Raw genomic sequence first — 144,179 nt, 5'->3', positions numbered from 1 at the left:
ATCATGCAGGTGGCGTTTAGTTTTTTCTCTTTTAGCACATTTTTAATTACCTTTTATATTATTAATACTATAATTCTATAATCATGTTGTACAGAAATAATCAGTGAGTAAAACTGAGGCTGTATGTGAGGATGTCATATGTCGATTGTAAAGCACTTTGGGGCAGATTTGTTGACAAAGCACTTCTACACACCTGAAAAGTAAAGAATGCATTTTAATAACACATAAATGGGAGACTGATGAGATTGTAGTAATCATATTGCATGCCTAGTTTTATTTTTATGTTTATGGATATTACAGAAACAAGATGATACAGTGCAGACATCTTAACATCTCTATGTTATGATAATAAGGCTTTACTTTCTGCTCAGTAACAAGTTAATTATTTTATCGATGTATTATAAAAGAACAGCACCTTTCATAATAGACCGACAAATATGGAAATCTTATATGGCAGCCTCGCCTTCCTTTTCCTCACATCTTTATCTCCCCCTCTCTTTCCCTCTCTCTCACACACACACACACACACATATAGGGAGGATGCACAAAGACACACACTGTAGATACTTGCAGATTTCTGTCCGCAGCTGCGAGGCTCGCAGGCATTGGCCTACATGAAGTGCTTGTTGAATTGTAGATTTCTCTTCGGTGTGATCATCCAGGCATACATGCACGGAAGGGAAGGCCTGGATTTCTCTCCAGAGTCTTCCCTCCCAGCCTTCCTTCCTGCCACATCTGCTCGCTACTGCTGTGAGCTTGGGATTCTAATGGACAGCCCCATCTGCTTCCACAGCAGTTTCACATATTTAATTTTAAAAGGGTTTTTTTTTCATTCCTTTGTGCAAACCCAACAAAACCTTAATTATTTATGTTTTTTTATTGTAATTTTTACTAAAATGTCCAGTTGATTTTTTTTTTTTTTTTTACATCCCAACTAATCCGCAGACATTTGTGTTTAAATCAAATTACAACGTCAGTAGCCTTTTTGTTTTGTCACTCCATGTATTTCACTAATCTGTTGGTGTTTGCCAGTCTTGTATTTCCTGACTGCTCCCAAGACACAATTACCTGAGAAAAGCAGGTAATTGTTCCATGTGTGTATTTGTGTGTCTGCCTGTGTGAGTGAGTGTAAGGTGACAGTGCTTAAATGCAAATCATGGTGATAGCTCCACAGAGTGCTCACAGCTTACATCAAAAGCTTCCTGCTGCAGGTAAGCCATCATTTACCTCACCACCCCCCTGCTGCTCCCCTTAACACTTGACAATACGCATCTCTCACCAATTAACAGTTGTGTGGCTCTGCACCGTGTCTTTGTGCTCACGACTTTCCTCACAGACATGAAAAAATCCTGAAGAGAAACTGAGAAATCATGATTATACTAATGGTAAAAATGATTTATGTACTATAATGACATAATGCTGCTGCATGGTATTTCACATTTCTACACAACAGAGAGTAAACAATAGCTCAATGCATAATTTTGGAACAGCTGCGGAGCAGTCATCCATTACATATGCAGTTTTAACTGAATATACTGGGTACAAAAAGTTATTCAAAAGTTCATAGCTTCATAACTTCCTAAACATTTCCCTTGCAGAAGTTTAAACAACTAACTCAGCAGTAGCAGGAAAAATGGCTGCATTTAAGATTAAATATAGATATTCAAGGAACACCTGCAAACATCTCTGTTTAGAGTTTTGTCCCGTAGTTTGTCAGCTTCCTTTGCTTGCTTTCTGCAAATATTTGTATTGTTACGTAACACTGAACAATCCTATTCTACCCTCTAGCTGTGGGCATGAAACCTTTGGGGCATTTGGGGCGTTCAGGATGGTGACTATTCCTACATATCACAGCAGCTCTGCTTGGTCACGATGACATCTGGTGCTGTTATGGAGCACAATGTTTGTTAGTCAAATTTAAAAAAGGACGGTGATGCAAAGACGGATTAAAGGGAAATTGTGAGGGACACACAATGTTACATAGTGTTTGATTTCATTGTTTATATCTAAACCTGATGTTAATTGGTTCATTAAAAATAAATGCTGGTGTGATGCTGATCTTTCATAGATTTACAGTAACCAGTAGGACGCTCATCAATGTGAGTTCATTGTCACCACATAGCAATGGAGAGTAAATGTTGCATGAAAACTAGTTGGCAAGTGAGCTGTTGAAATACTTAATGGATAAATGGTCAAAACATATAGTTTGTACATTCTGGATAGATGGTGAAATTGTTTTAAGCAGTGGCTAAGCAGTTGAAATTGAAATTATAAAGATGTAATTGAAATAGGCAGCCAAATAGTTGAATTTAGCTAAAAGCTATAGAATAAAAACAGTCATGGATGAATTGTAGAACTAGCTTCTGCTACTCCGAGTAGTATGTAGCACTTAAGCTGGAGCATTTATGAACATAGCTGTACAATTTGATCAAAGCAACTAAACATTCACATCAATATCCACTCTTATAGCTATAAATAGGAGTGTTAAACATCCAGTTTGTGACAAATCCACAAGAGGTTATTTGGAACATGACGAGTGGTGAAGAAGGGGTTATTGAGCTCATCTGAAAGGGTTATGGGGGTTGCCAACCACACATCACCGATACTTGTGTATTTGTAAAGTGTTACCGTAATGGTGGGTTCAGGGCCAATAGCAACATAAGTGGGAAACGTAATGACGTGTTATAACCTACAGCAACACTCACACAGAACAACCTGAGAGCTGCATTGTAGAAAACTCTATAGTTTGCCCACAGTAAGAGGCGGATCTCGACCACGAGGCCAGGTAGCTTCAAGTCCTCAAATATTGACTTCCTTCCTCGCAGCCCGCCTGGTCAGGAGGTGTGTTTGTGTGCTTTGGAGTCAGGAGAGGTGTGTGGTAAGAGAGGTAGGAAGGGGAGTGGGGGGGGCATGTACGTGTGGTTGTGTGAGTCTGTGTGTCCACATCCATCAAAATAAAGAGTTTGATGACTTTGGCCTGCCCTCATTGCACCATAATAGGATACATTAGACCTAATTCACTTAGGGCCATTAGAGAGCTGAAAAAGTCCAGTAAAGGAGTAAAAACACAGGGACCAAATGAGCTACACTGGCTCTGCTGCTTTTAGACTTTTATAACAGGTTGTTTTGTAACAAGATCCTAACTATTATATCACTTTAAATCAAACGTACACAGTCTTTTGGGGCTTAGTAGACTTACTGCCTTATTGCTCACTACCCAAACATACTTTCCTTTAAATCCCCTTCAAATTAAAGTTACTGTGAGTAAAATCAGACCATATTTTCTACTGATATATCAAAGTAAAAATGCAGATATGTTTCCGCATGGAATGCATTCAAACAAATCATCACCTGCATTCAAATATTTCTACTTTTACCATAAAGCAAACAAGTCTTCTGTCAGTATAGTCAGCTCTTACAAAACCTTATGCCACATTAGTTTAGAAGCTTTGCATGAGCATTTGACATTTTGAGAGGAAAACTCGTGACCAATAATTTGACATGGTTACGCAGCAGGAAATGGGTTTTGTGGCTCCAGATAGTCACACCCATTGTTAGAAAAACCCTAGTCCCTCAGCAGCGGTCTGTCCAGATCAGCACTCAGCCCATAGGGTGTTGTTATTTTATTTTCTGGGCAGCCATCCCAGGAAATGTGGCCTCACCTGGTCTGGTTGGTCATACTTAAGACAACTTCAAGTAGCATGTGTCATTTAGCCGGAGATTTTCTCCATGCTATTATGGGCAAGAGTGTTACATTGAGAATAGGCTCTCAAAATAACTGCAAATAGTTTGCAGACTTTTGTCTCAGAGAAAGCCTGCTGAAGAGCTTATTGTTGATAAGTGGGAGCAGAATTACTCTTAATTTGGTAAAACTACAAAACAGACGTTTCAATAAGCTATGAGCAGTTTGCTTACATTTGTAAAAAAAAAAAAAGGCTTGTAAAAAAGGATATTAAATAAACATGACATTAAACATCAGCTGGTGACTTCCCAGAGACAACTTGAGGATGCCTAGATTGGAAACCCCTGACCTAGAGGTCAGGTAGACTATATTTTCACCGGATGACCTAGACACGGTGCCCATGTTGACAAGCATCTGCCCTGCTGAAGTGCTCTCGAGCGAGACCCCGAATCCATGTCAGCTGCAGGGGCGCTGCTCTGTCGCTGACCCTGACCTCTGAACTTCCTGGGTTGGTGGAAAAGCGATGAAAGAATTTCCCTGTAGGGATCAATAAAACAATCTCATTAAAACACGGTGATACATTTCTAGCATGGGTGGTCCTAAAGGGGATCATACGCTTAGGATTTAGTAGGCCTGAACTCTTGCCTCTTTCTTTTATATCATTGTTCATGAGCTCTAATGAAGTCAGGGAGTCAGACAGGGACTGGAGAGCAGCAGTGATAGTAGTATGGATGAAAAACAGGAAAAATACATCCAGGGTAACATGTTAACTACATGAAGAGCATCTTAGATCATTCCTTCTCTGTGTCACAGCTTTGTTATTATTCTATTGTGAACAATGTTTGTCCTCTGTACCATGGTAACATTATTTTTAGTAAATAAATCTCAATCTGAAATAGTAACCTGCGTGATTTTTGCCAAATGCAAGCACTGGTTATTTATGAATTTGGTATCAAGTTTGATCTCTCAAAACTGTTCCTGACGTGCTATATTGTTAGTCAGCGAACAATCTTATGTAAGAAAGAAGATTATCATACAGCATATTTTCATAAACTGATTTGATCACAACTAGCTTTTGTGCCTCTCACTAGGTTTTTAAAACTGGTCTCTACATTATATACAAATTAAGTTACTATGTTGCTATGAATAATAAATGTGCAGTGTATTCACCAACGAGTATGGAGACTGCAGAGGATACACCAACAGCTGGCACGAGGGTGCAAGGTTGGTAGAGCCAGTTCAACAACATTTTTACAGGTGCACCTTGTCTCTAAAATGAGATGTCCGCTCATGCCTTAAAACCATGTTTGTTCATCGTGGGGTTTTAAAGACACTGCCCAAATCCTCATTTTCCTGCCACACCAGTTCCAGACAGACACTCCTCTCTCCATGGATACTGTGCAAACTACTATAGGACACTTAACTAGGCAAAACATTGGAGAAAACACTTTGCATTTCTGGAAGTGAGCATCATTAAAATACTGATGGAAACTCGCTCCAATAGCTGTCGGAGAAGAGATGCAACATGTTGTATGTCAGGAGAGCTTATACTGTAGCACCAACTTGTCCCGAAAGGCTATTGAGAAAAAGTTATGTACTGCACTCCCTGATCTTCTCCTTTTGTCTGACTTCATATTTGATTCCTAATATACAGGAACATAAATATACACGAACAGACAGACAACCATAAACATTCATGAACATACAGTGCATGCAGAAAGCACACATATCCCTAACTTGGCGCTCCATCCCTGTTTCCATAGTCAACCGGCTGGCTGATATTATGTCTAATTCCAGGCATGTAATTAGTGTGTAGCCCGGTCTGGTTCTGTCTGTCTGTCTGTCTGGGTCAGTGTCGAGACTGTGTATGTGTGTGTGTGATTGGTGTGTGTGTGTTGAGTCGGATGGTAGCCAACACTACCGGATGGGATGTGCTCTAAGCTGAGTCACACATAGAGGGCAAATACAAACACACACACACACACACACACACACACACACACACACAGAATAGGTCTATCCTTGGTACCCTTGTGCCAAGGATACGCAAGTAGTCATATGCTCAAATGCATAAATAGCAAAGAACAACTCATATGTGGCAAATGCTTTTTTACCAGGCAGCCACAAAACATACACATCACTCATATTAAAACTCATAAATGTGCCAAACTAAGCAGACAGGCAGACTTTTGACTTTCAAATTTAGTCAAAATGCTAATGATCCCTGTCCCAGTGAGTAGTAATGGTATACATCAAAGACAAAATAGGATAAAAATATAAAGCAGTACGTGTGGGCTACCAGCTGCATGTATGGAACTAAGTCTGACACTGAGTGAAAATCTTCAAATATTCATGTGAATTACAGAGTGGGGAAGGAAAAACACCATATTTTTGCCGTTTGGTTTTGTGATTGAGATGAAAACCAGCCTGTAGCGGCATCTGGAAGTTGCCATTAGAGTCCTCACTACCTACACTTTGACACTCTGCTTGAAACTCCTCAATACATTTACATAAGAATGGTTTATAAACTTTATTTTGTATATATATGACTTCTTGATGGTACAGCTTTTCATAGTTCTGTTAATTTGCATTAGTTATACGTTGTTTCTCTACACTGTAAACTACTTCTACTGCTGTGCATTGGTAGAGGAAGCTTGATCCTTTAGTATAAAATGATCAAATCCTGCATTGACAAAAGCTGAAGAAGGTTTAATGCCAAACACCCATGAAATGTTACAGAGGTAGGGGAGTATAAAGTACAATATTTTATTTGGAAATGTGGTGGAGTCAAAGTATAAACCGGCATGAAATAAGTAGGTCACATTTGTACTAAAGTATAGTAGTTGAGTAACTTGAATGAGTGTGGTATATGCATGTGTGTGTGTGTGTGTGTGTGTGTGTTCATCCCTGGGGTGCCTGGATGATATGTGCTCGCAGCGACACTTGGAATGCCCAGAATGTGAAAAGTGGAGAGGAGAAGCAGGTTCTCTGAGGCCACGCCCCCGATGGCAGGTCACGCTCCAGCGATTGGTTGGTCCCCAGAGGTCGGAGTGCAGTCGGGGTCCTGTCACTCCTCTGAAGAGAGGTCAAAGGTCAACTTCCACCGGAGCTCTCCTTTCCTCCCCTCGCCCGGCAGGGTTCTTCCAGCTTAGTCGAGAGCCATGAAGTCAAAGCTAGACCGTTTTTTTTCACAAATTTTTAAACTGAACAGAACAGGAAGCCTTACCACTAAAATCCATCATTTTGGTTTAACTTGTTATTTTTCACTGCATGCGCTTAGTGTGTACAAATATAATACACAATCTAAGAGACATCAAGTATGAATATAACTTTGAGTTGAGTTTAAAGCATCAAGAATATCATCTTAAAGTTTTATTGAAAGAGTCTTTTGGGCCCATGTTGTTCCAGCCCAACGGTTTCCACTCTGTCATAAAATATTCTCCTATAATCAGTATCTCTTCTGAGCTGTAAGTAAGAGTGTGTTCCTTTCCATACGGGTGGTATAGTTGAAACTGATAAGAAAGGTAATATAGAAATATGAAGGAAATATTAGGTATTCTATCTAATTCTAACTATTAGGTATTATATAAAGTATTATAATATACATAAACAACTGGGACTTCATGGCTCTTGTCTAAGAAGGTAATAACATGCATGGAATCATTTCAAACCCATTTAAATTCAATGTAAAGATCAGACTTATTTTAGAGCGCAACTTCTCTATAAACCTTCAAATCTTTTAACCTCAACTAACTCACAACTAGTGTCATGTTAATAAGAAAAGCCACCGTTATCTACTTAACTTATAAGAGCTGGTGACACATACAATCCAGAAGTATACAAATTAAACGGAAAGTCATACATTACTTGACTAAATTTAGATACTCTGCTTTCCAACAACCTCCCCCAGTAGTAAAAAAAAAAAAAAATCTGCTTTCATAGAAAAAGAACGAATAGGCAGATACTAGCTGGGTACAGAGGTTAATTCTGATGGGTGCAGTAACAATTAATGCCGTAAATAGATTCTTTACATTTTGTCTCAGTAATACTTATTTCATGGGTAATCTATGGGATGATATTGTGTGGATATTGTGTAGGATTATATGATGAGGATCTTGGTCAAACATAGCAAAGCTGTAAAAGTCTTTCTACTGGGACCAAGGGGGAAAATTGCAGAGGAACATTTAATATCCAGGAAGTCATATTATAGACCTCCAGTATCTGTCTGTGCAACAACTTCACCACAATTTAGCACATTGACCAAACACGGTACAACCATATATTGTGCTAGGATGTGACCTTATCTTGCCAGATTTTCTGTAATACAAAAGTATTCCAGCTCTGCTCTCAATAGATTTACCAAAGGTGAGAAATAATCACTTTGCCATGTGAAACAGGCACAAATAGAGACCAACAGTGTTGCTAGCGGGTTATCGACACCCCACAAGTTGTGTTGGCTGCAGCATCAGCAGTATCCAACCTCAGCTCACAGACACTCTGATGACAAGCTTAAATTAAGCCTTCAGAGGAGGGACGGCAGGACGAGAAGAGAGGAAAGGAGTAGAGGAGAGGAGGAAAGACAAGAGGATCAGGTGAGTGGGAAAAAAGAGGTAAATGAGTGGAGAGGGCAGGAGGACGGAAGTGGGAGAAGAAAACGGGGTAGATGAGAGGGGGTGAGGAGATCAAAGGACAGGGGGAAGGAGGTGAAAGGAGTATAAAACGATCGTTGGGAGGAGATGAGAAGAAGAGGAGCAGAGGAAGAAGATGTGGCGGGAGGAGAGGAGATGACGAGGAAGGGACGTGGGACAGCTACAGCTACTTCCTGTGAGCCATCAGTCTGGAGAGGAACACAAGGAGGATGAAGTGGGTGGTAAATAAAGAAAGTCAGTATCAGCTTGGGAAGATTTCCCAACTTGGTCAGATGTGAACTGGTCAGGAGCAGATTTATGAAAGATGGTGGAACAGGGTTAGACTGACATTTTAGACACTGGGCTTTTAATCAATAGGCCAGTTTCTTTTCTTTAAAATGACTGTGTGTGTTTGTGTGTGAATTTGTGTGTGAGAGAAATAGATGTAAGTTGATGTAATGTGATATTTAGCCAACAATGGCTAGCAAAGTATTACATTAGCTAACTAGATGGCATCACACCCAACCTGATATTTTGATTTAATCAATATATCTGGTGGGAAAGTAAGGATGTGTGCAAACAGGAATTGAAAAAAATCAAACATCAATAGGCATTTTCTCTGTAGGAGGCCAAACTGCAGGTGCTTAAGCCCCCTTTGAGGTGATGTGTGGCCATGCCAGACGCAGTGGCCTCCATTTTCTCATCCAAATCTGGGCCCGAAAGCAAATAAGCATTTTAAAAAAAACCCATCAAACTATGAATTAATGTGTGCATTTGTTTAGAGGCTTTTCAACCCGGCCACATGTACAGTCCTGGGAAAAAAGACCAGACTTTTACATCCTTTGGGCTCAAGGCCCATTACATGATCTCTTCTTATAGTCCACTACCAGAAATCTTATTTTTTTCTTTTCTTTGTCTTTTTTATTTTACCTGATTTCACTCAGGTTGTCTTTTACATTCTTTAATGATTTAATTTGATAATTTTTTGTCCATTTATGAAGCTCACATTGCTCAAGGTTGGTCATTAAATCAGCCCTGATGTATATAAACTGCATTCTGTATTAAGTTTATACTCTGTTAAGATGTATGTAAATCAGATTTGGCCCCCGAGAGTCGTGTGCTTGTGCGCGTTTATGTCCAGATGTGAGTGTAGTGACTGTGCTTCACAAGCTTCTGATTAAAATAACAAGATCTCCCTCTGAGTTGAGAGGATGTGGCTCAAGAGGGATGCTTTGACTCACCGACTCTTTTGTTGTGATGGATGATGAGGTGGTCAATTTCCAAACTAAAGCCCAGTCGATACAGGATATGAATCAGGATCCGATTCAATATGAAAAGAAAATAAACAGCGGTCCTTCACTATGCAGTCTATTTTTACATGATATGATTCTCACTAAACCGAATCATTTGAGCTTCAGGAGCTGAGTCAGTGGTAGTGATTACATCCTGACAGCCATCTTTGCTCATTGTAGTATACAAGGAATATTTCTCTGCACCGGACGAGCTGTGTCACATGTGCATTTACATCTGCTTAAGTTGCCTGTTCACCTTCAGCTGTCTGCAGTAACCCGATTCCTTAAACAGGTAAACAAAAAAGACAATTTCAGCTATATTTCTGCTAAATAAACCTGATTTCTTGCCACATATTTGTTTAAATGGGTTTCTAGTGAGGTTTTCACAAAAATGCTTATGCATGTCAGAGACCTGAGATGGGCAAAATATCGCTGCAATAGCAGTCAGATTCACATCGCATTGGGTGAAATCTGATTACTGACCTGCTATATGAAAACACATTCTCAGAGGCTATTAATAATACAGGTGGTACTTTATCTTAACCTCTGCTATTCAGCATTTACAGCAGTATACGAACAATTAATTATTTACAACACACAATAAAGTAGCTGTAAACGTTTTCATGATGTAGCTGCCAACATCTTTAAGTCCTCTGAATGTTCGATAACTGGATGCTGGTTTATAAAGAGACAATGAATGAAAATATAACATTGAAAATGTTTTTTTTGTCAGCTTAAAACCAAGTTATGATGTGTGATAACACATTTCCTTACATAATTCTTTATATGTGTTTAAGCTGCTTAGAAATTATGTTTAGGGTAGGTTAACATCTTAACATATTTCAATCTTTAAGTTTCAAGGAATTCTGAGACTTTTGGGCAACACACTCACTGATACATTTATACAGGATTGATATAAGTTTCTCCCTTCTGGCCCAATGTTTACTTCAGGTCTCCTTTTTCACTTATATTTTAGTTATTCATCTTTTAGATTTATAGCGTTTAACTAACTTTGACAACCTCTTTTGCATTATAGAAATATTGATAACTGGTGTAATTTATATATAAATATATTGGCAAATAAATAAATTGCCTGTTTTTCTCCCATGACACCAATACTCTCAGTGCCAAACAGCAATAAATCTGCCGAGAGATCTTACTTGTTTCTTTTTTTACCAAAAGGTCTGCATGTTTCTTTTGACCCTCTGCTCTGTAAAAGGTGGATAACCGACCTGGAAATGTGACATTTCATTCGGGAGCTCACCTTTCCTTTTTTTCTCCTTCTCCACCCCTCCCTTCATCACCACACCTTCATTTCCTTAATTGATCCCCACATCCTGCATATCAGGAAGATTAGCCACGGATTAGCCAGGTAAACACAGCAAAGTGTGTGTGTGTGTGTGTGTGTGTGTGTGTGTGAGTGTGTGAGTGTATGTGTGTGTGTGTGTGTGTGTGTGTGTGTTAAACCAGAGGGGGAAGTGGAGTCTTTGATCAGGCTAATGAGCTGCCAGTCCTTCCTCCAGGGCCTGCTGGTTGGCTGGGGGTGTGTGGACACCTGAAACAACATGAAGACCATGCATAGCCTCTGGTGGCACACACACACACACACACACACACACACACACACACACGCACACACTCGTCAATGCAGCACACCCCCATCCCATCCTGCCACCATTATTCTCTGCCTGCCACCTCCTACCACCCCCTGCTAGTCGTCTCTATCCATGTGTCAGTCACACCCTCACTTCACCTCCAATCTCCTCTGCAGCTCCCACCCTCAACAGTAGCCCATCCTTTCACAATGGTCACACCACCCACCTACTGCCTTGCCCCCTACCTATCCTCTGTTCTGTCACTCACACACCCACTCACACACTCACTCCACCACCTTCCCTGACCAGCTCCCATTCACCGTCATCTTTCATATTTCTTCACTGGTTCATCACCAAATGTCCAAATGGATGGAATTTTTCTTCTTTCTTTTTGTTGTTGTTGCTATAAATACGCATACATGAGCACTCACGTATGTACAAACACACACACATTAACACACTTCTAACAGTTTGCTGTTTACAGGTTTACTTCCTTCCTGTCTTCCACACTTCTCAACCACGTAAAATGTGGCCATGTGTCCTTTTGAGTGACACCCATACATTATTTCCTGTCAAATCAGTCATGGAGCTGACATATTTGCATATTTGCATTTGCTCATGTTTGTGTTTTTTTTTCCCACCTTTACAATGATGTTTTGGTTTTGGCATTACAATTCTGCCCAGGTACTTGACAGCCTAAGTAACAACTTTCCAGTATCATCTTCCTACTTCTCTACAATCAGCTGTGACAACCATAACTGCTAGTTTTAAAAGCTAAAATACACTGGGCACCTGATTTGATTCTTGTGATCGTGTGACATTATAACAGATGAGGAATGTCTCCCATGTGTCCCAATTGCCCAATTGTCTCTGTCCCCTATCTGCCATGACTGTGATCATCAGAAGAGGTCATACTAAATAAATGACTACATAAAATATTTTGATAATTATATATTTTTTGATCAACTTTGTTTTCCAATCGTGCCCTATTAAAATAAGATGAGTTTTTATGATTCCCACAAGGACATCAGATGATAGGAAAAGTAAACCATACAAGGACAAAGCAAAGGAAAATCTAAACATTTTTAAATAGAGCTTTAAATAGAATTTTCTGTCCAAGTGACTCAGCTGACACACAAACTCTTTCTCACATGCCCTTCAAATCATTCAGGAGATTCATTACTTGTGCAACTCTGTACTCCTTCACATGCTCAGCTATGTACAGCGATATGAAGTAATTCACCTCAAGTTATTTCAAGGCTGCTGACTCGAATCATTATTTTATGCAACATGTGACAAAATGCACATGCAGTAATTTTGGGCCAGTGACCGCTCCTGTGTCGTGACCAGCTTCAGGATGTTGACTTACAAAATGACTCATCACAGAACGGCAGCAGTTTTTCTATTTAATGCTGCTGCTACAATTTATTTCACCAGCATACCTGTATCTGTGAAGGTTACCAACCATACATTGGTAATTTAAAGAATTTGACTTTTACTCATTCACCACAGAATTCATCCACTGTGAAGAGAATTTTTGAAAATTTTTGGTTTGGGGCATGAAAAATGATGGTGGTGTGTGAATTTAAGTCTTAAACAGAGAGAAAAAAGATACTTTTATGCACATTACTGCGCACATAACCTAGCTCTAACTAGCTAATGTCCCTTTTCTATCATCTTATCATTTTGAGAAATCGAGATCTCAGGAACTTTATCTGCATTTCTACCACCACCAAGGAAATACGATGCTGACTGAATCGCGCTTTCTATACTTAACATAATAAGGAAATGTTAATTGAAATGAATGAATGAATGAATTAAATGAAATGAAATGAATTAATGTATCTGGCAAGTTGTAAAAATGTTGATAGAGAACATATCAGTAAAATATTCACTGACAATGTATATCATTTGTTTTACATCAGAATATCCGATCATGCAATATAATATCCCCTCCTGTCGATAACAGCATTATTAAACTATTTTATGGGTTTGTTTTGGTACTGGCTGGACTTGGTTAAGGTTAAGGAAACATCACGGTCTTGTTGGATACACAAGCTTTGAATGGTCAAACTCAAACCTGGAGACCACAGGCAAAACTTGAATTTTATGTTGCTTGTTAATGGTGTAATTGCTAATTGTTATTGGTAATTTTCAATGCTAACAAGATGAAGAAACTCTTGTTTATTTCCTGGGTTTAGTTCCTGAGACTATGCTTGGTCAAACAGACTCAAAACCTCTCCTGCAATCACTGCTTTTATTGTCCCTCTCCGAGGAAGTTTACAGCTCCACACACACACACACACACACACACACATCACACTTCCTCACCCCTGCTGACCCCTCAACCCCGATGTGTGTCACTCAAGGTGGTGACAGTCAGAGATGGCGATGCCGACACGAGGGCACTCAAGCGATAAGCATTTGTCTCTGCCCTCCTGCTTTTTCTCTTCTGTCTCTCTCCCTCTCTCTCTTCCTCTGTGGCCTTTGCAGCCTGTTGCTATGTGACCCATTGACCCATGACTTGATTGGTCTCTGACAGCCATCAAAACACTTTCTTATTTCCCAATGACAGCTACAGGACATATATGACTTGGATATGTTTAAAATACCTTAAAAAACAAGGAAGTGGAAAAAACAGCTGGGCATTCTGCTTGCATATGGGACCTCTGTTTAAAAATATAATCTAGAATTTATTTGTCCTTCTAAAATTGGCATGCGTTTGTTATGTTACATGGCTAAGGAACTTTCTCAGCCCATCATGACTGAAATTACAGGTCTATAATGATCAGGAGGAGAAACTTAATATTAAGGTTCAAGACTCCTGAACCTTCAGTCCAGTGAATCACATGACATCTTCAAATAACACATCTCCTGAATATACTTTACCTTACTCACCATCCTGTCTGGAAGCTGTCTTACAAGAACTGAGTCGTTCGCATTTTCACAGCCCACGTCTCTGCAAAACGCTTATCTGCATGATTTCCAAACCTTCTTACCACAGATGTCTGTGTGTTATATTTAGCTCTCTGGTGTACCAACACTTTCAGCTGCCTGCCCCTGACACAGGAAACCGAAAAATAACTTTCCGGGGTGAGGAAAATGGAAACAAAACTGATACACTATGTTCGTGGCCAGATTTGGTGATAAAATATCATGTCACTTTTGCATATGTTCTAAGATAAAAGTCTTAAAAAAGGTTTTGTGGTCGACACTGAAAGGTTATCTGTAAATGATTGTGCTACATGTGGTTTGTCAGCTTACTTTTTGTCTCACTGACGAGACATAATAAGAGCCGTTTGACTCATAGCTTTATTCAAAAATGACTACGATGCACAGATGTACAAGATACAAGTTGTTTTTTCCTAGGAACATCAAAAGGCACTTGTGTTCACTTCAAGTTTAGTTCTTATACTTGCCTTCACTTGACTCCACCAGCTGAATTATTACTCATCTCACATGGACAGTTGTAATGCGTGTACGTGTGTGTGTACGTGTGTGTATGGGTGTCTCAGTATGCACTCAGGATGTTTTCACAGCGCTCACTTTTGACGGGGTGATTTACATCCTCTTAGACCGTCTTATTGAGGACACACACACTCGCATGCACACAAACACACGCGCGCACGTACGCAAAAGCCCCACAAACACACACTCCACAGACCAAAGAGCGGAAGACATGCTCAGCAAGAAAACAAGTTGATGATCAAACTGGTTTAACAGAGGCCTTATGATGTTTGTATAGAGATCTTGTCCTAGAAATCTGTTTCACATACTCAACCCTGACAGCACTTCCGCTGAACTCTGAATGTGAGGGTGATGGATATTTCAGAAGTTAGTGAGGTCCTGTCACACAAACATTCTGTTTTTTTTTTTTTAAAGACTAGCTTCCTGGCACAGGATGAAGACCGGTTCTGAAGCAATATTTCGCTTTGATAGCCCAGCAATATATTTTGAACGCACACCTTGACATATCATGAGTCGTAAACCGTTGAGCTTTGTTGTTTCGGTAATGCATCACCATCATCTTCAAAGGTTAACATGTTAAACCACTGATGAGGTGCGTTACACAAACATTTTCCTCCCTCAAATTTCATAATAGCGCTCAGGAAATAGTTGACATAAATTATGCTGATGGTTACTAGTTAGTAGGTGTTTCTAAAGTGATACTAAAGATATGATAGTTTGTCATACATCTCAGCCTTTGGCCTTTTATTTCATTCTCATGTTAAAACAACCAAGGAGCTGTCAGATGGTCATTCGAGGAAGTCAAATTGCTGTATTCTATATTTAAGAGCATGCAATGAATTGTTAATGACTATAACCTTTTTAAAATTAAATTTAAAAATCATCTACAGTACTGTCTGCAGTACTTTGAGAAACTCCGAATCACTTCATTTTTATTAATTGTTAAAAAATCAAACATGCAACATGTGGATTTTAATAGCAATCGCCACATTAAACGTTACTTGAATTAATTGCTTTATTTTATGTCACACTGAGTCAGATTTCATGGGAGATTTGCTTGCATGTTTTAAGGTGTTTGACAGTTTTGATACATTTCTGGCAAGCATGCCCACTTCACCCAGTGATCAGCCATGTGTCTGAAAGTGCCAAAGTAGGAAGGGTTTGAACTTCTCTCTCAACCTCTCTTTATTCATACTTCACTCTACTACTTCTGGCACTTTTAGTGCGTGCAAATGAGCGTAACACTATGAATGCCTTCAAGGCGAAACTGTCCAAAAGTGTGTGCCGTTAGTCTAATTTGAACAGTCGTCACATCTAGGATGACAGGCTTTTCGGCCTGCCTTTGACTATGGCCGTTATACGGCGATAAACACTTGTGCTTTCAGATGTGGTCACAAGACACATCAAGCAACTATTTAGTTTCAAGCATACTTTTACAGTTTTTACAGTAATCACTTTTGGGGTCAACCATCAAGCCGCTCACCTAGCAGTGCCACAAGTCTGGGGTCTGGATCATGCTTCTGTGTCTGCTCAAAAGAAAATGTGCGCTGATGACATTCAGAGACATTTTCTTGGCACAAGAATTTTAAAAACAAGATATAAAATACTTGCATTTTAAACCTGAAAACATTTTGGGAATTTTGGCAGGACATTGGAGCATTTGAGTTAAACAGAGGTTCACCGGAGGATCATGTTTGGTGCCACTTGGATAGCACGTGAATGTTTAAAAAGAACTGGATAAAGCATTCATTCCTATGAAAGTTAAAGAGTACAGCGCATGAAGCCAAAAAAATTTGACTTCCCGGAGGTAAAATTAGCTGGATCTGCTGCCCATGGATGTCTGAGCTTCTGCATTGTGGTGCCCATGCAACAGGTACATTAGTGTCTAAGGCTGGCTGAGCTGGCTAACTCACTCCACTAACTTAGATGGGGATAACGTGATATCGTGCTGCTCTTGACTTTCCAAAAGTTTTCTGACCGGATGGATGGAATTCCGATCAAACGAGTCACTTCACAATAGTTGTGACACTTGGAAAAACTTAATCCGCTGATTCACAGGCATCTCTTTCACATACAGAGAAAAGTCTTTTTGGGCCCAATGGCATCACACAATGGTTGCAGTTGTTGTAATTACACCATCTGGCCACTATTTTTTTAGGCTTCAGAGCCTGGAGCACTTCAGGGAGACTTGGGATTGCAACTTTAGGCCAGAAACAACAGGAAATTGGTCTGTGTAATCCTATGTTTGCACCAAATTCTAGTGTAACAATGAATGTTACTGGTTTGTTAAAAGTGTGTTGGAGAAAGAAGGTTGATTGCATGTATATGTGTGTGATGGTACATGTGTTCATGCATGTTTGTATTCACATCATTCCTGCCCTCCAACAAGCCCTCTCTACTTTACCCCTTTCTCCCCCTGTTGTTCTCCTGCTCAGGTGAAAAGGATCCTGGGAACAGCCAGGTTCCAGCTTCCCAAAAGCCTCTCAGTGCTCACGGCTCACAATGGAACAAAGATTGTCTCAGTGTTGGGACGCTTATGGGAAACCCAACCCAGACTGTAATGGTTACAGTTTGACAACTGGGAACTAACAGGAGAATTGAAGACATGATACATCTACTGTATAGGCCTGTGAGACCCCAGTGTTTTAATATCAAACAAAAATAAAAATCTGGTTACCCACTCTGTGAAAATATTTACCATACAAAATATGATCAAATAAAACATCATACAACACACAGAAATAAATTACACTGCTTTGTGATGATCTGTTAATCACCCAAAGGTGATATCTGTCTAAATGATCGTTAGGGTTAGGGAGGACATGTTTGACTGAACGTCCCACCAACAAGGAAGAGCTGTTGCCAGGAATCTTAAATGAGCCTCTGCATGGGTGGGCATGTTACCCCTATTCTGGGAGTTGTTTTGTCTTGCCCTCTTCCTCAAGGACATTGAGGGTCAGGGTGAGCTGAAACAGTACACCTACTGCTGGGTGTCCACTGCCTTGCTAAAGGACACTTTATGATGGTGAACATTTGCCATCACATAGAGTAGAGTTTAGACTTTCTGTCTGAAGGAATGTCTGTAGTGTGATATGAATACCACACCACATCAAATGCCATAACATGTTATAATATACCAACATAATGCATGCCGAAGCGGCCACAGCTTCTACACAGGCAGGAACACTGAAGTAATGCATGAAAACTGGACTAGTTTATAATAATGCAGCCTTAATTTGAACACAGACATGTCATACATGTGCCAAGCATATAGGTGGATCTACTAATGCCCATTCATCCAGCACTGGAGCAGTTCGACAGCTGAGACTCCAGTCTACAGTGTAGTTCATGTGAACCTGATAAGTATGCAGAGTTACATCAGGCTTTGTGATCAAATGATCAGTTTTGTTTTTGTTTTCTCCATTTCTGTCCATACGAATGCTGAGCTCTGCTACTTGACAGTTGATCCATTGCCAAGAGACGGAGCGACCAAATCAGACTTGAAGAACATATTGCAAAAAGGCCACAGTGTCAAACCATTGTATTCTTTTAACAGAAACCATCCAATATCAAAGATCAAGTAAATAAAGAGAAAACAGATGGTAAGTGTGAACAGGAGCCATGGCTAACAGGTGACGAAAGACAGAATGTGCATTATTCACAGGGTGTGACACCACAACAGAGGCTCCAATGGTAAACATGTGTGGTGGTTTGGGGCCTAGTGGCTGCCCCGACTCTCAAACAGGCTGTCTGGTTTAGGGTGAGGAGCTAGCCTAGTCCGGTGTCTCTGTGCTCTGTGACTGACATGTTAAAGAATTTGTATGTTTAACCAATTAACAATCCAAAGTAGTGTAGGTGACTGTCAGTGATTTCGTACCTCCTCAGCTGTGATTGCTTTCAGATCGTGACAGTACGTGGTGAAAATATGCTTGCAGAGTTTAGAAATTTTTCAGAGATGGATAATCCATCATGTATCAGACTTTATTTTTTTGTCATGGTTACACAATAGTCATGTTGTTATGCAGCTGCAAGCAGGACCCTTCCTCAGTGGTGCAATTACAGAAACTTTGACATCTGATATTTGAAATGTGACTGTTGCTTAGTTGTTTGGCAGTTAAAAACAATGGAGATAAATATTGTTTGTCATAAAATAATGTAAATGATTGTTTCTTGAATTCTTGAATCTCAAAAAATGAAGTTACAGGTAGAACTAGAATGTCACCATTACTGTGATGGCACCTCACTTGTAATCCCACATATAAGACTGTAAAATACAGTTCAGGACATCCTGGTTATCAGGTGCTAGAACACAAGGGTTAGAAGCTACAAAACGTAAGTGTTTGACCAAATTTAGCCCAGATAACACACAGTATCTTTAAATTCTGTGCTGTTATCAGCTGCTTTAACAATAAACTTCAACTCTGGTAGCTTCACTCAGACTGGCTCTGTTCAAATAAAGGAAGTAACGTTTATTCATGCAGGGCTAAACTTAGTCTGGACTTAAAGTGTAAATAGACACATTTTGCTTTAACTTCAGTTGCTTGAAAGTTACCATAATCTGCTCAGGCTGACATGGTTTTCAGTTAAAAAAGACATTATTTTTCTGTATGTTACCATGAGCCTGGGTAAGTGAGGAAAAAACAATGGCGGACAGCGAGAAGCTCCCTCCAAGCAACGCATTCGTCTGTATGTTCAAGGAAACTCTCATGTTTGAGATTCAAGAATTCAAGAAACAACCATTCCGCATTTGCATTGGTTTCCTATGAGCTTATAGTTTCCTATAAGCCTCACGTTCACTATGCAACTCTGTTCGCCACTGCGTACAATCTCCCAGGCAAATGAAGGCTCGAGTTACGGCTCAACGGAAGTGTTCACATTAGTTTTACATTAGTAAAATGTTGGATTGTCAAATCTTATCAACCCCTGTTTTTAACCTACATGCACTAGCTCTTTCATTCTAAAAAAAAAAACACAAGTAGTATACAGTTTTAGCATATTTTCTGGTCTCATTCTGTATTTCAAAAATCCATTATACTTTGTGTTCTTTATATTTTATATGTATGTTTCTTGATTTTGCACCAATAGACCAAACCAAATTCCTCGTAATGTGAAAACTTACTTGGCAATAAACCTGATTCTGATTCCAATTCTGAAATCTCACTCGCTGTCGTTTGTGGGGTCTGTCTGTCTGTCCGTCTGTCCATCTGTCTGTCCGTCTGTGTGGGTGTGGTCATGCCTGTCTGAAGTTTCTGAGGCTGAGAGCGGAGCATTGTACAAAGTGACAACCCCATCAAAGAGACCGGGCCTGCATAAAAGGACGTTTTATGACTCTGCCCTTCAAAAGAACAGTTTGAGGAGTTCAAAGCACACACACAGGGAGAGGCAGGCTGTGGATGGAAAGTTCAGCGCAAAATCAAGTGTGAGACAGGGGATGGAAGAGAGAGAGCGAGGGACATAAAAGGCGAAGAGAGGAAAACCCTCAAAGGCCATTTGATATCTCTCATCAAAGAGCGATACTAACCTGCCTCACTTTGCATTTCCAGCTCGACGCTAAATCTTCAACATGAGGTTGTCATTCTCTGCACATCAAGCCCGGCCGTGGTGTTTGATCGATCTCACCAGTTTGCACGTGTGTTTTTAGGGCACACACCTTCCAGCCACATGCCGGGGATTTCTTCAGAAGACAGGAAATGTCATTTAGTGATTTACAGTGAGGTATTGATGGATGGTCAAAAAAGGAACAATGGTCGGTGCTGACGAACTACCTTTTTGAACACCTCTCTGCTATGGTGCAAATATTTAAAGCCTGAGCTGAATGGTCTGGCCTGAAAGCAGACACCTACTGTGTTTTTAATTAATGGCTGCAAATCAAAGCTGTCAAGCTGCATTTTCTTTCCAAGATGCTTTCTATCAACCAAAAGTCACTAATATTGTCCAGATATAAAAATTGAAATGTTTATCTTGGAAGTTGAGTTTTTTGTAGTATACCAAGTCTTTGTTATGTTTATGTATGTGTTTGTGTGTCTATGTTTTTATTTGTATGTTTGTAATATACAATATACAAGATGGCTTTGAGATTCCAGATAAGGCAGCTCTCCACTGACTTTGATGTATGACCTATTCTGCAGGCAACACTATTTTGCTATGTATAGGCAACCTAAACACCCTAATTCATTGAAAACTTATTAAGACAATGAGTGAATAAAAGATTTTTAAAAATCTTCTTATCCCTCATCGTCTTTATAAGACTTATAGGACACTAAATAATGTTTGTTTCTGTAAGCTGTTGTTAAACAGGTACTCAAGTGGTGGTAAAAGATTTGTAGAATAACACAGTCTTAATTACAACATGTAGGCGGAAGTAACTGTAGAAAGCGAAACTAATCAACGCAATGAAACAAAGACAGAGAGCGAGATTGGAGACAGACGGCAGGTAATGGCTCATTCATTATTCATTATGAAGAAAAAATGTTGCCTTCCTTATTGAATCACAATGTTAAACACAGATGGTCACTTTCCCCAGATGACTGTAACAGTAACTGTGACCGGAGTGCCATAATGAACAACTAATACTGATTTGTACATACTAGGTCAAACACAACAAAGTAAACATCTGTGAATGTGAAGTGAAAGCGATCCTTAGTTAGATCATATTTCTGTTTTTAAGACCCGGAAAGCATTTTAAACACCAAAATGAAGCCTAGCTCACATCTATATGAGAGAGCAGACATTTTCTTACTTTTATATATTTGTGTGTGTGTGTGTGTGTAATGGGATGTGTTGCACTGGTGGTGATTAGAGCTGGAGGTGTGGGGGTATGGTGTTGGAGGTGGCAACCCTACCCTCACCTCCCTAACTAATCCCCCAATAACAAAGGCCTGCTTCTCTGCTCTGCTGGACTCTGAGCCCTGCCGGACTCTGCCTCGGCCTCCAGGCCCAAAAACCTGCTGTTTACAATTTCCCTATTCCTGCTTTAAATGTTGCTTCGCTCTGAGAGAGAAAAAAGGGTGGGGTGGAGGGGGGGGTTGGAGAGATGGAGAGAGAGGCCACAAAGGTGCTGTTTTGTCCGACAGGAACAAGGGAGCTATTACACGAGAGATGGAGGGAGGAAGGAAGGAAGGAAGGGAGATTCAGGGAGGAGGAGGGGGGGGGGGTGTCAGGGTGGAAGAGGAGGAGGAGAAGGCCCCATTGGGGATTAGCAGGCCAGCTGCTCCCTCAGGGACCAGACATGAGAGATACTTTTATTTTGACAGGAAGAGTGACTCGAGAGAGCAGTGAAGAAGAGACAGGAAGAATAACCGAAGAAAGATAAACATTAAAAAAGCAGAGGAGAAATAACAGAAGGACAAATGAAAAAAGGGGAAGAGGAGGAATAAAAGATCTACGGTAAAAACATTGTCATTTAGGGTGTCCATTATATTTGCAGGCACAGTGAACCACCACACCTGTAAAATAGTGAGGATTCCAGTGAAAAGTCGAGTTTTACCTTGAATTTTCCATCAACCTTTACTTTCGTTTCATTCGTTCTCTTTTTTTTTGATATGCCATCCTAGCTAAGACTAGTATATTTCTTTTTTTTTTTATTTATGTAACATTTAACCAAAAGTTTCAGTTTTATATAGCTGTCAGAGAAGAAACTTGTGGCCAGATTCTAAACTGAAGTTAATGCTCACATAAAGTGTAATCAATATACAACTGAGCAGCTTAAATAAAGTTGTGTACAGGGAAAACAATGGCGGAAGCTGCCCACAGTGAGGGGTTGTGTGAAGGTAAGAAGACCTTCCTGTCATTGCTAACTTTTTTTGTTATCAGCCATTTTCAATGTCGACGTGGTTGATCACACAACGGTTGTCAGACCATGTTGAGCCCATGAAATAATGATTTGGTGACAGACTGTGCCACTCCTACTCCTCAGCCAACGCTGGCCAATGGAAAAAAGACCAAATAAGACATGTAGCCATTTTTTAAATTGTTCTGTCTATTTGATTTTTGTATGAAACCTCACTGCTGTCACCACTTGGGGACTGAACGATTAGTGATCTGCCAAACAAAATGATCAGCACCTACCATCAGGTGCCACGTTTCTGAGAGAGTCAGAATATTTCTGTGAGCTCATCCTTGTTGGCCGCAGTTCATTTTTGCCTGGAAGACTGTTAACGTCCAAAAGGAAACTCTTGCTTTCAACAATATCTGAGCATGCGTATGGTAAAGTTAGAGAAATATTGATAAAGAACATGAACAATATTAATTCATGTTTAGAGATAGACAACTAAAACACTTGGTTAAGGTAGAGAGAGAGAGAGAGAGATCATAATTACACTTCAAACTCCAACTGAAAATAAATTGCATTCCCACCCCCCTGCTACAGAATACATATCTGCCCTGTAAATCAGGAAGGAAAAAAACAGAAACCAAAAGGGAGAAATTCATATAAGTGTGCTTTTGGTTTCACACTTAGTGTTTATTAATTCAGCAGAATACCGTCTACTTAGATGGAGACATTACTGTGATACAATAACATCTTGCATAAGTCAGTAATGGCATTGTTCTATCATATGAAGAGCAGACAGCAGCCACAGACTTCAAACAACCCACATTACTTTTCTGCTACCATATCCTTCTTATCTAACTAACAAAAATGAGCACATCAACAAACATTCAGCAGAGCAAAAGTGCACTGCTAATGTCAGTTTGCAGGATAGAGAGCTAATTAGCTGCTCAGCTGCACCAAATATCTCCGCACCAATGTCTGCCGGCCAGTTACAATAATACCATTTTATCTCAAACAATCGGAACTATTCCTTTGAGCTGTGTTTGCACAAAACCGTGCCAAACACATGTATATACACATTCATATGGCAGAGTAATGTGTCCCTGTGGACCGCAAGGACGGTGTTTGTGCGGTCGTGGTTTACAGCCCACAGAAGCTGTACATCTCTGTACAATGAGACAGGATTGATATCTCCATCAGCTCCATGAGACAGCGGGCAGCTGAGGCGTACGCGCTGCCATTCGTGTGGCACGAGACATGAGGCCTTCTAACAGGAAACATCAACGCAGCTCAAGAAGCCTCGTCGAAAAGTGACCGAAATTTCAAAACCCCCGACGAGAAGCACACAAGGCCAGAGAGAAAAGAGGACGCAGAGAGAGAGAGTTTTTCCTTCCTTCCCTCTCCTCTGCCTCTCTTTCTCCATATGGCAGCCATTTGTCTGGAGGAGGTCTGTCAGACATAAATAATAGGTTATGAAAAAACAGTAGGAGGGAGGGGGACGCTTGCTTTCTTCCTGAGGGACGGGATCTCCAGAGGCCTGGTGTCCTTCACAGCAAAACGGGAATAAAGTGAAACAGAGGGGAAGAGAAAGAGAGAGATGGATTGAAGGAGAGATTGAAGGAGAGAGAGAGAGGGAAGAAATACAGACTAGCACGTGAAGTGGTCAGCGTGTTGTCTGGAGAACTTGGCAGCAGAAAACCAGAGACACCTCCACTTTTCATGTTATATCTGGACTCGTTTGAAATGTTTACTTTAATGCAGCCGCCTCAAGCTACGATCCTCATCACACTGACACAAGATGAAGTTTGATGAACCGACTGATCGGGACGGCAGGAAGACGACAAGCCAGGAGGAAAAGAAAGCGACGGAAAGACGGAGACGTGGAGGCTGTTTTTTTGAAAGTGAGATGGGGCGCAAGGCAAAGAACATTAAGGCCTTCTCAAGTTTGTGCGCGCTGATTTTCATCTGAAACCAATTAGTTCCAAACCACGAAGACAACACCAAGCCTAGTTTTTTAAAAACATCCCCTTTCTTTCTCCCCATCTTCCCCCACCCTCCTGTCCATTCATGTGTCAGACTCTGCAGCTCTCTGCTCGGTCTAGACTCCTGTGTGTGCATGCATGCAAGCGTGTGTGTGTGTGTGTGTGTGTGTGTGTGTGCGGGCACTTATAGGCATCGTGATTAACATTCGCCCCAATTCGCTGAGGGACACGCATTCTAAGCCCTTCCTTCCTGCTCCGAGTGGAATTCTCATTAGCTGATAACTACTTTTCAAGAGACTGCTGCATTCCTCTGCTGGATACCAGGGGCCTTACAGGACTCCAGAACACACACACACACACACACACACACAAGAAAAGCCACAGATACGAACAGAAATTGGCACACTGACAAGCAGAGACACAAATGGATACACTTGTTCTGCTTGTAAATCAGATTTTTGACGTTTTCTCACTTTCTCATTCATAAGTTAGAGACTTTCATCATGACCATATTGTGAACTAAAAACCCTCGTAACTTCTGTAGTAACCCAAAAGGTTCCACAGACATAGACAGACAGACGGGCATTGATCATTTCTTATATGTTCCTGCATAGTTCTGCCTTCCTGCTCTAGAGGAAGAGAGCACTTTCCTTATTAGATTCTCACCAGAAGTTTATGGTATCTGTTAGCATTGAAACCAAATGCTCTCCAGCATCTCTCACTCACTTCCCAGGACTCTGAGGCTGCCAAGAAGACCAGGTGGGGGGGATCAAAGAGAGCGAGAGGAGAGAGAGGTGAGTGAGTCTGTTTTTAAGTGGGGGCAGACAGAGGAGAGACGGGGACACCTGGTGCTCAGTTTTCTCATCATCATCACACCTCATTTGGTTTCATCCCATTTTGAACTTTGGGGAGAGCTGTATAAGATATCGACCACATTCAGAAGAATCTGACATTCATTATGCCCTTGGGGGCATGAAACCTGTTGATGGCGTAAAGAAATATGGTCGTATGTGGTGACATTGAATTAAAAAAAAACCTATTAGAAGGGATGTGTGGAATCACTTTCAGGAGGAAAAGTTTGTTGGGTCTTTAGTTAGCCACATCTGGCCAGAGTGTAAATGTGTACAAGGTGTTCGGTGAGAGATTAGTCAACAAATGACCATCTGTCTCATATTCTTCTTGCTCTGCATATGTAAATTCACCTCCGTTACCTTCCCATCTGCCTTTTTGCTTACCACAACATGGCAGACAAACCCTGACATTTCTCTTGTGCTCAAAGTGCACCGCATTGCTCCATGTTTCATGTCAACACATGGGGCTATCAATTTATAATGTGTAATGCAGAGTGGCCTGGGTGTTAGAGAGGCTGAGGGGGGGCTGACGTATCTGTTATAATGAAGAGACAGATTTACGGGAAAGAGGATGACAGTGCAGGACACGAGCAGGGTTTTGTGTCATTAGCAATTATTAGTAATTAAAATCAAAAACACAAATACAAAATAATAAATGTGAGGGATCATTCTAACCAAACACAACAGGACTTGTTTATTTCTGTATTTAACATCTGATCACATAGTTTTAGAGTTTAATGTCTTAACATGCAAACATGCATGTTACCAAAAATGAAAATGTACTATAATGTTGTGTATTTTCAACAGGTTGTAGATGGATGTTCAAATACAGCAGCAGGAGCTTGAATGCAATACATTTTATTTGCTCTGACATGATTTTTTCTTGCAAACTATAGCTGTTCTCTAAATGGTCCTGCATCTAAAATGGCTGAAAGATGCCTATATGGCAGGTATAATTGCTGCAAGTGTTGTTCTTGAGGCTCTAAAAGTTTTTCTAATATCACCTGAAAACAGTTTGCAAAGCTTAATAAAACATACTATGAAGTAATATATTCTTGGAAATGTGTGTCTGTTTGACTTGTAATGTAACTGCACACTCTTATCTCTCTCTCACACTCTTTGTGCAAAGTTCCTCTCTTCAACTTGAAATTAATATGAAAAGTAAAGCCATTCTGTAAGTCACAGTCCACCTCTTTGATGCCTGTTGTCTACCTGTAGGACTGATGAAGGCCAGTAGCTCTGTAATAAGCCAGTGTTGCCACCCACTTAGCTCTCATTCAGTCATTTGTCTGGCTCCATCCCCTCTCCAGGAACACTTCCCCTCAGCCTGTAAAATGATCACCGGATGACTACTTGATTCCCCTCTCTTTTTCTCTGCCTACTCTCCTTTCCTCCCTTCCTCTCATCTCCTCTTATTTTCACTTTCTCGACCCCTCCACCGCTCTCCAGCTCACCCGCCTCCTTCCCACCCCGACATATAACCTTAATTCTCTCAGTCCTCCCTCTACTTTTTTCCTCCTCCATCATTTTGCCTTTCTTCCGTTGCTCTTTTCCTCCCTAAAATGGATGCTGTTCCCCCGGGAGTGGTCAGCAGAGAGCACGGGAAGGAGGAGGCACTTACTGTAGAGCCAGCACCGGTGCCTAAGCACTGATGCTCCTGTAAAAGAAGGCTGTTAATTCATGGAGGTATTAGGTGTAGGCAGGATGATGAGAGAGGTGCTGGAACTACTGTCTCTTAATTACAACTAATTCATTTGATATATAAAATGTTTATTCATTTACATGTCCCCTTTTTGATGAAGTTTTTTTTTCTGTTTATGTCTAATGTGTATTTATTGGTAAAACACATCCCATTTATAGTCAATCAATATGACCATGCCATTTGACTATTTCCATAATCTCAGTGTTTTTCGGAAGGGAATAAAAGTCATTAAACCAATAACCCAATCATGCATCCACCCATTATCTGTACCCACTTATCTCGTGCAGGGTCATGGGGTATGGAACCTCATCATAGTGTCTCATAAAACTATCAAGTGATACCTTAAAAAGCCACAGGCCTTCATTTGTGATCGGCCCAGTTGTAAAAAAAAAAGTGCAAGTATTTTGGCATTTGCTGTCACCGGGTAAATCTTTTATGGAAGCCAGTTTGTGGTTTTTGCCAGCACTCAGGCAAAGGTTTATGGAAGGAAGTGCACCTTCCATAATTTATGTCCTACACTAACTATAAAAGTTTCTAGTACTCACACTTCTTGATTTAAAGTTGAGTTGCTCTGTCCATTTTTGAGGATATCAGCCTTTTATACCACACTTGTTGTCTGCATACAAGGCCGTGCCCACAGATACATTTTAGGCTGCAGGCAGACATGGGCAGATAATGTAACTAATGTCAAATTGACTCTTCCTGCAACACTGAAAGTATAATGTGACCTTAAGCTACATTAATCTGAAAATGCATGTTCTTCTTGCACACATCCAAACACTTAAAGAATTCTCTCCAGAGTGGATAAAAAAAAAAATTAAATCTACTCATGTCTGTTTGTACAGAAAAAAGAAACAGATCCTGGATGTTGATAAGAAAAACTTTTTTGGCTACATTCAAACACGGATTTAGTTGGCATAGTCTCAAGGATTCCATGCATCTTCATCTGTTTTAAGAAAACAGGTTACATGTGACTCGGAGCACAACCATTACACTCTATTCAGGCTGCTGTTGGTGGAGAAATGTTGTGCCGCTGCCTTTATTGGAAACTGTGCAGTACAACGTGATGATTCAAAAATGAAGATCTTGCCCTTTGATTATGCTTTTATTGTTGATGAAGCTACAAGGAGACTTTCTGCCCCAAACTCCAGGCTGAACATCCAACCAGCCAGCTCTGCACCAATCCTAAGCCTGGTGCCCCTGTTGTTGCGTGATCAGACAGGCTCAGGGGCCCCACTGGCTGACTCCACTCCTTTTCAATGGGGTCTTCCGCTGTCACAGTCACAGCCATGGCCCTAAATTCCCATATTCACACACACACAGACACACACACACACACACACACACACACACACACACACATAAACAGTCCCTACCCATCCACCCAAACGTGCACACACACTCACAAAAATCAGGGGTTGTAGAGGCTGGGGCTGGGTCGACGGGGAGTGAGGGATGGAGGGCGGCGGGGGGGGGCATGAGGATAGCCCCAACCGGAGGCACGCTTCTAGACTTGTGGATGAGGCAGAAAAGCCATTATGGATTGTTATGGTTGGCTGATCGCTCCCTTTCAGCTGCTGAGCTGCACACAAAAGCGGCAGGCAGAAGCTAAAATAATGGATCTCTTTTCCACACACCCCCTCCGGAGCGTATCTGACTTTATGTGATCACAAATGCATGTTTGGAGGTGGAGGGGTGTGTGCGAGTGTGTGTTTACTTACGTTTTTTTAAAAACATGCGCTCAAGAGAAAGAGAGATCATGATAAAGTTGGGATGTAATTCTTTTTTGCAGGCAAATGTTTCCTGAATGAGTTCAGAAATATTACATTTTCATTGACAAAAATGCTCAGGGGAGTTGATGTACTAAAGGTATTAGTATGATCCTCAGGTGTTACCAGGGAAACAAAGCTATATTTAGTAAAATGTACACACACACACACACACACACACATAAATGCATGCATGCACCAGTGTGGACACAAACTCCCACACACACATGACAAAAGAGCCACATCCCACTGAATGAGAGGCTGTACTGCCGCGCTCGCTCAAGATAAATATGATGATATGGTCAGCAGTGAGTGAGCGCTCATGAAGATGATGAAATGGACTCATCAGTGATTGCAGCAATAATATTTCATCGCCACTAGGAGGAAATTTAGGTCAAAGAAACATGCCATTTGTGCAATTTATGGGTAAATGCTCAAAATATTTTACTCTTAGTCTTTTACAAAGCAGCTGGCCCTGCTATTTCAGAAGATGTTATCCCTGATTACAAACATAGCACAATGACTGTGGCACGTCGGTGCTTGTTATGTCATTGGGCTTCGGTGACATTGAGGGGAGTTACAGCCATCCATCCATCCATTAATCTATAAATAGACCTGGAGCCATTTATAGACCAATGCCACATTGTGATGCCTGAGTACTGCTGTTTACTAAGTGGATGACATGTCTCAGTCAATATGTGAAATGGACAATAGGATTATGCCTCAGCTTCACCTCCTGATGTCCAAATATGATGGAGGTTTCTGTTCTTGTTTTGAGTTCACGTAAACCCGGTACAGTCATTTAAAAATGTAGTTAGAATAGTTGTGGATTTGAGAATACATATAACGCTTAATTCATGTGGACGTTTGTTGCATTTATTTTACAGTTATGTTTTTATTGTATGTCCAGCCAGATTTAGCTGTCCATGTTAGCTCAAGCAGAATCAAACCTTTGACCTTTTAGCAGCACTAATAGGACATTTTGATAATAGCTTTTAATGTCTCTGTGTGTCATGGGTCAGTTGGATCCCAGGATACATTTTCAGCAAGGAGTAAATTTTTCATTTCATGTTCTAACTTGTCCCATCGCTGGAAAAGTCTGTTAATGGCCATTGTCAAAAGTAAACATAAGAAACACATGCCAAACAAAGATTTACTTATGACATTGTTTTATAGCCCTTCATACGTCACCGTCCAATATCCCAAAACCTGCTTTTTCTTTCAGAAAAGCAGAGGTTTTGTCACATTAGCTCCCATGTTCTTCTCTCTTTATGATTCGTCTGCTGTGTGGATGCATCAGTTGCAACTGTGTGCTGCACAAACAAACACCTGCTTACTTATTAAAGTTGCAACCAAATGTTCACAGACTGATTTATGTCAGTATAGATTAACCATGAGCAGCAGGAAAAAGCATTTTGTAGAAGGAGTTATGTTTCAAGCCAACAATCAAGCTTCATATGCTACTGGAGACTGAGCACACTTTATTAGTGCTGAGTAAACGTGATATGCTTCTCACAAAAGGGAAAACTCAACTTCGCTGTGAGGAAAAAATTTTTAAATTTTAGTTGATGATCCACCTGCTTAGTTTGAATGATGATGCACAAGCTGCACAGCGTTTATCTGAACGGAAACATCAGAGGTGTTATCAGTGTTGACAAGGCTCCTGCAGTTTATTCACTGATTCATGTCACCCATTTACTCATGAGTTACGTAAACTGCTTTAATCAAAAATCGCAAACCTGGTTTGCCCCTAAAACTACAGGATGCGTCATGTGCTACTTTCCTTTCTGTTGAGGTTCTTTTGCGCCCGCATGAAAAGCAGACGGATGAAAATATGAAGATTAAGATAAAGACGAATTACATTGGTGGAAGGAAAAAACACTCTTGAGAACAGATTTACATTAGCATTAGCATTTAACAGGCAGATTTCAGTGTATAGTCGACCAGGCTCTTCAGCTCTTTCCCAGCCAGTTTAATAATAATGCTCAAACTGTTATTTCCTCTCATTGTGTCTGATCCAAACACGCACATTCACACACAATTGACTGTAGGTGATGAATTTTCCAGTGAACTTGTGTTTCTATGTCTATTTCCACCCAAGTGACGTTAATCAAAGATATTTTTATACTGGCAAAATGTTGTCAGTTGAGGGTTAAGTATAGGTATTTGTTATACAATACTTGCTGAACCTTTTTGCATTCATCACCAAATCTGTTAGCAAGTAGATTATTTAATTCTGTAAGACTGTGTTTACAGACTGTCTTCCCATTTCCCCCATTGTTAACTTATTTTTTCCTGATCTCTGTCTCAAAGGCTTTCTTTTAAGGATCTACTTGGAGGTTCACAGAAATGAGAAAATGCTTCAAGAAAGTTCTTTTCAACTAAAAAATTGCAATTTCTCAGAGCTGTGAGAAAATCTGACCTGTATGAAAGAAATCATTTTCAGGTTCAAGGCAAAGGGAAGTGCTAGCAATCTGTCTTTTCAAGACTTACAGAAATGTAAGTGTCACAAGACTGAGAGTCGAGGAAGCTCTTGGTGTAGTGAGGCAAAGGGAAGTGTAATGCAGTGTTTGCTGATGTCAAGCAATGTAATGACATGTCATACCACTCAACATCTAATGGAACAGTCCTATGATGATATTGTGTTTTATCCCAACCTCACTATTCAGACCACTCAGAGATGCTTCATTAATTTCATTTCACATTATCTCAGGAAAAATCTTGAAAATACTCCAATTACTTTTGTCCTGTTCCAGTTGCACTCCAGATCTGTTACAGCGCTGTGTTCCCCAGCAGCCTCGTCTTCAGTATTTTTTTAGAATAGCTTTGCAGTCATTTTGTGATTTACTACACAAAGCACATTCGTGATTAATGTTGGAAGAGGCGCATGGTTGCTGTATTTGTATTATTGCTGTATGCAGTCAACGCAAAGCAAGACACGGCAGTCAAGGGTTCAGTGGACACACCTGCTCTCCAGCAGCCATAACCTGGCTGGAAAGCATTCGCGTCTAGATGTTTTTTCCAGTGTGGAACAGACTCATTGTAGCCCCTTCTCGCCAAAAAAAACATCCACTCCAACTGTTCTCACCAACTGTCAAGTGCCAGTGGGTGTTTGCAGCCTTCCAGCCTCAGAGGGCACTCACAGACACGAGCTTGGCACACCACAATGAGTCAAAAATGACGCTCTACGTGTAAACTCGCTTGAACAAACTACAGAAAGGTGAGATTTCTGCATTATCAGAAGTGTTTTCAAGCATTTTTAGGTTTACAAGAGAAAAGACTTACTGGGAGATGATACCTGATTGGTTTGGAAAATGAATGTTTAATTAACTTCTCTACCTTTAATAAAGAGCAGTGCACAGCTGCCTGTACCCTCCCCAGGACAACAACAGGGAACTGGTCATTCCAAACTAGGAACAGAAAATGGAAAAAACAGAAAAAAACTAACAAAGTACATGTGATGTATGTTGCCATGTGCCATCGTTGTCTTGGGATACTGCTGTATTCATTTCATGAAATTTCTTTACTCTTTTTCTGTGAATGGAAATATACAGAACATCTATTTTGTGGTTCAACACAAAGCTGATGGACCGATGGATTAAAACATTTCCTGCAGTGTAACAGCAAAATATGTCCCCAAATGCGTACAAATTTCTAATCTAATCTAAGAGGCAAGCACCGGATCCCAGAGCACTGTCAGTCCTGATAATGAGTGATTCTTGGTAACGTGTGAGTAATAAAACTCAGCACACTGTTTATTTCCTCAACCTGACCTCTTTTCAGAGTGCACATAACTAGGATTATTACACTGACCACACTGATTGTTTTCAGAGGTCTCTGTTTTGAACTCATACCATATAAAGTAAGTCTTGTGGACTTGTGTGTGTGTGTGTGTGTATGATTGACAGTAACAGATTTAATGCTGCAACAGTGTAAGAGGAAAACAGTCCATTCATCATATTTTGCTGTCATGTCAGTATCACTTCATCACATTCTCAAACACCTCATCTATTTTTGCCCTCCTTTACCTTTTTCTCTCCTTCCCTCTTATCTCTTCTCTTTTTGTCTTGGACTCTGTTCTGTTGTCTGTTCCTCTCTCTCTCTCTGTCTCTCTCTCTCTCTCAGTCTCTCTCAGTCTCTCCCCCCTCCAGTCTTCCCATGGGCCCACAGGAGATGATAAGGTGATGTCATACCTCCGCTTCCTGGGGATGTGAGTAACTGTACACTGTGTGCCTTGGGCCATGGCAGGGAGTGTGTTTGTGTGAGTGTGACTAGCAAGTAGTTTGTGTTTTTAAATGAGAGAGAGAGAGACAAATGGAGAGAAGAGGAGGAGGACGTGGAGGAGGAGGAGGAGGAGTGAGTTAGTGGTGGAATGATTGCAAAAGCTGCTCAGACAAAATGTTTTGATAATGACTGCTGAAAACCTTCTTTCCTATGTTTCCCATGTCGAACACACACACACACGCATGCGCACACACATGCACACACATTCAGTATGTTTTATAATCTACATATATCAGAAATTTTTGTCATTGTAGTTTGTATATAGCCTTCTGTGATTTGTTGGTCTGTTCTGTACAAACAACATCTATTGCAAGCCTTTCCGTCTGTTTCTCCTCCTAAGGTTTCTTCCATTTTTTCCCTGTTTAGAGGGTTTGTGGGGGAAGTTTTTCCTTATCTGAATTAGTTTTAAGGAAAAAGGGGCTGTACAGATCTGTACCCTGTGCAGACTGTAAATACACAGATCATTTGCAATAGTAAATACATGAAAAATAATGCATCCCATTTTCTGATCAACGTGTTACGTTCAACATATCGAGGAAACATATATTGAAAGTATCTACAAACTGTTCAGATTGTGATCGATGTTTACTTAAAGCAAATAAAAAAGGGATAAAAAAACGTCTCCTAATCTTAAATATACTATCTTCAGTATTTTCATTTTAACAATGGATGAAATGATTTGTGTTTGAACGTGTATGTGATCGGTCATTGTGACAGATAACTCCCCCAAAATGGCAGCTCCCCTGAGTTGTATGAAGCATTTTAGTGTCTTTCAGCTCATTGTTTTGATTTTCACCACTGCAGCTTTACAGTTTTAGTTCAGTCTCATCTATATTCTTTTCAGCCACAGCAGGCAACTGTCTAACAAAAAAAGTGTCTGTACACTACCCGCCCAGTGCTAAACAACACACAAAAACATTAAGTTAGCGACCAGCTGGTGAACATGTGCAGTTTAGTAGCTCAAGAGCCAAATATTTTCTTCAGGAGTTCATACAAAAAGCCAAAAGATGATTGAATTGGATGCACATTCATCAGGTTTACAGAGACACGACTCCAAATTAAAACGAACTTTTTTCATTGTATGCTAGATATGAAACAAGCAGCTGTTTACTGTCATGGTTACTATATCAACTTAATAGGTGATAATATGTTAGTGTTGCATTTGCAGCTTGTTTCTGTTCTCCCAAAGTGACCAAATACTCAGTTTCTTCAGGTTAACAAAGTTTTAATGACCATTGGTACAACAGACCTGTATTGTGAGCTCAACAACAAATCTACTGCTACACTATTAAAGAGCTCAAAAAAGTATTGCCTTACACTCACACACTGAATTGTACATTTTCAGTTTCATAAATGATTTCCTATTAAACTGAACCCTTTGTGAACTGGGACATTTAAAGGTTGTCTCTTATCTGTGGCCTTGTGTTTTTATTCGTGTGCTCTGAATTCTCTCGTTTGTGGAAGGTGAGTTCAGTCCATCAGAATAAACGCAGGTTACCTATTGATCTCGAAGCTGAGTAAATGCTAAACACTTCCTAATGTCAACATTACACTGAAATCTACTGTGAGCTTTACCAAAGTTGGAACTAGTTTTACCTCATTTGGGGTGTAACTTCTCAAGGAAAAATTGAGATCACTGGTAATGAGGACACAGTCATTTCAAATGCTTGCCACCATGTCTAAAACCTGCTCTTTTTGCCTTCATTTTTGGAGTTTTTCATGTTAGCCAAACTTTGGCTTTTATGTGAAATCCTAATAATGACAAGTAAACTCTGGGGATGGTGATAAATAAAAAGGAGTGGGGAAATTCAAACAGGAAGGGCTCAACTCTTTAACTATTTTACAATAAATGTAAAAAGATTTTAGAATTATTTGCCACTTTCCAAGGAATTTTCAAGAAATGAACAAGACTTGAAGCTGCTTGATCACGTTCATCATGCTTATATGTTAAATCAAAGTTACGTAGCTGAGCTTGATGTGGATCAAGTGGATGCTAATATCCAATGTTTTTAGAGCCACCCATTAAAATGCATTCACAGTCTGTGCTCCAAGACGACAGACGTGGGCATAGTGAATATAACCTTGTGAATTTGTTGTTTATATTAAATAAGTTGTAAGTGTTGGAATTCTGTTCCCCATTTTGCCCCTAAAAAAGCACGAACCACCACAATGGATTACATATTGTGTGTCTTCTAAAGTAAACCGATTGGAAAAAACAACACCTTAAATGCTACACAATGATAGAAAAATCATTCTATAAGCATATAGTATGCTTTGAAAAATGGTTGAATGTGTCAATTCACATTCACATTCATTCACATTCGCTCTGAGTATTGGACCAGATACAGTGAAATGCAGTGAGGGAGTTATGAATGCAATGTACAGTCACTATAGGAAAAAATATATTATAGGCTGCTGTGTGTTCTGCTTCAAATGAAATACAGCTCTGTCCTGTTCACTCCTTGTTGTTGGACAGCTGACTAACCCTCCCACTGTTATGTTACAGTAACAGACATGCTATTTTGAGCGAGAAGCTCTTGGCGTTCGTTTTTAGGAAAATTATACAGACAAAATCTCTGGGAGGGGAACAGGCCGGAACAGAGGGAATCTGAAAATAACTAAAGGACTGGAAAAAGAGAAATCCCCCCCTGCTGTTGTCCCTTTAAGACCTGCCTGTGCCCTGAGCCCGGGGCAGGTACGCCGGGCGGCAGCATGAAGCTGTAAAACAATGTTGAGGTTGTGCTTGAAGCAGTTCCCTTATAAATCAAACATAAAACCATGCTGGCGCTGCAGCTCATCTGGGCCCAGGAGCAGCACTTTGAACCTTGATCACGTGGAGCTTTCACCTCAAACGAGGGCAGAGAGGCGTTCAGCCTCGGTGGTGCACTTAAAAGGATAACGACATACTGTTATGAGCTTGTACCAATCTTCTGTATTGCTGGGGCTGTCTGACATGTTCAGCAGAGACGTGGAAATTATTTGTTGGCATGTACCAACAGCTTCCACTAATTTGAAAATTACCCCAAACAGGTAGTTGATAGACTCTACATTTTGTCTGTACCTGATTTTGTCTTATTCAGCTGTTTTAATTGCAACTACATCTAAGTTTTTTCACGCCAGTGTGAGCATTCATTTTTCAGTGAATCACAAGCTATTGTATTAAAGTTTTTGATGGTTAGTTGGACATACACATCATCTGCAGATACAGAAAACAAGATGCAGTCCACATTAATGCTAACTTTGAAAATATATTTATATAACAAATTATGTTTTTTTTAAACTCTATTTTCAATTTTTATCTCTATTTTGTCTATTTTATTTATCGTCAATGAAAATTAAACTTTTTGGACACTATTGCCAAGGTCTTTTGACATTGCTCGTGTATGCACATACACATATGTACATTATGTGTATGTGCATACCAGGTTTCTTGAGTTAAAATGCTGGGCTTTATAGACCCACCACCTATTCCAGCCTCCGCCCTGTGGCCATCGCACTTCCTGTACTGGTAAAACAGTCATCAGTGAGATATACTAGGCTAGCCCATTTAATAGTAGATAATGGAATTTTTAGGAGAAAGGGTTGGACCAGAAAAAGCAATTTAAGTATTTTCTATTGTTGTGGCATTCCAATGTGGGCGCTTCACTCGGGGACAGTCGGAAAATGTTGGTGTAGAAAGACAACTCTTGACTCGTAAACAACAATTTATATTTGATCCTCATTAGCGAAGACATGGTGCCGCTTTAATCGGCAAGGCGACAGTAGGACTTCTTTTCATTTCTCACACAACTTTCTCTTGTCCACCATCATTCCTTCTCCGTCCTCTTCTGTCCTATTTTCTCACCTTCTTATTAGTCCCTGCTTTTCCACCCCTCCCTCTCTTCCCCCGTCCGCCACCTCCTCACCTTCTGAGGTCAGCAGACAATGGGCCACTTCAAAAGGCTGGTTTGCTTTAGACATTCTTTCTGCAGTATGAGAGAACAATTATAGCTACTCCTCTGGTCAGAGCACACACAAAAAAAGGATGTTGCCTAAAAACAGAAAGGAAAGGAAGCAGGGACGGAATAAAATGGGGGAGTGAGTAAGATTTAAAGAAAGAGAGGGGAAGCCACAGTGTCCTGCAACGACATGGTCACGGCCACAACCAAACGGTACGAGATATCTGGGAAGTGTGGAATGTGAAGCATTTGACATGAATAGGCCTCAATGTTTGTTTAGAGATCTATTTTTCTTTCAGTCTGACAAGTTTTTTTTTCTTCTTTTTTTCTTTTCATGTTCTGAATGACAGGAAGGGGAAAGGGAAGAGGAAGAGATAAGAGGTTAAACTTGGATGTTTCTTTCCCAGAAAGGAGACTGGGCAGCAACGCAGTGAAGAGTGGGTGTAATGGCTTTGCTTACGCATTTGCTGCCAGAATAAGAATTATTCCATGACGACTTCCAGGGAAATGAAAAGCGGATACTGTAATGCCTTTTGCATCATGTCCTTGACACACAGTCACACCTTTTCGCAAGAGACTTGGGGTCTCTGCTGCCATTTGTACATCAGAAAATACACATTTGGATGTTTTCTGTTTCACACCACTTGTTTTTTACAATTAATTTATTCAAAGAAGTAGGAGTGTAAGATTGGATGAAAAAATATGTGATAATGACATTCGAGAGAGATTTATTGCGATTGCCTTCAACAATGATATTGGAGTTGCAACTCCAATCAGGCCATGAGGAGATATAAAGACAGGAATATCAAAGTTAGCAAGAATTAAAGCCAATATTTAGGATACGTTTTTGTATTTGTGGTCAATATGTGTTCAATTCATCATCATCATTTACTTCACATCGTTTTACTTAAAGAAACCATTAGCTTCCTTTCAATGGACTCCATCATGTTGTGCCTGAAGTTTTAGTTTCTATTTTGATGTCATAATGGCAAAGAATGAATAATACTTTTGAACAATACAGTACAACTGAAGAGCAGGCCCTTTCCTGTGTTCTGAACGTCATCAGGAAGTCTAAAACATTACAGATACTTTAAAAGGTGCACCAATGAACGGTGTTTTCAGCAGGAGGAACCAGCAGTCAGTTTCCCATAGGATGCTGAGTAACATGGAACATGTCATGACATCAGCAGCCACAAAGGGTCACACAAACAAAGTGTGTGTGCACATACGTGAATGAGGTTGTTCTAAAATAACCTCTGGTGTCAGGGTGCAGGGTTAGTGTCAGTAGTGTAAGTACTGTCGCTGGTGTTCCCAGGATGATAAAAGGAGCAGAAAGAGGTATGACTTCACTGCTAACTATTCCATTGAGGATATTTTTGACCATCACAAGCGTCATCGCTGCAGTTGGTCTGTGTGAGAGAGTGTATTTGTGTATGTGAGACATCACAGCTGAGAAGACAGGCCAGCTTCCGGTCTCTACGAGGTGTGTGTGTGTGTGTTGTGTGTGCGCGTACGCCTGCTTAACTAAAACAATGGATGACAGTTCTCACATATTTTCGGAAGCACAAGCAGTGATTTAGAGAGTCACACTCAAAATGTGTGAGACACTGGGGTGAAGTCTGTTTTTGTGTGAGTGTGTGTGTGTATACAAGTCACACTGAGTGCAGGTGTGACAGTGGAAACAATCACCCCATCTATTATCCTCCATTTCTCACAGTTTTTAGGACATTTTTAGGATCCTTCCAAAATATCTAAGGTGCAGAGTCGATGAGGATGATGGAGGTCCATCTGGGGACTCTTTACCAGATTACATTAAATTCTCACTTTCAACAATATCTGCGTGTGGCAACCAGGCTATCGTTAATTCCCACAGTAAGGGAACATTACTTCCTTTGTTGGCACTAAACATTGGCACAGAGTTGTACAATATGGTCTGCTCCACAAGAATTACCTAGCTTTCCCACTTAAAGCACTCTGTATATTCCCCACAATGACAAATACAGTGGGTTTAATTCATGTTAGCAAGGGAGGATGAGGTGTAGCATGCAAAGACTTACTGCAAACAACTCATCAAAGCAACATGTTTCAGTCTGCAGTCTTTTTCAGGGGCCATCAATACTCAATCAACAGAGGTTGTCATATTAGAGAGAAACAGAGCATAAGTGACGTGAGATTCTGTGAATAATATTCCTTTTAAATCCAAAAAATGAAAGCAGTTTTGTATCAGTGGAGTACACAGGGAATATGCAAATGCTATTTTTCTAATAATGGCATTGTTAGCTAGAAGCTATAGTGATCAAAAAGTGTTTGTGATTGGTCACATGTTAAGTTACACCTTACCTTAATGTTTGACCTATTGAAGCACTTCGTCTGCGTGATACATTTAAGAGCTCTGAGAGAAAAAGCTAGTAAGTGAACTACATCAGGAACCAAGATGGCGCTGGCTTGTGGCAGAGGAAATGCTCATCCTGGTCATCTCCCAGCTGGCCACACATGCAACTGTGTAGCTCTCTGCCATACTGATGGCTGCAGTAGGGCTGTGGGCTGCCCAATCTGTTAATGAGGTAGAGTTGATTTTTGTTTATTATTTTGGCCTTTGCTAACCCTGATGTCTGAACCTCTGCTCCAGACATGTTTTAACATATTGTAAATAAACCCTATGGTTACATTTTAGTAATCTCTATCTGTGGCTGCTTGGGATTCGGGAAAGATGAATTTTACCCAACTAGCATAAGAGTTTTCGGTCACTGTGTTCTCAGATATCACTCTATACACTATATATATATACCTGAATTGACCACTTGCTAACATGTCAGAAACAGCTTATTAGATTTCTTGCCAAAAATTAGATGAGAACATTGATACCACTCCCATGTCTGTGTGATAAATGCTGAACTATTCCTTTGAGGAGTCTTCCAACACAATTGTTTAGCAGTAGTAATAGTGAAATCAGTTTAAACCTTTCATTGTGTTGGCTTCCTCCTGCAGGGCTGAAATACTGAAAAAAATGACCCAAACCCGCCACTGGTGTACCGACTACTTCAGTTACAAGCACACCGCTGCCTGTCAGTAAGTGGATAAAACATCTGATGTGGCAGCTTTCATGAACTCAACCCCTAAGTACATTGGAGACTTAAAGCTGCACTGAACAGGCGTTCACTCGCTTTTGGCTCATTGTTTTGTTTTGCTTTGTTTCGCCAAAGCAGTGCAACAACTCTCAGCTTACATACTTGCAAGCCAGTCATACACCACCGTGAAATAGCAGAGAGACGACCTAAATGAGTGCCATGTGAAGAAGGTCAAACACCAAAGAGACACACATAAATCTCTCAAGACTTTCGCATTTCTTTTTTTTCTTTCTTTTTTTTTTTTTTTCTTTTACAGTAATAGCTGCTTTCCTTCTTTTATCAGTCTGGGAACAACTATGTCAGTTTCCCTTTGCTGTATTCTGTGGCTAAATCCTAAAGGGTCTGTTGGTTGACAAATGCCATTGGCTCCCACTCTGAGGGAAAGCTGCATGTTTGGAGCCCCTGCAGAATGTGTCTATCCAGCACAAATCATCTATTAGGAAAACAGTTGCTGTAGGGCCAACCACAAGCATCCGGGCGATTCTCTGGGTTGTCAAAATGCTCCCTCTCTCTTTCTCTGTCCCCCTATTTTCTCCCCCTCTCTGCCCTCCTCCCCCACTTGTCTCAGAGAGCAGCAGCAGCAGATGGGGAGACCAGTGTCAGCATTTCCAGTTGGATCAGCTGACGGATATGCATCCCTTGTTTCCGTTCCTGTTGGTGTGTGAGTGGTTGCTTGTGTGGAGGAGAAAGGTGAAGGGAATAGCATGCATACAGTAACGTTGACAAAGCATCTCTGTTTTCATGATGAGGCCACCAGAACAGGATGAGAGCAACGGAGGAGCGCAGAGGGGCAGAGTAGAGAAACCACATGGGTGCAGTCACTTTTTTTAATGCAAAGAAATGGGTCATTATTTGGGGAGATTTTGCCCAGTGGATTTTGCCTTCTTATGTTTTAAAGAAGTATTGCACTGTATATGTTAAAGGCTTGTTCTAAAAATCTTTCTGTAACTGTAGTTCCCCCAACAAGGGTCCAGGCCTCAATTTATGGAACTTCTCTGATGAAACAAAGGAAGAAATCAAGAAAAAGAAAGAAAGCGGGTCAGAAAAATAGGAAAGATCTGGTGAGATCTAGATTGATATATAAAACAGAAAAAGAAAACATATACTGGAGGGTCTATTCATATATAATCAAAGAGAGAGAGAAGAAATGTTGGGAGGAAATGATGAGGAGAAAGCAATAAGACACAGACGGAGGTTAAAGGAGGCTGGAAATTGAGAGACAGGCAGGAAGGGAGAGTAAAGAAAGACGAAATTGAGGAAAGAGAAAGGAGTAACAGATGAGAGAATGTGTCCCAGTTCCAGGGTGTGTACACGTTGATCTGTGTGAGTGTGTGTGTGTGTGTGTGTGTGTGTGTGTGTGTGTTTGCTAGAGTGGTTTGTGTTGCACAGATCTTGGCTGCTGTCAGGCTAGGGGACTCCCAGAGGAAGCCAGTCCTTGTTCAGTTTACTGTGAATGATTCCCTTCCTGCCCTGCACAGCCCTGCAGGCCAATGGCCAACCAGGTTTGTGTGTGTGTGTGTGTGTGTGTGTGTGTGTGTGCTGTACTGTGCTGCTTCATAGGTTTTGCTGCCTGGTGGAAAGAAGGAGATAGAGACTGCCATGTAAATGAGAGGTCACATGCTGTGTAATAGTCAGCGTTTGTCCACCAACAGCCATGTGTCAGTCAGTGTCCTCAAGGAAGAAAGACCAACCTGTTTTTTTTCAGTCCAAATCCTTTTGGAAAAGACGACCTCTTGGTTAAAATAATTGTTTTGTAACATTTGAAAACATAATAAAATAAAAAAATATATAAATAATAAATGAATAAAATATAGCATTACTGAGTGATTATACAGAAATTCAAGTAACAAGTTTAACAATATTTCATTTATCCATGCATAAATTGCAATGCACCATGTTTTATAAACTGATTTTTATTTCATGCAACATCTTTAAAGGTGACTAATCACCTACGTCGGTTGCTAAATGACCATAATGGAGTAACTCCGCTACAGAAATGCAGTGGAGAAGAAGTATATAGTAACACAAAATAGATGTATTGTACATTAATACTTTAGCTGACACAACTGCAGGTCAAGTAGTTAAGTACTACTCATTCTTTACTGACAACTGATGATATGAAAAGTTGGTCTTCAGCGGGGAAGTCAATGAAATATTATCAGGAAAACAAATCAGGGGATGGAAAGTAGCATTATAAGTAGGATAATTCAGCTCTTAGCTGACATTTACAACGGTTCATTAGAAAGTAATTTCTTAACTATTGCTCAACTTGAAATAGTAATTTATCACACTCTTGGGAAATAAATAATCCTACAGTAATGTTTCCTGCCAACTCTGTTTAAATCCCACAATAGTATGGAAGTTGTTGGGGCCATGAATCAGCCCCAGTCCTCCCAAACATCTTAAACCACGTTCCAGTGTTTCCTCCAGGATCTTTTTCCTGGCACAGCGGCCTCTGAAACAGCGTTTCAGGCCATGTTCTGTTTCAGCCGTTGCACATTAAGGGCGGATTAGATGAATAATGCCGTCGCTTCCAAAAATGTGGCGAAAATACTTGATCGGGGTCAATGGAGGTTTCTTCGCTCTGTGTAGGTGTCATCTGTCACAACTTTATGGATACAATCATTTTAACTGGGAGGCAGCAAATCAGTGAAACTACTGCAAATGGGGTTCTCTTAAAGGACATTAGATAGATTAACTTGGCTGACACCTTCACAGAAAGAGTCCTTCAGGCTGCATCAAACCGTAATGCTTTTTAAGTACTGAACAAATTTGAAAATTGTATTAAAATCAGTCAAGCACAGGGAGTTGGCACTGAATTCTTCATCTTGATTCTTTAGATTTTTCTCTCATATATGATATAGATAATATATTTTCTGATATGTTTCAGAATTTTATTCATGTTAAACTGTGTTTTATTCAGGCAAAAATGCCAGGGGCAAGGCAAAAGTATACTCATTTAAAGTTCTTCAATTAAATAAAACATTTATAACAGAAAACGTGTGAGGTATCAAAAAAGTTGAGGGATCCAAATTGAGACTAATTCATTGTTTTTAAGATACTGAAACATTAAAAGCACATGGTGATTTTTCCTCTCCCTATAATACTGTGCAATGTCTGTTCACGTGTTCATTCATGATTTATTTTTCCTGGGGTTTGGAGAGACCCTTTTTTTTTTTTGCAATGATAATAAACAGAGACTCTAACAGTGGAGTTTTTGAAGCCCTCAGCTTCGGCCGCAGTGAAACATCACAGAATCTAAAGCAATGCTGCTATCTTGTGGCCAAACATAATTATTGTTAGTGCTTGTGTCCTCGGGAATGCGTCTTGGTGAACACCTGTAATAGTGTCATTTATTAATAAAAGCACACATGTTCACATGCATTGCTACACACACACACACACACACACACACACACACACACAGAGCCAGACAACAGATGTGTTGGACACTGAACATACCATTTAAGATATTTATGTACAGTTCTAAACTTTTATTCACATGTTTATGTTTCAGGAAGAACAATGATCATAGTTACAGTAAATCAAAAACACTTATTATTTTTTTTTATTTATAATCATGTCGACTTTATTTCATACATGTAAATACACTTCATACAATATGTATCACTATCACCTCTTTGCTCCTTTACTATGTATTCATATATTATCATTTAGTAAATGTCCATTATAATGCTTAGTAAAATTAAATCTTATTAGCAATAAACTTTATAAATAAATATTCACCATAGTCATTTCATCTAGTATATTGTTACAGTAACATCTTGTTTCAACAAGAAAATAACTATGTTTGCAGAAAGATCTGCTGGGTTGTGCGGTTCAACCATTTTGCCTCTTGAAAGGAAACTTAATGTGGCGTCTGTGGTCCAGGACAGAATGGTCAGTATTTGGTCCGTCTCTGCCTTCATATGACCAAAATCAAATAATTCACACACTCAAAGTCTTTGGTTCCTCCTTTTCTCGAGCACACAACTCAAAAATAACTTCACCAATTACCTCACAGACTTTCAGCTGACCCAGGCACATAAAAGCAATATAATAATACTGTGTAAATATACAATCGCACAAATGAGTCACTGTCTTATCAACTTTGTCCATTGACCTAAAACTGAAACAAAGTTTTCGTCTGCTATATCCCCAACAGACGTTTCTAATCTTGTGTTAAGAAGCTTTTGAAATTGTTGACCTTCTACGCAAAACACAAGTAATTACAGAAATGAGCCTCAAACTCAAAAGGCTTTGAGCAGATTAACAGTAGTTACTAGTAAGATTGTCAGTCATCAAGAAGTCAGCAAACATTCCCCAACAGCCCTACTGAGGAAAAGTTAATTTTTACAACAACTATCAACGCCAGATGGTCTATGTATTTATTTTTACTGTCTGGTTGGTTTCCTTTGTGCCAGACGTGATCAATTGTAAAACTATTTCTGTGTAAAAGCGGTCCATTGCTGTCTCCCAGCAGTGGTATTTCATACTAAGGCTCAAAGTGAACTCCCATTTATCAATGACAGGTCCAGTGAAAGGGTATTTATGAAAAGGTATATAATTTGGGCATTAGCTCACTTCTGTGATAGTCGTGATAACCTGATCACATATTCTCTGCATAAACAACATTAAAACAGAGCTCCATCTAACTGTGTAACAGCATTACGTGTTTGCCTCAGGCTTTACCACAGCTTTACTGATTTTAAGTGACCTTTAAATGGAATACTTTGCCCAGCGTAAAAATGTACTTTTAACGTGCATTTTAAGACTTCTGTGAGCGAGCGTCCACGGTTTCCCCGGTGTCGTCTTGCTCTACATGTTGCCTGCGGACCTTGGCAGGAAAAAGATGGCCTTCTGACCCTGGTGGGTGTCTGGTCCTGCTTTGGGTTGGCCGTTCCTCTTCAGCCCAACATACCAGTTGTACTTCTGAGAGCGATACGTGTTGTAGTGGTTTTCTTCATACTTCTCCAGAAAGTAACACTCATCGTTTAGTGCTTGCTGAGACAAGAAAATAAAAGGGGAGAGACACGTTAAGAGTGGAGGTTCGCTTGTTTTATCGTCTTCTGACTCTTCCAGCGAATTCATTTTAAAGGTTGTGTCGATACACATACACACGCACGGCAACAGGACAGTACAGTGTGCAAAGGGCTGAATGATTAAGAATCTACATGACAAATCTGTAATTCCTTAATGGCCTATGTTACTCATCTGTTGCTTTATACATCCCTGGTACAAAGTATTGCTCACAGCGATTTATGCGAAAATCCATCATCACTGTGATTTTCCAGTGTTTCGCAGTTGTGGAAATAACCCTGGCTATTACAAAACTGTAGGATTTAGTGAGTTCAAACGTATTCTAACGAGTTAATAAGTATTATGTGAGAGGTCAAGAATCTCATTTCATAATAACACATCTGGCAACATTTGTACCGTGGTTTGATAGTGTAACGGAGTGAAAACTCACTGATCCATAGAGGCGTCCGTTTTGGTTCATAGCCAGATACCTTCCCGTCCTCTCACCTTTGATGACCACCACCCCCACACTCACAGCCTTCAGCCGCAGGATGTCTGCAACGCAAACATGTGACACCGTTCAACATAGCACTGCTGCATGGCTTTCTTTTTGTTGCCTTTCTGAGGAAAAACTTACTTAAACACAAAATAAACATCATTTTTCTACTGAAATAAATATTTTCCCAGCATTCTTCAGGGAGCATTGGCCCTGACATCTGACACAGAGTAAGTACTTCTGATTACAGACCCCAATTCAGTGAGCAGCTTTGCCAGAACCGCTGTGTTTTAATGCCTTGCTTTAGAGGACGTTAACAAACCTCTTAGCCTTAAAGCCTTGATATTCCAACATTCCAGTAATATTCCTTTTCTAGGATAACATCTAACCAAAACAACTTAAGTGTGCCTCTTATCTTTTGTTTATAACCATTTTAACAACCCCTGGGACTTTTAATCGTCTGTAAAGTTAAAGCTTGAAATAGCTAAAGTCAGAATAATGTGAGCATTTGATCAGATTCCTTGTAAGCTCTTGTGTGATATTACAGCCAAAAGACTCGTCTCTGTAGTTTTTTTGTTTGCCCTTGATTCTGAGATACAACAACAAGTCACACATCACAATAAAAAAGGACAAAAAATAAAGAAAAAACATTTCTTCCTCACCATAGGGGTCATTTTCCTGCCTGCCACCACTCACAGTTCCGTCTGATAAAATCCTCAGGTGATATCCTCCGTTCTGGCTGTACAGTCTGGTCAGTGTCCGGTGCTCCTGCCTGGACAGGTCCAGAGAAGCAGGTCCGAATGACAGCACTGCAACGTCTCCCTCAGACATCCTACAGAGAGTTTGAGGCTTGGATGAGGCAGAGTGATGTCCCTGCATCTGTAACGACAGAGGAGAGCCACTGGGTTCAGTGTTCTTGTCACCTGGACTGTGTCCGAGACACGAGAGAAAACAGGAAGGGGACGCCGTCATGATACGATTTCGGGAAATGCTCCCCTCCCAGCCTCCCTCGATCCCTTTCTCCCTCTCTCTGTGTCTCTGTTTCTCTCCCTCAACCTTTTAAGGCACTCTATCTTTTTTTTTTTTAAAGACAGTGATAAAACCAGTCAGGGAATCAGATCCAAATGGAGGCCAGGCAGAGCTGCCACATGACCAAACTTGTTTTGAACATCACTTGGATTCTTTCTTCGTGAAAATAATTTCCAGATGGTAGTGATGTAACTTTCACCTGAATCAATGCAAGGCCAGACAACAGAATAAACAACACATGGGCACAGTGAAGGACAGAGAAAATGTGCAGTGATGGTTTTACTCCCTGTTGGAAATGTTGCAAGCGCCAGCAATAGTGTAACAAGTACACACAACATTGTAATTCACAGGTGAAGCCATTTTCCTTGCTCTCTCTTTTTTTTTTTGAGGCAAAAATGTTTTATACGACCACCCCACAGTCAGCTGGCTTCAGCCAAGCTTTCTACACTTTCCACTAGTGGAACTAGAATCCATCCAGCCCTGTCTGTCTTACCCTTGGTATGGTTCCTCAAAGGCTAATCCAAAAAACAATCAAGCCCATTTTAAAACCATAATGTCAGCGTAATCTCAATATCCAGGAGAGCAGAGATCCCAGAGCAGCAGTGGCTGTCATAAACTCTGTCCTGTCAAATGGAAAAGGAGCAGGGAAGCAGTGAAGACCCAGCCAGCAGTACAATTCTGCTCTTTGTTATCATTTGTAGCCAGAGGTAGATCATAACCGGGCTCACTCACATCTGGAGTGTCTTGGAAACGCATAAGAAACAGAGAGAGAGGGAGGACGAGGGGAACGAGAGAGGGAAAGCTAAAGGCAGAGGAGTGCAAAGCCACAAGAGGAATGTAAGGCCTACCCACTCACAGAGAACAGGACCTGAAGAAGAATGTTCTATTATGGGATCTGCGAGGTTTGCTAGTGCCAGACTGGTCCACGCAGGGACCTTCGGACAGAGCTGCTGGTGGGAATGACGTCAAAAGTCCAACTGTTGACCAAATCAGAGTGCAGATGCGTGGGAGGGGAACCTGTGTGTGTGTGTGTGTGTGTGTTTGGATCAGGGGAAGAAGTTTAAGGGGTTGTTTGGGCTTGAGTTGGGCAAAGTTCTGCTGAGAACAAATTCTTGCTGTTTCATGGACGTGTCACTGAAAGTCATGAGGATATTCTAAAGAAAGGGTTAACGGATGCTGAACAGAGGCCCAGCTTGGGCACAAACACACACACACACACAAGCGCACACACACACACACATACACACACAAGCCAGTTCATCTAAATTAAATCCTTAAAAAACACAAGAAGAGTATCAACCTGTCATCTGTTACTGGTGAATCAGCAGAGGTGATAAATAGCCAGTTAGATTCCCACACAAACAACAAATCTCCCCCAATCTAGTAAGTCAGTCACCTACCTGTGAGACAGTCATGTGACAGTGCCCCTGATGAGCCAACATGTCCTCCTCTTTTCCTCTTTATTACTAAAGTTTGGGTGCAACCAGCTCGTTGTGCCTTTTATGCCAAACTTTCTTCCTGCTTCCTTCCCCGGAGAAGTGGCTGGACTTTAGAGACTTTAGCCGTCTACGTCTGTATTTGTACCCTATCTACCCCCCCTCACCTCACCACCCTTCTAACAGCGTCAGAGGGCTCATTTTAACAGGCCGACGTCAGGACTAAAATTACCACACTAGAAAAGAGAGAGAGAGAGAGACGGAGACAGAGTGACGCAAGTGTCCAGGCCGTGGGATCCAGCCAGAGCCTGGAAATGAACAGGGCTGCCTGTCTGACTGAGCACTGATACATTCTTATGGTGGTGTCCTCCTGGAGACACTGGCGGGCAACACAATATAAACATTTATAAAAGACACAAAGAGGATGACTTCAGTTTCCAGAATTGAGCTTACATAATGCCAGCGCCTCAGCCCAGTGGTGCAATGGGTCACATTACGGGATCACAGGACTTGCTTCACATTCCTGCAAGGCTAAAATATGCTACTCCACAGAGATAAAAATACATGTGACAGTAAGAAATCCCACATGCAGTAAATGTCCTCAATACATAGATGCAGGTATAGTCATAAGAGACGTGAGGTCAGGGGAAGATGGTGTTTGATTTCAGATGAAAGGCAAAATCAGTTTTCTATTTTTAAAAAGAAGCTACTGATCGTCAGTGAGGTGTCACTTAGACGCTTCTCTGATAGGACTTTTGTAATTAGAACGGCATCAGGAGTGAGAAAATGGCCGTGCTGACACACTTTCTGCATAGTTTCTGTCTGGATACTGGACTGGCTTTAGACTGTCACTCACATGCAAACAGCTCCTGACAAGAGAAGGCCAGAGAGAGAGAGAACAGTAATAACGTAAGAAAAGACACTGCCGGCCTATTACTGTCATCACAGAATTACTTTACTTTCAAGAAAGATGAATGATGGTTGCTCATAATTTTGCAGCCCATCCCGTCATCTACGTCATGATTACTCCCTCGGTGAAAGCATGATTGAAAAGTCTTTAGATATGTAGGTTGAGGTGTTGACACGTCTCAAAATGGTGGAAATGGCTTCTAAGAATCTCAGTATCTATTTTTGGACACTTTCATTGTCTCTCTTGCACTTGCATGACAATAAAGAGCAGCAGTGTGCAGGCCGGCTGAATTATTCACAGTGATTGTCTCGTCTCCTCCTCTGTCTTCTCCTAATGGATACTTGAAGCCCATCCTTCTATAATTCATCCCAACAGCACATCTGCATTTTAGACTCAAGTTGGATTATCATGAAATATAAAACTATGTAGAGAATGTGCAGTAAAAAATAAGTGACCTACTTTTCTCCCACCTGTTCTGTGCTGACCTTCTTAGTGGGTTTTTTTCTCTCTGGGGAAACAGTTTGCTCTGCCTTTATTCACCAGAAGATGGCAGAGTAGGTCTGTTTTACTGCCTATTGTTCAACACAAAATACATTTGTTACCACAACCTGTTACAAAAAAGTGAAAAGTGCAAATTCCAGCAACACTCAAGTTGTCTGAAGTTCATTTTGCACAATATGTGAAAAGGAATAACCAGGTAAAAAACACAGACTCTCAGACGACACTATTTTCTTCAGTTCTGGTGATGTTTGAACCTAGATTACTGGATTTTTTTTCCACAATGGTGACATAGCATCACGTTGAAAATAGCAGCTAACGGTTGTCTTTCTTCATATGCGGCGAGTGTGGAGTGAAATTAGGATTCGTTTGCAGCTGTTTTTGCGTCCAGCTGTTGAATTTAAGTCAAGCACCCAGCCTCCTTTGAGCTCTGTTTTTCTCTCCACACCTCCTGAGGGAAATTTCTGTTTCTTCTAAATGCTCCATAGAGCTGAGGGGAACTGTAGAGTCTGCTAATAACTCTCTGTGGCATATGAGTGACTCCTTTCACACACACACACACACACACACACACACACACTCATTTAATCTATTATCAGTGAAATATTGATTATAGCAGCTTTAATGCTTGTGGTGAACTACAAATAAACAGAGTTCGGCGACCATTAATGATGCCTGTTTACGGGGGAAGATCACAGGAGAGGCCTCTCTAACTCATTTTAATTGGACCAAACCAAGATGAAATGAGGAGAGGGGTCATAGTTTGTTGTGAAAGATTTACTTCACTGCTTATTCTTATTTTGGTTTGTCCTGTCTTTCAGCATTTCTTGCATTTGTATGTAATAATAGGGTGTACAATTATGTATTGTATTGTACTATTTGAATATTGTACAGTTGTAAATACACAGTAGACTATTCATGTGCACCACCTCTGTTGTAAACACAGTGGTTGGAGCTCAGGTGTATGTACTGAGACCTGTGGAGTTTCTGTGATTGTGTGTTTGAGCTGGGATCATGTTGCTGGCAGGGTTTAAGATGCTGCGGCCGCCGTCTTTGCTGACACTTTGTGAGTCTTTTGGCAAGAATTCTGTGCCCAACATATCTTCACTAAAGTCTGATGTCTGTGAAAAGTAGCCTTGGGCTAATTCTTCCTTTTATTTTACTGCCATGTACACCTCAGTGTCACAGACCAGCATCCCTCTGTCAAAAGAATCCAACATAATCCTTCCAACCGTGTTGCGTTCAGGGAAAAACAATCTTTTAAGTTGTTAGTATCTTTGCATGTCAGTACTCAGCTGAGGGATATTTAGGCTTTATCAAACTTAAAATGCAGTCATGATGGAGGAAATAAAACCTGCACATGGTGGTTCCCAGTGCTCTAACTGAATTAAAAGAGTTTCATCGTACTCCTGAGGGGAGAGGAGAGGAGAGGAAGTAATGAACTACTGAATGGGAGTGATGGATAACTTGAAACAATGAAGCCGTGAGGAGGAGAGCGATTGGTGTAACTGGCACCTTGTTGGGGTAAAAAGGAACCTCTTGAGCTAATCCAGACCAAAGCTTCAGCTCTGTATTTTAGACTATAGTCAAGATCCCAGGGTTTCCTAAATACCGGTCTATATTCCAGACAAATGTGTATAAAACGATGGATCATGCAGGTATGCTTTTTTTCTCTCAATTTGATATAATTGATGTAACTAAACGCCTTTTGACGGTGCACTACAACAAACACCGACTGCGGCTTCATACAGTAGGCGCGAGGCTGTTCTCCAATGTGGAAAATGACTTTGAGGTGACTTAAGTTGAAACTTGAGGCAGATATTGGACTTGTGAAGGGCTCCGCTTGTCATCTGCCATCATGTTTACGAAGAGGAAATGGAAAGCTGCACGCATATTTTTAGCTGTCTGTGATTACGTTACTGCTCTGCGGACAGGAAGCTTCCTCTGGGAGAGATTGATGCAAAGGATGAAATTAGAGAGGGGGACAAGAAAAATCTAATTAACAGCATCTCGATGGCCATAAAGCATGTTAGCACTGATATGGATTAAAGCCACCATCTTTAAATACATTCAGTGATACTAGTGTGAATGGAAATTCTCTGTTTAATGAACCCCTCTCCAGAGAGAGATCATAGGTCAGTGTCATTTAGAAAATATCTACAGGCTTGGTTTAATGTTGAAGGACTTGAGACAATTTCATTCTGCTCGTGACATATTTTAGTGTGGCTTTTGTATTGCTGATGTTCTATGTGTACCTGTTTTCATGTACTTTATTGAATTGTTGACCTACCGTCACAGAGCTTGTCAGCCTATTAGTGTGCATGATGTTTAAACATGGGTATGGTTCACCTTTTCAAACATGTTGACCAAGCAAAGATCCAGGTGGGATGGAAACAACTGTCCGTCTTAAACTTTTGTGGCATGGTGCGAGTGTGCAGGTGTTACAATTCTTTCTTTCACCGGCGTTTTATTTAATTCTAACGTAGATCAGCTCCACTGCAGGAGCTCATTCAGAGACAAATAGCGTGTGATGGCCGAACATAACTTTGACACGTATTTTGAAGTAAACCTGACTTGCAGTTTGACAAAAGACTGCTCGTGAAGAAAGCATTTTGCCATAAGTTACAACAAATAATGCTCTTATGTATGTCAAAGGACATCCTGTGCTCCTGTTTCAGATAAATGATTTTAAAAAATGTGGGCTTAACAGTTTGATTTAGGCTGCTATTCTTTAAAGTGTCTTATTGCTAATGTTGGGTTATAAGACCAACTGTCACTTTTGCAGTAGTGGGTATTTCAATTTACAATAACATTAAAGTTCAGTATGACAAATCACACAACAGTCCATTTCCTATACGTAACCCGACCATAAACTGGTTAGTTCTGGTTCTTGAACTAGCCTCCTGCATCTTAGACTTCATACACAAACAGCAGGCTATGACTTCCTGTAAATGGCTATCTCTGCACACCACACTGACAGATGGGGGAATGAGCAAGCGAACAGACGCTGCGCCGGGCTCTGGCAGAGGAAGTAACGCGGCTATGTCTGAGCTGTTTTCACACATTAACCACAAACACAGACTGTGCATGTGCCAATGACATGGATGTAATGCTTTAATGTTCAGGCAGCGGAGGCTGTGCACGCAGTCAACACAAGCTTAGAGTTAGCAGGGAGCAGGTTTAGAAACCTTGCATACTATTTGTCCTGTGTTTATCTGTTATTAATTTGTCGTCTTGGAGAGTTTGACATGTAGAGGAGTGAGGAAAAAAGTTGGTTGTGGCTTTCTTCTGTCATCACAAGTAAAAACAGTGAACCACACTGATTTCAGAGTGAAAGAAGCCATTGAAGTTGATGAAAGAAATCCAATTGTGTTGCAATGCAGCATCGTGTCGACAGAGGGCGCCAGAGAGCGATGGAGGCTTTAATCCAAGGCAGATACCCTCCACAGAAATTCCCCGCTCTGTCTGAAATGACATCAGCGTCTCCTCCCACCAACCAGGGTCCCCGCTCCCTGCGTGCAAAGATCGTCTATATTAGTGAAGATGTGCTAAACCAATAATACTGCTTCAAGTGGATAAGTTAGCCAGACACTCATAACTGCACACAAATCAGTGACTTGTGGAAAAAATGATATGTCTGAGGGTTGTATATAAGAAGGTTGTACATAGGGAGTATATAGGAAGTGTATTTAAGGAAACTTAAGAAAATGAGCCCTGGTGACCGACGACATACACAAAAAAAACGATGAATGATTACAATGATTTTTATTGGTCCAGGTCACACTCGCGCACAGTAGATTCTGAGATACTGAGGGCTGCAAATGGATGAATATTATGTGATGTGTTCTTTGATAAATTGGTGCAAAAGGTGCCCCCTGGTGGCCTGGGTGTCTGTTAAACAAACCATGTAATTGCAAGGCAACGCACAGGCCTAATGGTCCCCAGTCAGATTTAAGCCATGGATCTTGTTCAGACCTAATCTGGGACATCTGTTGTACGTCATCCCACTGTTTTTATTTAGCCACACTGGTAACAAGGCTCCAGATGGCAATTCGCTCTGTCAGGCAGTCGTGGTCCCCAGAGGATGCATCAATCTGACTTTGGTGATCCTATGCCTTTTCCTCCAGTGCCACCATGGGGCATTTTTGAGTTTGAGAAAAATATCTTGACTACGACTTGCTGTGAATTCGCAACAGATACTCATGATCCCTTGAGGATAAATTCGAATGACTTTGTTCATCCTTTGATTTTTCATCTAGCACCATCATCAGGTCAGGGCTGGTCAGTTTTTTTACTACTTCAAACTAATGACATTCATATCAACCACTTCATGTTTAGTCCTATGTATTATTATGTATTACCTGCTAAACACTAACATGTTTTTATTTTACTCAATTAAAAGTAGCAAAATTATGATGTAAAAAATACCCTGTTACAAGTGAAAGTCCTGCATTCAAAGTCTTAAGTAAAAGTACAAAAGTACTGGCATCAAAATAAACTTAGAGTACCAAAAGTAAAAATAATTATACAGACTGGCTCATTTCACAATTATATAATATCACAATTATATAAAATTTCAAATACTGCTGTGCTACTTATCCCATGAAAGTATATCTTTATGTATTAGTTAATTTACATTTAGCATTATAAATATTGAAAGTAACTAGTAGGCTAGCTAAAGCTATGAAATACATGTAGTAGAGTAAAAGGTATCTTATCTTATCAATATTTCCCTTTAGAAATGTAGTGGAGTAAAAGAATAAAGTGGCATAAAATGGAAAAAGAAGTGTGCTAAAGTACAGTTAGGTAAATGCACTTGGTTAAGCTCAACCACTAGCAGGGTCTGGTGGGATGCAGAGATGCAGCAGCTTTTGCACAAACGGGCCCAGAGTGAGTCCTCCTCTCTGTTTTCTGCACCTCTTTTTTGGAGGGTCTCCGCGCGCACCCGCCCCCTCGCGGTCAGCTCTCCCTCCCGTCCACCTCATTGGCGGAGAGGGACGTCAATCAGGGGATTAGCCGTGTCGGGGTAGGTCGATGACGGTCTGCGGCGCTGAGCTGAGCGGGGATGTGGAGAAAGCAGTGCATTTAAAACCGCCCAGGGAAGACACCGCATTTACGAGCCTAGTTTTGAGTCTTTCTGCCGCCTCCCTCCCTCCCTCCTCGCCCCCGGTAGCCTGTCCGGTCCACAATGACCCGATCGAGAGGAATGCAGCACCGGTTTACCTGAGCAAGCGCACACTTTTTCCTGCTCTGATCTCCATCCAGCACTCACTCTGCGGTGACTTTTTATTTCATTTAACTGGATGCCGCGTCGGGCTGCTGCTGCTGCCACCCTGACAGAAACAGGAGGACTCCTGCCGCTGTCAACTTGAGTGTTTGCCTTTCATAAAGAAAAAGCAAGGTTATGTAGGTAGGCACTCCCCTCGGACACATCTCCGCCCTGCTGTTTGCATGTTATAATTGGATTTTCCATCATTTCCAGCAGCAGCAGTAGTAGCAGCAGCAGCAGCAGCTCCCCTCCCTCCTCCTCCTCCTGTTACTCCTTCTCCTGTTTGGAGGTCTTTGCCGGGTCATCCAGGTTGTGGTTGTGGTTGTGGTGGTGAAGAAGAAGAAGAAGAAGAAGAAGATGGGACTACCTGCTCTGGAGTTCAGTGACTGCTACCTGGACAGCCCGCAGTTCAGGGACAGACTCAAGTCCCACGAACTGGAGCTGGACAAGACCAACAAGTTCATCAAGGAGCTGATTAAAGACGGCAAAGCGCTGATCCAGGCTTTGAAATGTAAGTCTAGTGAGAAAGTGTGTGTGTGTGTGTGTGTGTGTGTGTGTGTGTGTGTGTGTGTGTGTGTGTGTGTTTCTATATTTTGTGCGTGTGTGTGTGTGTTTCTATATTTTGTGCATGTGGTTTCCACTGAAGGCTGTGACCAAGTAGAGATGCCTCCAGGTGTGTGTCTGCAAAAGAGAGATTTGCACCCCTCTGGTAGTCTTATGTCGGTTACACTGGACTAGTAATGAAAAGCTCACACTCTTGTTCTGTGTGTGTGTGTGTGTGTGTGTGTCACTAAAGCACATATCAGTAATGAAGGGGCAAGCGGGGCGACTGTGAGTGAACAGTGCATGGTGTCCTCTGAAGCTGTCAGCACATTTGTTCCCATCAGCTTATGTTATGAAGCATTTAGAGGGAGAGAGCGAGTGTGTGTGTGTGTGTGTGTGTGTGTTTTACTCACACTGGCTAGTGCTGGTATGCGCATGAAGGTGTTAAAGGCTGTGATGTTGTTAAATGTTGATGAGGTGTTTAACTACCAAAACGTCCATTCTATCAAACTGGTGAAAACTGTCATAGCTTTACTGCACCGGTTTGCTTTTAGTTAGTTGATGATGTGCATGAAAACCTGGACAGGTTGGTGCCAGAAACACAGAGTGGCCTGCTAAATGGTTTGATTCCTGTTTGATAAGATTAGGTATGGTTATGTTGAGGTGGGTTTGATTTTGTTAGGGAAGCATCTGAGACGGACGACCGTCTCTGTCTGGGCCCCCAGAGACACAAGACTGGATGCTTTACATAATGTATGAGACTTCTCAATTTCAGAATCAGCTGGTTTGGCTGGTTCAGCTAAACTTAGCCCTCTTCCAAAAAAAAGTAGTTCTCCAATGGGCAAAGGTCCATTTGGTAGTTCTTCTGTTTTAACTTTAATAACAACTCTTAATCCCACAGGTATGAGAAGTCCTTCAAAGTGCTCAGAAAAAATAGAAATTTGTGTATATTGCATTTTGCAGTAACACTCCTGACACCATTGTGGCATATAGTGAATTATTCACACTGCTCATATCCACATAGACACATTCTGCCAGTTAACCTGAACTTTGAGCCCTGGTGACCGTCTGCTATCGGCTGTAACTTTAAAAGACCAAACCAGTTCAGTCCTCTGTCGCCGCAGCGGTCGGTCAGCTGATGTGTGGCTATAAAAGACAATTCTGCTTTTGTCCATTGGTGAGGTCTAGAAATCAAACAGCGTGGCCTGATTCACAGAGGTTGCGGTGAGAGTGAGAGTCATTTGCTTGTTCTCTGCCATTGTAGCAGGCGGCTGCCTAACAAAGAGCAAGTCAGCAAATGTTCCCCAGTTAATCGTTTTACTGTACCACGCTGCATTGTTGACTTTTGCTGGCACACGAGAGGAATCGGCTGCGTTAGGTTCTTTCCTAACAGCAGATTTAAGTTCTCTATGCAGTTGCACTGTAAATCCTTTCTCCTTTTTATCTTTCATCACACCTCAACCTCTTCTGATTTTTAATGAGTCATTTCGAGGATGTGTTACTGTCCTGGGAAGCCCCTAAAGTTTAGCTACTTACTAATTGCTGCTCAGCTTTCACGTGTGTTTTTGTTGTAATGACTACATGCATGTTACCACAGAAAGAGAAAGTGAAACATTTTACAGCACCATGAGCCATGTATCTTCTGTACAGTGTATAGTATACGATGATATAGACTGGCTAACCAAGATACATGTGACTGTTGTAAGAGAAGATATAAGAATATACCTTAAATACCAAGGAATCTGCTTTATAGAAATACTTGATTCATGGGGTTTGGCATCAATATGATTTAGATATTTATGATTTAGAAATTAGTTTTCTGTCAAAAAGAAACCCTTCCATCGCTTATGCTGTCTTTAAATGGTTCTTCTTTACTGCACCATGTTGTACTCTAATATAAAATTGCATTCTATTTGTAATTCTATATTGACGCGTACACTCAATTGCCAGTTTATTGGGTAAAGAGACGTGTTTGTTATCCAGCCCACCCTCAATGATCAAAATGGGGAGGTCAAAATAAAAGGAACATCTGTCAGCTTAAAGCAGAACAGTTCAACAGCACCATAAACTGTAGCCTCCAAAATGACCCCTACAGCTGAATCTCCATCTTGAACGTTATATTCTTCATGAAGGTAGGTTTTATTGCATTAGACTGCATCTAATGGCAGCTGAGTGTATACCCATACTGGCCACCCTTAGACTGTCCAGCACATTTCTATTATGGATCCATGTTGGCTGCAGCGTGAAGCCGGCGCCTGACAAATTGTTGCTCATGTTGGCGGCTATAAATAATTAACGTCGCCAAGCGCAGAGAGCATGGTAGTAGATTGGAAAAATAGTAAATGTTACTAAAAATGCCCTGCAGATATGAAAAATATACACTAAAGCCGATAATATTGGCTCTCCACTTCATCGGTTTGGTCCAATTGCAAAGGCTTGTTGAACTTACGTCACAGTTTGGTGATAAACTTAGTTTGTGTTTTTGCTCTAAGCCTCATCGTCACTTTTTTCTTCTTCCCTCCCTTCTTATGAGAGTTAGACAGTTTCACATGTCATCGCCCGTAAGTGTAATTTTTCAAGTGGAGGAAACTTTCGAACACAGATGCCATCACCGGCGTTGCAAATTTACAGCAGCTCCATCCTGTTTTGTGGGTGTCGCACTGGTTCATGTTGCCATTAAAACATGAAGACACTTTCAGACAAATGCCTGAGGACACACACACACACACACACAAACACACACACACATCGCTTCAGTGGAGACTTCAAAACCCACAAAGTCTCCTTTGAATAAGTACTTCTGAGACGTACACAAGCTTAGATGGCAGATGCACATACACATTGCACACAGACACAAATGTGTGTGAGCCAGATGTCATTTAAGGGCAGATGTAGCTTGTTATTATGGGGCCTGTAGAAATGTTTGGTTCTCTGCTCCACCTCTAACATGACATGGCTCAATCAGCCAAACAAACCCTAATTACCAGCTGGGCATTCACTGGTGCTGCGAGGGGAAACGAGACACCGTGTTTAGGCAGTTTATGTGACACTGACGCATGATGTTGCCATGTTTTCAGCTGAGAGCGTGAAGAGTCACTTGACTCAGTAGTTTGTTGCCTGTCGTCTCCTGACCTTTTTGTTTTGAGGTTATTCTCACTATATGACGTTGCACATATGTCTCAAAGCAATGTGCTGAATTACCAGCCAGATCTATTTTGTGTTGTAGTCCAAAATGCATCCCCACAGCTTTCCAGATAGGAAATTCATTATCCTTACTCAGTGTAGGACTTTGATCGGATTCCACACAAGTATGGATAAATAGGTTCTATTATTTAAGGTACTACATATTGTTACTATCAAATGTACTGCTATTAATTCTAATCCTATGTTTCAGTGGTCTAAATCAGTCCTTCCCTATCGTGCTTGTGGGAACCCACTTCCCTGCATGTTTTAGGTGTTTCCCCGCTCTAACCTCCAGGACTAAGTTTAGGAAACACTAGTCTAAATTGTACTTTAACTACCATTGACCCTTCCAAAGAAAAACATCTGGGTAAAACACAGATTTAATACAAAGTCTGACATTTTCTGATATGAAAATAGACATATGTGTGCACACCAAAATGCCACATAGTACTTCAACCAAAAATGAAAAATCAATCAGACCAGTGATAATCTGTCAGTCGTAGATCATCTACTCAAGAAAGCTCAATTGAACAACCCTTGATTGCATTACAATGCTCAAATCTGTCGCTATACATATCCAGTCCCAGGACTCGGTTGTCATGGACTAGTTTTTCACAATGAGGTCATCGTCTGCCGGACTGACAATGCTGCTTCCTGAAGCAAGGAATGTTTTAATGGAGTCATCTTACCATTTAGACAAATAATAATCATATTGTCACGCACGGGTGTGTGTGTGTGTGTGTGTGTGTATACACGCATATGCACATCATAGAGATTTTTCATATCCATTAAGTAGAGATTTAATGGCTGGGAAGCCTGAAACATGAGAACACAGCTCAGGGTGCAGCTGCAGAGAGCGCAGAGTCCCCCATTAGTGTTAGACTTTGTATGATTTCATGCATAGTTGTATATGTATGCTGTGAGTGTGGATATAGTACATTACTTAACTGGTATTTGTGGCCTAGTGAGCCCTGTGCTCTCTATACATGGCCTACATTGTCTACATGTCTACATTGCCTACATGTTTGTATCCTGACCCTTCAGTGAGAATGGAGGATCAACATGTCAGCACACCAGATACAGATACTCTGCACTTTGAAATCGAGACATACCAAGACAGGACAAGGAAAGAGAAACAAATGGATGATGGGTGACCCAAGACAATCAATCAGTGATTTACATTCCAAACCAAGGTGCTACCTTTGCACCAAAACCAGAACACCTTTCTGTAAAGATGTTGAAAAGATGAGATGACCTCTCACATTAGGTCTAGATTTGGTTTAAAGTTGAGAAAATGTCTTGAAGTTAGTTTTAAAAAGTCAAATGTTGTGGGAGTTGTTTTTATATTGGGGTTTGTTTAAGCAGAAAAACACAGACTAAACTTTAAATTGTTCAGTTAATCAATAGCTAGGCCTTGAAGAGAAGTCAGCCTCTGGTTTAATTTGGACAAAAATGGGCAGGCTAAACCGTAAAATTTTCAGCTGCTATTTTAGCCCTATATAATTGTCAAGATTTAGCAAATAAAACAATGCCTGCAGGCACTGGCCCTTTGGAGATTTAGCTGATGCCTTATAAACATAGCTGAAAACTAACGTTGCTCTCCAAGAGCCACTGCTGTATAGTTAGTCTGAAAGACAGGTTGTCCTGGCTGAAAAGTACAGTATGAATATCAAAGGCTTGACCCTAACATCGTTGGGGCATGTGTGCTCAGTTATGTGCAGCCTGTTAGCGGTTAAAAACAGCCCACCACCCATTAGCGCTGTCTTGATAATGGCTTCGTTTTCAGGCATTTACTCTGACTTCAAATTGAACCTTTAACTGCCCTTAGCAACCTCACAAACAAGCCGCTGGCTATGAGGACTTGTGTGTAAATGTCCCAGAGAAGGAGCAGTGGGAATTCCCTGCGCTGGACCGGGCACTGTTGCAATCCAGGTCTCTCTCAATTTTCTTCTCTCTTTACCTTTGCCTTTTTGTTTTTTTGTAGCCACCCACTGTGCTGTTGGTGAGAGTAATAAGAAGGGTAATAGCAGTCATTCAGTGGCGAAACTGTCAGCTGTGCTGATAGATGAGGGTCACACACACACAAATGCACACCACACCATAACTAATTCTCAATTATGGCTGATGGAGGCAGTGAACCTTCTTTCAAAAGGGCCTGAGCCAAGGAAGAGTATGTGCCAAGGGGCAAAAGAAAGAGAAACAAAGTGTGTGTGTGAGAGAAAGAGGAGGTGGTGGGGGTGTTGTCTGGTTTTCACAATAGTGTTTAAAAGGCGACATGGCCTTATTTTCTATCCATCGATAGAGGAGCTTGGAGCAGAGCGATCTAGGATGTGGAGTGAAGAAGAAGAAGAAGAAGAAGAGGGGAAAGGGTAGAGGATGGAGGAGGAAAGAAGCAAGAATCTGGGAGAGAAAAGTGAGACAGTCACTGTCTGAAGGCATTCCTCTGCATATGTCATATAGGAACAAAGAGTAGAGAAGTTTGTGTGTGTGTGTGTGTGTCTGTATGTTTTAACGCATGCAGCATGTTGTCTGCAGGGATCATACAACATACGTGTTTCCCATTATACCATACATTTCTGCTGGGGATGGGTGTGTGTTCTGAGAACTTGTGCATCTATGTGTGCCTGTGTGAGTGTGTGTGTGTGTGTGTGTGTGTGTGTGTTGACCCTGCAGCACAGCACAGTGGGGGTTGGGGGTCTTCCCCTCGCTGTGACGTAGCGTGGAGGAGAAGGAAATTAGGGCACGACTCAGCTGAGCTCTGGTGCTATTGTTGCCTAGCTTTTTTTCAGGACAGACTCACTCTCTCTTTCTCACACACACACACACACACACACACACACACACACACTGAGTCACTGACTTTTAACATTATAATGGATCAAAATTGGGTATATTTGTCCGACAGGTGCACCAACACCCAGAATTCCGAATTTGTTGCTGACACTGGATTTTTTTGATGTGAAAAAAGATTATCTAACATAAACTACCTCGACACTGTTTGTCTTTGGCAGCGACACCATTTAACTCCATATGAATGGGATTAGCATACTTTTATTGTCATAGCGAATTGTTCTGTTGAATTGTTTTATGTAAGGTCAGACAGCTGACGACAAAGCTGATGTCTTGAATTTTCTTGTTTTTGTCTGACCATCAGTCCACAACTCAAAGATTTTCAATTCACAATGATATAAAACGCATAAAAGTAGCAAGTCCACACATTTAAGAAACAGATTTTTGGCATTTTTACTTTATGGATGAATAGCTGAGTGGAGTTTGCATGTTCTCCACGGTCCTGTGTGGTCTTCAACCCATTTGGGCGAAATGATATTTTCAGCGTGTGGTTAGAAAATGTCAGTAAGTTGTGATCAAATCCTTTCTTTAGCATGTTGCATTATACATGAGCACATATAAACTTCTCTAAAGTTACAGAGTAGCAAAGGGAGGAAAAACGCCTCGAGTTTCATCAACAGGTTGCACATATAAAGAACATCTATGTTGCCTAGTACATCTATAATTAACAACCACATTAAAAATCTATTAGGGCCATAAATCGGGTCATTAAGTGTATTTTACAATGCAGTTTAAAGCAAACTGACTTGTTGCAGAAAAGGCATGTAGATCGAAAACTTGCGTAGCTCATAGTAATCACCACAGAAGTAGATCTCCAGGCAGAGTGCTGCTTCGTCTCATTAGCTGAATCTTTGATGTGGCGTATTGGCCCTGGATTCCAGCTGGACTCGAGCTTTTAAATATTTTAGCTGGAGGACTTATTTAGTTACACTGCCCGGCAACAATACAGTGACTCAGCCCCTGTGTGCACCGTGGTATTACTTACTTATGTGCTTTCTCTCATTACAATATGCGTGTCATTTGGTGGTATGCCACCACCACTATAGGCCCCAAAGATGCATGCACATGTAGGCACAAGTCGCATGACATGTTTCCTTTTTTCTAGGCAAGCATCGCTGTTGCAGCCGTTCAGGAGCGTTTATATTCACACATGCAACACCTTTGGAGGGATCACTTGCCAATAGGTTACTCTGGTTATATGTGCATCAAATGGATCGAAATGCACGTTAAATGTACATTATGGCTTTATGTTGGACAAGGGATGAGTGTAGAAAAGATACAAAAAGATTAAAGGAAGGTAACATTTTAGAGATTTACGTGGTTTACATTTAACAGAATTCGTCTTCAGAGGAACTGAAAGCAGAACTGCAAGAAACACAGGTTTGTTTTCTCATGGCTTGGCTATAAATACACTTGAGCACTTTCTTATAGTCAAACTCTACATGAAACCGTAAAGAAGGAAGTGAAATGCTACTGCATCACCTTGAGTGATGGAAATGTTCCCCTGACCGAGGTAACTGCAAAACTGTAAGCGTCACTTGTGTTGCACCTTAATGTGCACGCATACCCACATATAGATGACTCATGTTGTGTGTCTACACACAACATGTGAAACTGTCTACAGAAAAGCTTTGATCAAAATGCACCAACAGGATATCAAAGCTTCAAGTTGCAACTGAAATCATGTTGAAAATGAAGCCTGTTGTGGAGGAGATACCATTCATAGCTTTTGTTGCACAGTAGCATTAATCTGCCAAATGTGATACTTAACGTAATGTTGCAGCATCATTATCTTGTTCAGGTGTTGCAACCACAATCAAGGCTGTCAGTCTCCTCAGATGTCTTCCTGACGTGTTTAAGACATATAAAAATGCCTTGCTTTGAATAATAACTTGTGTCTGATATAGTTTTTCTGCAAAACAAGTTCATTTACCTCGTGAAAGATCGAGGTTATGTGGTTCCCTCATCCCACTTGTTTAAGATCATGATTGGCTTCCAAACTTGTGATGTCTCCTGCTGGTACGCACACATCTTAAATTGAGATGTAAAGTGAGCCCAGGAAAAGTCTCCCTCTTCAGCAGCTGAATGTGAAAACAGCCTCCTAGTGTCAAACTTTGGGCATAAATCATTCTGCACGGTGAGGGTCAAGCATCCAAGTTAAGCAACAATGAGCGAAATACATTTTCAGTGGGGGACTTTTAAGGAGAATTCATATCAATGAGTTGTGAATATTGTAAAAACATATCAGATTTGTTGCCCTCTGCTCCACATTTAGTCTAAAGAAAGGAAAAAAAAAAAAAAACACGGAAGAAAAAAACTTCCACAGATGAGTAATTGTAGGGCTATAAAATGTGTGTAACTTTATCCTGACTACACCTTCTTCCACCTGACTGTGTGTACTTTGTGCTTTTGCAGCTCCGGAGAAGAAACACCCATCCTAATGAGTTACAGTGATGTATTCATAAACATAGCTCGGTCCTTTTGAAATAAAAGCAACAGTCTGCCGTTAAGGTGAGATAATATCACTTGTAATCCAATGAAAACCAACTTGATTCAAGAATGTTCTTGGATTGAGCATGAATTTCCTCTGACTGCTGCAGCTGTCCACCGTGGTCTCTCTTAAAGATACATATGGTTCTGTAAAACCAGAAAACTTGGCAAAATGTGATTGATTTTAGAAAAACAGGACTCCAATAGAAAAATTGACGCTTGGGGACGAGCACAGTTCTGCTGGCTAAACACTGATTTGATCACATTACTGTGCTCTTAAGGTCACAATGAAGCAGGAAGGGAGGAGGGAAAGTGAACTCTGAGAACTTTCTGCTACCTGCTTCACTTTTCACAGCTGTTTAAAGTCATCCTTCTGCTGCAGGTGGTTATGGTTGCAAATTGTTTTATTGGAGCTGTTTTGACAGCAGATGGAGGGTGGCAAATTACTGCATCTGATATCCCGCCCTCGTCTTGCAAACTGATGGTTTGGTCGTCAATGCCAAGCTTGGGTTTCAACATTTACTGCAAACTTGGACGCGGAGAACGGCTGTTGTCTTGATTAAGAAAGCTACAAATCTTTTTTTTACTGACAGTTTGAATGAAGCGGAACTTCAGGAAACGTTAACCTAGATGAATTATTTTTATTCCACTGGTTCCTCTCTGCTGTCCTTCTGTTTTGAGACATCTTTAATTTTACTGACAGTAGGCCCCTCAGGGAGAGTCGCATACATACAAGGTTACATACATACTGTGTGTGTGTGTGTGTGTGTGTGTGTGTGTGTGTGTGTGTGTGTTTGACTGTGTGTACATCTCCCCAAAGGCTTCTTTTTTATTATTGGTTTAGTGGGAATGAACCTTATATTCAGTGTCACCCCTGACAGCTGGAGGCTGTTAGCGTCCGTCCATAAAGTATCACAAGGCCTGGATGACTTTGTTTGCAGAATTTTATGGTTGAGGAGCAAAATATGCATCAGTGTAATAATGCCCAGGTAATCCACACAGGAAGCTACTGGCTAAGGTTAATTATTGAATACCATGGGAATGAAATGCAGGTTTTTGCTATCCTACAGGAAAAAGAAATGTCAGGAAGAGAGGGAGATATATGTAGCCTAACCTTGTGAACCTCTTAAACGTGAATCTTATCATTATCTCCATAGCCTGCAGTTTTGAACTGTCAGTCCCAAAATTAAGACGTGTGATAATGGACTAGAGACTCTGAGCCTGCAGTGGAGAAAAGGTGTGGCTCTGATTTGTTAACCTTTTTTAACAAGGAACCCCAGGCCACTGTAGGAGTTGCTGCCCAGACTTGCAACAGGTGTCATCTTCAGCATATTTACTCCACTATCTTTTAAAAAGTTGCAAGGAACACTTACACAAGTAGGTGAATTAGTCTGACAGGTGTGGCTGAAATCAGGCTGAAATACACAAATATATCCACCCACACACACACACACACACACACACACACGCACACATGCTCTTGATAAAAGAGCTGCTTTCTTCCCACATCAAAGCTCTTAATGTGAGTCGGAGCAAAGCGAAGGGATCCTGTGTTAAAGGTCAGAAGCTTGCGTGGTTCGTATCAAGCCTCCTTTCTGGGAACCGTGAGTCTGGAGGTTGTGCGGAAAAAGCAGGTTGTTGTGTCCAGGAGGGACGATACTGTCCTGATACAGGAGAGAACAATCCCTCTTTGTTGTGTTTTAAGAAGGCTTTATGTTGAGCTCCACGGTTTCAGTGCTCACTTCCTTGTGGGCACACAGGAGAAAACAAGTTTTTGTTTTTCCCCTGGCCACTTGACATTATGCTGAGGTCAGCGGTGGAAACAAATACAACTACAAGTACTGCACTTAAGTAGTAATTCAAGGTACTTGTACTTTACCTTACTGCCACTTTATATTTCTAACACACTACAATTCAGAGGGAAACATTGCACTTCTTACTTCACTACACTTATTTGACAGCTGTGTTAGTTACTTTACAAATTGTGATTTTACATACAAAATATTATATGAGCCTATAAAATTGTTAGAACTTGAAATTTTGAATTACATCCACCTTGAATGAAAATAATCTAATATACAAAAGTGTAAAAACAGGCTGCAAATCTCCAACATAGATAAATCTATGAAGAGATAGATATTCATGAACTCAATAGAAGTATTCTAATGTATATAAATGAAAAAGAGACTGATGGGACAGAGGCAGTGATGAAAGAAGTACCAGAAATACTGTTACAAGTACAAACACTGCTTTTAAAATCTTACCTTATCTAAACGTATTATTATCAAAAAATATTTATTTTTTCTATTAATAATCTGAATCTGCAAAGTAACTAAAGTCATCAGAGAAATGTAGTACAGTAAAAGTAGAATATTATACGTTAATATTCAATTTTTCCTGAATAAATGTTCTTCGTTGTTTTCCACCACTGGACAGACATCACACTAAATTTAATCTTGATGGGATTGTGGTTTGCGCCTACAGCCTGCTGCTACCAGGGCACCCTTTTTTTTACACAGAGCCTCTTTGTTGAATTTCTTACTGAACTCTTGGTGTTTTTCGTTTCAATTTTTTTTTTTCCCATGAACAATGAGGCTAAAACTATCTTTCGTGTGCCTAGCATTGAAATACAGGTTGTGTGTCTAGGGCGGAAAACTGATAAAAAGTTTTGATAAAGTTACCAGCTGTACAATCAACATATTCATATTTGTGTTTCAGAAAACAAATAACAAGACTCCATTTCAACATTAGGACTTTTCGCGGTCTCTCCAGGGAAAGGTGAACCCACTGCATTCCTTTCTGTGGTTATCAAGGACAATCAACAGTTTGTTTTTAGATGAGAGATGGTTCATGTGAACAAACTGCAAAAATTCTCGCATTTCATGGGATTTTAGAAACATGATATATGATGAACCTTATCAGGAAGCTGGGTATTCATTTTTAGATTAATTTCAGAGAACAGGCTGGCCAGAATTGAAACCTTATCCTCTCTGTAGCAATTTTATATCCTCAATAGCTATCTTGCTTACTGCCTAAGATATTTCCTCCTTCTCTCCTTTTATTACCTTCTTAACCCGCCTGCGAACTCATTTTAAATAAAAGTCTAACTTCCTTCACCAGTCATGAATGTTTCTGATGAAAGAAATGAGACGCGGTGTTAAAGCAGGTAATGATTAACATGTAAAATGTGGTGTCAACATCCAATTCTTCCCCTTGAAAAGGCTCTTTATCGCAGCTTAATCTGTTATCAGGATACTTTAAACAAGTCATGAATGGAAGGCGAATAAATCTGTAACAATGGTTCTGCTTTGCCCTACTCCTCTTCCTCTTGCTTCCCCTTCCTCTTCCCTATGTGCACGTGTACATTTCATTTTTAGCATTTTAACCTCGCTCTCCTTCACCGTCTTTTCTCTCATCCTCCTGCTCCTCTGCATTTCCTTTTGTCAGTCCGACATGGAAATGCCTGTGACCCTTCTTCTTTCCTCCAGTCTCCCTCATCCTGTTTCCCTGCCTGATGTAACTCTGTTTCGTGTTATTAAAATAGGATAAGTGCTTGCAGAGAAACCTGACTTGGCCATTATTGGATATGGCGTGGCGGATGAGCGAAGGGGAGTGCGTATTAAATTAAGTGCAGGAGCCTCTAACTCTCTCCATCACTCCCATTGTTTCATTTTGTACCACGGCAGACATGACCGCTTGCTGTCCTGGCCTTATGATGCATTTTGCCAGAGGTTGTGCTATTTTTATAGCACCGAGACTTGAGCAAACCCCACTGTGGTGTAGTAATCATACCGCAAACACAGTAAAAAATTCTGTGAAACTGTAGAAAACTAGTTGCAGTTGGTAGGTTGTTAGTCGTTGATAGCATTTGTGATCATGAGACACGCATATAGAAAAGTGTATCTCCAAATTTGTAAGTGACACAAGCCGATCACACCCAGCCAGACATTTGCTATTTGTGTTATGGTAATACGCTGCATGGGGAAACTGCTGGAGATGAATGCATAATGGTTTTCAAAAAGCAATGGATGTACTGAATTATTGAACACAGCGCACTGACCCGAGCTGAGGTGTGCCCTTTCTGTAACTATTGCTGTCTCGGCTAGTGGAGAGTCAGCAGTCTTAGACATGGAGACAGAGACATGGAAACTGGTGAGAGACAGTTTGGTTTACCTGCATGGAGGCAGCTGTCTTCTGCCACTGTATGTTCAAAATGAATACAGGGGGTAAAAATAGCTAGTGGCGGTGCAAATGCATGCAAATTCAGAGGAAGAAGGCAAAGTTTCTGTTGTCAGGTTTCAAGGCAGTGAAATGGACCCAACTTTAACTAGTGGTGGTGTAAGCTAAGGTACACACGTGCTTACTCAACTTTAAATAAAACTGTTGAGGACTCTATGCTGGTATCTGTAACTTTTTTTTTTTTTTAGCCCATTTATTGTTTAGCTGCAGGTGGAAAATGTGTCTACTGGGTACCATGAACAATATAAAACAGTATTTTTGTTGTATGTCCCATTCCCAGCGATAGCTAAAACCACCGCTCTGTTAAACACGATAAACGCTACCTGCCCGGCACCAAATGACGGAGCATGGAGAAGTGAGAGGGACTGCTCGTACTAGAAGTGTCTTTCCCCCATTCTGCATTCTCATTTCAGTTTATCCTCAATGTACCAATCCTATTAAGGTTACGCTATGGCCACCAGTTTAAGTCCGTTTTCAGTTTGGCATGGCGGACGACCCTGAATACTACCCACAAGCCACAGCTGCTGCGTAGAGCCAGCCAGTCAGATCCACACATCAGAGCTGTAGTGAATGCAAAATGTTTGCAAAATCAGATGTCTCAGCAGTGGGACCTTAAATGCATAACAGAATTTTAAATGCAGTGGTTGGATATTTCTGATCGAAATAAACCTTGGGAGCCGTCGTTAACATCACTCGTACATCTTAATGTACTCGGGCTTGTACCCACAACCTTTTATCAACAAATATATTCTCTAGCACAGTTACAACCCTCTCCCTCTTTGTAAGTCTATTAAGCCACTAAAGAGGCCAATAGGGGACATAGGGGCATTATATGGCAATAATACATTAAAATTATAGGTAATAGATTAAGACAGTCTGTCAGTTTCTTTCGTCTGTACTGCCCCCACCAAAAACAGCTCTGGATATGTACTCCCATCTCCAGCACTGGAGCACTTCAGCAGTGTTTGTTGGGGAAAGGAAGTGTGCTACTGCTCAACTTCCGCCACCTAGACTTTCTCAGCTGGTTTAGGGATTTTAACTGGCAGTCCTCCAGTCACAACGTATTATACATGTAATGAAATAATTTAATACATCGTCTCTCTGCCCCACTTAACCCCCACATGGGGGTTCACTCCATACTGCTATGTAAATGTGCAGCATACTTTGAAAGTAAGATGGAAACGTGGGCATTGTAATTCATTCTGTATCTATTTGTATGAGCATGTGCAAGGGTGGGCTGAGGGGAAGACTTGTCTCCCCTGCTGCTCACAGCCAACCCAAACAAACCACAGTCCACTGGCAAGGGGAGTGTGTGTGTGTGTGTGTGTGTGCGTGTCTGTGTTCAGCTCCCATCCTGCTCCAAAAATAACCCCCTGCTTAGAATATTTAATCCCCACGTTGTCGCTCTCTCTTCCCTTTATGTCTTGCTCTTTATCACACCCTCACACATATGATGTGCACAGTGTACACAGACACACACACACACACACACACACACATGCAGGAGTGGTGTGGGGGGTGGGTCTCCTGGTGGAAAGCCAGCAAAAACTCCAGGCTTAGTTGATGTAATCTGGTAGCTGTGCGTTTGCTTTACTCTATCCGTTTTCATGCGTCTGGGTTGAAATGGTGTTGGCCTGGCTGAGCGTCTGGCTCTGGCTTTGGCCTGGTGATTACTGGAGGATGAGGGAATCTATTTATTTATTTCGTCAGTATTTTTGTTTTCTCAGGAGTTGATATTTGGTCCTGATCACATCCTGATCACAGGGTGAGATTGTGGCGCTGATAGGATGCGGGGTCATGAGGACAAGCTAAGATTAATGCTAGAGAGCAGGGGGAGGGGGGGCGGGCAGGGGTGGTGTAGGTGGGAGAGGATTGAGTTTGGGGGGCAGGGATTTATGTCCTCCTCTGCGGGAAATATTATGGCAAACACAGACTGTTAATGGGGTGGCTTGTGGTGGCAGGGGGTGGGGCTCACTTCTGCAGGACCATCAGTGTTTTGGAGTTCAACCTTTTCACTGTTATTTGCTGAGGTTTTGACTGCTGGGTTCTACTTAACCATTTGAGGATGTAATTTGTCCAATACAGAAATGATACAGTGATGAAGGGGAGGTACCATGTGCCTCATGTTCAGGTCGCATTGAACCTTTTGTGAACACCCTCCAAAGGCTTTAACAATGAGTATTTTTCACCTCTGTGTAAGAGGAGATTTATGAAAGGCCAGTTAATGGGCCAAGTAAGAGCTCAAGGATTGGTTTGGTTCCATTAGATGAAGTGGTAAGCTGGTGAGGTGATTCTCAATACAAGCTCCATTCAAGGACACACTTCAGGTGGGTGACATGTGTCACCGTTTCTGCAGGGCTTAAGGTCATCTGTGACCTGCAAGTTAAAGCTGTGATCAATGAGCATCTAGACAGTTTAATTTGACTCCCTGAATCAGAAAGTCAGCAAGGGAGTCATATGAAGGTTCCTGGAACAGAAAACACAGTAGTGTGTGCGTATAGTTATTTTTTTTACTCAAAGGACTATTGCAATATAAATGTGTCTAATATCCCCTGGCTGGTATTGTGACTCTTCATTTTCTGTCTTGTAGCTTTCACCATCCCTTCCCTGTCATCCCTTCAAAGGAAAAACAGCTGCATTTTAAAAAAACATTTCCTCTCCTGGCTGATGGATGAAGTCTTACTGCCTGCTTCTAAATTATTATCCACAGTTAGGTCTGTCTAACTCAGCGATAACTACCCTTAGAGGAGCATTCAAGTATGTTCCTGACTTCCAGCTGAAATTGAGGTCAAAGCAGATTCTCTAGTCTAGCTGAGTTTAGCCTGACTGCCGAGCAGCGGCTGTCTGCCTCGGGTTTTTGTTTGACGTAGTAATAAAAGCTCACCGAGGCGAATAAGCAGTAGTAGTCTCATATAGATTCATGGTGCTCTAATTGTGCTTTTTTGATGGGTGCTGACTAACAGACATTAAGGATAGGTCAACATAGACATTTAGCTTGGTTTAACTTGGTGTTATTGTCATCTGGATACAATGAACAGTAAAACACTAAGAAATGGGAGTGTATTCTGCAGGTATGTAGGGCAGCAGAATAGCAGGGACGTGGTTTTTCACCCCTTCATCATCTTTTGGTAATACTTAAAACAAATACTGAAAATATATATGCATTTTGCTCCAAGTTGGGAAGAAAAGTGAGTAATGTGCTGCATATTACATCTGTATTTGATTTAATTTTATCACTCCAGGTAATGTGGTGTCATTGACAGATAAATTGTCTCGCTCAGGAGGTGCACTAAAGAAAATTCTTCTTTACTCTAAATTTAGACCCTTATATAACCAACCAATAACACAATCCTTCCTAAAGTGATTTGTTTAGTTGTGGGTTCTTTTTGAAGAGGAAAATGAGGGCACCAGCCAAGCAACCATCTGACAAAATAAAATATATAGAATGGGAGGGGGTAAATTTCTTGGTAAATTGTCACTAAACATTCAAACATTCTTATTAGATTACTTTTAAGATGCAGCGGCTTGTCATATTATGACATTTGAGCTTATTTTCACTTGTGCAGTGGGATGTCATGTAATAAAGTAGTTAACCATCACCATTATCATCACTCCTGCTTCACACAGCTGGCAATAGAATAAAAATTCATCTTTCAAATTGAAGATGTCACATCGAGACATGTCCAATGGAAATCAGACGCTGACCGCAGGAGTGCTGCGGAGGATCACATGGTGACAAAAGCAAATTATCTGGCCCAGAACCGAAACACCAAAACCACAATAACGTAAAGCTCATTTGTCTCGCAGTACAGTGCAGCTCCCACAAAGTCGGTTTCCCATCCACTGTTAACAGACCATCACATGTTGGACCTTTTATTTGATTTCCAGCTAATTTAAGTTATTCGAGTTTCTTTGAGTGGCTATTGATTAGGCTGTTCTAAACCAAACATGTTAAAATTGTAAATTGAGTGGATTTCCACTTTCAGCTTCTCTGTAAACCACTTCTCTGTCTTATTTGTAGGTTGTCGGGTATCGTTTCGCTGAATGACATTGATGTTTTGAACTGAGATGTGCCCCCCTTAGAGCTTCCACTTAAAAGCACTCTAAAATTCCTTTTCTGCTAAGTTAAATTTGGGGGTAATTGTAATGTCATTATAATGGGCTATGATTTCTGTATGCAGTTTGCTGAATTTAATGCAGGTGATTGTTTAATTTGTACTTACAACTTCAGAGTTTGCACTAGTCTGTTAATTGCAGTGTTCAACTTTTGCACATAAACATATCCGTGAATAGCTTTTAGATTATTAGCACTATGGGTTTTGCCGTCCGTCCTCATGCCTACGCCACCCTGAAATATACTATACATTGTAGTTTCTCACACTGGTTTGTGGTCTACAGGAGCTTTTTCTCAGAAAGTCTCTCTACACAATGAACGCTATTTATTCATTTATAATGTCCTGCCACATTATGTACACGTGCACTGTACCTTGCACACACCGAGGTTACTTCTTGCAAAAAAGGAAGTGCCTGACACAACGTAGACCTCAGGAGTGTGTTTGTGGGGAGACCTTCTCTGTACACATACAATTACAGTAAGTTCTTGTCTGTGTGCATTCAGCACCTGTTATAGTCACAATACTGTTGTGCTGATCCAAATTCTGCCTCTAGCTTTTTGCTATCAAGCATGATATGGCACCAGTATCATTGGTCAAGTTATACAGTGTATTAGCTTTCCGTATACAGTATTTTGGGATATAGCATGTTTTATGGCAATCGAGATGAGGCAGATGCATATTTGTGGGGCTGGAACTTGCCCCAATGACAGATAGAAGGGTGAAATATGTAATGCACTACTTTGCTGCTTAAGGGCAAAAAACCTATATCATGTCTTTGAAGTTAGACTTCTAGTTTGTTCCTCTTAAATTCTGTGTGAGCACATTAGCAGGGTGGCTTATATTTGTTGCCTTGCTATGTCTCGGGCCTTATTTTCCTTTGTGTTCCCCTCATCTTGGTCCCCATCTTCCTTTGTGTTCCTTCTCTTCTCGGTCCCTCTCTGTGTCACGCTTGCCTCAGAGGAAGGACTTAAACTGACAAGCCACTGAGCAGCAGCCACTCGGCCGCAGTTTCCCCAGGCTGCAGTGATCCATCCTGACAGAGAGAGAGAGACAGAGAGAGAGAGAGAGAGAGGGAGAGAGAGAGAGAGAGAGAGACAGGCTGAAGAAGAGGGGCAGAGAGAGAGGGAGAGTAATGGGTACACTAACAAAAGACTAACAAACTCAAAAGACACAACATGCACTCTCTCTTCATCTGTGCTATCTGTGCACACTGTAATAGCCAATGAACAGAAAATAAGAGTGTGTGTGTGTGTGGTTGGATGCTAATAAAGCGTATGATGGTGCCTTGAGGGCAGCTTTTAGTTTCCTACTGGGAGAGAGAATGAAGGGAAGGGGGGAGGGGTGCTTCTGTGTTTTCTGTAATAATTAGATGTGTGTACATATTTAAGACAAGCTAGTATTATTTTAAAATTGGCTGGTTGGTGCTGTTAGTTCTGTTTTTCCTTGTACCTGTCTCACTGCTAAAAATGGCTGAGGATTACAGACGGAAATCTATGAATCCTTTTTTCATAATTTGAAAGTCAAAAGTTCACAATTTTGCATTTCCGTGAAGAATTGATGTTATCCAGATTGTAAGAATAACAGTGAAGGGGTTATGTTAACCAGAATGAAAGCAAATGTATGAGTTACAAACTTACTTTTATCAAATGGAACTTAAACGTGCAACTTCAAAATAATGGTACTCTCCACTGCATGTTGAAGAAAAAGAATTGTCTGTCACAGTGTGCAGAGGGAATCGGTGCAAAAGTTTATCTACAGTCATCATGTAGTAAACAGCAATTTTGCACCTCTCTGTTGTGGTGTTCTGACCATTTGTGCCAAAATGTGGAGGTTGGTTTGAGCCTCACTGAGTGGCAGTATTCATGTCCAAAAATGCAAATTATTGTAGCACTTGTCATTTCTTCTTTTCAGTTGTTTGAATTGTATTCACAGTAGGATTTTGCACCAATTGACCACCTTTCCTGCTGGAGAGATCCTGAAACAGAGACACAAATTGTAAAAATGTGGTTAAGTGTATGAAAGCAATGGAGGACATTCTTGCATGCAGTTCAAAAGTGTAAAATTGACATTGGCATTATGAGGGATTCATATGGCCACAGTGGTAATGTGAAGTGGTGTGTGTGTGTGTGTGTGTGTGTGTGTGTGTGTGTGTGTGTGTGTGTGTGTGTGTGTGTGTGTGTGTGTGTGTGTGTGTGTGTGTGTGTGTGTGTGTGTGTGTGTGTGTGTGTGCATGCGTGCAGGGCAACACCCAACTCTGCATGCTATCTCTGCACACTCTCCCCTTTCTCCCCCAAACCTTCTGTCCTCTTTCTGACCGGCCCAGATCACCACCCATCCTAAATGTAGTAGATCAGATTTACTTCATGTGTATGTGAGACTGCTGCCAGTGTGCTTCCCCACAAGTTCTCATCGGATGGGCGGATAGCTTTGGAAACCCCCTACGCACCTTTCCAGTGTATCAAAAAAATGACAATCCAGCATTCACACCCACTTCACACGCTACTGGCCAACTGTGCAGAGGTGAGAAAGGAGTCAGGGTTACTCTCTCTAGCTCTCTTTTTCCATGCTTGCCACTTTTCACGTTAACAGCCAAGTGCAGCACTTTGAATGCCTTCCGGGAGAGACTGCCTGGAAATGGGCACCATTATCCCCATACTTAAACTGTATCATATTTAGGGCTTCAGTATATAATATATGTCTACTGACACACTGAATCACTTATTTGTGTACTATTACAATAACATTTTAGTCCCTTTTTACCATATAAGTAACATAACATCCAAAATCACAATGTTAATGCAACATTACTCGACCATTATGCCGTGACTTGGCTCTTGGCCTTTCTTAACCTCACAGCAGCTTGCCCGAGGCTGCAGCAGGTGTCGGAGACGGCTTGCTCACACATGCATGCGTACGCACAGCAGCATGAACACATGGGCGCTGAGACACGCACTAGGCTCCTTAGTTTGCCTTGTAGCTATGGTCACACAAAATTCAGCACATCTACAAATTTGCAAAAGATGAACGCGACCCAAGTTCAATTCTTGCTCAAGCGCAGAAGCACGCTTAGCAAATGAGCGCTCAAGGCGTCAAATTCACCGTTAAGGTGAATTAATAGGATTGCCCCGATAACCTGGTAACACCCTCACAGGAAAGGAGTGAACAGTAGAGGGAGGGATTAATGAGGGAAGAAGAGAGAGAAGCCGAGCGGAGAGGAAAGGGAGATTACAGTGGAGGTGCTTTGGGCTTGGCTCACTAAAGGTTGAGGTTTTAGTGCTAGTGATGATCAGGGTTGGTTGGGGGTTGGGTGTTGTTTGGAATGACTTTGAGGCTCATTCATGGAGCCAAAAGAATATTAATTTAAATGCATATTTTCCTGCCTCTAGGGAGAGGGAGAGGGGGAGATGTGAGGAGATGTTCAGAGGCAGACTTGCAGACTAGACTCCACGTCCAGAGAGAGATCAAAGTGCAATTTCTTATTCCTTCTTCCAAATTCTGTTTGAAGCTGCATTTCTCTGAATACCTCCGATACTTCCAGCGAATTCTTTGCTGCCACAGCACATAAGAAGACAGTGAGGTGCGAGGATGGGGGCAGGGTTGCTAGGCTGGCTGGTAAATGTCAGATGGCATTGGATAAACAAGGAGATGACTTCTCTGTTTGTGCTCAGTGGATAGCAGGTCCTTGGCCAAGTTAAAGGTTACCATGTGGTGGCCATTCAGACTATGTGTATGTGCTCACTGACTCAGAAAAATATCATGGAATCTAACTAAGAAAAGAGTTAAGGTATATTTCAAGCCCATGTTTCCAGTGTTTTACAGCAGCTCCTGGCTTTTGTCTTGTGATTTTGTTGCATGTATTTATAACTGGTGGATTTTAGTTTATGATCTATGTTGGTGATTGTTCCATAGAAAGAAACCTAATAGTAGATCTTAGCAGATTTTATACTTTTGTTCCTGTTCAGCACCAACTATATGATACTGTTGAAACGTTAAAATAATGCATTATTACAGTACAATTAGATACACTGTAAAAGTTATATTCACTTATTATATGGCATTTAAATTTACGCATTTATTATTTAGGGAAGTAGTTGGTCGATTAGTCACTGGCCAGAAAATTATTCAACAATTCTGTTAATTGATTTACTGTTTTTAATGGTAAGCATGACATTTTTTGCTTCACATTAATGTGAGGATTTTCTGCTTTTGTCTGTTTTATGTTGTTGTAAAATAAATATTCTTGGGGTTTTGTTGGTCAGATTAAGTGACATTAAGTATTAATTTAAAACGACTACAGTTGTTAATAGAAGTTGGAGGAAATGTTGTTAAAAGATTATTGACTTTAAGTAACCAGTCAGTCAATGGTGCAATCAGAAAACAGTTAGATATGTTCTTTAGGAAAAGCAGAAATCCATTCATGTTGACACCACTGTACATGTTTCGTGGGATGTTTCCTGTCCTATAATATAACAGAATGTTCTGTTGTCAGCGTTTGGGTTCAGTTTTTCTGGCTGGAAAACGTCTTGGATGGAGAACCCACTTCCTCTTCCTGTTCTTGTTTGACACTTCCTGTTTCAAACTTCCCAGAGCCATGACAAAGAAAGTAGGGAGGGTGGCAACTCTAAGCCTGGGAAAACTTTTCATGCTGTTTGCTATGTCAAAGCGCTACAGCTGTGCCGTGTGTATGTTGTGTAGGAATATTTTGACCAAATATTTAGGGCTGCAAATAATTGAAACTGATAAATTGTTTTGTCTACAAAATGTAGGAAAATAGTGAGTGATGCCTATTATAATTTCCCAATTTCCAAAAGGTCAATTCATGGAAAACTGACCAATGGTTGGTCAGTGGTTGGAAATGGCTGTGTTCATCATGTGACCTGTGTTTGAATCTTTGATCAGTCCATCCACTTATGAAGCCAGACAGTCAAAGAGTTAAAAAAAAAAAAAAAAAGTAGTAGGTAGATCTGATGTTAAGATTATCTTATCAAATTAGATGCATATTAATTTTCTGTCAATCAAGTAATAAAATTATTCTGACCTTCGTGATCCACTGTCTAGCTTTTTCCACAGTGAATGAAAATGACTAATTTATCATGAATCAATGTATGAACTTCGATTACTCCACCCACTGATGAAGACTATGAGATGTGTTTGAAAGCTCAGTATAAAGAAAATGTGGAGGCTTGTTAAGATTATTGCTTCTTTCTTCCAACTGATTTTTCCTGCCTGCCTCATATTTACTGTATGTAGGCTCACTTAGCCTAAAACAGTGGTTTTATGTTGAGTAGCCAATAGTTTTTATTACAAGCCATTGTTTTGGAATTTAAAAGATTAAAGTAGAACAGGATCTCCAGCCATTGTCTTCATTTATGACTTTCACTAATTTTTGGCCTTGAAGAGTGTAAGGAATGAGGTCAAGGAGGCTTTCTGCCAATCCTGTTAGAGACTGCTGATTTATTTCCTGGGACGGCGCTTAGAGCTGCTGTCCTGTGCTGCCTCAGACGGAGAACACTGGCATTTGTACAAACATCTTCAATACAGTCAGCACTGGCACTCACACAGCATGTTGGCAGTTAATTCACAGATTTTATCCAAGCATTCAGATGTAAGTGAGGTTGGCATCCACAGAAGGCAAGTTGCCATGTTGTAGAGCTGCCATCTAAAGAATGGATTACTCCATTAACCATGTAATGTGTTTAAGACTGGCATGACAGACAGAGTAGCCACAAGACGTTCTTTTTATTGACTAATGCAGGCGCAAACTGAAAGTTCAGGTTGTTTGGTTGTTCACCATCAGAGCTCACCCCCCCCCATAACCTAGCCGTTTAAATTACCATACTGTCTCAGAAAAACGGCACACTTAAACCTGAAAACACGACACAAAGGCAGCAAGATTGACATAGATGTTCACTCTTACTGAATTGAAGGTCAGGTAAGGGAGAAAAACGGAAAGTCAGTTAAAATAGGTAAACTTATCCAAAGGGGTTTGGTAGAGGGTCATTAATCCTGAGGTCAGGTGGGTAAAACCGACTCTAGAAAGCTAAGATTGAATCATCGGACTGATCCATTGGCCTCATCGACTGCTGGACTCTTTATTAGATTGTTTGTTCGCTTACACTTCTTGTTTATTTCAGTGAACTTTGTAAAGCACTGTGAGACAACTCTGTTGTGATATTGGGCTATACAAAATAAATTGAATTGAATTGAATTAAGTTAGGATGAAGTAGACAATCTGGCAGGGTTTGGGTAGGAATGGGCTGGTGTATATATCGCAAGACCAATGAGGGTATTTGGGAACAAGCGAGCAGGTGGGCAGGGAAGGTCAGGTGAGGGGAAAGGTGGGAAAGGGGTTAATGCGGGATAGGAGGGAGTGGCAGGATCCCAAACAACACGAGAGTTACTGAATTTATTAAGTCTTTCAACTGAAATTATCGAGACGGGTTGTAAATTGTTGATATGCAGGCATTTCTTTTCTCATTTTTTCACCAGCTTGCAGCTTTCACGTCCTCAGCTGTAAAGCCACCAGCAGTAAATGATGTCTGTCGTACACTGGAAGTGACTTTGCAGGGTCACAGGCTCTTACAGAGGCAGTGCGTGTAGGCAGTGTTTTGCTCTATGTTTTGTTGTCTGGAACAGAGGTCAGGTTAGTGCCGGGCGTAGGGGAGGAAGTGGACGAAGGCTATTTGGAGACTAACGCTAATCTGGTTAGTGCGGTTTCCTCCCTCTCTCCTTTCTCTTTTCTCCTATCACCACTCCCGCCTCACTGGTCTGGTCTGATCTATCATGTAGCCCAACAGTCCTTTGATACGGTCGACAGCTGGACATTTGCTTTCAGAGGATATAAGTGTTTCCTCTTTTTGTGTACTAACACCGCTTGCATGAGAAGCTAAACTACTAGTCAGGGTCAAGTGGTTGGATTGTTTTGGTTCCTGATTTTGGGAACGCTGCGTTAGGAAGAGAACGTATTTTGGGCAAAGCTGATGGAAAACAAAGTTGCCTCAGCATTGTTGCTTTAATGTGATGTATTCACAACTGCTTGACACATTGATAAAGCCTGTTTGTATTGGAGTGGCACTCAGTTTGTTTTGTGATAGGACAGCAGACTCCACCATGCAGCTCACAACAGCTACAACAAGCCATAACAGAAGGAAAAGTGATCTTTCATCCTTTGGCTCTTGTTTCCCTCCGTGTGAGGCTGTAGAGAGTGTTGAGAGTGCCTGCTTCTATCATCCCATGTTCTCCTCGCTTGCTGTCAGCTCTGTGTAAATGGAAGGTCACACGTTCTCTTACGTTTCCTGCTTTGAAGAGGACGCCAGGGCTTCGTGTCGAGTATCAAAATCTTATGTATTATTATCAAAATAGCTGCTGAATAACTTTCTGTTGATTGATGAATCTATTAATTGATTAGTCATCATTTCCGCTCCAGTAAGTGTATCGATCTGTATCGATCTCACCAGCAGTCCCTCAGTGCATTGTATGATATTGTTATCTCAAAAGTCACACAGTGAGAAATACTGGATGCTTTCAAACTAGATGGTTCTCACCAAAGTGTGACACTTTGTCCTAATAGATTTAAAACTGTTATGCAATGTAAGTTACAAAAATAAGCTTTGAACTCAGAGGACCTACTTTCTAGGGCTGTGACTATTATTTTCATTATCAATGAATATATTGATTTTTGTTGTAATTAATTATTAAAATGGCCAAGGCATTAGATAATCATGATCAAAGCATACAATCAAAGTTGATATGAATACATAGTAAATTAAGCCAAGTGACAAATACATTGATTGCTGTGGGTATTTTTCAGATGTGATGTAGATGTGATGATAAAGGCTTCAAGAGTCTGGACATTTTGGTTTAAATACCTTGAAAATGCTTGAGTTGTACCCTTAAAAAGCTGCACAAACCCTATAGATAGATACATAGATGGATAAATAGTTAAGCTGACTTTGCTGTGGCCATTTATTCTTCACTCTTCTTTTTCTAATGCTTGTTGCAGACTATCTCATCATGATGAATAGAGCTCCAGACCAAACGATCCTGGGGACAGGCAGATACTTGTGGTGTCTGTGTTCTCCTCACTTCACAAGAAAGTTTTAAAGCTGGCTGAAAAATTGGTGTTTTCCTTGAAATTACATGGTCAGTTTTAGCCAGAGAAGGGCATTTCTGGGCCTGTGTCCTCTGCTCGGATTCCAAGTCAGATTGTCCCACATTCCTGCTGTGGATTTTTCCAGCGGCAGCCGGCGGTCCGCAGGATGATTTCACCCCACAGACGCTCTTTTTAAAAAAAGAGAGAGGAAAACCTCCCCGGTTGTCTCTGTTCGCTGTGTCAGCAACAGGCGTGGCATTGCCAAAATGAGAGCGGGAGAGAGAGAGAGAGAGAGAGAGAGAGAGGTTGAAAGAGGGTTACAGAGAGTAAGTGAGGGGGGGTTGACATAGTGTAAAAGTGAGAGAAACTGATAAGGACTAAACAGAAAAACAGTGGAAGGGTGAGAGGAAAAAAATGACAAGGATATAGTCAAAGAAACAAATACTGTTTGAGAGAGTTAAAAAAAAAAAAAAAGACTTCCTGCTCCTCGTGTTGGCATGGCTTCTTTGTGCCTGTTGCTAGGCTACGACAGCTATGTGGCCTGGGACAAGAGGAAGGAGAACGTGAAAGCGTCAATGATGTACAGTGTGTCTCTTTTTTTATTTCTGAAGCTTTACAGATAAATCTCAACTGTTAGAGTCAATTATGCTGCCAGAAATACACTTTTATCCACAGACGCTGGAACGTGTATGGAAGTTTAATGCTTCGCTGTCTTGGTCAAGATATAAAATGAATGGATACTGGATTTGGAGGCAGAGATGATATCAGTATTTGGCAGTGGTGCTGGAACAATTAGTCGATGAAACAACAATTTTGATAAACTCAGTCATTTATCAAGCAAAAATGTCATTTGTTGTTTCCAGTTTCTGTAAAATGAGGATTTTCTTTCTCTGTTTCACATCTTTGTAAATTGTGTCAGCATTGAAAGTCTTTTGGTTTTGGACTGAAGATGAAAGATGGTAACTTGGACTCTAGAAACTTGTGGTGGGCATGCAAGAGAGCTAAATGTCAGTCAGTTATTAAACAAAACAAACAGATGAATTGATAGTGAAAATAATCCTTAGTTGCCATAAAACCATAATTGAGAGTAGGTCAAATGAAAAGCCAGCTAATAATATATCAGACGTGGTTAAATACTTAATGTGTTGATGCGTTTGTGTGTCTGATTTTCTGTAACATGCTCTGAACACCAGCACATCTTTTTGGTCCTCTTCCTCTCTGATGTCATAAATCCTGCCGGAAACTGTTCACATCTCCTTCTACAGCTGTTTCTCAGCTCAGTTCCCTCAGTCCTTCGCTTAAACTGTATAACTTTCTTCCTCTGGCTTCCCTCCGTTTCCCTTCAACTCTTCCTGCCCCCTTCGCCACCGTCCAACTCTCAGTTCATTCTAGCAGGGACTCTGTGTGTCATTGTTGGGCTCTTTTTGTTCCCAGGCTTTATTTAGCCATTGTTAATCACTTTGTTGGCCTCTGACCACCATTCAGCCTGTTTCTGATGAGCAAAGTACTATTACAGGGCAAAGAAAAGCCATCATAAACTAGCACAGAGCTTCATCGACTCTGTAATCTCTGTGAGATTTGGAGGATTTCGTGAAGATGATTTCATCTTGTACTCCCTGTCCTTTTCTGTTGTTCCTTCTTTAAAATCCTTCCCTGGGATTCCTCCTTGGGATGGGCACTTTGAATCTTCATTCCTGTTAAATGAGTGTCAAACAGGGTGTGTGTGTGTGTGTGTGCAATGTGTGTGTTGTTTTTCTTTTTTTTAGGCTCATGAAAGGTTGGACCCACTGTATGGGGAAAATGAAAAGGTTCTGACTGTTCTCAGCTAATTACAGTGAACTTTTACAAACCACACACACACTAACTCACACTCACAAACACGAGCACTTGTCCCCGCTGTCGCTGCACTGACACATTCAGATATGATGAAAGCCATCTGCTGAGATAGACAAAGGGAGTGTTTCCAGTTTGTGTGTGTGTGTGTGTGTGTGTGTGCCGGCTCTGCTTTGTCAACCCCAGTGCTGTGTCATGTGTTGGCCCTTGTTTGCTTTTATAAGTGGTTCCAAATGCGGCCCAGTGAGTGCCCCTGCTAGTTTCCCCCGTGTGTGTGTGTGTGAGCGAGCGTGTGTTTACTGTCATGACTCCCACATATGAGGGAGTTCCATCACAACTTAGTGGTGTTTATGGTCCACAGAGCTGCTGCTGGCAAACACACAGAGGTTTTCACAACATTATCCCAGTAAATATGAAGACAAATGTTTGACACACATGTTTTGGGATCTATGAGATTGAAGGTTACACAAATTCATGTTGTGAGCTGAAGAACATAAATTAGGCATTTTGGTTTAATCCAGTTTGTTCAAACAAATGATATTTATATACTACATAATACGCTGGAAAACCAACAGCTTTATTTTTTCATTCTTGGTTTTAAAATCTGGATAAATATTTTGAACCCGTGTCAAATTTAAGTCCTAAATTGTGGCTTTAATATTACCTCATTTCCTTCTTCGTTGCCTTCTGTGGTAAAATGTGTGTTAAAAATAGATTTGACAGTGACTATCTGGTGTTGGGGGGTTGGAGTTGGGTACGACTGAAGTATTGGACCTCAGGTCTGTGTGTCAGCGTGTAGTTAAACCAGCAGCAGGAATATTTATACAAGTGGCGGCAATTACTGTGTGATTGAGAGGTATGTAGAAACTCTGTTCGAGTGTGTGTGTGCACAGATGTGTGTATTTTATAATTTTGTCTTTTTAAAGAGAGAAGAGTGTGTTACGGACTTCCTTAGAACACATGGTCATGGTCACCGTGCTGGTAATAGGAAGTGGAGCTGTGTGGCCGTTAAAAGGCTGTTCAATCAAGGTGATTTCAGATACTGTGTACACAAGATCAACTAAGAAATCAATCCATTTCGTTGGCTTATGCTTCTGCAAATCTAAAACTAGAAACCTGTGCGTAGAATAAGATTAAGGGGAAAAGACTCCTGCACATTGTCATTATATCATGTGTTTGGTTGTGTGTGTGTGTGTGTGTGTGTGTGTGTTTGTTTATCCGCAGTCTCCTCAGTGTTTTTTGTGCGCCTGTATACTATATGACCTTTCGCAGTTGCTGTGATTTCACAGTTTTTGAAAAAACCCATAAGTGAGCTGACGTTAACAGCTGTTGTGCTGAAGTCTGCTCCCCCATCAGCTAATGGCTGCTGTAGTGGTGCCTGTAAGGGTCAGGTGTAGCAGAAATTGCCTGGTAGAGATCTGCACTTTTGTAGTTGCTCTGAATTTCTAATGAAGGTCTATGACCAAAATGTCTGCTGGTGGCTTTTCACTTATTAATGAATAATTTCAATGTTTAATCAGTTAACAAACTGAAAGAGTTCTGTCAGTTGGTCGATTGAATAATCAGTGACTCAACTGTTTCATCACTACTTCTAGCAGTGTTACGTGTGAAAATGACTTCATCATGTTTCAGGCAGAGGTGTCATTTAGTGCATCCCTTTTGAAGTGCACCCAGTAACAACTAATATTTGTAGCCATGCAAGCAATGTGGCTCTGTGTATCCAGTCCGAGCTCTATTTGTCTAAAACTTTGGTTTATGACCAAATGCCTGCAAAACTTCCGACATTCTCGCCAATATCAGCTGTTCAGTGCTGATTAGCAAATGTCAGCATGTTAACATGCTTAATTAAGATGATAAACGTATATTAGCCAAATAGCAGCATGCTGTCATTGTGAGCATGCTAATATGGTGGCATTAACATTTAGCTCGAGGCTCTGCTGTGCATAAGTATGGCCTCAAAGGACTGCCAAGCGTGGCTGTGGCCATCTTCTTGTTCATGTATAGAATTCGCTAATATGTTAATAATGCGACATAGAGTATTTTTTAGTAATATATCTATATAATAATATATCTACATGTAAAAATCTCTCTAATGTAACTGTAGACTGTGTACATATGCATGTGTGCTCGCATGTGTCTCCTGCATGTGTGCAGGGATGTTTGTGTGAAGAGTTAGCCACAGCCCGGAGGTTGCCTGGAGCATCTTGGCAGCAGCTTTTCCTGATGACATATTTACTGTACAGGCAGCCAGCTTAGCCCTTGGAAGGTGATGAGATAAAATATAACTCTGAGCTGTTTTTCTTTTCTTTCACCCCATTTCTCTGCCAATCTGTCCGTCTTTCGATCTCTGCAGTGACGCTATTGCTGTTGTGTCCAACTCAAACTTACAGTGTTGAAACAGCGTTGGATAAGATTTCTTTTTGTGCCATAACAAAACGTCAGAATTGACTCTCGTGTTTGTGCGCATTTGGAATACACACTCGCATGCCATGTTTCAAGTCAACCATAGAGTTAACACCATTCATGCCGCTATATTCCGATGCATGAAGAGGCTGAATTTGTGTCCACTGCGATTAGTAATCCACCTTTTAACCTCTAAACATTAACCCACTTTACACAGCCCACAGGGATTGTTTGACAAGGTATTAGATGGTATAGACTTAATGTTACTGGACAGCAGCGAGCTTTTTTTGTCCTGTTCTCCAGCTGTGTTGGCGGGTCGTATTTCAGACGGATGATGGACCTGAAATGTGGGTCTGTAACAGGATCTACGTTCATGGCCAGATTTGACCTTAATCACCCATATATGCACTGTGGGCACAAGAAGAGCGATGGGACAGTATATGTTGTGTTTGCCTCTCGTTCAGCTGACCGAGCGGAATTAACAGACGAAGGATGACCTTTGACCTCCCACCCTCCCCACACCCAACCTGCACTCACTATGGCAACGTCTGAAAGAAGCCATCTCCACTTCCTCGCCTTTTCTCTCTCTCACATTTTCCCTGCGTCGGGGGCTCATTGTTGCCATGAAAGAAGTGTTTCCTTCCCGCTAAATGTCAAACTGACCTTGTGTTCTCCGTCCAGCAGGAAAGCGCGGCCATGCACTCGGGTTCATACTCGATGTTCCCTTACATCGGGCATTCCTCCTTTCTTGTTTTTTGAAACGTTGTTTGAGCCATTTCTACTTTATTGCTGGGGAAGGAAAGAGACTGAACAGAGATTACATCAGATTCAAACTCACAAGGTTTCAATTTGATTTGTATTTGTTACAGCACAAAGCTATCAGGAAGCCCAAGTGATGACATTTGAGTCTGACAATATTGACCTTTCCGGTATCTGTGTATGTCCTTCTCTCTGCCTCTCTGTTTCTCCATCTGCCTCACACACACACACACACACACTGAACTCTATAGAAGAAAGTATATGGCAGAGGGGGAGGTTATTGGCTGTCAGATATTGGGGTCAGATTTAGAGAATTTTACTAAAAGAGCTGAAGGGATTTGCCAGCAGTACACTGATATTAACATGGAAAATCCCATTAAATTGAACCCGTGGATGAAAATGGTCACTTGTGTTAGTGAATCGGTCCAATGTAAAACTGACGAAATGTTTCGAGTTGTTAAAGAAAGGAGAATGTAATTTGTATGACCTGCTCGGGACATCTCTTCCAAATTCTTAACACTGTAGAGCCTAAACAATAAATCAACGTGGATGATATCAGCTTATTGGTATGAGTGATGGATAAGTAACACAAATTTACAGTACAGAGATGCCACAGATATCTAGAAACAGCAGAAACAATGTCCCAATCTTGGTCATACTGCTTTAATGATCTAATTTTAGGGCTCCTTATGAAATGGGTGTATGTTATTTGTTCATGGTTAGAAAATAAATAAGATTGGCTAAAGTAGCTTTACCAGATTTTGAAAATTCTCAACTATTTATCGGTATTATCCTCAAAAATCCAGTATGGGTCAGGCTGTAGAGTAATAAATGTACTGTCTGTCATAGTTTGAAAACACAGAAGTGCACTTGTATGTGTGACTTAAATAAATCCCATGACATTATTTTTCTAATTTTGCGCGACTTCACATACTTCACAACAGCCAATATTGTACCTTAATGACATAATGTTTCTTCTTCTAATGATACATGACTTTTTCTCAGTCATGAAACTTTATTTTATAAATTCCTCTCACCAACAAAGCTGGAACTTAGCAATCATGAAACCTACACACTGTAGGTGGTGCCATGCTAATGAATGGTACATCTGTATCGGCCCATAGAAATACTGTACTAGTCTGAAGACACATTTGGAAATAAATCAAATTCAAACTCATTTTGCTATTGGTCTTTCTATTGGGAACCACAAAGCTGTATTTTTACACTGGTCCTTGTAATCAAAACAAAAATGACTGAAAACTTTAAACTGGTTCATTTCATCTCGCCTGGACACTTGGATGTGTCAATCCACAATTTTACAGTCTTTCACTGTCAGATTGAATTTGCAAATTCTTCTCCTTGCTTGGCTGCTGGGTCATGTAAAGAATTAGATGAGACTGAAATCTGTCTTTGTCCCCACAGATGAATAGTGTGTATGTGTCTGTGTTTGTCCCACTCGATGAATGGGGATTCTATTCGCATGCTTGTTGAACAAAGCTACTGCAGAGTCCAAGCCACTGCTGGATATCCTGTTGATATCACACAGGCCCATTCTTTCGACCGTGCATGTGTGTGTTTGTGAGTTAATACACATAGCAGCCGTTGTACAGTGCTACTGCATGGTTGTGGTTAATTACAGATTCCTTTTGTGTAGCTTACAGTGCCATGTGTGTTTTTTTTGTGAGCAGGATGCCTCATTCGGTCAGTATTTGAGCCAATGTCCGTTAAATGTCATCATTAAACTGCAGACAGAGCATGTGACCGGTATATTTAAGGCTGACCAGCACTGCTGCACATGACGAGTAAACCCTGTTTACCTCATTACCCATCCCCATACAGCTGATGCAGACATTCACTGGGTTCAGGGGATTGTGCCGTCATCAGTTTGCCTGAATTTTCTTCAGATCACTTCAGGACACTTGATCATAGTACCCTTCATCCTCTTGTAGGTACATGAGTGTGATTACTGTAGTTATTAAACCTCATCTGCTACATTATTGAATTATATAATACCCGTTTGTTACAGTTGTGCCATTAATTCTGATAACACTACCTTCAGTTTCTATCATGACTGTCATGAATTTGTATTTGAAACCTAACTGAACATCAGTAGCCGCACTCAGATTGCAGGAATGAATCTTATTTCTGTGGAAATGGAAAAAATAAGACTCAGGTTGTAATACACCTGAATTGTTCTCTGTTCTCAGCTGCGATATGAAACCATAAATTTATAGTTTGTAATGGACCCAGCATTACTTATTATATGTGTATAAGAGAGTAAGAATTTTATTCATGTAAAAGTGGGAAGTTTATGTGTTTAAAATTACATGATAGTATTTGTTTATGACTTCATTGGGTTTTGGCCTGAGGAAGTGAAAGAGAGAAGAATGTGGGGAATTCTGTCGTTTAAGTGCGAGAGAAGAGGGGAAGAGGACAGAGAGGCGAGTGTCAACAGGGTCACCTATTTTTATCACTTTGTCACTGTCCTCTCTTGGCCTTCCTGCCTGGACACGGACATGGAGACACAAACACACACACACACAGACACACACTGAATAACAGTGAGGCTATAGCATAGGTAACCCCCAACAATGTGGCTTCCAGCTGCAAATCTGATATTGCATATTCAAAATATTTCAAATATCTTCCGTCCAATGGTTGATTTTTATCGCGTTAAACAACAGACCTACGCAATACCAATGATGGAATGCTGCTGTAGCAGCAGGGGCAACATAACATCTAACACCAATTCTCTGTGCACATTAATGAATGTATGTTTAATCTAAATGAGACAGAGTTGGTCTAAAATTGCCGGTGTTCGCGGTGGCCCTGTAGCCTAATGATTAAGATAGTGACCTGAACGGTTTGCGTCCAACCGGGAACATTTGTTGCATCTCTTTCTCCCTCATTTCAATCATCTCTTTATTGCTGTCAGCAATAAAAGTTAAAAATGCCTCCAAGTCTTACCTAAAAAAAAAATAGCCAGTGGTATAGAAAGTCTATTGTTTAGTACTGTAGTCTTGTTTTACTTTTCCCTTTTGGTATCTGGCTGACAATCAAGTATTATGATGCTTGTTATACAACCATAAATAGGTATTCTCTCACGTGAAATCTTCTCTAGACAATGTACCTCTAGGGGCATTTAATTTTTTTCTTTGTTTTGCAGTAATTCATTTGTGTTGGCAGGATCCTACAGAAATGTGTTTTTGATTTAACACATTTTGAGTGAGCCGAGAGCCCTGCTTTGGGCTGATGTGTGCGTGTGCAGCTTATATGTGTGTTTGCGTGCGCCGCTGTTGCCAGCATCTACTGAGAACAGGCTATAGGGAGCTATATGACATGCTTGACGTATCTGCATATGCGAGCCAGAAAAAAATCTTGTTACCTCATCGCATCTTTTGCCAAAATGTACAGTGAGACATCCTCCGAGGGCAAATAAGCTAAACACAAGTGCTTGCAAGTTTGTCTTTCATCACAGTTTTGAACTCATTGTTTCCAAACTAGAATACTTCACAGTCATCAGAATATTTGCTCAGTGTGCCAGCACAAACAGAGGAAACAGGGAACAGAGAAACTAGTTGTGACAGGTAAATACAACTTGGACTTTGTGAAACTGGAAAACTTCTTATAATTTCATTAGCAACAGTGTCAAGTAAGTGACAACCACGATGGAGTCATAGTAGTTTCTCCACTCACTGCCACAGGACACATCAGCCTTTTACATCACATCATATCATATCTGATCATATATGATACATCATGTCATATCATATCGTATCATCATATCATATTATGGTGCAGAATGTGTTACATTATGATGCACTGCAAATTAATTTAAACCTCATCCAGAATGAAGTTCCTACATTTGAGAATTATACTACAAAATCAACTTGCATAATTTTTACATAGCAATTTTTTCAGCCTTTAATGTCCAATGCAAAGTGTATTCATTACTAGAAAGCTCTAGTTTTGCTCTTTGTCATCGGTCGCACATGAGGAAAAATGAAAAATCTTGAGTGAAAACTTGAGAAGGCAAGTGGGACTATTGGTTTCAGGTTTTTTAGATGTTACCTGACTTTAAGATATCACAATCAAACGACCATTATTTATGACCTACACACCAGACCATTGGAAGGTGACACTGACCACACAGAAGGCGACTCACTCTCCACTTCTCTCAGATCACGCTGTCGTGCTATATGACTCTTCACCTAAATAGAAATCTAGTCTGACTCCTAATGAGTTCACTCTCAAGGTGTTAAGCAACTTCTTTTCAGAATCAGTGCATTTTGATGCTCTTTTTACTGATACATAAACTGTGGTGAGTGCTGTACTTTTTAATGCCCATGTAAAATATAATGAATGACATAATGCGCCTCAGCCAACATGAAGTATTAGAGTCCACCAGGCAAAATCTATTAAAATGTTTTTCGTCATGTTTTAATGCTCTGCTCGAGTTGTTTTTACATTTATGATATTTTACAACCATAACAACCACATAAAACTGAGCTTAGTCAAAAAGAAATCTTTACTTTAGCACTGAACCTGGTCAGCTATGACTCAGCTGAACAACTATGATCTGACAATATCCCAGTCAGCCTTTGTTTGGTGAGCTGGTATTAATCAGCACAGTTGTTGGTCTGAAATTTCAAACATTAATTTAAAAAAGACGATGTAAAATGTTTCTCTATAACTATCTAGAAGTGATGTTCCTCTGGCTCTCTTATATGGAATTTTTAGTGTTTCCAAGTAACGTATTTGCAGAAGTGGGGAAAATCACAAGTCAGAGGTTTCTGAGAAAACATAAAAATAAACTTAATAGAAGCAATTTCATTTCAGCAGCAACAACAAACCGTGGACTATCAAACCTACAGGGCATCAATCTATTTCGTTTTAATCTTGTATTGTTGACTTGAGCTTTGTTGAAAAAAAACCCAACTATATAAGTGAAGTACTGGCTGCATTCAAAGTCTGTCTGATACATCAGCACCCAGCATGTTGTGTGGTCACAGTTCAGTTTCTCCATTCACAGTTAAGCAGCACTCACAATGTCTGAGTGTCGAAGGCACTGGGGAAGGAGTTGACTGCAAAGTCACAGTATTCTGGCTTCACTAAAAAGCAAAAACCAAATCTATTGTTTCTTTTGTATTTTTAATAACCGTATTGAAGTGTTGTGGAAATCCTCATTCCTAAACCTCCTATTTGTCTTTTTGATTTACAGTATCAGAAATAAGGGGGTCATTTCATGTCTTATAATTCAGGCTTTGGTTGCACTTGCAGTTAGTGTCACTGCTGCTCTCTCCTAACCAAAACCTCATACTAACTCTCTATTGCTTTATCATAAGGCATTTCAGGAAATGTCTTCTGCTCTCTCTCTGAGTGTATTTGCACAGCTATGCAGCAAGCTAAACACACTTCCCAGAGAGGTTTCAAAACAGCACATCGCTAGTTTTCACTAGAAGAAGGTGTGAAGACATTGATTTTAATGACTGATTACAAATCGGAACACATTCAAATTCCATAGATTAACCAAATATTTTGTAAAATTGACTTAGTACATTAACAAGGAAACTGGATTCATAAAAGTACAGACCATGGAGGTATCAAGAGGACTGGACACAGCATTGGAGGCAAGGCTCCGTTCATTCCTATGAAAGTTGCTCAGTGGCGCATGAAGCCAAAACATTTTTGAATTTCCAGGTATGAAATTCCCCAGATACTCCGCACATCGACGTCCATGCTTCCCTGTTTGTAGGGCCCATAGTGAATGTGCACCCATGTCTTGGGCCGACTGGCCACTACGTCAAATTGGCTTCAAAGCCTGGTGTGACTTCTCGAGGGCTTGGTATAGACTAGCTGCTACTACTAGTCAAATTAGGTACATTGTTCACCCTGTCAGGAAGAAACAAAGTATCACCAGTAAAAGCTCTGCCTTAAGTACCAATAGGAAGTATTACACAGCAATTAATCTAGTAAATGTACACATAATGTCCATCCAAGTAAAACAGTTATCCTTAGTTAGTTAAAATGTTATATTAGCAACACGGTAGCCCTAGAGTGGTAAAATAGTGACTAACTTTAACAGTAAGCTGATTTAGGAAAACTACATTCTATTAAATCACAAAATATCTGTAATAGAGTACCGACACATAACGCTCCAATAGGGATAAGACTAGATAAAAGATGTTTTTCAGTATTTGTTTGAACACAGATCAGACAAAATAAAATGGTGGACGAGACAATGTCAGTTAAACTGCTAGAGGACTGCGCCAGATGGGGTTGCTACTAGCAACAGAAAGTTCGACGGAAACCAACTGCTGTTGGCAGAACAAAATGTAAGAAACGATAAAACGAAGCAGAAGTGGATGACTGTTTTACTGTTGCACAGTAACTATTAAGATACACAATAATACACTGATGATATATTACAGTGTAAGTGTATCTGAGGCTGCAGTTTTTTTTGTTTTTTTTTTAAAATGCCCTTCTGTTTTCCTACTTCTTGGTCTGTGGTTGGTTTTGATGTTTATGAAGGAGAGCATGTGAAGTGTGGCAGGAGCCAGAGTGAAGAAATTAACAGCGACAGGCATGTTTCACTCACAAGGTGCTGAGAGGAGCTGTCAGTGGCAGAAAGGAGAGGGAGGGGACGTGGAGGCCAAAAATAAGAGAGCAGAGAAGCAAAAGGGAGGAGGACGGGTTGGAAAGAGAGATAGTTTTCTGCAAGTCAGTGGACACTGCATGGTATCGGTCACACTGAGGCCACCCATGCTGAAAATAATGCCTGTTTATACCTGCTGACAGTACAACCTCACTTGCTATAAAACTACGTACGTTTTTGGCAATAACTGTGTAAGGTTATCCGAGTAGGGTACAATAACACCCCGATGTGTCTGCAGAGCTTTAGTTTTGAGTCACTACTTTACTATGCTGTCTCAATCCTAAACACATTTTTATTTGCTCAAAAGTGGAGAAATGACACCACATGGGATCAAAAAAATGTTGTGCCAAGCTATTTGGCTCATTTCCATAAATTTTTTACATTTCTTGTCCATTACAGGCCATTGGAGGATGTGCCAGATAAAGTTTTAACAAATACAACCAATGTTAACTTAGAAAAGGTCTAAATTGGACTATTGCAACCCAACTTAAGAAAAAAAACAAACTATAAGTCTTTGTGCTTGTAAATGTATGACAAAGTATTAGGGGACTACTAGAAGAACTGAAGTATATGTTTTCTTTACTGGACACTGGTGCTGGAAAACCACAGTTTATCCTACAAGGTCGGAGTGTGGTCTCAGTCTGGTCATGCTTTAGTTTTTTTTGACGCTACAGATCCACTGTGACTCACTCCTGACTGACATCCCTCGATGTTTTCTGACTCATTCCCAAGAGACGTGTGTGTGTGTGTGTGTGTGTGTGTGTGTGTGTGTGTGTGTGTGTGTGTGTGTGTGTGTGTGTGTGTGTGTGTGTGTGTGTGTGTGTGTGTGTGTGTGTGTGTGTGTGTGTGTGTGTGTGTATGCCAATATGTGTGTGCATGTGTGTGTGTTTCTAGAAGCACATGCAGGAGTGGCTGGGCCTGTGTTTAACGTCTCCAACTGGCATGCTGCAGCGGCTCTTTCCAAATGCGCACCACACACACACACACACACACACACACACACAGACCTACAGAGGACCTGTGGTATTTACATAAACATGGCCAATTACACTCTGTCTGTCTTCTCTCTCTGTGCTCACTGTCCTTTCCCTGACTCCCATCTGTCTTTCAATGAAACTCTTGATCTATCCTTTTTTCTTTCCCTCTTCGTTTCTGTGCATCCATGTCTGGATTTCATTTCAGGTTCATAGTTAAAAAAACGCCACTGAAATAAGTGTTTGCTTGTGTGCGTTTTGTGTAGTTTAATGACTTCCCTGCTGCGGTTGACCACCTCTTACTGTTACTCTAAGTTTTCTTCCTTTTGATGATTAAAGCAAAGGAATAATCATCATTTCTAAATTCCTGTAACGGTAGCAGTGTCAGGATAACATGGTTGCCGTGTGTTGCTCCTCGGTATTATAAGAAGAGTCGCCTCTTCTCTCCTCTCTTGTTCCCCTCTTTCACTCTGATCCTGTACATGTGGCTGACCTCAGCCAGTTCAGCAACAGGAAATATTGTGAGGGTGACCCTGGCTTGAGTCTGAATGGAGGGGAAGCCAAACTCGCTGCGAGTGTCTGTCTCCTAGGAGCTTTTAGCGCCTCATGTATTATTTGAAAGGCATCCATCTGTCCCAGGCCTTTCACTGCCTCACTTGGCTAATGTGAGTTAAGTTTAATGGAACTTTTTGCACTTTTCAGTGCACACTCACATGCACACACACAAAAAAACCCCCACAAACGTAGGAGCTGTCGGCCTTCATCACTAACGCCACTGGGGATCCACTCACATTATCCGCCTGCCTGCATTTAGCCTCTTTCCACTCACTCTCACTTTCGGTAACTGCATAAAAAAAAAACCTTAATCAGGACAAAGGGTGATATTATCCTACATTGGTGTGTTACATGTTTTCAGGCAAGGAGACCAAAGTTAAAAGTAGGACTCTAATGCTTTATAAGAGTCTTTACAGTTGGTGATTGAAGTATTATGACCTCCCGCAGAATAATGTGCATTAAACATGAAATATAGCTTTTGCTAAAAAATCATACTGTCTCTTAAGTGCCATTTAGTAAACCTAACAGCCTCTTTTTCTTTTCTCTCCGTTCTCTCAGGTCTGTCAACGGCCAAGAGGAAGTTTGCTGACTCCCTCAACGAGTTTAAATTCCAGTGCATTGGAGACGCCGAGACAGATGATGAGATATGCATAGGTAAGCTTGCTGATATGAAATCCAATACATTCTCTACACCGGCAGAGGAAGCCTGTAAATAGACAGTAGACAGTGCGGTTGACAATGTCATTTATAGTCGCTGAAATAGAACAGCCACATCAGCACTAATTTAATGGCCAGCTTGGCTTTCAGTGCTTCTATGTAGGAAGCCAAAACAATCAGTCTCGAAGCAAGCCTCTGCTCTGTATCTGTTCATTTTTTCTATCAAAGTTTGTTCTGTGATAATGCCATCAAGCAGAATTCATTAGTAAATTTGAAAAATGTCAGTTTAACTGCAAGGCCATTCCTAATTACAAAAACAACCTGAATACAGTGACCACTTCCTCTGTTTTTTGAGTTTTGCGGTCCCTCTGGTCTTGAGTGGTTACTATTTATCTTTCTTATTCCATTTCTGTGTTGAAATCTTTAAAGCGTAATATCATGTTTTATAACTTTTCACTAGATTTGGACAAAATACAGAGGCCAGTCTTCATTTGTGCCATAAGACGTGCAAATAAATCAACATGTAGTTTTTTTTTTTTCCCCGTGGCACCAAGAACATTACCTAACTAACATTACCTCTACAGCCCAGTCAACAGTGTAGATCTCTGCTCATAAATAATAAAAGTATAATAAAACCTTTATTTACAAACGATATAGTCATGATTCCAATGAAGGCGATATGTTTCCTAATCCTCTATAATAAAACATGTAGACCCAAACCTAACATGTTGGTATATATGAGATCACTCTGTAATGTTGTGGTGTAATACTGGTACAACGGTGCATGAGAATATAATTCTCAATTCCATGAAGTCATCCGGGCCTTGCGCCGCTCTTTCTGTCGCTGTCCAAACAGTGTGCCGTGAAACATGCAGCAGTCACCACACCCTCTCATGCTGCCTGGCTCTGTCTGTGCAGGCTGCAGCTCCTCACTGGCCCGACCCACCCACTACTGTTGTTTAACTAACCCCAGCTATCTTTCCTGAACAGCTTGCTGCTCAACTGGGCTGCACCACGGCGCTGTTGTTTTTAGGATATTCATAGTCAGACTCATGTCAAAACTAATTTCTTCTCTTTGATTTCACTCCAAATAGATTAGACATTACTTTAATGTGGTAAATATTTTCTTTTCCTTACATAGCTGTGTTTAAAAAAAAAAAAAAAAAAAGTTTATCTTGGTTAATATCTTCTCGTTATTCTCTGTCACATTTTTGTTGTTCTTCATGATTGATTATGAACGTGTGATTGAGCTGACTGAAACGTTTGACCAGATTTTATGAGCTTCATTAAAGGACTGCACACTTTTTCAATGCATTCTTTGCATAGTCCTGAGGTTCTGCTGCTTTTTAGTCAGATCTACATTCCAAGATCCAAATCCTTTAGCTTTTCGTCTGACATTGAAAACCAGTGTGTTAAGTGATGTGTGATTTTCACATGCCAGTGCACATGCTGCACATGCTCAGTATGTATGTGCGCTGTATGTGAAGAACTAAGCGTGTATGTGTCTGTGCACGCATGTGTGCGTGAAGTGTTGGACAGGGACGGAGGCAATTGAAGTGGAAACTCTGACCCAAAACAATGTAGCCATGCCTCGCTTGCCAGCGAGTGGGGAAACAAGCACTGAGCTGTGCTTACTGTGAAAGCACCATAGAAACAAACCAACGAAATTGCGGTTTCATTTCCAGTTAATTACTCCGCTGTGTCATGAGTTTAGAAAAATTTGTAAAAGGTCCAAGAGCAGAACAAAGCTTCATCCCCACCACCTCGTGCCAACTCTCTTCAAACACACTCTGTTTCTGGTTGCCTGTACTTGTATGTCTTTCATCAAGACTATTTTAAAAAAAAAAAAAAAAAAAAAAAAAAAAAATCTCTCTCTCCCTCCATCTCAATTATCTCTTGTCTTTCAGCAAAGTCTCTTCAGGAGTTTGCAGCAGTCTTACAGAACCTGGAGGATGAGAGGACACGTATGGTACGTGACCTAACAAACTGTAGGGGATATTGTGGGTGGTTGATGGGAGGGAGTGGAAACTGTATTTTGCACATAAAGCCTCGGCGTTGCTCAGCAGATGTTTTGATGGCGATAGTGCTGAACCCTTAAACTCAGTTTATCTTATTACAAAAAAAAATGAATGACTTCTCCACTAAGTAAATTAACAAATTCGGGGGATTAAGTGAGCTTTTTAGTACATTGCCATTCCTAGAAAATGATGTCATGTCTGACATCATGTAATATTCACAAACAGACTTTGATTTGTGACCCAGCGAGCTGTGTTCTCTAAAGTCAGATGTCTGTGATTATTATTATTTGCCATTTTACTGGAGATAATATGAATAATCATGATAATTCAACAGACAATTATATGAGTAATAATTAAATTTAAAACACGTTTGGAATACAGTAATGTAGCTTGCTGGTTTGTGTTGTTATGTGTGTGTGTGTGTGTCCAGATCGAGAATGCCAACGATGTGCTGATCATGCCTCTGGAGAGGTTCAGGAAAGAACAGATCAGTGCGGCTAAGGTAAGGAGGGTATTGATACGCTGGCAGTGAAACATAAATCAGTAAATCAATAAAACAGTTTTAGTGCTTCTATAGTTGTTAAAAAAACAGCAGCAGACACGACCCCCACATTTGCACAGATGACCGACCACATACATTAGTGTTTATCGGCTTTTTTTTTACGCTAAAAACGCGATTCATCCAAACGCGTTATAATGACGTTGACTGTTAAAAATATGCAGCCTCAGCAACACTGGCTCCCCCACATCCCTATCACATTTGCCAATAAATTTAGAATACTTCTGTGTTTTTACAACACTGTTTTTTTTCCTTTTTTTTATATTCAGTGGCCATGAATTTATATGCACCGATTTAAAGGATCTGTGTGAATGAGCAAATATAAGCCCCCGCGTAACAGCTTTACCAGGAGCTTGAGAATAAGATGATAGATCAAGCTAAATAACATCAGATCCATGTACAGTTTATCTTGGAGATTGAGGTCTTTATTGTGTGGTGCGCCATCTCAGTCAGTTGTTTGCACAGTGCGGACACACACTGAGCTTCCACATAGAGAATTTGGGAAAGCTCTTTTAAGACTGGCTTGTAATAAAACAAGTTAAAGTATAAATGCATATACACATAATATTTACTGCATGTCTTGGGGTCTCCCTCCTCTCCCATGACTGTTCACAAATGTCTGTTAAGGTCTGAACCTTCGCTACATGACCTGGATTGGAGATTAGAGGAATACATAATCCTGTTGTAGATCACTGATTCTCATTGGGGGATTCTCATCGGCCAGCAGGGCTCCCTCATGGCACGACCCGTGTTGTTTTAGTGTGTCAGGGTGTATAAATCTTTTTATACCTTGACTGAACGCACAGGAGGGTGTGGAAATAGAAAAATGAACGAGTAGGAAAACAAGTGCATGTTAACTTTAGATGTACTATATAAATAATATGTTCATTTGACCTTTTCAATTTCATTTTTTTTTTTTACACTGCAGACTTTCTAACAACAAATTCTAAAGGATAAGTACGATACTGTACAATTTTTGGGTAATCCCATGCCGCATGCAATAATATGCCATGTCTCAAATCTCCTTACAGTAGGTCATGGTGCACTTACCCTGTACAGTCATTAGCCATAGGACCCAGATGAGTAGCCCCAGGGGTTCCTTGATACATGAGGTATTATACATGCCCTGCTAATCCACCCTTTTATAGCAGGTCATTGTTTGATTGTGACATGGTGGCCAGATTAAGAAGGAAACGCATAATCTTTGAGGTTAGGTCACCATGAGCGATGTACTAATCCCAGTTTAGCCCTAAAAGAACCGACAACATCTTTGCCAGGCAGAATTTCACCTTGTCCTGAAGCTCCAGAGCTGGTAGTCATCTGACACAGGAGTTAGCTTAAAGAAAACAGGTATTGAAAGAAACCTCAGGGCCAGTTTTTAATCTTATTCATCATGGGATTCACGCTAATCACATTGTGACAGAATTGTCAAAATTAGAGTTGCAGGAGGGTGTAATTAAATTCCTTTAACATGCACCTCAAGCTCCACACTGGCTTGCAGTACATTTCTTACTGCCAGAGAATTTTAGTACTAAAAAAAAAAAAAAAAAAGCTCCAATAAAGTGAGTGTTTACGAAACACTTTATGCTGCTGTACACAGAAACAGGCAGGGAGTGACGATGTATTCGTTGACCTCATGTTTCAGTGGGATTTCCTTGTAATTGTTGACATGACTGAGTCAAACTTGACAGTAACTGTGATAAGTCGGCCTGGTGGCATGGTATGACTCTGTGTGAAAACATTTCATTTACTCTACTCTCCTGGAAAAAAGAGACAGAAAATCACCAGTTAGGATCACACTGGGAGGAGATTGCCACCTGCTGGCTGAGGATGGAAGTCACTTAAAGTAAACCAACTGAAAAGCCTCTTGAACTATTTACTGTAAAAACAAGACTGTAAAAACAAATAGATAGAAAAAGTGACATTCATACTGGCTGTGTAATTTGTGCTTTTCATACATTCCTCACAAAGGAAATCAGACAATAACCCCTCCTTCAGTTAATTATTATTATTTTTTTTTATATAGTTTTCGTCAAAATTCTGCCATGCAACCCATAACGAGGGACACACAGGAGACGGCTGCAGCAGCAGCAGCAGCAGTCATTTCAGACTTGATTTCCTCAGTGAATATGAAAAAGTCAAAGAGGCAGACTTTAAACAGAGGCCTTGTTGTTTAGAGGAACGTTCATCATCTCTGATGCGTTCTGCAGCTGCTGTCTGTTCCTCCTCTGGCCCTGAGGACTCTTCTTGCTCTTGAAACTGGCTTGGCAATGAAACACCTGTGTCATGTGACTGCAACATGGAATGACATCATGGTCTTGTCAGAGTTGAGACTAATGAGGTATCATTTTGTTGTTTTCACTGAGCCGGGAGTTTTGTTTCCTCTGTGAATATCTTTCCAAGAGGAGTTGGGAAAAGAAGCACAAATACACACACAGGAAGACTGGCCGGCAACTTTTACGTGATGAAGGCATTTTATAGCGTAAAAAATCCTGTAAACCCAAAAATATCATAAAACAGCATGGCTCAGTGATTTACAATGGGCATTTTGACTCATCATAGTGGGGAAAAAAGCCCAGTTAATATCATTAACAATAGCTCTGTTCAGTTCAAGTGTTCCAGTAAGCCATGACAGTGTGACTGTGAGCCAGCATGCAGGAGACTTGGATGCTGAACACTATGTTATCATACTGCCCAGCCCTACTCTGTGGCATCAGTAAAAATTCAAGATGAGAGTAAAAAATGATTTATAAACAGAGGTTTGGCTCACTGGTTTCAGGTGTACACGCTTAGAGCTCACCGGTTCCCACTGGTTTAGATTATGGGATAGATCAATTTGGTGATAAATAAACAAGTTTGAGTAAAAAAAATGTGGAGACTGGTACAACTGGCACTGCAAACTACTATTTTTATATTATTGTTTTCATCTACTAACCAAAGAATGTCAGAAGATAATCAAAAACTTGCTCGCTGCTTATTTTGTTTTACCTGAAGTTTACAGTGGTCTACGTTTGAAAAGCTGGACCTAGTGCATGTTCGGAGTTCTTATTTGCTAAAGTACCAAATTAACTTAAAAGCTTAATTGGTTAATGAGGCACATTAGTAGGCAACTTGTGTTTTTCATGGTAAAACATCTGAAGGATATGTTAGTATGTCCCATTTGAGTTTCTTTTCTGAGGCTCCAGCCCGGTCATGTTATGACTTTGGGATAAAGAAATGCAATAACGTTAACAGGCCGGGGCAGATGTACAGTAATAACACCCCAGGGCCTCTCCGACAGAGGGAGACCCACCCCGAGCTGGCCCTCCTCTGTTTATGTGTTCTCTCCTCTTGTTTCCCTCTCTGATATCCATATCTCCCCCTTCTACTGGTGCGAATTAGATTAAAGTTTAATGACCGTAAAGTGACTGATAATTACTGTAAAATTAGTAAATGGTCATAGAAGTAACAACTGGGGTGTTTTTTTTTTCTTTTTCTTTTTGCATCTGTTGATCCTCTTGTGCACTTTTCAGTTTTTCTCAGGATTTTTCAGTCCAGTAACAAATGCACACCCTTCTCAATCTGTCTCTGGTTTGCCATCCATCTGTCTGTCTGACTCTTGTGTCGGTGATCTCAGCTCTGATGAAACAGGCTGTTGTTTAATAAGCAGCTGTGCTCCCCCGAGGAGCAATTTCATAATAGACTTCCAGAAATATGGAAAATGTTAAGTGCAAATTGCTAGAATTTCACATTTAATGTAATTTGTCTTCCTCTCTGGTCTCAAACACACAGCTCAGTTCACAAATCAGTTTTTATTCCAACTACATAACGGCTATGGTTGATCGCAGATGGAAGTCATTAATCGTCTTACTTATAGAGAGCGTTTTACTATAATGAGAATTTAAGTAGACGCTCAGTCTATAAATGTCACAGAAATATTCCTCAACAAGGCTCACAGGAGATGAGCTATCTGCAGTCAAACTTGATTATTCTCTCCAATGATTATTAGTCTGTCAGCCAAATATTTTTCTTTGTTTCATTTGTTACAGGAAGCCAAGAAGAAATATGACAAAGAGACGGAGAAGTATTGCGCTGTGCTGGAGAAACACCTTAGCCTCTCGGCGAGGAAGAAAGAGTCACATCTACATGAGGTAAGATTACACGAGAGTTTACATCTCTCCGATATATCTCATATTTTTCCATGAATATCAGACAGTCAGTGCTCTTAATTTTCTTTTGCCGTTGTAGGCCGACAACCAGGTAGATAACGTCCGGCAGCATTTCTACGAGGTTTCTCTGGAGTACGTCTTCAAGGTGCAGGAGGTCCAAGAGAGGAAGATGTTTGACTTTGTGGAGCCTGTAAGAAGACGCTTTTCCTTCTTCTTCTTCTTCTTACTTCTTTTCCAGCAAAGTTTCTGTGCACACATTTTTTTTTTTGCCACCAGTGGTCTGAATGACATATACACACTTTGAAATATCCAGACCCAGCTGCTGCTCACTGCAGTCACAGTCTTCTGTTGTTGATAATCAGCGGTGCCTTGCTCGAGGGCACCTCAGTAGTAGTTGCTAAGGACATGAGGACAATTTGTTGCACACATGCCACACAAACCTGACATTTAACTCTGTAGGAAAGTGCAATCCTCAGCCTCACTATGGTTTGTCTTCTAAAATATTGAATCTTCTCACATACACATAGCAACAGTATATTTCACAATTGGCAGAGTCTTTTGATACATACAAGATTACAAATTCTCTGTACTTGTTCTATGAATCTGCAATTAATTTGTCTACTTTTTCTCATCTTCCTTTTGCTTCTCTGCATCTTCATCTTCCACTCCCTCTGCTCGATCTTTATCCTCCTCACCAACTCGCTTGCTTTGTCCTCCCTCTCCACTTTCTTTCCCGCTTCCTCCAAATCCTCAACCTATTCTCTCTTCTCCACCTTGTCCTCTTTTTCCCCTCTTTTGTTACCTTTCTATTCCTTTTTCTGTTTTTGTGTCCTTCAGCTGTTGGCGTTTCTCCAAGGCCTGTTCACCTACTATCACCATGGCTATGAGCTGGCAAAGGACTTCAACCACTTCAAGACTGATCTCACCATCAGCATACAGAATGTAAGGTCTCATACACACAGGCAAAGCTCAAGGTCGCACTGTGAAACCTTGTGTGGAGCAAAAAAGTCTGTCTGTAGTATGTAGTATATATATGTATGTATAATGTATATACATACATATACATGTGTATATATAGTCATTGTATTTGTTCTTCTGTTAGAAGTGGCACTTTTTGGACACTTTTTGTTTGTCGCAGACAGAATAATTTGGAAAGGCTTCACTTAATTAGCTGTAATTTTCACCTGAAAAGGCTGCTTCACCCAAAGTGCCATGTTGAAGCTTTCATGTTGAAAGTTCAAAAGCCATCTAAATCCAAGGACATTCAGGTCAACTTCATTAGCACACCGGTGACATTTTAGAAGGCAGACGATGTCTAGGAGAAAATAATCCTCCAAATGTGAAAAGGCCACAGGCTGAAAGGAATTCAAAGGTCAAACAGTTACTCAAAGAGTCACCTGAAATTGCATTTGAGACCTAAAATACACACAAAAACCTCACACAAAAAATGTTGCTAGTTTACAGCTGTTACGCCTCCATTTCTAGGAAAAGGAGGAAAATGTATAGCTTGAGTATTCAGGGGTCGGAGAAGTTATGCTGCTGTTGCAGGTTAAACCCGCTCAGGATCAGAGTGAAAGGCCTCAGGTGTGTGCTCTGCTGTGCTTGTGTTGACAGACGAGGAACCGCTTTGAGAGCACACGGTCGGAGGTCGAGAGTCTGATGAGGAAGATGAAGGAGAATCCACATGAACACAAGAGTGTCAGCCAGCACACCATGGAGGGATACCTGTTTGTACAGGAGAAGCGTACGTATCAGCCTACCTCTCTATGCGTGTAAATGTTACACTGTACAATGAAGGCCCAATTCAGCAACAATTTGCCGTGTTGCAGCACCATAGAAACATGAATGAGTGTATGAGCGGGTGGGCGGGTGTGTGTCGGCACAGTACGTGCATGTAAGGGGCATGTTGTAAGGCTCACACACACACACACACACACAAGCTGTCAGAGCAGCAGAACAAACGAACCATAATGAACCTGCTTTTGACGAAGTCAAGTCTGATCTGTTGGAGACGTGACAGCAGGACTGACTGCATGCGGTTACCATGGTTACACCTAGCACTAAAGCAGGCATGACTAAGACTTATCTTTTTTTTTCATTAACCCTGTCCCCTCCTGTCTCGTTCTCTGTTTTACTCCGACCATTACACATCACCATTTTCTCTTGTGTTTTTAATGTTGTGTCTCTTTGTCTGTCTTTACTTCTCTCTCTCTCCCCTCCCCAGGCTCATTTGTATCTACCTGGGTAAAGTACTACTGTACATACCATCGTGAGCCTAAGAGGATCACCATAGTCCTGTTTGACCCTAAATCTGGAGGGAAAATGGTGAGTAAATTTGGCCACATCCAAGTTATCCATCTGTCGAGCTATTTATATTTACTGTATATCTCTATTAGACGCATTAGACTTTTTACAGCAGTAGAAACCTACACAGACGAGTGCACACAAATGCTTCACACACTCAGATACCCTCATAGACGGACACAAACGCACCTATTTTGTGTGCCACTTCTGCTATCATCATGTTGTCTGAATTGCAGTTGGTTCTCACCCGGTTCATCCCACTGGGCTGCTCTCCAACTCACATTAGCACGCTCACCACTGTGCACAACAAGCTCTCTCAGTGTGTCTGGGTATAATTTTATTATTCCCAAAACACAACTTGATGTTGAGATATTTTGACATACGGTGAAGCTTTGAGAGCAGAAAACAGTTCAAGTATTTTAGATTATCAACAGATAATGTCGGGTTTTTGCGCCAGTTGTTCAGTAAAAAGGCGAGGAGTGAATTTGATGCAGGGAACCTTTTTACACCAGCATACAGTCTTGTAGGGAGATGGAGAGAGGGAGGGAGATAAGAACATCTCCCACAATAGCAGCCTCAATAGATGAGAGTGTATTGTCGCCAAAGATATTGTGAGTAAGCAGCATGACTCCTACTTTCTGAGAGTGCTATCTGTTATCACCTCTTCCACCTACACTCTGAATACCCTGAAGCTGATTCAAGTTCAGGCCTGAAGGGTGTCAGCATTTAGACTGGTTAACATTGCAGAAAGCCTTTCAGCTCCAACACAGTAAGACAGCAAGAGCACATATCAGAGAGGATCAATGAGTTAAGATGATGACATTAGACCTGGGCCCATCAGTGTTTTCTGGAATGAATATATATATATGAAATGCAAACGTAAACACGGTGCTTTATTACACAGTACCTGTAAAAAAAAAAAAGTATAAATGAAATATGATGAATAGAAATTGATACTCGAAGTAAATCGACACACGTCTGTTAGTGAAAGATGAAAAGTTTTTTTTTATATGTCGAAGTGAAGTTGAGTTCATTTTCTGCCACCATGTTTCAGTCTGCTTGGGCTTGAGCATGCCCATGATGAATATCATTTAACACCAGTAAAACATGGTGACCTCTTTTAACCTCTCTCCGAATTTTGTTAAGTAGTCTGAATATTCATGCATTCCCTCCGATACGTATCACGTGGGCCAGAAATTCTAATCATCGCATCATCGAGACGCGAGCATGAGACATCAGCATTATGCCACTTCACGTCACGTATGACTCTAAAATGTTCACATAAAAATGTGATGGGGTTCAGTCTGTGATGAGACAATGCTCAAATCATTTCAAATGCTTATTAAAGTGCAAGATGATACTGTAACACCAAAGTCTTTAGCTCCTATTTATGCATATTTTTCAGTTTCTTGCTCGTCTCTTTAGCCAACGCATGCAGAGATTTGTGTCACTGCCCATCTCACACTGCAAGTGTTTGTCCAAAAGTATCTCAATATCCTTCCAATTAGAAGTTAAGCAAGTTGGAAATCCAGTCTGTAGCATGAGAGGAAGGAAACTGAATCATTCCTCTTATCCCTCAACTCTGAAAACTGATCTAGTGTTTGCTTAATCTGAGTTCTCTTTTCTCTTATTAGTCTGCTGTGCGTGGATCAAAATGACACTAATACGCTATGATGCTTTTTTTCTCTTTTACTCTCTTTGTCAGGGAGAAGAGGAGAGCTTCATCCTCAAGTCGTGCACCAGGAGGAAGACGGACTCGATAGAAAAGAGGTTCTGTTTTGATGTGGAGGCCGTGGACAGGTCAGTGAGTGTGGTTTGACTGCATGTGTCTCCTGTTCAAATGATGGACATTGCCACCCAGTCTTTCTTCAATTCACCTCCGACTGCTTCCTCATCACATGGTTTTACTTCATCTCTCTTTTTGCCACGTATTCAGGATGCAAACCGCGTGTTTGCTGGCTCTAATCAGCGTAAAGCAGCAGGCATGCTCTCCTGTGTCTGTTTTTGAAGCATTTGATTTACAGCTTTTTCATCTGTCGTCACATCTCCAGAATGACACCAGTGTTAGTTGTCTTCATGTAACAAATTACAGCTATTTTGCTCTGATCAGCCATCAGACCAGTGATTGGCATAAGTTTATTTATTTAAATTTCTTTTTTACGAGGTGTAATTACAGTGAACAGCCACATGGTGGTGCTCAGTTGATTTGTTGCCTAAAGACAGGTACATCATAGCTGTTTTTCCTCATGGGCTTGGCCCCTAGCGGTTCTTCGCTCCCCTCACTCCTCCTCCTCCTCTTTCTCCCTCTCCCCTCTCAGCCCACTCCTCCTCCACTTCAACCTCCCCCAACAAATACTCATCTTGTCATCATCTCATCCTCTTATTTCCTGTTCCTGCACTGTGTACTCCTGGTGTGTTTGTTTGTCTCTAACGTGGCATATGGGAATGCTAAAGCAACCAAAGGCCTCTCCACTAATGGTGTGTTTACACGTACAATTTCGTGTTGCTGTTGGCTGTTAAATACATTTGATTAAGTCGTTTTTTTAAGTGTTTGTGTTGCTTTGCATGTATTTGTGTGTGTATTTACCCATGGACAGAATGTGGCTGCACAGGCATCTGAGTGTGATTGCATGCTGGGTGGTGTGTCATGTCTGAAGGACAGTGTTTAGATTGGTATGAGTGGAGGGGGTAGTAGTTCTGCCGTGGTGACAGCTGAAGGTGGTTCTGCCAGTGTATAGGAGCAAATGGAAACTTATAGAAGGCAGGGGTGGACATGACTAATGAAGCTGTGTGTGTGTGTGTGTGTGTGTGTATATGCACACACTGAAGGTTGTTGTATCTCAATTGCTTATGAAAATAATCCTTATTAATTGATGAATTTTCAGGCTAAATTCTTTGTCCTTTTTTGATCATTCTAAGGTGAAAAAGCTGATTATCGTGTGTTTTTACTGGGAAGTGATACAGTCAATCCTCTGGCACACACAAATAAATATGTACAAGCCTTTTAAGTATTTTCAATCATGTGTGTTTTTGCTTTCAATATTGGACATATCTCTTAATTAAATCATCTAACCAGATGGTTAAAAAAAAGAAGCTCTTTGTTCGCTGTGTGCAAGTATTTGCATGGCCAGTATTTGTAAGGTTTGTTGATAGCATTTCCCGGACAATGCTTGCCACTGATCTTAATGCTTGATAAGCAAATGTGCCTTTTGCGTGTGTGTGTGTGTGTGTGTGTGTGAAGGCCGGGTGTGATCACCATGCAGGCTCTGTCAGAAGAAGACCGCCGGTTGTGGATGGAGGCCATGGATGGGAGAGAGCCGGTAGGTTACCACGGTTACCAGTTTGTTCTTACAGTGACAGTGACAAAGACAGAGAGACAGAAGGGTACGTCTGTTATGAACTCATGACGACCTCAGGAGCCCTCCCTCAGCACATGCTGTCTGTACATACACAGTGTGACGTTATCTGCTAACACAAAAGAATGGTTCCCAACCAGAGGCTCCGCAAACCTCTAAAGTGTCCCAACGCTGACAGTCTCCCCAACACTTTAATGCCCTCCTAATACACAGCTTTTTCTCCCTACGGCTGAAAGTGGTGCTTTCCACACTCTTATTTAGTCACGTTCATGCCCCAACACCTCCTGTATCCTCGTGTCAACATTCAAACGTGCAAAGTTAATCAGCATCTGTAAAGCCACCACAAGCTCGAACACGCAGTTGCCGAGCTCATGGATTCTGTAATAAAACATGCAATGTTGATGTTCAGGTTTCAGTTAAGCTCATCCTACTTTTGTTGTTGTTGTTACTTCACTCTTTTGCAGCTACGCCATGCAAGCACAGCTCTAGACAACTGGGGAGAAACAAACACAGTCACACATAGATTTATACTTACTCCATTTTTATTTTTTTTTTAGACTATAGTCGATTTATTGTTTCGTGATGCATGAAAGGTATGAATTCTAACTCGCTGCTGTCATGATGCTGTTGTGATGATGTGTGGATTTCTAAGTTAAGCTCAGGAATAAAGACGTACTGTGCAAAAAGCCCTGACCTAAACAAAATACTCTCACCATTACCATGGAAACTGGAGTCATACAGATTGCACAATGCCAGCAATGAAATATGACGTTTGTACAGTTTTCCTCAATATCCTGATTTATCTCGGATAATGTATTCAGGTTCTCATAACTCATAACTGGAATAAGCAGCATTTGCTAACAAGTGGAGAAAAACAGAATGGCAGCATATAAGGGCTGTGTTTTAATCTAATATTAATGAAATATTGACAACAAAACGAGTCTTTGTTGTATGTAAATTTCTAGCTGATGGAGTTTTTTCCCCCCATTTACAGGTTTACAATCTGAACAAAGACAACCAGGCTGAAGGCAGTAAGTAGTTTTGATATATGAATATTCAACATGCTGTATGTTTGGTTTTGGTAAAAAAAAAACATCTGAACTTTTACAGTTTTCACAGTTTTTTTCATTTTCACCATATTCAAAAAGATGCTTATTTTATTTTGGAAATTCAAGCAAATATAAATCAAACCTCTTCATTTCTGACTCTCTCTCTTTTTTACTGTGATGGCTCACACTCATTCTGTTCATCTCCCACTCCATCAGTGGCCCATCTGGACGTGACTGGGTTCAACGTGATGAAAAAATTCATCTATGCGGTAGACACTCGAGGTACAACTCGCACTCTCCTTATTTATTTATTGATTGATTCTTTGCTCTGTGGATTTCCTGCTCCTCTAGATTGATACACTTTCCGTTTCAGTTAGATTCGGTTCAGATCTGTACCTTTTATGTCTCACCACCGTGGTGCACAGCACAGATGCAGATCTGACAAATTGTTGGATGTAAAAATGTCTGTTAAGCTTCTGTGGAGCTGTGCCAGCAGTGGTTGCCACTAGCAACACCCAGCTGAAACCAACCAATGGTTTGTAGGTTATATGTATGTACTTTTTTCTTTCTCATAAAGATATATCACATCTAAAGAGAATTCCCAGTAAATACAAATAAATAAATATAAAAAATAAATATTTCTTACTGTAGGTGTGTGCATAGTTTAAATGTAACGTACTCTTTGTGCTACATGATGCTGAAGTTAGTATATATAATCATAGATTACACGTATTGAGATGCTGAAATTACTTTAACTGTACTAAAATAGCCCCTGTGTAAGGATGGTGGCCCCTTACTGCGTTTAATGCCTTTACAGATTAATGCTGGCTCTTAATATGGTTGAAGCTACAGAGAAGGTGTGAAATGATATGTGTCAAAGGTGATCAGCGGGATTTAAATCGTCCACCCTGTAATGCATCTGGAGGTCAACAGACATTCCTCTGAAATGTCGGAGTAAAAATCGACATTAACATCAGTAACTTTTTCGCTCATGTGCTGCAATAAGAGCATCCATTACAACATACTTTTGGCTTTTCATTGCTCTGCCGACATATTTACATTAGATGGTATCAGTCAGGATTATTCTTTACACCTATGAAAATAGAGCCGGAACAAAAGACCAGATGTGACCAGATGGTGATGGTCAAAGATTAAAGCAAATGTACAGTGTATGTAATTAGATGCTAAAATGACTTGAGCTGTACTAAAATGGTTATAGTTATACATTACAGTAACTTTTGACCCCCCTCACTGAGTAATAGTCTCCATACGCCTTTTTAGACTCAGCAGTTTGAGTTTCTGGGATAGATTAATCAATTGGCAATCTTCGAGTGGTTCCAAGTTTACAACATCTTCTAAGTAATATGGGTGGTGCCCTATTATGGGTAAAAATGGATAATACATTTTTACGAGTTATGATTCCTGACTCTGTTTTTGTACACCACACTGTCTATTTTAGGATTGTTTGTAAATGATAACCTCTCCTATCCTCTCCTATCCTCTCCTCTCCTCTCCTCTCCTCTCCTCTCCTCTCCTCTCCTCCAGGTATTGATGAGCAGGGCTTGTACAGAATCGTTGGGGTCAGCTCGAGAGTACAGAAACTACTGAGTCTCGCTATGGGTAAACACAGAAACATCCAAGCACACATGTTTAGTCAAAAGTGAAAACCGTTTATATTTTCTCCTCTGTAATTTAATTGGCCTTGAGTTTTTAATCTTTATTCTTTTGTACATCAGATCCTAAGACATGCGCTGACGTGGAGCTGGAAAACCCAGAGTGGGAGATCAAGACTATCACAAGTGCAATCAAGCACTATCTCAGGTTTGTGTGAAAAGACCTCGTCAGAACTCTGAATTATTTCTGTCATTCTGAAATTACAGCACTTTTCGGCTCTTTTCACTCATAGTGCGTGAATAAATGCAGCCTATTGCTACATTCAGTCTCTGCCTCTTATATGATGTGAATTTCCCCATCGTGGGACTAATAAAGGAATATCTTATCTCATCTTAAACAGGTCTCTGGCCGGAGCCCAATCGCGATAAATTGTTGACGTTGCTGTTTATTCGTACAGTACTTGCAGTACTTCTTGTCAAGCCTGTTTGATTTATTTTAAAGAGCGATTGATGGTTAGATTATTTCTTCAAAAGCATCTCAACAATTGGCAATAAAGGGAGGATGGGGATTGTGGGAGGCTGGGAAAAGGTGACCAAGAGGAGAAAGCGCATGAAGGGAAATAGAAGAGTAGTGGTGTTCAAGCTGTGCTCAATGTGCTCTACCTGAATGAATTTGCACTATGCACAACCCAAACACACACATGTGTTTGTGCTGTGCAGCAGTCACATATTATCCACACACACACACACACACCACATTTACAGCAACAGGACTTCAGGTTAGGCCTCATTGAGAACCAGCAGGAGCCATTAAACTCCCCAGGCAGTAGTGATTAAACTGATCTCCAGTGGTGTACGCTGGCATGGTGGAGAAAAAAAGACGAGCAGGAGAACATAGCTGGATGAGTGATCATCCGGAACAGCTCGCACTTATTGATTTTCGCGACTCTTGTCCCATTTTCCGAGCTGCCGTGCTGCATCTGACGTCTCTGTCTCCTGTGTTTCCAGAATGCTGCCTGCACCTCTTATGACATACCAGTACCAGAGGAGCTTCATCAAAGCTGCCAGTGAGTGTTTTCCTTTCATCAAGCGTGTGTGTTCAGTAAGCAGAACCCAGACTCTCCTGCAGGCTGAGGTTGTCGGATTCCCAGCGAGGTCACCCATATTAAAGCACTGCAAAAAGATATTCTAAGACCACCTTGGATTGAAAAATGTATACTGTATAGGGACGTTTTACGGTTTACACATATTTTTACAACAAACTTAAAAAAAAAGAGAATTGCTAAGTAACCTTTGTTTTCTTGTTTTAAATCCTCTTGAGTCATGTTGATATGTACACAGTATATGAATGGATTAAAGATGGTTTAGAGGGTTTTTAATTTGTTATACCAGAGACAGGGAATTTTTTTTGTCCCCGTTCCTCCTCTTTAATGAATGTCTGGGTGAAGTAATGTCTAATGCATTCGCCAGTTTATTTTGAAAAGGAGAATATCATATGAATCATCATTTGATTTAGGTCATGACTTGCTATTAAAACAGTTGCCAGATACGATTTACTTGCTGAGATACCAGGACACCAACTGTGACACTCTGACGCTTGTGTTTGTCTATTTGCTCTGGCAGCTGAGCCGCAGACTGTGCCGCTTCGTATCATGTGTGACACACTTTTTTATAATGACCTGCTATGCTTTTATACAGTATGTGTGGGATTCAAATTCCACATGAAGAGGAAAAGCCTAGGCAGTGCGGCAGTCTAAAAGTGACCTAGTAAAAGCTTAATGTTTAGAAGTTTGTTGGGTGAAACGGCAGCTGCACAATTTTCCATTAATTCTCTTTTACCAGCACCTAATGGGTGTGGTGTACACAGTCAGGGTGAATAATTTCATTTTCAAAAACCACCAAGCTGTCTGAAAGACAAATTGCCTGAACTCAACAGTCACTGCAATCGTTTAGTGTATTCAATTCTTCTTGTGCGTCTCCTAGGCTGCAAAACAAAGTTTGAACTGATTTAGTCCATGAAGTAGAGACTCTGCATGAGTGCTGTTCACAGCAGAATCTAATAGTTTGTACTTTTAAGGTTTTGTCTGGCATTGTTTGCTCTAGTTTATATTAGTCAGCATGTTTTAGCCTGGCTTTATATCGTCTGGTCCGCTTCTGCGTTGTCACTATACCTGCTCTTTACTGACTTTTTGGAAGTTGGGCTCATTCTAGCAAGCCGGGGTGCCATTTATTCGAGTCTGGTCCGGCCCGGTCTTCTAAGTTAAAGGATGTGTCAGTAGCAAAGCCTCTAGAAAGCTGAGCTGACAGGAGAAGGAGCTTCAGGAAATGACCGTGTGTCTCTGGCAATGCTACCAGGAAATGGCTCCATAGTGAGGACAGCTGGAGAGAAAATGAGAGGAGTGCGCTTAAGTGCGTATTTAGAAGAAGGGAGTTGAGAGCGGCAGTTAAAAATGCCAAGGTAGCTGCTTTGATACCAACTTGAACCACACATGCTATAATGGATGCACTCATGGTTTTGTAATGATCATAAAATATAACACATGCTTGCCAACTATTTGTATAGATTTACATATTTGTATCCCTCATTTTGATCCACTTCTTCCATTCTGTCAAAACTCTGTCTTTTCCCCTGCCCTCCTTTTTATGTGGCTGTCTGCATTTGCATGTCATGAATTTGTGTGTGAATGCATATGTGCGAGAATGTGTGTCTGCTCGTGTGAGTGTGCGCTTTTGTATTTTTTCCAAGGCAATAATTTTGCAGAAGCAGCAGGGTGTTTTGAGGACAGAGTCCTTGATTGAACTCCCTCTCTCAGCTCCTCCCTTTCTCCTTGTCTCTTTCATGTATCCTCTCCAACTCCTCCCACCAGCCTGTTCACAAACTTCATCTTCCTCCTCCTCCTCCTCCGCAAGTTTTGTCTCGGCTCTCTCCCATTCCACGATGCTGTGGCTTTGGATATTGGGTTTAATTGGAGAGCTCAGTGTTTTGGGGTCGTTAGGTGAAACAGCAACTGTAAGATTTTCATTTTTTTTTAACAGCACCTGATGGGTGTGGTGTATTGGGTCAGGATCATTTTATTTCCTCACCGTCGCTGTGATCATTTCGGTTCATTAGATCATTAGTCTTATGTGGCTCTTAGGCTTCAAAATAAAGTTCCGCCTGCGTTTCAAATACCTGCATTAGGCAGTTACCTGCCAGACAGCAAACATACAATAATTTTTCTGTCTCCAGTCATTAGGTTTTGCTTTCAATATCAATTTCTCATTCATTTATCAAATCTACCCTTTAACTTGTTATTTTCTTTCTCTATCCTCCTATCTGACATTTTGTAGAAATTGCCAGAATTCCCTCGCTTGCTTGCTTCCGATTGCTTCTCAATGGGCTTCACTTTTCATTGCTGCACTGTGTTTTTTTTTTTTTTTTTTCTGTGAATTTCTAAAAAGCTGGACCAAACATTACTCTACTCTACCATCATCTTTTATCATTCTTCAATCAATCTTTATTAATATAGCACCACTTCATAACAAGTGTTCTCTCAAGACACTTTCCATAAAGGGCAAAGGTCTAGACCAAACTCTTTAATTAAGAGAGAGACTCAAAGATTCAAGAATTCAAAATTAAGGATTTAAGAATCCCCACATTACTACTTTTATCTATGTAACCAATGGTTTGTTACACCTTTACCTCCTGACTTATAGAAAGAATCCCTCCTCTTCTTTTGAAACAAAGAGGCAGTGGTTCCACTCCAAGAGCTTTCAGCTATGTGAACTCCTCACCCTTTTCCTAAGGTTGAGCAGACACACCCTTTGAAGGAAACTCATACGCTCTTTATATACACATTCTCTTTTTGGATAGAAATTGTAGTGTTGTGTTGCTCCCATCGAGGTGGTGTGATTTCAGCCTGCGCCTAAAACAGGAGTGAAACATTATGTTTTCTCATCGTTCCTGCTATTGATGGCCACGTAGCTCCCAGCATGAAACAGATAAAAAAAAGAAATAAAGCATGAAACTGGAAACTGGAGATTTATTAAGACAAAGGCAAACACCTGTTGTACTCCTACTTCAGACCCCCTCCTATAATTTTTCCTACAGTTTTTTGACACTCATTATTAAAATGAATGGCACAATTCTCTGCATGCTTTTAGTTTTGCTGTAGCTGTTTAGAGCGATTTCTTTTGAAGCGAACTGTGTCCCGGATTTAACCTCTGAAGCAGCCTTTTATAGTCTTTACTGGCTAGTTTAGAAGGAAACTAAATGTTTGTTTCTTGCCAGGATCCTATGAACATTAATCACGAAGTGACAGGTAGTTGTTGGTAGATAGGCATGAGTATGTTGTTCATTATGTATAATCACCTTATAAAGTGATCAAGGGGAGAGTCTGGTGATCATTCTATGTTATTATTAATATAAAGATATTGATGGGTGAGTGCACGTTTAAATATGAGGTGTAACTTTTCAAATTAAAAGCTCAAAAGCTTCTTTAAGAAACGTTAATGACATTTCTTAAATGAAATTGGAGACATTTGACCATCCGTTCTTTAGATTCCATCAATCATGGTTCATATAAATTGAGATCATTTGGTTTCTCTCTGATATGTCAAAAGTAAAATACTCAGTTTGCATACCCAAAGCTCAAAGAGAAATACTGTAAAAATGTGACTGAGATTGCCTTGTTAAAACTCTAGATGTTTTGTAGTTGCACAGTTTGATATGGGATATACTGTATGCACTGCACAGGCCTGGAGATGTCAAGTATGAATAATGAATGGTAAGAAAGCAGAACAGGTGGCAGTGCTGGAGTTTGTTAAGAATCGGCCGATGGTCAGCAGATGTGGCAAGCTTTGTGAAGTAAGGCACGCTTCGTTTACTTTATACAGGTGTGTATGTGTTTGCGTCCCTGGCTTTAATCGTAAAAGTATGTCCTCCATCCATAATCAAAATCCTGTCTCGCTTAAGAGATGCACTCATGAAGTTTTAATGCAGTGAGACCCAGACTTGCTTTCAAGGTTTCACTGAGCTTTTTCAGGCTCCGGAGCAGTAAGAAAGGTGCTATTTTATGGAATAAATCTAAAAGTCAATCATAACCAAACAAAATGGCTGCTAGATGTATTTTGATTTTCACTAATGGTACACCCAAAATGTTAAAGTGTGTATGCGACCGATGAGAGAACTACCATGCTTTTACATCAATTTAAAATTCAGTTTTTGTGGAACCATGCTGGCTATTATTGCTTATATTAAACATAAAATGTTCTCTATTCTAAGCACTAATTTGCACTAATATCCAAGCAACACAAGTCATTTGCAATCTGAAGTAGCGTGATGAGTCACATTACCCTCTGCTCGACATGACTGTTTCTTTTTAACTGCTGAATTCTTATGTGATTTGGTGGCTGCGAAAAGTTCTCCGATTTTCTTAACCCTATACGGTCACCACGTTGTGAGGTGTTTCTGCTGAATTTATGTGTGTGTGGACATGCACACATGCATTCATGACAGAATATGCATGATGATTCTAATGAGAGATTGAATGCGCGTGGCGATGTACGTGCTGGTGTGCAGGTGAAAAGACGACATGAATACAGGGAACATAGCTTATTTATTCTTTTGGCTGAAAGGCTGGAATTCAAGGTAGGAGAGAAAAAAGTGACTTTTAAAGGTCGTTGTCTTTTTACGTGATGGATGCAGAGGAGGCTACGATGATGAATGACTTCTGCTTGGTGTAATAACTTGTGACTCAGCACCATAGCTACTGACCATAGTTTCATCGACACCCAGACTACAGTTTGAGTGTGTGTGTGTTTTGGGTTTTTTTTGACTCATCACTGCAGCTGGTGTGTGTTTTACCGTGTGTGCACGTTTTTTTTTCTTCAAATCTATTTAAGGGAATTTCTTTTAATGCAAGTATGGAATTAAATGGACCCGATGAGTTGAAAAAGAGTTGTAAATAATGCCAAGCAACAAGGCAAATACTCAAATGTGTCAGCAGATTGCCAACCAGGCTTGCCACTATTTTAGCTGTCAGGAGCTAATATATTGCTAATGCAGCATTCGAAGAAACCATTGAATGACTTGTCTGTTTTACTGTTTTTACTTTTTCTCTTGTATGATTTTCTGGATTAATGACTATATTACACTGCACTTATATGGGGATTCAATGTTGATCTGGTGAAGCTTTGTTTCTTCTATACTATTTTACTAACTCATTCTCACAATACCCTTGGTCAAACGTGTGTGTTGATTTGTGATAATCATCTTTAAATTTGTCATCCAATATTATTTTCAGTTTCACTGTTGCTCCCTCCAAGGCAATGCACTGTCTTCAGCCTTTATTAGAAGTGTGCTTGCTCGATGCAAAGCTGCTCCACAGTGCACAGTGAAGGCAGAAGAACCTTTCTGTTTGTTTGCAAATTAAACCTATGGGATATGACGTGTTTATTACTGACCTTTACAGGTGCCGGTACGAATGTTTTTGAACTTTTCACACAGTCAGGCTAGCTAAACCCTCCTGCCTCCAGTCTAACTCTGCAATAAAACCTTACTTCCCAAAATGTCAAGGATTTCTTTAAACACAGAATCCTATTTCAAAATGAATGTCTGTGCAGATGACCCATTTGGGTTGGACCTATCATCTATGTATTGATCTCAGTCATCACACCAAACTGTGTCTATAATTTTAACAATTGCAACACTGCTTGCCTGCAGTTAATAAACTCCTCAGAGCACCCAAAACAAAACATTCATCACACTTTTGGCTTCTTTGTTAACTACACAAGTTGAGACCTAACATGAAATTAACGTACGCTCAAATTTACCTCTTGGGTGACTCACATTCAATCCAGCTGCTCATCTCTCTCCTGGCATTTCATAGGCGTTATAGGGAGTTAATTTCAGAGCCTAGCATGATTGGAAAAATGAGTCGAGCATAAAAACCAGATGAATTCTGGTTTGAACTCCTGGGTGGGATTAACATATTTTCAACAGTGTAAAACTGGGTTTTCTGAAAACTTGATGTTTATGCATTCCTTGCCGTCCGTGCATGTACGATATGAGGTTTAAACGAAGAGAGGAGTGCGTGCGTCAGCATAATGTGTGTGCAGTGGTAGACATCAGAGAATGCATAGCAATGAGTGTTGCTGTTTTCATGTGCATACATCAGTTTACGTAGGGGGTGTCGTGGACGTGCACATGCATGAGTATGTTGTAGATGGTATTTGAGCGTGTGTGAATGTGTGCGTGCGACTGAATCTGCTAAATTTGCAAGTCGTATGTTTGCTGCAGCTGCTTTAGCTTCTCAGGTCTGGTAGTTGATAAGAAAAGTGTGCATGTGTGCATCTGTGTCTGTGTGTGAGTTGCTTTGCCAGTTGCATGTGTATTGCCTGGCGCTGACACCATCCAGGGCCTCATGGTTGATCTAGTGTGAGTCTGCTGTCATCTCTCTATCGACTGCCTGTGCAGCCGTTACTTATTGTAGTCATTCATCAACAGGTCTCTCTTCCTGCCTGTCTGTCCGTCTGTTCTACTTGTATACCTGTTAACAACCAGGAGAGCTTTCCCACTTTGCAGCAAAGTAAAACACTAAAACTACCTCTTTGTTTGTCTCTGACACATCTGTTTTTGTCTCTGCGTCTCTCTTTCTTGTGGCAATAAATGGCCTTTGAGTCCATGTTACTAGTGTTCCAAATTACTTGATGATGGTCCTCCCATAAACTCAGATTGAAACCTCAAGCATAATGCTGGTATTTTTCTATATTTTTCCTCTTGTCAACAAATCCAGCGACAAACAGTGAAACCGGAGTACATAGTGTATTTGTTTTCAGTCATGCATGGATACACATGTAGTGCTCTGGTGTGTATTCAGGGCAGCAGGATAGTGTATCTGAGGTTGACTCAAATTAAAATGCAGAGGTGATGTTCATTTGTTTTGAAAGTGTTTGATTTTTTTTGACAGTGATGGAGGTCTATGGCACAGAGCAATAAGCTGCACAGACACTACTTGTTCGATGGATCAGTTCATTGTTGGTTTTGGCCATTCCATGTGGCCATATGTAGAATATCACCATACTCATGCTTTACACCTTGAGTATTGACATTGATATACTCTGCGTACACTATAGCTATGAAGACTCTGAATCTGACCTGTTATTGTTCGTGATTCTTTTCAACCCTGAGCTGATTCTGACAACAAGGATAAATGAACTTGGTTGCATTTCAGTAGTAGAAACTTGAGTTGAACAGGTACATTCAGTGTTTGTGTCTGCTCCTTGCATATCAATAAGGAAGTCCTCAAATGTGACACTCTGAACTTTAAGCTGAAGTCTTTCTCTCTCTCTCTCTCTCTCTCTCTGTCTCTGTCTCTCATATGTGTCTCTGTACAGAGTTGGACAACCCAGAGGCCAGAGTGACAGAGATCCATTCTCTAGTGCACCGACTGCCTGAGAAGAACAGACAGATGCTGGAGCTGCTAATGAAACACTTGGCCAAGTAGGTGAAGAGATCACACACATGGACAACAGCAGGCAGTTATTGTAAAGCTACGAAAAATTATTCAATTTTAACCATTTCTATGTAGTGGTAATAGCAATAGTTAACCCTGTCGACTCATCTCCTCTTCTTTTTCTACATCCACATTGCTGTAAAGCCCTTAAGCTTGATTGCTGTTGTTGTCCATCCTCGAGGAGGATTAGGGCTCTGTGTAATCTCTTGACCACCTGCATTAAGACAGTATGTGCTTAAAATAGAAACCCATCCAAGTGCGGTTACAAAGCCAGATCTGTTTCCTTGACTTATCCCCTGTAGGTTAAGAGGGGTGGTCTTTCTATGGATTCCAGTGTAGGAACTATCATGGCTGCAGCCCATAGAGGACTACAATGATAATTTGTTGGTCAAAAGATGTCCCCATGTTTAGGTAAAACTGGGCTTAAAATAAGTTTTCCATACATCCAGTTTGACTTTTAGTATAACGCAGGATTAACTGGAAACAGGTTCTAAATCATTTTTGATGTCGTTGAAAAAATGTTATGTCACACAAATAAAAAAAATAAAAATAAATAAAAAACAAAATCAAACAAATGTATCTCAGTTTTCACAGAGGTGACAAAATATCTTTTAATCAACAAAAACCTCAAATCACTGCTCACTGGGAGTCAAAAAGATGCCACTCACTGATTGGAATTCAGTGTTTAACTCAAGGGCATTTCAGCAATTCAGATGCTGATAAGCACCACAGATGAATAATTTTCAACAAATCTGTCGCGAGGCTCCTGCAAAGATCACATTTTTTCTTTCCCATTTTCCCAAGCCTTGGCTGCCACACTGGGAGGTTTTCATACAGTATGCAGGCAACAGTATACTGTATAGACAAGAGGATTTATGAATCAAACAAGTTGTCTGTCTGTATATTACATAACCACAAGCTGCTGCAGCCCAGAAGCAAAAAAGCAGGGCATGACACTGTTGGCTTATGTGTAATTATTCCTCTAATGCAGCTGACTGGCATGGTGTTTTCACTCTAAACCCGCATCTAAGCCCTCTGGCTTTATCGGGCTTTTCTTCAACAGCAGCGGCATGATATAATGTGTGACAAATGGGACATCAGCCATGTTTATAGAACACGTAGGCAAGTGAAAATGCAGTTACATGTATTTTTGAGAACATGCACATCTTTATCTGGGCTTAGTGGATTACACCTGCTTTATAGGTTGAATATTGATATTGATAATATTGATGATATTATCATTTTAGAGGACGCAGTTTGTGTTTCTGCTGGACTGTATTGCATTGTACGGAGAGGTGTTTTTGTTATTTAGCTCTGATTAAAGATGAGGTGGGCAAAATAATAGAAACGCGTAGTGGAGAGAGAGAGTGCCAGTCAAGGTTATTCACATTCAGCGAGATATTTTTACTCTCTGCCTCCCTTGTTTTGCAGATTTGGGGATTTACAAATCAAATTTCTTGATGTATTGCACTCCGCTATGAATTTCTTGCCCAGTCTAGCACAATCATTTTGAAATCAATGACACTTAACTGGATCAAAACATGTTGCCAAAGACACAGAAAATTAATCTCCTTTATCTTTTTTTTTTGTCAATTCACCGACTCCTGGTCGATGGCAGCTGATGTTGTTTGTTACTTGTGCTCTGTCAGTCTTTTCTCAGGGCTCTTAGTATTTCTCCGACACTGTACAGTGTTGTCCACATCTGCCACATGTAAGGTCATGAACCTCTCTCCGTTTTTTTGGTTTTGTTTTTTTCTTGCGTTGCGTGGCTATGTGCAGAAGTACTCCAGTTGCGCGAGTCCCATTAAGGGAGTTCTAGTAAGGGAGTCCTTCTGGGATGCTTGTGGTGGCAACTGTTGAATTGATAACATCTGCCTTGTTCTCAGTTGGGGTGGAACTGCTATTTCCAAGATCAGTAAAGAACGATCAGACTCAGAGATATGGATAATAAGGCCATAAAGCAAGACGCAGAATTTGTCTTGTCTTATGATTTTCCTGGCAGTTATAGCACTTGAATACTTTCACCAAGGAGAATTTATTTCTTCCATGAGGGGAAGGACACACACAAATTTGGAGTTCAAGTATTTATTTAATTTATTTCATATTTTTGGTGTTTTATGAGAAAATTGACTTATGCCCACAATTTGTCGGTTTCACATTTTCTCACATTTTTCCCTCTATTTGCTTTTATGGCAACCCCCCCCCCCCCATCTCCTCACAGTGTGGCCAATCACCACCAGCAGAACTTGATGACCATCGCCAATCTGGGTGTGGTTTTCGGGCCAACTCTGCTGCGCCCACAGGAGGAGACTGTGGCAGCCATCATGGACATCAAGTTCCAGAACATTGTAGTAGAGATCCTCATAGAGCACCATGAAAGGGTAAGAGTGTGTGTATACACATTAATAAGACAAACAACAGAGTTTGGTGATGTGGCTGAGGATCATGTGAATCCATCTATTTGTACAAAATCCGTAAGAACAACAATTAATAAATCATCTGAACGAGCACCTGCTACACACACACACACACACACACACAATAACTGTATATACTCTATATACACTTCAAAGCCACTTTCCCCTTTAGATCCAAGCAGCTTATTGGCAGGCCAAGCTACTTACAGATGTCACCATGGCGACAGACAAATCAGCCCGACTGTTCGAGACCATAGTATTGTGGACAAACACGGTACTTTCAGCCAGGAAACAAATCATTAGACACATAAAACACACCTGTGTGCACGCATGCATTTACACACGGACAGAATAAGTGCGTGTTGAAAGAATGACACACACTTACTGTGCACATGTGTTAATCTTCTGCTTCCCTTTCAATGTGCAAAAACAAGGCAAATGCAGTACAAGTACTGTGATAGAGCAGCTCTGAATCCTTAAAGAAATTCTATCGCAGTCGTCGTCCCGCTGCCTTCTTCTTTACAGCTGCACAATATATGACAGCCTGCTCTTTACATGTTTGCACTCTCTGCAAAAAAAAAAAAAAAAAAGATAATTAAGTCAATTTTTCAGACATTTTGTTCATTCCTCTTTGCAGATTTCAGCCTGAAGCTTATGTGAAGTGCCTTTTATTCTTCTTCCTTGAAAATATAACTGTCTCTTTGGATGAAAAGATTTACTTTTGATGTAAATGGTATTGAAATGATTTTTTGAGCTTCATGACATGCTTGTGTACTGTAGTGAAACATTAGCAGGTTTCACATGATCCTCATCTTATTGCGCTTCTGCAATTAAACAACAAGAATGGTTAGAATGGGTTCTCCAGCACTCAGATCTATATATTTTTTTCCCCCCTATTCGTTCCTTGAGTCGGGCTATGGCTGTGTAGCTGGCGGAAAGTACACAAAAGCGATGATAGATCAATTGATGTGGGGGATGGTGATGTTTAAAAGCTGAAATAACAGTTTAATGCAAACAGAGTACCATTATATGTGAACAAAAACATCAGGTTTGAAAAAAAAATAGAGATACGTAATTGGTGAGTGGGACAAAAACTTGAATCGCAGTGCGTGTATACTTTTATCACAGCATGGGATTTTTCTGCATCGTGCCTAATTGTGCTTCAAGGAGTAGAAACACATTTTGGCAATGTCACGATCAGTGCCACAAATCTTAGACCGAAGCCCACAATGTCCCCTGCTGTTAAGTTTCTGCATATGTAATTATTCCTCCTTCTACACAGCAGCAGGCAGCTTTGTCGCAAGGTTTAGTAACCTCTAAGCTGCAAAAGTTTCAATTCAGTAGCATGGATTCAGGAATTAATATTAGATAAACTCACATCACATCAGCTCACATATTGGACCATCTCTTTTTGTCAACTGAGAGCAAGAATTGTTAACCAAGCATGAAGTAAATCATATAACCACTTGTGGTTTAGAAGAACCAAACTTGTGCCGTTTTGTTTTTGTTTCAAATCACAGTCTTATTGGCACACAAGGCATATTGTTGCAGGGGTGCACGTGTTTTTGCATGTTAAGCACAACCCTGCTATCACTCTCTCTGCCCTAAATGTGATAAGATAAGCCGAATTGCTCCGTAGTTGCATATGAGACCATAAATTGCTAGGCAGCAGCAGGAACATTGTGTACACTTTTCATTTTTTAGATGCATATTCTGTGTCTTTGGCTATCCTCAGACGTGACTGTCTTCTTTGCCTTCTTTGCAGATATTCAGGGACATGCCGAGTTCTGCAGGCGGTTCAACCAACATGCAGCTCAACCTCTCCAGGAGGAGAAGCGCAGAGAGTAAAGCACCGTCCTGCAGCGAGAGGCCTCTCACACTCTTCCACACACCAACACATTCCCAGAAAGGTGAGCCGAACCTTCTCATTTGCCTAATAAAGGTAATAAAATGCATTAATTGCTTTTTTTTCTTTCATTTGAGTTGGTTCACTCCTGTTATGTTTTGCCATATGGTGGATTTAGATAGAAAAGGAATTCTCTTTAACCACTACTTTTTTTTGAAAACCATAAACAACAGGCTGACAGTGGTCAGGTTTGTGTGGTTTTAATACACGAGGCAGCACATCAGAAGAAACACTTTCAAAAAGGACTGACAACATTTTTCTGGCTGAAAACACAGATGACTTTGTAAATCTATCTTTATTCTTGAAGGTGAAAAGAGGAACAGCGTTGTCAATGCCACAGTTGTTGAGCTGCAGCAGCCGGTTTCCTCCTCGGCCAACTGTAACAGCAGCAGCAGTAGCAACAGCAGCAGCCAAGGTCGAACCCCGAGACACAGCCTGACCAGCAACGACGGAGAGCCGGACAATCGGCAGATCCGGCCCAGCTCACTGTGAGTGGGACAGAGCGATAATCAGAATATGAAAATTATGTTTACAAAGTTAAAAATTTTAAAAACAGAGATAGTCACTGACTGAATAATAGTAATTAAGATTTATTTATTTTTAGTAGTAGAAAAATAGCTCAAATATTTAAAATCAATGCAGTCTGACCATGTGGTGTTTCTCCCTCGTTATACTATCAGAATTATTTTTCTGTGCCATAGGAGAAAGAAAAGCTTTTGGATGTTTGGTGACATAAAATCCATGATCAAATTTGTTTAAACTGATCAGCACCTTTGCTTATAGATGGCAGCTCAAGGTGCTTTTTACAAACAAATGTGAATATGAAAAAAAAAAAGAACACAAGACCTCTCTCCATGCAAAACGGTGATGCGAGTCCCCGGTTGACTGGTGGAAATTGTGCAGCCATCGGCCAATATCGGATAGTTTGTAAAATGTCCTATTGGAGCCGGTTAATCGGCTAAACCGATCAATTGTCGACATCTAATTTGTACACAAAAAAAAAAGACAGATGTGCCAACATTAACTTCAAATGCTCTGACAAACACATGGGTTCAAAAATGTACACACCCACTTTTTTCATGCACACAGAAATTCACAGGCACACACACACACACACACACACACACACACGTCAGCACACACGTCAGCACATGCATGCATATGTGGCAGCTAAGAGCTGAGAGAATGGAGCTAAACTCATACTGCACCAATAATAGAAGACTGTGTCTACCTCCTCTGTATGAGGAGACATTTAATATAAAAACAAGTAAGCAAAATCCCTTTCATATGCATGCATACATAAACGTATCATGCTGCAGTTACATAATCTAGTCACATTTTTTCACAAACTATAAAAAGTTCCTGGCACATACGGTATATCTTGGATTTATCTCACACAGTGTGCTTTTCGGGCTGTCTCAGTATCTAACCAGCAGTTCATACAACTGAAACCAAAGACTTAACTTAAACAACAATATTTTTACAGGTCTCGACGAGCCCCTCTCCCTGTGAGAAGTACCATATATTTTCATACAAACACTGAGCACACACTCCCTGAGGTTATTAACAGGCGTAAACACACACACCTGCATATGGAATTCACAGTGACATGAGGCTGAGCACGTGTAACACACACACACACACAGTGTCTTCAACTGTCATACATCTTGTTAAACCAAGAGAAGATACAGTAAGCACTACCAATCATCTCATTTACCAACACAAGAGTGACGGACCTTCAAGTACGGCCTGTCACCAAGACGATTGCACGTCGCCACTGATTATTTTCTCCCTCTGTCTTCCCGCTGCCACCGCCACTCCTCACACTCACACTGTCCTTCATCTTCGTTCTTGTAATCTCACTGATAGTTTGTACGTCCGACTTTTATTTACTTACTCTCCTCTAGATGTGACTTCTGTGTCACTGTTGCTTCATGCTTTTCCTTCACTGCTCCGTATGTCTTTTTCGCAACTGGAATTCCTGTCCCGAGGAGGTGATCATATCTGGGAATGAACGACCACAGACCACAACTGTACATGCACGTGCTGAACTGTAGAAAGGAACAGTGTGCTAGTCACGACATTGTTTCTGCTACAGTAAAGTCCTCTGAACGAGTAGCTAAACACACTGGTAGAACGTGTCTGTACATTTTTTTTTTTATACATCTTCTTTAGTCCACCTCGGGGTGTTATACACATAGAGAAGAGAGATGTGTCATCCACAGCTGCTTGTTGGTGATAAGGAGGTGGGGGGCAGTAGAGAGAGGGCCTGAAAGAGATATTCAAGAGCGTCAAGACCAAAAGGGAGAGAGAAAGGTGCTTCCAGAGAAGCATCTTACCATTATGTGTCACATTAAAGAGGCACTTAATGACTTAGATGAACAACCAAGGTCATGACAAGGCACCTAATGGTGCATGAAATTATGTTTGCAAGGTTCTGTCGTTATTTTCTGCATTTTCTCCCCCTGAAGTGATGTTTGTATTGGATGTTGTGCTGTCATGTGTTTCACACATGTGGTCCCTTCATATATGTGCATGTGTGATCAAGGTGAAATGGATTTCTCGTCGTCATCTCTGCCCCAGACAATTTAGTCGTTAGCGTCTTGTAATTTCTAAGATGGAAAGCCTTACGGTCTTTGCTGTTGGATTATGGCTCCATTTTACTTTGATGAAAAAAGAGCAGCGTGTGGTCAAAACACACAGCCGAGGATTTTATTTCAGCACTCCGTGACCAACTGCAATGAAAACATGACGCATTGGGTGAAGGAGAAAGTGTATTTCCAAAGCTTTTTGGGTGAAGTAGTTGGTGAAGTGTGAATCTCAAAGGAGCTGCAAAGGCTTAGATAGAAACGGTTAGATTCTCAAGAGTGTGCCAGGTTGTCCTTTTAAAGAAATAGTTAGACAGCGTGGGGAGTTTGTTGCTTATTCAGGGTCAAATGAATGAATGAATGAACAACCCCTTTGATGACTGCAGGATAATACATTTTGTGTAAGAGAAATTAGATGAAAATCCGAAGAGAATTATCAACAAATAGTTTGTGTGTTGTGCTAAAATCTTGAACTACAGGACTGATGTAGGACAGAGGGCGGGATCTTTTGGCATTTTATTAAATTAGATGATATGTGGCTCTGAGTTACTGCACACTCTTTAACTCCCTCTAATTTACCCTTAAAATCTAGCAAAAATGAAGACAAATGATTCCGGTGGATAAAAGAGGTGAACTTTGGGGCTTCTGGAGGCTCTCTCTGGTCTACATGTATTCACGGCTCAGGGGGCGGTTCAGACCTGCTGGTTACAGATTATTGGAAACAGATTTAACCTCATGTTTACATGTGCTTTAAAGACATGCCCACACGCACAAACACTCTACCACAACAGATGAGATTATTTTACAAAACACATGATTCTTCTTTTCATACCATACCGTGTACAAATGGTTGGAATATTTTTAGTGCGCAGTGTGACTTTTCTAAAATATTCTGAAAGGCACATGGAGCGTTCTGATGGAGGTTTAAGTTCCAGCTGGAGTTTATCTGAGGTCAAGAGCCAAAACTGGCAGCTCTTTCCATAATTTGGATCATTAGAAACTAAACATCAGTTCTCATTAAGGCTCTTATAACGCTGAAGAACTGAAACATTAACTATAATGAAATTATACAGTGGAAACTCACATCAGCTCAAGCTGTAAAATTTAATGTGTAAAGGGATAGTGATTTTTAGAGTTGACTATTAGTCGAAGTAATACTTTGTCTTCATAGGGATAATATTTTTTAGAGTTGTCTATTTCAAGTTCACCCAGACCATGAATACATGAAAACTACTTTTTACATTGTGATAGTGACACATTAGTCTTTATAGTACATTGAGTACCAGTATTTGAAGATACACACCCAAACAGTTGAGTTATGTATTTTATTTCTATCACTATTACTATTGAGTTGTATTATGGGTAGTGTAGTATACAACGTTTTTGGATCTTCATGCATACAAGCAACTCAGTCAGAATATCATACCTTTGATTTTGACTTTTTTGTTGTAATGTTGCCTCCCCATTGTACTGTAATGAAAGTGCATATACTAAATTGCAATGCCCCTTTAGATCCCTGCAACAACAGATGTTTTGTTTGCAAAGATCAAGGATCAATAGTTATTACTTTGAACAAGTAGGTTTCTCCAGTAGCATGAGGATGCCCGACATCTGATTCATTAAAGCCCATTTACAGGATAATATGGCTCAATTTTTCAACAATGGGTAAACGGAGTCTGTCTGGGTGGACTGACTCAGATCCCAACTCAGACCGTGTTTTCTAAGTCTCCCAGAGCCAGACATTTTTTTCCAAGAAAAGCCAGCCTCATCACAGACAAGAGAGTGATGCAAAGGTCAGAGGTTAACAACTGGGCCTTCAAAAGCCCCGCAGTCCACTGAGCCCGATGTTATTTTCAGTTTTGGCACCTTGACTGCTGGTCAGGGTTTTATCTTTTTTCAGGTGGGAAATTCCTCAAGGGCTCTCTTCACTCATCTTTCAAAATATCTCTTTTAAGTTCTCTCACAAACAAATCCCATACCCACGATTCTTTCAAGCAATTCAGGAAACAAGGAAGAAAAACAGAGAAGGAAAAAAAACGAAGTCAAAAAAAGCAGAAGGGGCTGGTGCGCTAATGTAGGAGGAGTGAGCTGATTGTTTACCACGTGACCTCTAACACACTTCAGACAAACATTTGTGATAAATATGACTGCCAACCCCGTGGACTTGACCTTGAACCTGCCGTGCTAAGGTGAAAGAATAAATGACAAATGCCTCTCTCTCTGTCTTCCTTGTGTCCCCAGGGGAAAGTCCAGTCATTCCTCCTGTCTGTTTGGCATTTGAAAAGCAATAAAGGCAAAAGAGAAGTGAAAAGCAAGCATTGGTTGGAGGGCGATTAGAGAGAAAAAGATTTAAAATTGAATTACCCACATACACATACACACAATAGAGAAACTGAAAAAAACTCTATTGTGAGTTGAACATTTTCTATGAAACCTGTCATGGAAATATTTCCTCCCCACAGCATGACATCTTTTTACGCCAAGTAATGTGTCTGCTTCTGCTGCTTCTACTAATGAGCTGCTTCTTTATATTTTCTCTCATTCACATTTTATATTTTTCATTTTTTTGCCTTCAGCACAATCCAGACATACAACTTGTCTCTCTCACTCTCATACTCTTAGATCTTCAGATATTACACTGAGCACTGGCAGTTGCTCGTGAAGGATTCAACTTAAGTTTTGAAGTAGGATTTAAAGCTGCAAACCTGATTTTTTTAAAAAAAAAAAAAGAAAATTGAAGTTTTTGATGTCTTCAAAGGCATCAGAGAGCCTTTAGTAGACCTCCTGAGCGCTCCAATCTTCACCGGTTACAGTTTGCACCAGTTATGAGCTCCTTTAATATTGACCACCACCTCAAGTGTCTGCTGCTGTTACAACCTGATCCATTTGGACGATGATAGTGAAAATTCTACATCAACAGTCAAAATCAGAATCACTAAGCAGAGAAATGATCCAGCAAGTGAGTAAGCCTTGATATTCCTACTGAATGAGTATAAAACAGCTGCTTTTGCTCGTCAGGTCTGTTGTTTGTTTTACCTACTACTGTAAACTCCAGTGTGGCCAGTGTCTAAATAGTAGCACTAACGAATAAAGTGTCGCTAATGTAGGACAATATAGAAAATAAAGAAAAACAAAACTGTGCAAAGTCTGTGCTCTCATATGGTACATTTAGCATAATGCGCATTTCCACAGCACTAATTCTATCAGTAGACATCGTGGTGTCCTACTGAGTTTCTATTTTCCACATTTTATCCACGTAGTAATTCCAGTTTTTCCAAATTAATATGAAGCCATAAATTAAACGTAACACTTCCTGTTAATTTTCTACATTAAAAGCCTATCATTAAGGGGAAGGCTGTAAGACTTAGAATGTGAAAAACTTGCTGGAAGTGCTGTGATAACATCGATCCAGAAGAAGAGAAACTGTGCGGTGGAAATGCGCATTATACTGAAATGATCAAGACAGCTTGGAGGAAGGTTTTGAGAATGCATTAGCCAGCAAACAGGGGACAGTTAAAGGAAAGAGAGCACCATTTATTACCCAGTCTAACTTCACTAACCACTTTCCTGTCCTCCATATTGCTATAATTAACAGCGTCTTGCTCTCATTGCGATAACAGAGACATAATGCTGGGCTCAGTGACAACAGTAGCAACTAAAATTTATGATGCTCATTACTGAAATATTTCGGAGAGCTTTTTACACCCTTGTGTTTTTTTTGTAGTCCAAACTTGATATTTGCCGGTCATGCAGGTCATGAGGATTTATTTTGCAAACTGCCTTTAAACAGTAGATGATACATTCCTACTTAAGGGATCTTCCCAAGGTTGTAAACCTAAACTGTATTCGTCACCTTTAAAAAGAGACGGGAGGCCAAGTTGAGAACAGAAACGGCGTGCTGTTGTTGCAGCGCAGCAGCACTTGATGCTTTTTACAGCTGATAAATACAGATACACGTCATATTGGTGGCAAACACTTTTTCACTTTAATTTGAGATTGTTGTTATTAGTATCAAGATTGTGGAAATAAATAAATAAATAAAAAGCTTTCACAGATCGTCTATAAATTTTGGATGCACGATTGAAGGCAGCTTTCACATGTGACTTCGTGAACTGATGGATTTTCAGGTGGAGGAGGGAGGGACAAGACATCAGTTTAATTAAATTGGCTGTCAAATGTGTGTGATGGGGAGACGACGCGTGAAACAGATTATTTAGCTTTTTTTCCTGTTGCATTTGTCTTTTTGAGACATTTAGTCTTTCAAAAGCAGAGGAAAGAAAACACCATTGATTTATACACTCAATCGAAATATCCTGATTGTCCTGATAGTCTCTTCCAACAGCTCTGCTGGAGGGAGGGAGAGAAGAAGAATGGCATAGACGGAGCTAGATAGGATGTAAAGACACTCAAACAGACGAAGCAGATGAGAGAGTGCAAGCAGTGAGTGACAAATAGTGAGAGAAAGTGGATTGATAATCACTCAAACCGACAGTTTAATAAATAAGTAACACAGCCAGACCTTTTGCTGGTTTTTCTCTAAGTTGGAGGTCTAAAAAAACAAAACACAATTCAATCAGAAATGAATTACAAAAAGGGAAATGCAGAACCGTGTGGTGAAAAAAGCTACGCTAGTAAAAAAGTGTATTGCATAATGCTGGATTGAGCTCGTTTATTCAGTCTCATTCTAAACAGTAAGTATCACCCCATTAGGTATTTGTTGTTCAGCTCATGTCAATGGCAAAAACACGATTGGTTTATTGGATTTCATCCTCTGTGACTGATATCCAGCATAGATCGGAAACGGTAGAGCTCCATCTGCATAACATTCAGTTAACAAACATGAGATTGTGTTGAGAATTTCAAACCAAGAGATGCACAAAATGCTGTCAGTTAAATCATCCGTCAGAAAGATCCATAACAGCCACTGAGTGGACCTTGTGGTGAAATTGCTGTGACAACTGCCCTTTCCAAGGTCAAGAATGAACTTTCCACCTCAAATCCATCACGCTGTCTTTATTTCTCACTTGGCAACCACTGCACTGATACCACTGCAGAGTTGAAGCCAGGATTATCTGCAGGAGTGCATTGTTGGCATTGGTAGATGGACTTCTTACAGCACGTGCACAGCAGATACATTTATCTCTTCTCCTCTTTGTGTTATTGAATGAATGACGGTGTTAACAGTGGTTATTTGAGTGTTCCTAAAAAGAGACGGACCATGATTATCCCAACTCTCGCCTTAGGATATAGCAGTGTCACCATGGTAACCACATTTCACGTCATCAAAAAAATAGAAAATGTATGCTATAAAAAAAAAAAAAAAAAAAGGGGCCCTGCTCTGAACGAGTTGATGTTAGGTGTAGACTGGTAGATAAGAGAAAATGGCACTAATGAACTGTAAAATAAATAAATAAAACACCGGCAGAAGAGTCCAGTAACATTCTGCCTTTGCTGATCATGTGTGCACAGTACCTCTGTTTAATCAAATGATGCTCTTTAAAGCTGCTCTAATCAATATTCTTGTAATTAAAAATGGATGAAATGCCTATGCATAATATAAAGTAGTCACTCACAGAGACAAAACAATAGAGAATTTTTACCCTCGTCTGCAGTTCCCATCAGCACTAAAGAGCTTTTGAGCATCTTTTATCTATTTTTAGCTTTAGCTTTAGCTTTTCTGTTTTGGACAGGACCAAACAGCGGATAGATAAATGCAGAAAGTAGCTGGTGAGCATAGCAGAGCATTTAGCTGTTATGAGAGCCAGACATTTTTCTCAGGAGTTAAAGATCAAACCAGAGCTAAAATGAGAGTGACTGTTGGACTTGCACTCGCCAGGTGGTCTGAAATACAACTCCAAATGAATGCAAATATTGCCCTATATTCGCTGGATGTGTAAATAAACAACTGTTTGCTAGCACATAAGATGATGATATGTCAGTATTGTGATTCATTTAGTAACCAAGTGGCTTAAAAGTCTCCTCAAATTTCAGCGTGGTTGTTTTTCGGATTTAAGAAGAAAAACTTTTCACATTATTTCATTCATTATGTATCAAAACTCAATTTGACATGTTTGGAAAATAAAGATGTAAGCGGTTTGAAACTCCACCCACATGGCTCCAGCTGTGTTTAAGTTGTGCTTATGTTTATTTTCATAGCGCATTTACGACCACAGTCGACCAAAGTGTTGAACAGACTTAAGATACCAAGATAAAGAAAAGTTCCATTTCCAGTTCCACTTTCTAACTACTCACATGGCTGCTGGATACTTGTGTCAGCTCAAAGTTTTTGGACATCTTCAAAAGCTGAGACACAATTTCGAGAAATTGGTAAATGCCCGAAACTTTAAGAAATGTAATTTTCTTCAGCGCTCTGCTCTTTGAGAACGATCTGCTTCAACAAATTCACTCCCTTAAAACCTTTGAATAGAAATGAACGTCAGTGCAATTAGCTTCAATACTGTCACTTAATTCTTGCAACTAAATGGAAATGATTATAGTTTTTGAATCTCAAAGGTAGGAACCCTGCTGATTTTCAACCTTAAATCCATGCATTGGTGAACAAATCAGGAGAAAAAGCTCAAGTAACTGGTTTGAGGCCTTAGACAATGGATACAAATTGTCTTTGCTGTATATGACGATTGAAGCATATTATAATTTACACACATTTACAATTTGTCTGTGTCTGACAAGTGGCTGTATCCATAAATGTACAGTATACTGCATTATTTCGGTTCATATGGGGCAGAGCAACGAAATAATGGAGAAGCAGAGGCAGCAGAAATTCACTTGTTGTCGGCTGAAACATGTCGTCAGTCATGATGCTTTGTGAATGCAAAGTGTGGGCGTTCAGCTTCCTCATGACTGCTGGCCTTGCTTATGACAGGTTTTTCTGCAATGGCTGCATAATAACCTACGTCTATAAGCGTGTAGCCTTGTCTTTATGTAATTTGATTGAATATGAATAGATTTTCTATTCTTTCTCCCTTTATTACATGTCTCCGTTTTCTCATTCAAATCTTCAGCATGCCTGTGCATGCGTCTTTCACTTTCTCTAATTCTAGACCATCATTCAGCCTAAAGGGCACTCTGTGATGGACAGCAGCCTGTGTCTCATTTCTGTGGGAGAAACTGAGACTTGAATGCTCAATATGGTTCATGAGTGTGTGTGTGTGTGTGTGTATCTCTGTGCACTTTTCTATCCTTCCTGTTACCGTTTCAGGTATAAACACTCACCTTGGTTGGACATTTGGTTCTCATGGGGACCAAAACCAGGTCCCAATGAGGCAAAATGTCATTCCTGAGGTCCTGGTTAAGATTGGGAGTAACGTGTGAATTGAATTAGGTTAAGGTTAGGGTTAGGCATAAATTGGTTAGGGTAAAGGTTATAGAGACAGCAGCACAAACTTAGAAGCATTATATAGTGTCAACATTAGACTACTGTAGATATACACTCTTCCTTAAGTTGCAAAAAAAACAACCCAATATAACAATGTGTCATTACAATAAACAGATAAAGTGTAAATTGATTTTATCTTTAACCATGTTAATCCTGTCGATTTGATGTTACATGCTCCTTTGTCTCGAGACTGTCAAGTGTAGCAATTAGTTCATGTTCTGACCAGGCACCAGAATCCCATTGAGGCCGAGTGTGTGCATGGTGAAGTCCGCTACATGCTTCATTTGTTTCGACTTTGCAAGCTCCCTAAAATGTTTTCTTCATCCTGGCTATTAGCCTTCATTTATGCTTGTTATTCTAGTCAAGGTTGGAGCACATTAAGCGATTTGCATCACCCATTGAGAGTTACCATGGAGTCAGTTTCTCCTTGCAGCTAAATGATGTTGGTTTTATCTTTACTTTTTTGCCAATTAAACTGGGAGGTCTACTCTGCAGACTTCTTGTGTGTTGGAAAGCTATTACAAATAGACCTCAGTGAGAGGACTGCGAGAAGGGAAAACCCCTCAGTAACATAATGTCTCTTGGGGCATAATATCTGAATTAATATCAGTTTAGTTAAAATAGCTTTCCTTTGGTTTCACAATCCAGAGACATTTTAGCATTTAACTTTATGGCTCATTGTCTAGGATGGATTACTTCATCTTGGTTTTTATTTCATCCTGTGTTTCCAGGCTGAACCCAAAGAGTCGTGGCAGCATACCAACCAGGTATGAAAAATGCATCTTTATTTTAAGAATATCACCCTGGTCACAGCTGTTAACATCCAGAACTCTATGCTCATGAAAATTGCAATTTTTTTAAAAATTGGTATAATACTGCAGGTGCTATATATTGCACATTTTGTGTGTTTTTGTCCATCAGTGCAACATCTCCCAGCCCCACGTCACCACGTTCTCCCTCCTGGCCGATGTTCTCAGCTCCATCAAGTCCGCAGCCGACGTCCTCCGCCTCCAGTGACTCCTCCCCTGTCAGGTTGGTCCACATTGTTTGTGCCATTATTTAATCTCAGCGTGCAACTGATCAGAATTAAGCAATTACAACGCTGTAGTTCTACAGGGAAACTTCTGTCTCGGCCATAACTGTGTGCGACTGTGTGCAGGTGACACAGTGAAGAGAGGAAAGAAAAAGTAGTATATTTGTATACCATCAAGAAGTTCCACTTTTACCGGATGTGTTGGATTGCCTGGAAATGTGATTCAAGTGCTGAAGTACGATTCAGAAAATAACTTATATGCTTATTATTTAGCTTATTATTTGTTTAAGTAGCTCTGCCCATCATGCCAGCTGTCTGTACTGGCACCAGTTTACTTTGAATTCAAGAAAAAGCTCTTTCACCCAAAGGCATATTGCTGCAAGTGCCTTCCCTACTGCAGTGTCTGGAGCAAGACACAAGATTCAAGATGCTTTTATGTAATGGGCCATGACCTCTGACCTTTCCAATGAAAAGAGGGGAATTTAGAAGCTAAATTACTCCTCAGCGGATCACTGTAGCATTTTGGATCAAGGACACACCCTCAGCTATTTTTACACAGGTCAGGCAGCAGTCATTTTTATACAAGCTCCTGTATTTAAATAGGAATAAAAATGTACTGTAATCAGAAGCAGTTACTCAAGTCAAGCTTGGCGGACATACGGTGTCTGTCGCTACATAACAGTGTTTCAGATTTCAGGGGTCCTGGTGCTGATGCAGAAGCTGCCAGCAGCTGGTCTTCATTGCCACTGCTCTGCACCCTCTAAACCCCAGCCTTTCATTTGCCACTACTCTCTGCGTGGCAGTTAGCAGATTGTGCGACAGACCCTTATTCTGTATAAGCTACAGGAATATATATTTTTTTAATGACTTGTAACGGAAGAAAAAAACGTAGTTTTAAATTTGTAATATATGGCCAATGTGTGTCCAATAAAAAGGCAAACACCAGAGCTTAAAATCCGTAACTGATCACTTCCAGACAGTTGGACTCACGCTGGAAAACATCCTCTATCATTTGTGAAGATAGCCACTTGGCACTTATAAAACAGTTCGTATAAAGTAATGACCTGTCTGTGGTTTGTGTAGCTGAAGGTGCTGCGCTAGGTCTAGTTTGACATATCTAAATAAAGCATTGTTTCAAACTGAAAGCTGCCTGTCTGTTTTTTCCCTGAATCAGCCCAGAACCTACTGTCTGACTCTTACTCTCTCTGTTGTCTCCAGTATTGTGGGCAGGAAGGCTCGAGCGCTGTATGCCTGCAAGGCAGAGCATGACTCTGAGCTGTCCTTCATCGCGGGGACCATCTTTGAAAATGGTGAGTCAGAATCTGGACTTGCCAGCAGAAAGGAAAAAGGAAAGAATGTGGGTTCGTGTTTGTATAGAAACAAGCAATTACTGTCAAAACAAAAAGTCAGCCTTGGGAGATTGCTGGACTTCATTTAGCCTTGGTTTTGAATTTCATCATTGGGGTTGAAAATAATGTTTAAATTTATCCAAGCAGTCAAGGGATTTTGTCCAAGCAATTATAACTGGAAGGTTTTTAACACCATTTTCCCTTGACACCAATTTTTATAATGCAATTCCTGTTATTTCCCCCCAACGTTTTTCCTTTAGTAAGGCATGACATGAAAGAGGAAGGTGCGCTGCAGTTGTGTGAAGAAGCTTTAACTAGCTTTAGTTGACAACAGACCCATATATTGGATCCTATGGATTCAGGCTCCCACTAATTTCCTGCGAGATGTTAAGTGTATTTTCATCCAGTACCTTCCTCTGAAATAAGCTTGAATGTGCACTTGCTCTTATTGCATACTTCTCTAGAGAGTATTAGAGGCTGGCAAGCAGACTGGAGTCTAACAGATGCAGTAACTGTAAATCACATTTGCCTCTGTCTCTGTTTTTTTTGGCTCAGCTCCGCTAACAAAGACCAGATTTGCACAAACTTAATGATGATATAAACTACTTATGCCATACTTCTGCCGCTTCATTCCTTATCAGGCAGAATAACATTTGAATTAAACAGTTTTCATAGTCTGTGCAAATCTCAGAAGGGAAATATTGCAAGGATACACACACTGAGGGATTCAGTTTTTTGGCAGTTGACTCATGGTCTCTCAGATCCCAAGACCCTAAATGGAATTAGCTACATTAAGACTGTTGTGAGTTATGTAAGACAGAGCAGTGCCATCAGAGCCCTTTGGGTCAAAACGTGACCTCGGAGACATGGAATCCCTGTGAGGAACTGTGGTGAACACACAATTTACTTCTGCAGTCATGTTCCTTTTTAATTTCCTGTGTTTTAGCCGTATCTCGCTGAGGTCTTCATGCTTAGGGGTGCTTTATCCACAACCTTGCAATGTACTGCACACCACAGCAGCATAAGCAATCAGTGCAATTATGTTGCTTTACATGTGAAGCTCCGCAGTGTCAAGAGAGAGACGTTGGTCTACCACACGTTTGCATCCCATCCTCCTGCCAGAGTCGATCAACAGAAAATGAAATAATGTCGCAGCAGGTTACCGCAACAGAGAAATACTTGGGATTGTTGTGGGGGGTTTTCTTTGTTTGTTTTTACATAAAACAATACGCACAATTTCAGTTGTCTTACTATGAATCCCAGTGGTACATATGCACCTTTCTAAAGCAACCAAAGCCGACAAGTACTGCTGAAACGACTCCAATGTAGCACCGCAACTGTACAAAAACGTGTTGAGGGTACGAGAACGAATGGAATCAATGTCGATATAATGTATAATATGATATTTATAGTGACACCTAAATAAATCTTTAGCTGTTAGCATGTTCTCACCTTCATCTACAGTTGATGGAAGTAGCTCATACTGTAAGAAACACCAGGCACATATTTCAGGCTCAAGTATTAGCAGCTATTGACGTGTGATGTTGCAGATCTCTGGAAAAGGAAAAGAAAGCCAGAATCTGAAAAATCCACAGCTCACCTCCTGCAGCTCACCCCTCTCCCTTCTCAGTCCTAAACACTTCGGCGATATTGACTCTTTTTGATAAGTCTGTCTTCTTTTTTTTGGGTTACTTTGCAGTGTAGAGAGTTGTCCCCACTGCTGGAGTAGCAACTTTTTCTAGCAGGCCTCTCCGCCATTAGGCTTTCACCAACATCTAAAGGGACACGAACGTGTATTTGCATTTGTAGAGCAGCCAATACGAACGCTCTCTCTGACAAGAACTGTGATGTGTACCATCATGGGTTAGATTTTCTAAAGCCTGAAAACGGAGCCAAGAGGAGGAGCAGACGTATATTTTTCTCTCTGACCACTTGAATAACAATATGCTGAAAGGTTATTATGGAATTTTTGCTGAGTGACACCAAAAATAAACTGCCTACCCCAGCTTTAACCTCCACTCTTCCTCTATGTCACACTATCTGTACATGTGCTTGTGTACATGTATTTGTCATTTTGTTTAAGTGGTACATATTTATGGTTGTTTTTCCATCTATCTTGAGATGTTTAAACAAAATCAATGTTTCTCTTTCTTTCTAGTTCATGCCTCCAGGGAGCCCGGCTGGCTGGAAGGGACTCTGGATGGCCGAACAGGACTGATACCCGAAAACTATGTGGAATTTTTATAGTTCAGGGCCGAGCAAAAGACTTGAACTGGACAATACTGGACTGGAGTTGACCAAACAGGACTGTGGAGGACTGTAGATTTAAGCACAGGACTGAACGGACTGTTAGATCGTAAACTATACTAGACTGGAGCGTTGTTGATGAGGCCACTCTTGTCTTGACTAGACTGGGAATTGAAACTGGACCAAGCAGAACCACATTGAATGGATATGATGCAGGAATGAAGTGGAGCGGACTGGGGAGAGACCCGTGAATTGCACTGGAAAAAAAAAAGAAAAAAAAAAAAAGGCAAGTCCCACTGTGGTTCCGGCTGTTATTGGATTATGTGGATGACTTCCCAAGTCGTGGTGAAGATGATATGGTTATGAACCTGGAATGTGTGTGTGTGAGAGTGTGTGTGTGTGTGTGTTAGAGAAAATCATTTGTATAGATGAGTTGATATTTCTGAGCTATGAGGCTTGTGCTTTCTCAGCCCCTTGCTTTATTTCTATGATCTGCACTGCCATTGCTTTATCATCTCCTGTTTTCATCAGCCAGAAATAGAATCTTCTTGCGGGAGATGGTGGAAATGGTGACAGGGAACATAATACAAGGCAAGTGGCCTTTAACTTTGGACTTGCTACTTCACCTCCTCACTGTGCTATTTGAATGATTGCTAATCACATTTGGGGATGGAGCTTTCAAAGCCGATTTAAATGATTGGGTTTTGTTGTACAGCTGTAAATGTGTTTTGTTAGCACTTGCTGTGGCGATCCGGTAATTCCCCCGGACAAGACTCAACCTGGCTAATGTCTCAGAGCTCCAGTTCAGCAGCAAGAGCCCCAGGGCAGATCAGCACAGGATGAGGTCCCCTTGAAAACAGTTCGCCAAAAGGTCAGCCATGGGTTTATCCTTATTTGTAATGCCTCTCCCTGCAGAGCCCTCACAAAAAAATGTGAAAAATTTCAAACGAGCTCCACAAGCAGATCAGCGGTTTACAATGCAGCGTAGGAGTAACAACTGATTCCTCTGCTTCCGCATCTCATATATTTTGATTGTTGGAAATAATTGGATCCAGTGTCGTACATAGTGTGTTTGCACTATTTCTCATCAACCAGGATGTTTTTCACATCACAGAGCACCAGTGTTCCAAACCACCAAGCTTTGATTGATCATATGTATTTATTTTAAGACCGGGTCTGTTTTTTTTTTTGTAGTTTTAACCATCATGCGGATTCAATCAGTTGCTTTTCTGTAGATGCTTTTTTCAGCAGCGCGGAGTTAGTCTGCGTCGTGCATGTCATGACCCATCACAAGGGTCTTTTGTAGTCAGTAGATCTGTTTATATGTAGAATCAAAAAGACTGTTCTAATAATGTAATAATCTGCGAGGATGGATATTTACGCTTGGAGTTTACAGCCAAGGCTGTCGTTCATGAGGAAAGGAAGTCCAGATGTGTTTTTCAGAAACATTTCAAGTAACGAAAAATCATACATTTTTCAGAATGGTTCAAAGATGTATATGAAAGCTGGTCTGCTTTGGGGCTCCAATGAATATTCTTATTTCATCCTCATTTTCAGTCTAAGCTGAACTTTTTCCTTGCACCACTTGGTGAACGTTTGTATCAACTTTCCTGAAAAAAAAAAAGGTTTCCATTGAACTTTATTAGGACAAAATATTGACAGAACATTTTAGCGTTTTAACAGGAAAAACCAAATGGGAGAATAAATAAATTAAAAAAAAAAAAACTTAAATGTGAAATGAGACTACTTTGTTCATACCTGAACTTCTTATTTATGAAAGTTTTCTTAAAGGCGCAATCCTGAACTGTATTCATTTTGAGGTGTTTTATTGACATTGTAAATAGATACACAGCATTTGATAAGGTATAATTTTTTTTATGAAGTATGAAATTTTATATTTTGTATTTTTAGTATACTAACTTAATTCCTTAATTCCATCTTTGTTGTCCAGATTTTGTATCATTTAAGTCTATCTACAGCCTTAAATATTCTTTAAGATGTTTTGGTGAATTGAGAAGATTGTGCATAATTAAAGAGAAATGTTCAACAGCTGCAGCAAAGCTCTTTGATTCTTCTTTTGGATTTAGTGCCTGGCCTCAATATTCACACTGTAGGTGTATTCACACGTTGTAGTGCGTCCTTTGTAGCATGACTGCGGCGTTAAAGAAGTCACATAGCGATATTTTGGACCAAATTGAAGTAATTCCAATGGAATCACAGAACTTTCAGCCACAATCTTACACCATTAAACCACTGATAGCGCTGACCTTTGTGTTCAAACTATCATATATTCACAACCATCACCAAAATTTTGGCTCAAGCTACATTTTAAGAATCCAGAAAAGCTGGATGACACCTTTAATTCTTTCCTTAACAATTGTGTATAATGAATCTGTATTCTAGCCCTTCACTGTCCCGTACTACAGGAACTCAGGCTTTAAAGGAACAAGTCAGACATTTTGCACCCATTCAAAATACACCCATTCGCTTTTTTGCTGAATAGTTGAATTACTAACTTGATACCAAACTCATGTGTGTTGAGTCAGGAGGCAGTTAGCAAAGGGAAGCAAGGGTAAACACCTAACCTAGCTTTATCCAAATTTCACCTGCACACCAACTAACACCTGCACTGCTAACTATCATATTTCTCACTTGAGAATTTTGCACACAAATAGAAATGTAAAAAGGACGATTTGGGATCGTCCTGCTAATTGCTTCAGTGTAGCATCTCCACTGGTTGCTTGGCAACAACGTGATGACAGGAAGACTCTGAGAAGTCACTACGTCCTGCTGTTGTTTGGCAGGAAATAGTTCCAGCTCATAACCCCATAAAACCACAAATTGTTGTTTTTACATTTTTGATAGTGCACGGATTAAACAAATGAGATAAAACCTGTTATTTAGTGAGAAGTGTTGGTAAGTGTAGTTTTGAACTTTGGATAAAGCTGTTTCCCCCTGCTTTAGTCTTTCTGCTAAGCAAGCATAATTGCCTCTGAACTCTAGCTGGCTCTGACTAGCTTTTACATGATCCATTTTAGCCTTAAGTGCATGTAATTATCAATGTGGGGATTCTTGAATCCTTAATTCTGAATTCTTGAATTGTTGGGTCTCTCTTTTAATTAGTTTGGTTTAGATTTGCTCTTTACAAAAGCGTCTTGAGATAACATTTGTTATGAATTGGTGCTATATATAGATAGAGATTGATTGACTGATCGATTGCAAGATAATTTTCAGTAACTGAGATCTGAGGAAAAACAATAAAAACAAGTGGAGCTGAGCGTTGAAAAACAGGAAACTTTATTGTGTAAGATGTTTGAACTAAAGAATAATCAGTTCTTCTGAAGTTCCACTTTCAACCAGTGATGACAGAAACATCATCCAAGTTGTAACCAACACGATGCCAAATCCAATGTCAAAGAACAACACAGATAACTTAATTCAACATTTAATCAAATAGGTGAAAATATCGACACTGACTACAGAAGAGGTGTAATACAGAAGTAAAACAAACTATTGTTTTTTTTAAACAAACATTTTATATTTTTTGTTTGTTTTTACATTGGATTACATTTACATAACTGAAATACGAACAAAACAGACTTCAATGAAAGCCATAGCCATATATACCAGTGAAACATGATCTGCCCTTAATCTTTAAAGATAATATTTGCATGTATTTTATACAAAATAGACTTTATCAACCAGAATGAGGGTAGTGCAATTCTGTCAGGCTCTGGTAGATTTATTTTAACGCGGAGATTCAACATTTTTTTGTTTTGTTTTCTATTTTAAAGTGACCAGTAAATCCTCACAGGAATATAAATGAGATCTCAAGCCTGGACCTTTACAAAAGATACCTTTCAAATAAAATAAGAAGTAGTAGAAGTCGGATAATAAGTGCTACTTAAAATGTAACTGCTTGAATACTTCTGTTTGTTAAATCTTTTTCTCCTCCTCTGCTTTGGTCACTCTTACATAACACAAGAACCTCCTCCAGTCAGTCTCATCTTCCATCCCTCCCTATCTCCCTCCCTCCCTCATTTCCTTATAACTTTAAAACACAGTGAGCATTCATGTAGACTTTCCCATTGACTCGTAGAATTTACATTTACTTCACAAGACAAACATGTTTAACACTTCCTAATGTATTCAACACGTCTACCTTTATCAAACACAAACCAACAAACAGAAAAATATTTACTTTCTTGACTCGTTCAATATACAAAAAGGATTGGGTAAAATGATTCATATCAAAGAGGATCAAGCCGATGTATTCAAAACCGCAAAAAATATTATTTTTTACAATAGATCAATCTTCAAAAGCATTGATAGTTGTTAAGGGTTTATCTATTTCCTGATTTGAATGGTATTTCTATGGCTCTCTGTCTCCCTTTCACAAGGCCTTTAGTCGAACGTGTAGTTGAAAGGTAAAACAGAAAAATGTATAGAAGTATAGAGGTTATGTTTATGTAAAAAATATTTTGTAATAATAGACACTGTTTACATTGCACTGGATATGTCGGCGCTGCTATATAGGCTACACCTATGGCCATTTAGAATTGAGCAGGGATATGGTTACATCTACACGTTAAAGCTGGTTTTCTGAAGCACCATCACCTGGAAACAACTGTAATACTGTATGCAAAAGGTACCCAAGCAAATAGACAGTTAAGTCAAATCTTCCCCAGAATAATCAACAATGACGTGAGCGGCATCAAGCCCGTGGTCTTTACCGCACGAGGCCGTGAGACCGAGTTAGCGGGTGAAGCTGAAAGCCTGCACTGTACATGAAACAACCCTGCTGTGAGTGACCATACTCTGGCAGAAAGGCTGATTAAAACCACGATAGCTCTTATTGAATAGTGCTTGTATGCATCCAGAGCCTGCTGTGCTGTTAGCTGTAAGTAACACACAAAGGACCGGTCTCTATGGCAACCTGCTACCTGGTCTGTGAAGGGCCATTCAGAGTTATGCACTGCAGAGAAGCGAGTACCATTCAGTGTAAACGGCCGGAAATCTGTGCAGTCGACATTTTAGGCTGAGAGACCTGGCAGATACAAGAAGCACTGAGGAATATAGAGCCACGTTGGCTATGACAGGGGCGGGGGGCAGAAGCCGATGTACAACTGCGCTGTTAATGTAATTTGCTTTGGCCACCACATAAGCTGGTATGAACATGTTTTCACATTACAAATGTACCAAACGCTGACCATCACCTACCTGTCTGACAGCCACAGATATTACTGCTGACTCAGGAATTTCAAAAATACATTTTGTGCATCTCCGAAAAAAAAAAAACCAAAACAGTCTCATACACTTAGTTGGATGATAACAATCAGTACTTTTAAGCTGGTGTAGGTGTGACACTGAACCGAGATCTTTCTCTTACATGACTGCCCTCAAGCAAAGTTACAAAAACCACATAAATCCCACCTGAATAATTACTCTTTCACATCTCCAGGAAAAGACATATAAAAACTTGCTGTTACATTTGGCACTAGTGGAACACATCGAAGAGATGTAATCACCCATGGCTTGAGCTTTGATTCACAAATTATTTGGACCAAGCTGCATCTTCTTCCAAAAATATTTAAACTTTAGAGATGAAATTCAGAACAGAGGCTCCGTTGATTACGGGTGTCTATTTTTTTTTTTTTTTTGCAGCTTATATACAAAAGAAATATATATGTATGTATATGTAATTATCTTTTTAGCCACGCTGAGCTCAACAACTTAATAATAAGCCCAGTTCCTGTTTGTGCAAACACTTTGAGATGAAGCTGAATAAAGGGTATATTTAATTTAAAATGGTATTTTGAATCAATAGTTTTGTCACAAATATATTTTTTTTGTTTTCAGGATGAATATGTTATTAAGTTAATTACGTTTAGAAAATTCAGATAAACCTGATAAATTGTCGAGCGCTGACTATGTTCAAAGTACCTTATCTAGAAAATCCAACATTTCTAGTACTCCTCCGCCACACCTCAGGAATTATTTCCACTTGTATTTGACCTTGCTGAGATTTCTGATGTGGGAGGAGGCAGTCTGGCCAGGTAAATCACTCCAAGTGGAGCTCCATGAAACCATGTTTTAAAATAAGCCTGTATGAAACCATTAATAAACTAGCACTTGAGTGTGAATGCTTACAATGAAAGGACGGACTTCAAGCCAAGTTTGCTTGAATCATTGCAGCGATTTACTAACACAGAGACACCTTGGCTGTTTTTTCAATGGCAATTTAGTTCTAAAAATCCAATTTGTGCGATTGCATCTGAATAAATTGCAAAGGTTCGTAAACAAATTTAATTCCAATTAAAAATTCACTGATTATTCCAAGATCTTAACCCAAACGTTAAAGACACTCAGTCTGCCCCTGAATATTACATAACATCAGGTACACACCCATTTTAAATTCCAGTGGGGTCCATTTAGCACAACACTGGTTGCAGTTTCTCACAGGCCTGTTGGATAGAAAGCATTTGCATGTGTGTTCAACATTATATTTGTTGTTATAATCAAGGTACTGTATCTTTCAACACAATGCGAGTCTGACTGAGAAATTCAGTATATTCATCAAATATACCGGAAATAGAAAAGTGACAAACACATTAAATGTGTTTTGGGAATTCAACAATTTTTGATACTTTCACTGTCTTTTCTATGTGATTCTTAAACTTTTTAAAATCTAAAAATTTTCATCTTAATATTTCATTACTGCTCTACACATTTCTAATCTGTACCATAGGCTGTTTTCCTTACGTGCACGTCTGGGGATCAGAACAGAGAGAGCTGCCCACATAAAAAACACCAAAATGACCGCATGGAAAAGAAACAGAAATTACCAGCGTGGAAAAACTAGAACAAAAAGTATGCAGATGGATGTCAGGGTTAGATTCTTATGCAAAACATCACAATGGTTTAGAGAGGATGGCTATGAAGAGCTTTAAAAGCTAAAAGGCACTGTTTTTCCCTTCTCAGATATATCCTGTGTAAACATTTGGCTGAGTCAATGTGTGTCTGCGTATACTTTGAAAGTTTGTGTGTTTAAGCGAGACTTTTACATCTGTGTTCAGAAATGCGTATCTGCATAAAATAAATGAAGAATATTCCTCTAGCTGTTTTTTGTCTTCCATTGGTCAGGTATATAAATCTGATTCATATCATTTCAGAAAAGATAACGGATTCACAGCTGCAAACAGTTTGTCCACAATGTCCTTGGGTCCAGAAGCAGAAGAAGCAGAAGAAAAAAAAAAAAGATCCTCTCATGTCAGAGTATGTTTCTGATTTTTCCGTTTTTTGTTAATCCCCTTCATCGTTTCCAGTCCTCTGGAAACACCAACAAGTGAACACTCACTACATTCTCTGCGCAGTGGCGTTGGGAAGGGCAAACAGAGACAAGCTGGCCAGGTGAGAAGAGGAGCAGTAGGCTTGAACTTGGGCGAGCTACTAATCAGCGACTTGACCAGTATATTAGGTGTCATGTTGAGGGAGGAAAAGAGGTGTTTCTAGGTGTTGGCTTGTTTGTGAAAACAGCAATAAAACACTGGAGGCAGAAGAGAGTAAGAGGCAGGTCGCCACCAAAAGAAATAGCATTAGAAACCTG

At 40.5% G+C, this 144,179-nt stretch overlaps 2 protein-coding genes across 4 annotated transcripts; one reads left to right on the top strand and one right to left on the bottom strand.

The window, feature by feature from the left end:
* Positions 1–44,768: 44,768 nt before the first annotated feature.
* LOC139212953 (putative fibroblast growth factor 1) lies at positions 44,769–48,185 on the bottom strand. Of its 2 annotated transcripts, XM_070843536.1 has the most exons (4): positions 48,035–48,185; positions 46,268–46,484; positions 45,561–45,664; positions 44,769–45,094 (listed from the first exon to the last, which is right to left on the bottom strand). In XM_070843536.1, exons 1-4 carry the CDS (start codon positions 48,074–48,076, stop codon positions 44,909–44,911), a joined length of 549 nt encoding a protein of 182 aa, XP_070699637.1. In that variant the 5' UTR covers positions 48,077–48,185; the 3' UTR covers positions 44,769–44,908. The 2 variants fall into 2 exon arrangements, with proteins under 2 accessions (XP_070699637.1, XP_070699636.1); XM_070843535.1 differs by lacking the exon at positions 48,035–48,185 and having other exon boundaries at positions 46,268–46,616.
* A 6,644-nt stretch (positions 48,186–54,829) lies between these two features.
* Positions 54,830–138,298, top strand: LOC139213534 (rho GTPase-activating protein 26-like). 2 transcript variants are annotated; one of them, XM_070844251.1, is made up of 25 exons: positions 54,841–54,888; positions 54,964–55,258; positions 93,997–94,092; positions 96,003–96,064; positions 96,544–96,615; positions 100,701–100,802; positions 100,900–101,010; positions 101,658–101,762; positions 102,435–102,564; positions 103,045–103,145; positions 104,830–104,924; positions 106,366–106,444; positions 107,475–107,511; positions 107,746–107,811; positions 109,075–109,149; positions 109,266–109,350; positions 110,151–110,209; positions 117,519–117,624; positions 119,859–120,018; positions 121,820–121,964; positions 122,268–122,448; positions 132,676–132,711; positions 132,866–132,976; positions 134,196–134,287; positions 136,485–138,298. In XM_070844251.1, exons 2-25 carry the CDS (start codon positions 55,105–55,107, stop codon positions 136,571–136,573), a joined length of 2,349 nt encoding a protein of 782 aa, XP_070700352.1. In that variant the 5' UTR covers positions 54,841–54,888; positions 54,964–55,104; the 3' UTR covers positions 136,574–138,298. The 2 variants fall into 2 exon arrangements, with proteins under 2 accessions (XP_070700351.1, XP_070700352.1); XM_070844250.1 differs by having other exon boundaries at positions 54,830–55,258.
* Positions 138,299–144,179: the final 5,881 nt, after the last annotated feature.

The sequence above is a fragment of the Pempheris klunzingeri genome, chromosome 14 (genome assembly GCF_042242105.1).
Source record: "Pempheris klunzingeri isolate RE-2024b chromosome 14, fPemKlu1.hap1, whole genome shotgun sequence".
Lineage (NCBI taxonomy): Eukaryota > Metazoa > Chordata > Actinopteri > Acropomatiformes > Pempheridae > Pempheris > Pempheris klunzingeri.
This window is presented reverse-complemented; position numbering and strand designations above follow the sequence as displayed.

What these genes read in the sequence shown, in the direction of transcription:
- LOC139212953 (XM_070843535.1), bottom strand. Translation starts at nt 46,577, where the DNA reads ATGACGGCGTCCCCTTCCTGTTTTCTCTCGTGTCTCGGACACAGTCCA. An exon ending in GCAGGAAAATGACCCCTATG is followed by an intron (nt 45,665 to 46,267) that starts GTGAGGAAGAAA and finishes TTTGCGTTGCAG; the next exon opens with ACATCCTGCGGCTGAAGGCT. An exon ending in ACGGACGCCTCTATGGATCA is followed by an intron (nt 45,095 to 45,560) that starts GTGAGTTTTCAC and finishes TTCTTGTCTCAG; the next exon opens with CAAGCACTAAACGATGAGTG.
- LOC139213534 (XM_070844250.1), top strand. Translation starts at nt 55,105, where the DNA reads ATGGGACTACCTGCTCTGGAGTTCAGTGACTGCTACCTGGACAGCCCG. An exon ending in TCACCATCAGCATACAGAAT is followed by an intron (nt 101,763 to 102,434) that starts GTAAGGTCTCAT and finishes TTGTGTTGACAG; the next exon opens with ACGAGGAACCGCTTTGAGAG. An exon ending in ACTACTGAGTCTCGCTATGG is followed by an intron (nt 109,150 to 109,265) that starts GTAAACACAGAA and finishes TTTGTACATCAG; the next exon opens with ATCCTAAGACATGCGCTGAC.